Source organism: Lutjanus erythropterus, chromosome 17 (assembly GCF_056507025.1).
Source record: "Lutjanus erythropterus isolate fLutEry1 chromosome 17, fLutEry1.hap2, whole genome shotgun sequence".
Lineage (NCBI taxonomy): Eukaryota > Metazoa > Chordata > Actinopteri > Lutjaniformes > Lutjanidae > Lutjanus > Lutjanus erythropterus.
In genome coordinates this window covers 21815035-21940883 of record NC_139333.1, presented here as the reverse complement: position 1 = coordinate 21940883, position 125849 = coordinate 21815035, and the positions used below count along the sequence as shown (strand labels likewise).

General features: G+C 39.3%; 8 protein-coding genes across 11 annotated transcripts; 4 read left to right on the top strand and 4 right to left on the bottom strand.

Moving 5' to 3' along the window:
• Positions 1-2688: 2688 nt before the first annotated feature.
• kcng3 (potassium voltage-gated channel, subfamily G, member 3) lies at positions 2689-9165 on the top strand. Its single transcript, XM_084740943.1, has 2 exons — positions 2689-3555; positions 8324-9165. Exons 1-2 carry the CDS (start codon positions 2927-2929, stop codon positions 8967-8969), a joined length of 1275 nt encoding a protein of 424 aa, XP_084597069.1. The 5' UTR covers positions 2689-2926; the 3' UTR covers positions 8970-9165.
• An 8874-nt stretch (positions 9166-18039) lies between these two features.
• On the top strand, positions 18040-24797 carry cox7a2l (cytochrome c oxidase subunit 7A2 like). The gene is made up of 3 exons (XM_084741506.1): positions 18040-18198; positions 22950-23084; positions 24561-24797. Exons 1-3 carry the CDS (start codon positions 18127-18129, stop codon positions 24699-24701), a joined length of 348 nt encoding a protein of 115 aa, XP_084597632.1. The 5' UTR covers positions 18040-18126; the 3' UTR covers positions 24702-24797.
• A 16001-nt stretch (positions 24798-40798) lies between these two features.
• pigf (phosphatidylinositol glycan anchor biosynthesis, class F) lies at positions 40799-46489 on the bottom strand. The gene is made up of 5 exons (XM_084741631.1): positions 46103-46489; positions 44097-44188; positions 43605-43721; positions 43403-43511; positions 40799-41150 (listed from the first exon to the last, which is right to left on the bottom strand). The coding sequence occupies exons 1-5, from the start codon at positions 46328-46330 to the stop codon at positions 41037-41039; spliced, it is 660 nt and encodes a 219-aa protein (XP_084597757.1). The 5' UTR covers positions 46331-46489; the 3' UTR covers positions 40799-41036.
• Positions 46490-47085: 596 nt separating this feature from the next.
• cript (cysteine-rich PDZ-binding protein) lies at positions 47086-50310 on the top strand. The gene is made up of 5 exons (XM_084741587.1): positions 47086-47243; positions 47425-47490; positions 48072-48126; positions 48301-48404; positions 49815-50310. Exons 1-5 carry the CDS (start codon positions 47228-47230, stop codon positions 49877-49879), a joined length of 306 nt encoding a protein of 101 aa, XP_084597713.1. The 5' UTR covers positions 47086-47227; the 3' UTR covers positions 49880-50310.
• A 1963-nt stretch (positions 50311-52273) lies between these two features.
• gch2 (GTP cyclohydrolase 2) lies at positions 52274-58015 on the bottom strand. Its single transcript, XM_084740682.1, has 6 exons — positions 57649-58015; positions 54425-54534; positions 54100-54155; positions 53497-53528; positions 53294-53378; positions 52274-52987 (listed from the first exon to the last, which is right to left on the bottom strand). The coding sequence occupies exons 1-6, from the start codon at positions 57938-57940 to the stop codon at positions 52858-52860; spliced, it is 705 nt and encodes a 234-aa protein (XP_084596808.1). The 5' UTR covers positions 57941-58015; the 3' UTR covers positions 52274-52857.
• A 3204-nt stretch (positions 58016-61219) lies between these two features.
• msh2 (mutS homolog 2 (E. coli)) lies at positions 61220-70685 on the top strand. The gene is made up of 16 exons (XM_084741717.1): positions 61220-61462; positions 62248-62396; positions 63191-63475; positions 63709-63855; positions 64722-64871; positions 65573-65706; positions 66089-66288; positions 66509-66618; positions 66741-66864; positions 67219-67369; positions 67484-67581; positions 67915-68160; positions 68350-68554; positions 68653-68900; positions 70174-70349; positions 70505-70685. Exons 1-16 carry the CDS (start codon positions 61255-61257, stop codon positions 70679-70681), a joined length of 2808 nt encoding a protein of 935 aa, XP_084597843.1. The 5' UTR covers positions 61220-61254; the 3' UTR covers positions 70682-70685.
• Positions 70686-71812: 1127 nt separating this feature from the next.
• On the bottom strand, positions 71813-92328 carry fbxo11b (F-box protein 11b). 4 transcript variants are annotated; one of them, XM_084741718.1, is made up of 22 exons: positions 92004-92328; positions 90399-90562; positions 88758-88839; positions 88330-88474; positions 88098-88227; positions 84813-84896; positions 84510-84642; positions 84247-84353; positions 81001-81112; positions 79587-79693; positions 79335-79472; positions 79027-79244; positions 78619-78799; positions 78384-78506; positions 76419-76504; positions 75416-75492; positions 75185-75328; positions 74856-74966; positions 74629-74736; positions 74421-74529; positions 73858-73956; positions 71813-73252 (listed from the first exon to the last, which is right to left on the bottom strand). In XM_084741718.1, the coding sequence occupies exons 1-22, from the start codon at positions 92089-92091 to the stop codon at positions 73123-73125; spliced, it is 2676 nt and encodes an 891-aa protein (XP_084597844.1). In that variant the 5' UTR covers positions 92092-92328; the 3' UTR covers positions 71813-73122. The 4 variants fall into 4 exon arrangements, with proteins under 4 accessions (XP_084597844.1, XP_084597845.1, XP_084597846.1 ...); XM_084741719.1 differs by having other exon boundaries at positions 88330-88471; XM_084741720.1 differs by having other exon boundaries at positions 88779-88839.
• Positions 92329-101486: 9158 nt separating this feature from the next.
• Positions 101487-119743, bottom strand: fshr (follicle stimulating hormone receptor). The gene is made up of 14 exons (XM_084741104.1): positions 119565-119743; positions 114244-114315; positions 112582-112656; positions 112275-112349; positions 112106-112180; positions 109164-109238; positions 108683-108763; positions 107518-107586; positions 107337-107411; positions 106368-106553; positions 105810-106030; positions 105434-105615; positions 105130-105321; positions 101487-102710 (listed from the first exon to the last, which is right to left on the bottom strand). The coding sequence occupies exons 1-14, from the start codon at positions 119741-119743 to the stop codon at positions 102174-102176; spliced, it is 2094 nt and encodes a 697-aa protein (XP_084597230.1). The 3' UTR covers positions 101487-102173.
• Between the last annotated feature and the right edge of the window lie 6106 nt (positions 119744-125849).

The window sequence follows — 125849 nt, the reverse complement described above, 5'->3', positions numbered from 1 at the left end:
ATAATGTGGCCATAAAATGGTCAAAACACACAGGAAGGTGCAAAATGAGTTTTTCATTAGAAAAGAAATAACTTATAATAAAAGATCCTTTTGTATGAATGTGCAAAGAGAAGCAGAAAAATAGGAAGGACAAAAGGAAGCCTGTTAAAATGGTTACATTCTAAACAGAAGACTAACAACAGTGGCATGCTGGGAAATATTCAAAGAAATTAGACTCTTAACTGCAAAAAATAGTCCGTAAAGCTTAAATTTTTAAGTTTTTATTCGTTAAAAAATATAATGTGACAACTTATCCCACATAGTGAGACAACTTACCGGACAGGGCAACTGGTCACAAATGTGTATTGTATATCAGCTATTTATGACTCTATATTGAAGTGAGAAGTAAAAATATAAAGATTACACATTTGTGCAGAAGAATTTATATTTTTAATTTAAAATGGAAAATGAGTGACTGTGATGTACTGAAATTAAGAGACTGAAGTGAAAGCAAAAAGTGTGACAAGATGCCCTGCTCTCCCCTACTTTTTACATCATTACCTGACAGTGGTACCACTTTACAATAAAATGTATAAATGATTCAGAAATAGTTTATAATTAGGTTATTAATTTGGTTGTAACTCATCAATAAGCTGTTACAACACATTAGATAAAAAGGGCAACAGTGGCCTGTTACTTGCCAAATAGTGAGCCCACGTTTCTCTGTACGTTTAAGCCTCAGATTTGATTGGTTACTGAGCTCAGTTTGTCTTCAGCCAGGATTTTTACCTGTCAGCTTCATCCAATATGTGTTAATAAATAATCAGCATTTAATCCACACATTTTAACAGTCAAAAACTTTCATTTGACATCAAAGTATCAAATTACCAGATTCATACAGTGTGCACCATTTAACGCTTCATAATCAGGCTCGCTTTTACCACAGTTCTGAAAACTGTGTTAAAGTTTGTTTATAATGTTTGTTCATGAGTTATGAGGTGTTTACAGTCTAATTAATAACCATAAACCATTTATAAATCAAGAGAGTCTTAACGTAAACTGATGCCCTGACAGCTGTAGTTACAAGTTGCTTTGAAAATAAAGATTTCTACAAATAAGGAGCTCATAAATTAATTTCTAATTTACAACATTTTGTGGTTCAATGTGAATATTTTTTCACTATTTTTTAGTGGTATTAGTACTTTTATTTAAGTAAAGGATCTGAATAGTGTACCTCTTCCACCCCTGACAACCATAATTCTAATACTGGCTGCACAGCAAGAGAACATACAAACAATAATAATAATATTTATCTTTACATACCAAACTTAATATTTAAAGGAATAGTTCGAAAAAATGAATAAAATGCATCCATACTGCTCATATGGCATAATCCAAGTCTCCTAAAACCCTGACATGCCGTTCACTTGTGCGCACACACCACACAAACCCAGTTCAGATGGTGTGCACACACAGATGAATGTGGCTCCAGGATAAGGATCTACAGTGATGATTCAGGCTAAAAACATGGTGCAAATGACATCTTTCAAGTCAACTTGGCATGTCGGGGCTTTAGGACAATTGGATTACACTGGTCATCATTCATTTCCATGGTTTCAGAGATTCTGCAAACCCGACCTTCAAGAGGCATGAGAGTGAGTGACTGAATTTTCATTTTTGGGTGAACTATCCCTTTAAGCCTTGGACATAAAATAACATTTGCATAATAGAACAAGTGTTGTTCACAAATCCCTAAAGAGTGGGCTACAATGATTTTTACCACTCTACAGGGGGTCTGTGAAAAGTCATCAGATTAATTCACATAAATTATCACATAAAAAATTTATTTATTTATTCCTTTATCATCTATCATTATTTAAAACAAATATTTATCTAGTTTTTAAAAAAGCCTCATAGTTCAACAGATAACACTTACTTTTCTAAACCTAAAGTAGTTCATAAATTACTTTCTAACTGAACAGTCTGTAACTCTAATAATCAGAATCTGCATTTCATTTTATGTTTGCACTAAGAGTGAAACACACTCTGTGTATATAGTCTGAGTATGTGTTATCCGTGTTGACATGGTGCAAATATGTTCAATACATGTCAACTTTAAAAGAAAAACAAACCTTAATTGTGTCAATACATATCACAGTCATATCATATATATTTCTTTCTTTTTGTAATTATTCACACATACACATGGCACAGTACATAAATAATAAAATATGGCCAACAGAGATGCTGCTGGTCATAGTGTGTATGTCCATAGGCTTGTACAGTGCACACATATCCATAAATACCTCCCTGTTATACACATTTAAATGAAAAAGGGTCCAATATCTTACCCAATATGCATTTCTCTTGTGTTGTTCTTTCACATAAGTAAGTTGAAATGCAATAAATAATAAATAAATAAATGCATAAATAAAATAAGCCACGTCAAATTATTGCAAGGGACACACACAAGGGGGTCTTTAGTATATTTTCTATCCTTTAAAGCGTCCTTGCGAGAAAAATAATCGTCTATGTTACGGGGAGGAGAATAAATATTTGTACTATTTAATAACCATGGAGACAGTTTCTACCTCGGTGATAAATGTGTGTAAATTTACGCTCTGTAGTTTCCCAATGTGAGTTTTTCTCTCTCCGTGCGTGTGTCCGCTCGGGCGCATGTGACATCATTGATGGGATTGGCTCCCCTGACTGGGGTGGAGAGTCTCCTCTCCTCCACAGGCTACAGAGGGAGAAGAAGAGGAGTGAGGGACACACGGAGGGAAGAATAGTTTCCATCAGCAGCCACGGAGCTCCGCGCAGGGCCACCTCCACTCTGAGCGAGCCACGCCCCGGGGGACAGGGGAAACTGTGGCCCCGCAAGTGTCCGAACTCCTGTTAGGGGAGGAGGAATGGCCGGTGAAGAGGAGTTTTAGTCAGCTACAACAATATGAAGTTCGGGAAGAGCATCTGCGTGCTGAACGTGGGGGGAACCCGGTACGCCTTCACCCGTGAGGTGATCCGGGATTTCCCTCTCCGGCGCGTCAGCCGCCTGCATGCCTGCGCCACCGAGAAAGAGGTCCTTGAACTGTGCGACGACTACGACAGAGACCGCAACGAGTTTTTCTTCGACCGCCACGCGCAGGCTTTCGTCTTCATCATGCTGTACGTGCGCTCCGGCAAACTCCGCTTCGTCCCCGGAGTGTGTGAGCTCTCCTTTTACTCGGAGATGCTCTACTGGGGGCTGGAGAGCGCGCACTTGGACTCCTGCTGCCAGAAACGCCTGGACGACAGGATGTCCGAGATCGGGCTGGACAGTCTGTCCGAGGACTACATCAGAGTGTCGGGGGACCATGAGCCCCAGAGCCCGGACCAGCCGGTGCCGAGGACTGCGCTCACCGGGCGCGCTAAATGGCTCGAGAAGATGCGCAAAGCTTTCGAGGAGCCAAACTCTTCTCTTGCTGCACAGCTGCTGGCTTCAGTGTCTGTGATCTTTGTGATCGTCTCTATGATCATGCTGTGCGCGAGCACCCTGCCGGACTGGGACACAGCCAAGAGGAACACTGTGGAGGAGCACAGGTAGGCTGGCAGTCAAGAGTTAATTAAGGCTCCTACAAGGAGTTTATAACCGGTTATGAAACAGACTCAGTTTATCACTGATGTCTCTACATAAGTTAATGAGACTTTCCGCAGGAAGATCTGCTGTTCCTACATAGTTCGTCTTAATTCCTGACATCAAGTTGGATTCTCCATGAAATCAGATTACGCAGGATTGGAAGGGTTACTTTAAAAATGTATTCCAATACAGTTACTAATTACCTCTTAAAATTGTTGTCAATAACCTAATCCAAGTATCACAATATAACTCAATTACTTTCTGTTACTTTTGGATTACCTCAATATAAAATATGGTGAAATGTATTTATTTATAAGGCTGCAAGTACTGGTTGTTTTCAGCATCGATTAATCAATTGATTGATTAGCTGTTTGGTCCATAAAATGTAAAAAAAAAAAATGGTGAAAAAATGTTGATCAAAGATCAAGATGATGTCCCCAAATGTTTTGTCCACAACAAGGGCTGCAATTAATGATTATTTTATTTTCTCAATGAATTCATTCATAGTTGTTTGCCTATTTAAGGTCAGAAAATTGTGAAAAATATTCATCAGTGTCTCCCAAAGCCCCAGATGACGTCCTCAAATCTCTTCTTTTGTCCACAACTCAGCAATATATAGTTTACTGGCATGAAGGGATAAAGAAACCAGGAAATATTCACATTTAAGAAGATGGAATCACAGAATCTGGACTTTCTTTCTTTAAAAATGACTCAAAACGATTAATCCATTATCTAAATAGATGCACTTAATTTAAAGGACTATTAATAATAGATTAATCGTTGCAGCTCTAACTGTTATATCGGTTAATTAGTTGTTAGTCATTAGTGTCCAGCTGTTCCTCTCTTTGTTGTGTACAGTTTGTTGATTGATTGATTGATTGATTGATTGATTGGTTTAAAGACAAAAAATGGAAAAAATTCCACCCAGTGAAGCATTTTTTACTGGAGGACATGATAATCAATCAGCAGCTGTGTGTGCGCTGTGCATGGTAGTCGTTTTTTGTCTGTCACTGTAATGGAATACAGTTTTGAATTCAGATTACATAATCCCATGACAAGTAATCTGTCACTCCCCAAACCTGGTAGTATGTAACGTAGTGTATGTTTTTTACTTACATAATTTTTATTTTTGACATTGTAATTTCTGACTATCATAGTGGAAACTAACATCAGCCAACATCAACCGCAAAAGTCAACAAAATATGAAAGTTCCTTGTGCTGTAGTAGCTTTAAATTTAGAGCAGAGGAGTCTGAGACTGTTGGCCTCCTCTGAGACAAGCTTGGTAAACAATGCCCTCCTTATAGACTAATTGATTAATCATGAAAATAATCGGCATATTAATCAATAATGGAAACATTTGTTGTAGTTGCAGCCCCTATTTGTGAAGCTGGAACTACTTTACATAAAGGATCAATTGACCGTCACAACTGTGGCCACTTTATTTTTTTGTAGATTGGCAAACTGTTGCAGCTCTGAACTCATACATTTTACAGCTGCTGTAATCTGCACTGCCAAAAGCTGATGCAGCTCATGGAAATTACTTCTTTTATCTATTATACCTACATTAAGTCTTAGATCAGAGTTTCTCAAAGTCCTCAGCCCTCAGACAAACCTCGGAAAAAGGTGCTTTCTTCAGTTTACTTGCTTAGTTTGCTCAGTTCCTACATGATGATCCCTCAGACACCCAACAATTGAGCCAAAATAACTTAATATTGCTGTTTAACATAACTGAAGATCAAATACAAAAACAGTTATTTTCATAATTGATTAATCTGTTGATTATTCACCTTTAAGTGATTAGTTGTTTGGTCCATAAAATGTCAGAAAATGTCAGAAAATGTTGATCAGTGTTTTTCAAAGCCCAAGCTGACGTCTTCTAATATCTTGTTTTGTCCGCAACCCAAAGATATTCAGTTTACTGTCATAGAGGAGTAAAGAAACCAGAAATTGAAACAATTTAGATGTTTTTCATTAAAAAAAAATTCTCAAAACAATTATTCAGTGATTAAAATCATTAGTGATCAATTTAACAGTAGATTAATAATTGATTAATCATTGCAGCCCTACCATAAAATTCCCCAGTGGTGTATCTCTGAACTATAGCCTTAACCAAATCACACAAATTTCGGCTACACTGCGTGATAACTAAAGTCATATTGTTTCACTTCCGCACCCTGAGCCTGCCCTGAAACTGTTTGGACGCCCCCTGGGGAGGCCCGCCTCTCACTCTAAAAAATCGGATGGAAGGGACCCCTCACAGAGGGTGCTGCTAAATTTTTAGGTGCAACGTGTGTGTGTGTGTGTGTGTGTGTGTGTGTGTGTGTTTGTGTGTGTGTGTGTGTGTGTGTGTGTGTGTGTGTGTGTGTGTGTGTGTGTGTGTGTGTGGATATCCTACAAGTGAGAATGTTCTTTAAAATCTTGTGCATAAAAGCGAGTAATGACTTCATAACATGAGCCCAAGCATGTCAAGGATTTGTTTCTGTCATGATTAAGACTCTATGAATACATAAACTCACTCACACTTCCTCCCTCATGCTTTCAAGGCAGCAGAAAAACTCATTGTGCACTATCCTGTTCACACCCATACTCCAGCTTCCAGCATCCTAATATGATGTTATCTTGAGTTTTTTGTTTTGCCATAAAAAGGTAAAAAATCAACAGTTACTTTGGAATAATATATGTAAAACATGATAGAAAACGTGCATTAGTAGATATTAAGGTTGTGCATCGGCAAGAATCTGGTGATACAACACTTGTCAAGATACAATACTGTAAAACAAGGTGATATATTGGTATTTTTAAATCAAACTTTTTGAACTTTTGAACTTTTTTCTTAGGAGATATAAAGACTTTGTCCTTGTGTGTAGTCATCTGATGACCCTTGAGTCAATACAGCATAATGACAAGTTTCAGCCAGCACATTAAACATTAGCATCCTCTCAAGTCAGACAAGCTCTCAGGGAAGCCAATCAATAACCAATCCATTTTATCTACTAAAAGTGTAGTGTTAATTATTAGACAGAAAGCCTGTCTTCCTCCTGAGTCTCTGCCCCCCCCCCCTCCTCCTCACAGTTCATTTGAATATCTTTATTGGCTGGGTGAGTTTACAATGCACAGTACACAAAGAGGACAAACATATCAGATAAATGGCAGATTCATAATATTCCAGTGGGTAATGAGTTGAAAGAAGACAGTGTACTGAGGGATTATATATATTAGTGTGAGCAAACAAAGAGGAATTAAAGCCACTTACAGGAATCACCTGCTACCGAAGTCAGATTTCGGCCAGTTATTCTGGCTTGCAGGATGAAAAAGTCCACCACGTTATTTTGGACCCACGCAGCCTTGTCCTGTGTAAGAAGCCTGAGGTGGACTTTCTCTATATAAGGCTGGGTTATGTTCACTCAGCCGGACACGGTTTTGGATCAGTTGCAATGATTAGGTAATCAACTAAAAGTGTAGTTGTACTCAGGGTCAAAAGGATTCCAATTTAGTTTCAAGCAGAGGTGGCAAAAGTACACACATCCGCTGCTCAAGTAGAAGTACAGATACATGTGTAACAAAAGACTCTAGAAGTACGGATTCAACTTCTTTACTCAAGTAAAAGTGAAAAAGTACAGGATCTAAAATGTAGTCAAAGTATAAGAGTAAAAAGTAGCTCTCTGAAGAACGTTACTGCTGGTTGTTTCTGTGTAAAGCTCACTGAACCTCACAGTTTTGTCTGTCTTGTCATGTCTTTATGGTGTTTTTCATCTTGTTACATTTTTCATCTTATGACATAGTTTACGTCTTCTTATGTATTTTATGTTGTTTTCATTTTGTTACATATTGTTAAGTCGTTTTCGTCTTGTTACATTTGTTGCGTCTTGTGACATTGTTTTCATCTTGTTACATTGTTTTCGCCTTCAGTCTTTTGTCCTGGTATGTTTTAGTTGATTACCTAATCACAGTTTTTGTCTTGCTGCGTCATTTTTATCTTGTTATGTCATTAACGTCTTATGTTGTTTTTGTCTTGTTATGCTGTTTACATCTAGTTACTTCTTTTTTGTCTTGTTATGCCTTGCTACATAGTTTTTGTGTCGTTACGTCATTATGTTGTTATGATGTTTTGTCGTTGTTGTTATGCCTTTTATGTCTTTTTCATCTTGTTATGTCTTGTTATGTCTTTTATGGTGTTTTACATCTCGACTCGATTCTTCTTGTCTCATCTATTAAATCTATTTATCTACAGTAACAAAGTAATTGTACTTAGTTACTTCTCACCTGTGGTTTCATGCCACTAGATGAGACAAGTCTCTTGGCCGCCGTGTAATTTGGTTTGGTCTAATTTTGCTGATGTAGTTATCATGAGGCTCTGCGGTATTTGCTTGGCCTCATGTCAAATGCAAGCAGCACCTCACTCTAATTCACTTTGATTGCCTTTGCTGTGCTAATCAATGAGGTAATCGGTTGACTGCTTGTGTTACACTCTCTCTTTGAAGGTTTTAAATCCCTCCCTACGTGCAGTTTCCTGGCAATTTCATTCTTCTGTCCTCTACTGTTTACTTTTCTCGACCCTGAATTGCGTCAGCTGTCCTCTGTATTTCCCATCATTTATATCACCCCTGCTTTGCTTCCTCCTTCCTCACATTTACTGATTGTCAAACAGTATCTCATATCTGTTGCTCCTCTGCCGTTTCCTGTTTACACTCTGTTCGGCTCATTTTTTTCCCCTGCTCTCCTCTCTGCAGGATAGTGGAGGCCGTGTGTATTGGCTGGTTCACAGCAGAGTGCATAGTGCGCTTTCTGGTGGCCAAAAACAAGTGGGATTTCCTCCGCCGGCCGCTCAACATCATTGATGTCATCGCCATCACCCCCTACTATGTCACCATGGCGATGGCCCGGGCAGGGATGCCGGGGGCCGGGCTCGGGGTTGCTGGGGTGATCCTGCGGGTGCTGAGGATGATGCGAGTGTTCTGGCTCATGAAGCTGGCCAGACATTTCCTGGGCCTGCAGACGCTGGGGCTGACACTCACCCGCTGCTACCGGGAGATGGTCATGCTGATGGTGTTTGTCTGCGTCGCCATGGCGATATACAGCGCTCTGGCCCAGCTGCTAGAGCACGGCTTGGACTTGGGAGCGCAGAACCCGGATTACGCCAGCATCCCGGCTGCCGCCTGGTGGGTCATCATTTCCATGACGACAGTGGGATACGGGGATGTGTACCCTGTAACAATTGGGGGACGGGTGCTCGGGGGGATGTGTGTGGTGAGCGGCATTGTTCTACTGGCGCTCCCCATCACATTCATCTACCACAGTTTTGTACAGTGCTACCATGAACTCAAAGTCCGCTCTGCCAGATACGCACGCAGCCTGTCGTCGGAGATACTGCAATGAACATTTATACCAAAACACTTGCTTGGGCACAGATCCCGGGGGAGCGGAGGATGCAACATTAAGTTGTCCTGCCCAGCAAATCATTTTGAAATTAATTATGTACTTCACCCTTCCTAAATCCCACCCCTTTTTGCTTTGTGCTCCAGTAACAGTTGAGCATGTTATCCAACAGACAGTCAACCTTCCGGTTTTCTGTGTTTATGCTGTGTGTCTGGTGAAAAGAAAAGCTAATTCTGAAGATGATTAAAAGTTAAAAATTTAAGTTCACTAATGTCAGCAAAACACCAGCTAACTAACTAACTAAAAACTGATTAGCTAACTGGTTAGCTAGCTAGTATTTTGCTAAAATTAGCTATCAAATGGAACTAGCTAGTTAATATTTGAAGTAGATTAGCTGGCTAGTTTTGGGTGGCTATATTTTCAAATCCCCAAAACGGGACCCTTTGCACCAAGCGGTCATGCACGCTGCCATGTGTGCATGCCTTCATGTTTTCATCGAGATAAATAAAAAATATTATGAATTAAAATGATAAACCAGAACCAGAATCAAATAACTTAACATTTAATGTGATTAAAGCAGGAAAGTCAATAAATCAGCCTGCATTGATCCATGAATGAATGTGATGATTCTTACAATTTTACACAACAGCTTTATGCTTCTCGTCAGTTCATGAGCTCTCTGCAGCACCTGAAGGCAGCAGGACAGGTGTTGATAAATTCACAGCCTCTGAGAAGTGCTGAGCCAGAGCGTAGTGCTGTTATGCACGGCCGCTCACTGTTTACCTTCATTAAATCACCTGAAAATGACACCAGGCTGTTACACTATAACCATACAGGCCTCTACACACAGCAGACTGGCTGGTTAACTTAATATTATGATTTTTTTATGAGGGAGACGGTACTGTTCATCTCTTTTCCAACTTTTTTTAATCCTTCAAACACATTCCAGCACAAATGCTGTTGCGTAATATTAATCACTAAACTATGTGAGCATGGAGACATTAGAATTATTCCTAAAATGGCATTGATCCTATACACTCATCACCAAATCAGTTTCTTTGTATTGTTAAACCTTCGTTATCACATTTAACTGTGACGGGCACAGTTGTTTGGCACAGCAATGAAACCAGTGATTCACCTGGCTAAGAAATATTCACCTTCATTGAGCCATTTTGCATGTTGAGAAGAGAAAGCTGACAATGGTTCCACTGGGTAGCGAGCTTGCAGAATTATTATTGGTGCACAGAGTGAAAAAGGAATTAGGAAGGGTCAATTGAAAATATATATTTAATTTACCCCACGTTTGAAATAATTTACACATAAACACAAAACTTTTTGAAGGTTTTGTTTATGTCAGGTATGAAATGCATACGTCAGTTTCCTGTTGTGGGGTGAAAACAAGCACTGTAGTGCTGGGCTAGTCAATATGTGAAGTGAGCGTCTGTGGTCAAACACGTAATCACAGTTTAGTTAATGATGTTTTTGAGTAAATGACACATGTACCGATTGTGCCTGTAGATCGAAGAGTCTTAGTGATGGTGTAACTGAAAATTTGACTGTGAAAAATATGTTCCTACCTTTAAACACCTGCTTTTAGAATGGAGTTTGGTTTAACAGTCTGTCCACTGGCCGCTGCGAGCAGGGGGTATTTTAACACCAAGTTCACCACTGTACGCCTCTAAGTTATAATGAGATCTGCACGCTCGCACCTACGGCCCTGCCTCCGCCAGAAAGAAACTCAACAAACCAGTGGACCTGCTGATCCCTGTTGTGAAATAATGATCAGCTTTGCGCCCTGCCCTGTTTCCTGCCTGAGCTGCACCTGATTTTATTTGGCCTGTCTAGTTCCTGCCTGTTGCGTTGATGATCCTCAGACATCGTCCTCAACCAGCATGCTCCACTTGGGCTGCAGCAGAAGAAGAACAGAGATAACACAAATAATAATTATTTATTAAACACACACAGGCGCAGTCAGTCCAGTTTGGACAGTGGCTGCTGTTTACACTGTATTCCCATGGTAACCACATTGGCAGAGACGGCTGCTTTTTTTGTGTGCTGTTGCATCGAGTGCTCTGTGTGTGTGTGTGTGTGTGTGTGTGTGTGTGTGTGTGTGTGTGTGTGTGTGTGTGTGTGTGTGTGTCTGGCCATCATCCTGTCACTTTGTCTAAGCTTTGCACCCAGATGGTACAAGTTACACAAGATTGATGTGTGACCTAGATGCATTCTGTTAAACCTGTGAAACAGAGGAAAAGAGCGAACAAGTGGCTGCAAAGTGGGGATGAAGAAGGTGTGGGCTACGTGGAGAGGGCTTAGTGCGTAGGAGGGGCTTAAGCCAAGGATAATGAAATATGGAGACAGGTCAGTGAGGACTACAAGGTGGCAGACAAACAGAGAGGGCGACAGATAAGACAGGGCAGATGGAGTGTGAAGAAGTGGAGGATAAAGGATTATGGGACAAGAATGACAGCGATGGCAGCATGTGGAGCAAGCCTAAGCACAAAGAATGAATAGACGGAGTGTGTGTTGCTTCTCCATTTGCGAGTGAATGCAAGGCATTTTGTATTTCTGTGTCTCCAAGGCAACCTCATCCTCCAACATGTCAATCATAATGGTGGTTGATATGTGTGTGCACACAAATAGGCCACAGCCACACACACACACACAGCCTCCTGGCTGGAACGCAGCATTTTTTTTCAGCAATTATTGAGCAAATTACCTCACAGGATTAGTAGAAATTCCCAAAAAAAAAAAAAAAAAAAAAAAAAGTGGGAAAAATGAGCAGTCCAGGATGCCACAGAGGATGGCTTCATGATTCAGACATGTTTGCCTCGTCCATGGTTATGATTTGTTGAGGAGACACATGATCCAAACAAACAAGTCAACACCTCTCCCACACAACAGTCTTTCTCTGCATCTCCTCTCCTCTTCCTCCTGTTGCCTTCAACCATCCTCTTTTTACACACACATGCACACACACACACACACACACACACACACACACACACACACACACACACACACACACACTTCAAGTCCTTGCTCTTCTCTTAAAAATTAAACAATTAAATATGTTCGTTATCCGTCTGTCTACATTTGTTATTTCCTCTTAGTATGTATTGCCACTACATATCTCAGTAGCCTTGTTGCTGTGTTATCAACGTGCTTTTCAAGTAGATTAACAGTTGCACAAATTAAAGATAATCAATATTTTAACACCTTCCCTACAGCACATAAATTTCCAGCTCATGTGGCACAGCTTCTAGCCCAGTGGATTTTGGCCAGGCCTGATTGAAACTATCAATCAAAACCTTTCCATCAGTGGAGTATGGACTTGTAATTAATGTGATCCATGTATGAGCTTTTGTAATAAAATTATTATGAGCAAAATGTCTCTGAATTTGTAATCACTTATTATAAATCAAACTGTACCATAAAAATTAGAAAAATGTAACTGTTAAACTTTATCTTCTGCTCTCACAGTATTGGAATATTGATCTCGGGGTTTCTCATCACTTACTCCTGACTTAAAATGACTTTCTTAATTAAAGGGTAACTTTGTAGACGTCATTATTTGTATCTGTTTCTGATCAAACAACAACATTATCTCTTTCTGTATCTGTATTCAGATAGAAGATCAGAAGTGAGTGTAGTTTTCACTGGAAGTCACATCAATTTAAGCAAATGTTTTATTTTCTGATCAAATATTCATCTGCAATGCAACTGTTGTGACAAGAAAGCATCAAAAATACTTAATATTGGCTGTTTGATTAAAGTAGATGCAGCTTTTTTTCAGTCTCTGCAGTCTCTACTTTTTCTGAATAAATATGAGCAACTTTGGATTAAAGAAATATCAATTTCCATCGCATAAGTTGTGCTTTGTCGAATAAAATATTTGGAGTGGGGTGCATTCCCAACTATTTTCCCATGTTTATGTGTCCAAGTTACAAACAGGGGCAGCAATTGGTTCAGTATTGATAAAAACAGCTGCAGCTGTCCAATAAAAATGCTTGTTTTTGCCACTGAGAGGCTGAGATTGTTATTCTGACAACACTGTGGAAAGGATCGCAAAGATAAACCTTTTTGTTGACGCATAAGATTATTTTTTTGAGCAGAAACAGCTGATTTATCACTCTCACTAAAGCCACCAGACTCCATTTCCAGAAACAGTAATTCTGTAACCCTAAAACACACTTCACTGAAACTTGACAGAAACAAAATGAAAATCACGAACTCTGAAAATGTTTGAGTAGGACCACTATCAGGGCATGAATTGAAAATGTTTGAGGTGCTCTTTGGACAGAGATATACATGTTCACTCTATAATTGAAATGCCTTGGTATAGGTCCAACAGAGAGCAAGGAGACAGAAGTTTTTGTGATTTTTGATTTTATGTATCCATATCCAAAACCCACTTCAAACAAACTCAATTTGAATCCAGAAAGCGCTTCTACCCGAACATTTTTTGATCTCTACAAGCATTCGGGATGTGCTTATAAGAAGCAGCTCCACCGCCTCCAACTTTTGCTGAACTGAGTTGAACTCAGGATGGAGAATACTTTTACTTATTCACTTGACGAGAGTCAGAGAAAGGGCAGTGGTGACAAAAATAAAAAAGGGCACCAGCTGCATGTGATACATTTATGGTGAAACAGTTCCAAACTCTGGTTTAGACTGAAATTGTTTAATTGTATGACTTAAAGTTTTCAACATCCCTGTAATAAAATTAGTCAGGGAGCTATTAACTATATAGTTTTATCAAAGAGGAACTTTAGATAATAAAAGGGCACCCTAGTTGGGACTTTATCTACCACAGGGACATCTAAGAGGACACTTTGGATTGCCTCCCTCCAGAGTCCACCAGTTCCCTGCACTGATCTTAACTAGTCCTACAAAGACCTCAGACAACAGCCTGCAGACTGCAGGCCTCATTGTCAGACATCTAGAATAACATCTGAGCTGTCAGTGGCAAAAACAAACACTTTTTTTGGATGCACTTCGACGGTGTGCAGTTGAACAGAAGGATTAGACTGCAGCTGATGGAATCTAATCCTTGGTGGCTGATGGCTGCAGTGGTCTTGCTCAATACTGGACTAATTCAAAAATCTATTTATTTCTTTGTTTAAAAGGATTCCCATTTACTGATGTCCATGTCACCAACTGGTCCTCATGCAATCCAAAATCCAGTACATCATCTTCATCATATACATATACAGCATCACATTTGTGTTACTTTACTTTGTTCATCATGTACATCTCTAATTGTGGTACATTAAGAAAGTGGGAGTTCAGACAGTCATTCCAGAGTACATTAATTTCTGACTAGCGTTGCCAGATTGGTTTGATTTTTCCAGCCTAACAAATGCTCAAAATACTTCCAAATTGATTTTAAAACTTACCCCCCAGAAATTCATTCATTTATAAACAACAGAAGTAGTTATTGTTCGTGAAGGTACATAGAAATTTTTCCATTTCTGCTCTTTCTTAAAAATATTGAACAAATAAAAGGAAAGCTCAAATAGGAATAATAGCTTTTATCTAATTTGGTAAACTGCAACAAGCCTTGAAATTATGCCAACTTAAACTTTAAAGGAATACAATTATGTACAAATATAACAATGCAATGTTTTAAACATCTGTAAAATCCAAACTCATAGTATACCATCTAAAATTCTGTCCACCTGCTCAAGGACATTGTAACCCGCTCAATGCAGCCCAACAGGGCCCAATCTGGCAGTACTGTCTCTGACTCTGCTTACCCTGTGGAAGGTGGTGTAAGGCCGAATTAGTCTCAGAACTGGTCTCATGAATTATAATAAGGGGCCAACACCAGCGAACAAGAACAACTGACTCTGGACTATTGATGAGCTGCTTACATTATGCATTCTTAGATGGTATTTGAATGAGGATTTGCTATTAGATGCAGTTGGGACTATAGAAAGGGGACAGCTATTCCATTAAAAATATTTTTAAGGCATTTGATTATGAGCAAGGTAACATCATTCACCTGCTGTTTTAGTGAAATGACTGTGGAATTTATTGCATTTGATAATTAGACTTAGGTTTGGTGGAATAAATGATATTGCTGAAAAAAATGTAACTTGGCTTGTACCCTTTAGTCTGACACAAAAACAAGGAAAAATGGGGTCCAGGTTGAAAAATACCAAAGTGACCCTCTAGCTAAGCTTGTCCCAGGTTAATTAATGCCCCACAGAGTGACCTGGAGAAGTGATAAATGGATCACACATTTTTGGCAGACGGAGCTTGATAAATCTTGATGTGACGACATATTATTTACACCTCTAGGCGTCCCGCAGGCAATGGGTTGTAATGTTCGATGTGAGGAACACCTGAGTCTACTGGCAAGGGCATTCAGTGCTCTCATCAGATTCACACTGGGGTGAACATTGTGCCGCAGTCTAATTCACAAAGTGCTTTTATACTGGGAGACTGACTCTGAATCACAGACTGATGCTGCAGTGTTCTCACAGTTCAAAACTTTGATGCATGTTGCACAACTGAGCTTTGAAGGCTTGTATTTAATGTCTAAATCAGCTATTATACACATTTACTAAATAAAAATATACACAAATTAAAGATAAAGGAAAATAACATAAAGGCTGGGCTGCACCAACAAGTATTAGTTTTTAAACCTGATTAAGCATTATCAGTAGGCAAACTAGCTTTTTAACCTGTTAGCTAGCTAGTAAACAATGAAACATTTTGTTAACTGGCTAGTAGATAGTGTACTGTTTTTAGTTTGTTTATTTGTGTTTTTAATTTAGCTCGCTAGCAAATAACATTTTGCTTACTTTTAATTAGCTAGCAAACAATACATTCTGTTAACTTTTTAGCGATCTAATAAATAATGCAACATATTGTTTGATTTTTAGTTAGGTACCCAACAATATGCTGTTTTTAATGTTTTAGCTAGCTAGCAAGTAATGCAACATTCTTTTAACTTTTTAGCTTTCTACTAAATGATGTAGCATTTACTATTTTTTTTAGCTAGCTAGTCAACAATGTACCCTTTTTATGTTTTAGCTATCTAGCAAGTAATGTTAAATTTTTAGCTATCTAGCAAATAATCCAACATTTTGTCTCTGAAACTCTAGTGGATGGCTCATTCTTCTAAGAGATATTCCCTCATTTTCTGTTTTGATGATGGTGGTGAAGTGCACACATTGAAAACATACCTAAATAACCTGTGCAATAGACTACAGAGAGTCTATTTTCTAAGGCGATTGAGGCTGTGTGGAGTGAGCAGCCAGATCGTGCTGATGTTCTTCTGGGCGATCCAAGAGAGCATCATTAGGTACAGAATTACAGCATGGTTTGGCAACCTAACAGTGCAGCTGAAGAGCAGGCTTGCCAGCATGCACAAAGCAGCTATGATCGATGAAAGAATTTGAGCCCAAACGGAGCCTGAATAAGCAGGCATGAAACAAGAACAAAAATCAGCCTCTGCAAATCAGGCCGCTTGAAGAGTTCGTTTCAGACTCTATCAAGCTGCTGAACTCTAATAATAAATCTTACTGCAGTAGAGCAATGTCCAATAAATACACAAGAAATTTAGCACTTAGAATTTTTGCATTTTAATTCTTAGTTTCTTTTTTTTAGTTGCCATGTTGTCCGTGTGGAATAGTTGGATGTCTTTTTATTTTTTAAGTTGTTGGGTCTTGATGTCTTCATGTGATGCAACTGTCTAGCATTGTGTCAAATGATTTTCATGTCTTTGTCATGTTTTTATTTAAAGCAACAAACTGTAGCACTGTGCCCAAGACAAGTTTCTGTCCCGAACAGTAAAGTTTACTCTACTTCACTTTATTTTCTGTTAGAAACTAAGTTAGAAACTAAAAGGACTTACTAAATGCTAACTGAAACATACTAACATGCTCACATGCTTCAGTGTATAGTATACGTAGATGCCATATTGGCCATTTCAGCTTGTTGATATGATATGTCAGTGTGTCCACCATATTGGACAGGGCGAGACTAACTTGTGAACAAATACATGTAGCTAAATGAGGAAGCTGCTTTTTTTTTTTTAAGGATCAAAAGTTCTATAACTGTTTCTCAACCAGTTTCCATGAGCCATGTTATATTCATGGTTTATGATCTACATAGAGTAAGAAAACAATTGTTTTTTCTAACTTACTCTGCTTAGATCATTAGCCCTTGCCTATAAAAATGATTCTGTTGAGGGAAAAAAAAGTTATAGAGCTTTTTATGCAGGAAAAAAACACAGCTCCTCTGTTTTCATGTATTTGTTCATGGGTTAGTCTCACCAATATGGCGGCAACATTCACGTACTCTGATTATGGACGCTTCTTTTTGTCAAAATAGTATTTTTTCCAAGTTTTCCATTGCTGGTGGATGTGTTTGACAGCGCAATCTCAGTCTCCCTCTATCATTCATTTAATCACCTTCTTGAAAAGGTCAGCATTGCGATATTTGTGCATATCTAATAACATGTTGATATCAGATGTTTAAAATAAAGTCTAAAAGTATGTGTGTTTATCTTTTATTTTGTGCACGAATCTCCACCCCTGTCCTGCAAACTATTTTGCAGCACAGAGCACAAGAGGTTGTGCATCACAAACAGCTGTAAAAACCCCAAATGAGGTGGATATTCTGCATTTGCTATTTACATGTCCAAAGAATGCTCCGAAAACCAGAATAATACCATCAGAACGTGCTCCATTCAGAATAAGGCCTAATTCAGAATATCCAACCATAATATGCTGTTTACATGAACTTTGTCAACTTCTGAATATTGTGATATTCTGAATATTAGTGGAAAACTCGTGTGCATGTAAACGCAGCCAGTGTGTGATTGATTATTATTCTAAAAAGGTGCTATGGAGCTTCATGTCAATCAATCAAAGATAAGGCAGTAAAACAGTCCTGTTTCATAAATTATTTATATTATGCATATCAGATCTCTATAATTATGATTTTTACGTTTCCAGATCGGTTAAGTTTTTGGGTCCTCTGAGATATTTTTAGTGCAGTTTACAGGACATTGTTGAATTTTAAACAGGCAGAGTTGCGCCAGCTGACTCCTACGTCACTTTCCCGCGACGGTCGCAGTAGGAAGACCTTTTACCGGGTGATTTTTTGTTGTGGAAGACACCTTTCCTCGTCCTTCAGCAGTAAAATGTACTACAAGTTCAGCGGGATCACCCAGAAACTGACGGGGACTGCTCCTACGGCCGCCTACAGCCCTCAGGTGAGACCGGGAGCCGGGGTGTCGGTGACAGACCGACCCGGTAACCGCCGAGGATGACCTTCATAACTCTGTGAAACGTTGCTGTCAGTACTGGAGCTGCCGAGGCTTTCGGTTCATATGAGGATATTTAAAGGTCTCCTGTGGAGTGAAATGTACAGTTGTGTTTTAATTCTCAAACTTGGTGTTGTTTTCTCTGTTGAAAAATTAACGGTAGTTTTTTTTTTTTTTTTTTTTTTCATTACACGGTCATTAAACGTCACAGCTTATTCTCTTCATCGTCTCAAACTCGTAGGTTGTTTTTATAACGTAACCCAACGTTAGGAGATTTAAAAAGAAGCTATAAAAAAAGCAGTGACCTTTATTTCTCTCTATTTTTTGGACAGTGTAATTCCCTTTTTCCATCGTTGCCTTATCACAGAACCTTTATTCTGAAAGGTCATTTCCTATGTGTGGATCTGGGCCGCCGTGTGACTTTACAGCCAATTTCGAAATTCAATGGCCTCTCATAGCATCTGCCAGATGTGACCTTTATTACTGCTCCTCTGTCCTTTTCACTGCAACCTCCTTGTTATTCTATTATAGTGAATTAGGCTGCCTGCAAACTCTCCCTGTGTCTCAATTTGGAAGTCACTTATCTAACATATAAGTCATTATTTGTCAAATATTGTCTTATAATATTATATAAAATATTGTATCACTTAAGTACTTTCCCCTTTCATGCTACTTTATACTTCCACTCCATATAATTTTATAAATAAAAACTATTTTGCACTCCGCTACATTTATTTCACAGCTACAGAGTATTTTTTTTTTTTTAATATTTAAGGAGATATATGTAATATATTTACAGTACTACATTATAAAATGACCATGATAGGTCATCAGAGATTAAGGAAACATGATATGTTCTCCTTTTGAAATTTCCATTCTGGTCTGATATTTGTTGGGGTCTGTACCAAACATGTTTTCGTTCATCTCGTGAACAAGATTTTTAGGCCAGGGCACAACAGTACGCCATTATAACGCTGTTTTCTCACACATTTTCAAAAAAATCTGATTTGGTTCTTGTTTTGCAATTTTGATATTGCACTTGGCTATGTTAAGGTTTTGATAACATTGCGATTAATTGTTCAGCCCTCACTACTTGGACTGCACAGCTCATTTTTGCATGCTAGAGTCTTTCATATTGCTGCTTTAAGTTTTCACATGCAAGACACACAGTTTGGAAAATATGTCACACATTGATGAGTTTAAACTATCCTTTAGTACTCAACATTTTGTGAGTTGCAACCCTACAGATTACTCAGATTGGTGTTTGCATCCCCCACAAAAAAAATAATCCATATTGCAGAAAGTCAGGGAGATATTTCCAAAGCAGTAAATTTGAGGCTCGGTTAGACACATTGGCACCTTTAGTTTCTCAGTTGATGGTGCTGCTGTTGGAATTTGAGTCTCCTGTTGTTCCAAGTCTTGCGCTGGAATATTTTTTCTGACAAGCCATTACTGTTTGCACAACTGCTTGTAGCTGCTTGGTTAAGTATGATACTATGGCATGAAAGTGCTAAAGTGTGTGTCAAATCAGAACTCATGTACATGCATACTTTGACTCTCACAAACACAGTCAATAAATAAATCATTCTAAGGCAGATTATATCACTGGCACAGGTGATGTAATGTGAAAAACAGCCCCAGTCTATAATACGGTCAGTGATTCCCATCGTGTTTTCTGGACTGAGTAGTTTAAGTTTCCCATTTCATGTTACTTTTTGTTTATGTCTGTTCAGAACATTTTGATTTACGTGAGTAACTGTTATTTTTGTGCTGGTTTATACTTTCATCTGTTAGCGAAGGTGGCTTGTAAATTCCTTTAGACAGATGTAGTAATGGCAATAAAGTGGACAGTAATTTTAAGCTCACAGAACGTGGGAGCTGGTGATCTACCGCTGCCACCATCGGTTAGTTATTGTGTGACTTTGGGGAATTTGAACTAACCTTTTAAAACACCAAAGTCAAACAATAGCACCCTGCATACTAACACGGTGAGGCAGCTTTCAGAAACTTCCATGTTCTGTAAGGTAAAATGACAAAGGAGTCTGGTTGCAGATCGATATTCGGCTCATATAACAGCGGTTCCCCATCCTGCAGGTAATGCACTGACTATGGATTTGTACCTCATGCAGTCCCACTTCAAAAAATCCAAACTATACCTTTAAAGCCACTAGTGGAACCAGTCCCTAAATTTGTATTATTTTAAATGAATTAAAAGAATTGAACAAAGAAAACATATTCACTATATAGACCTGCGTTTCCATCATGTTTGTAAAATAGTGAACAAAAATAAAAGCCCATGCTTGAACCTAATTTCTGATCCCTGATATAAGGTAAGAGGAAATCTCACATTTATCAGTAATCGTTGACACAGACACTTTTTAGAGCAATTGTAACTGTGTTATAATTGCGGAAGCATCTTTTCTCACTTGCACAGCAGTTATCACCTTTACAGCTGGTCACATGACCTCAGCTGAGTCTGTCCCTCCAGCAGCACACACTTGGCAGATCGATGGAGGCAGGTCGATGGAGAGGATGTTAGTCTGTCAGAAGATTAAAAAAATGCAGACAGACAGACAAAAACATTCAACACCTCTGGCAAAATACTGTAGTTTCCAATTTTCCTAACCTGCAAGTGTTAAGGTACGGGTTAGGGATTCCCCACCAGACGCCTGAAGGCGTTTTTTTTTTTTTTTTTTTCCTTCTCTACAAAATTTAAAGGTGAATCGTCTTTGTATTTCTGGTATAATACACAGAGATGAGTCCCTGCTGCAAACACTTTTAGTCAAGCCTTCTCTTAAATGGCAAGTAAAAATAATCTGCTGTCAGTGCCTCTGCATTTTCATATGTCAGATTTAATTTCCCCGCTCCCACACTATCTGCCTCCACACATTCAAACAAGGTAATCGACGGGCTGGGTTTCCCAGCAATTTTCAAATCCAAGGTGGGTGAGAGTCTTCTTCCAAGTGAGCAGATATTAATGAAGCAGGCACACTTGTACTTCATTAACACCATAATGTGACTCTGGTGTATTAAATGTCTGAAAAGCTCAAAAGTTAATGGTAATTTCCCTCAATTCATATGGTTAAATAGTCAGTCACATGCCTAATGATCCGAGCAAAAAGCTTAGAAGAAAGACTGTCCTTCATTTCTGAGGACAGAGTGTGCCTGAAAATTTCGGTCTTAATGGCAAGTGTTAAGCATGTAAAAAGCTCTGGCTGCATTAGACAAGGAGCCCAAAAAACGTCTCACTGATATAACATTGAACGACTCAAGACAAAAATAGGCTAAGATGTTAATATCCTGTAGCTTGTAGCGTTGAATTGCTACTTGAAGTGCTTCTGATAATCTAAGGAGCCGCTTCATCAATCTTATGAGAAGGATCACGCACTCATGTAATCACTTGTATTCATGCCGCAGTCATTTTTAAAGCAAAAATGCCAAGTCTTTGCTGGATCCAGCATGTTAAATGTGAGAATTTACGGCTATTTGCTGCCATAACTGAAGACTCTCTAGGTTTTTAACTGTTGTTTGAATTAATAAAGCAATTTAAAGATGTCCCTTTGGGCTCTGGGAAATTGTGATGAGCATTTCTCCCATTTTATAGACAAAATTATCAATAGATTGATTGTTAAAACAATCTGCAGATATAGAAGATTATCGCTAATTGAAGCTCTAAGATACTGCGTCAGTTTTTGTTGTTCGGCTGGCTGATTTCACCCTCGCCTACATCATCAGCAACTGCATTAGCAGTGACTGTGACGCACAGCTCGTGGAGGCCATTAAGATCCCTTCAGATATCCACCATAAATAATTGTTCATAAATCCTCTTAGAAATCATTCAGTCATCGGTGAGATCTTGAATGAGCAGAATAATTGTGCTTTTAAGATTTCTCCAATATCAAAGTAATCCACTGATAATCGTAAACTGCAACACTTATTTGAATAATTGATTGGTTGTTAACTATTCATTTTTAAAGAAAAAAGGTCCATGTCTCTGATTTCAGAGATTAAATTAATTGATAATGAAAATAATTGTTAGCTACGGCACTAGATAGTTGGTAGTACATTCATAGATATATTAGTAACAAGAACTACTCATTCCTGCCAAAATGTAAAATACAGTCTAAAAGCACAGGGCTTCACAGCTAGCTAACAGTATACTTCCTGCTAACAAAGCATTATGGTATCTGTAGTTCCAAAATGTAGGGTGATTATCCCTCAGAATTAATAAGACAGAACCTTAACAGGAGTGACAAAAATCCATCTTTTAAGGTGCAGAATGTCCTGGAACACTGATCATCTCCTCTATCCAGTCAGAGTCAGATATTTGCCAAATTGCCAATCTCTTACACATCCTCTGGACCTGTCCCCAATTATCTGACTGTTGGGCTAAAGTATTTGAAACACTGCAAAATTCTTGGCATTCCCGATGATGAGGATCATTTCTCTGACATTGCAGAAATTCTTGTCTTTCTCTACTTTTCTGGCCTGGACTCTTATTATTCTGAAACAGTCATATTTCACCTCAAAATTTGAAGATTGGGGAAAGGAGGCACTGAACTGTATCAAACTGGAGAAAGAGTATATTAAGGTCTCTGTAAATAAACATAAAATCCTTGACACCTGAACCTAAATCAAGTTTATGAATCATCCATGTGAATTATGCATTATTGTGACCTGTGTGATGTTATTTTTCTCAGGGGTTGAGGCCCGGCGTGCCAGCAGAGTCCCCTGCCATGGTCTTTGCCACACCCACCAAGGTGGTGTCAGAGGCCGGAGCCACGGTGGAGTACATGGGAGCAAACAGGGTTCCTGACTTCCAGAGGTTATTCCAGGTAATGAAGGACATACAGTGAAATAGGATTCAGACTTAAGACCCTTTTAGACTACCTGTTGTATGTGGGAATATTTTGCTGTTAAAAGCTGCAAAAATGCATTGTTGTTACGACTCTGACTTGGCACTGGAGGTAGTAACCGGTCACCACACCACACCAGACTCAGACACTGTGGTATCATTTCCACAACGCCAGCTTGTGATATAAATAATACACCAGGGTGGCATTATGCCGGTGTGATTTTTAATAGCATAAAAAAAGCCTTCATTGTGATAGTACAGCATGATCTCTGTGTCTTTTTTACACAAATTAGTTTAAGTCAACATAAGATTTTTTCCATCTGCTGGGTTTCTACAGGTCTTTAAAGTAGTCTTAAATCTAAAAATATGAATTTTAGGCTTTAAAATGTTTTATGTAAATACAATTTTGACAGGTCTTAAAAATGGATTGAATTATGAAGTTAATCTTACTTTTATATAGCTGCATTAACTTCAGTCTCACTTTTAAATGTGTTCTTGAGAAAAACTATATAGATCCTGCTTTAACTACTTCAAAATGAAACTGTGCATGTTCTTTTTTGCCAGTATGAGTGTGAACTATATCTTAAATTACATTCAAAATGGTCCTAAAAAGTCTTAAATTTCACTTGTTGAAATCTGCAGAAACCCTGATCTGACACTTGTACAATTTTCACAGTAAATCAGCTTTTGTTGATTATAATGTGTCCCCAGAATAAGAGTTACTGACCTGCTAAACTGTCTGATGGGTCAAACTTAAGATTTATTAGTTCTAGGTGATGACTGGTATTTATTTCACTCTGTTCTTAATGGGCTCCTGCTGCCTACCCCCTCAGTATTCATCACACAAAAGCCATTGAGGGAAATAATAAGAGTCCCTGAAGTTAGGCAAGGCTATAACTCACATAAATGGAAATTACAGTATCGACTGCTGCAATTTTCTAATTTGAATAACTTTTTTTTTTTTTAAAGCGAAGGTGTTCCTGACAGACTGTTGAACCAGAAGGTCTGGCCTTCCAACGCAAATTGCACGCTGAAGAAACTTTTTTTTTTTTTTTCTTGGAATTAAACTGTCATTTTAGTGTTTCCAATCAAAATGTTCAGGGACAGTCTGTCATTCTGAAAATATTTATGTAGGAAAAACTGTTTTTTTTGTCACAGTACTGGGGAAAATGGATTTTGGGAACATGCAGAACTGGCGGGGAACTTTTTTTATTTTTTTTATTGTGCATTGAAGTTAATGTGTTGTGGATGAAAAATAGAGAGATAAGTAGCTACAGGAACATGATGTTCTGACCTAAATCATTCTAAATGTTGAGGCCATTTTTACACAGGAAATAGCTGAGAATAGTCTCTACTCTGTGCCACTGTATTTTTCATGTTTTCTTCTTTTTTCTTTTTTCAACCCTCCCCTGCCTTCCCGCCCGCCCCCTCTTGTTCCTATTTCATCCTCTCTCAGACATCAGACGGTATCCCCATTCACTTGAAGCGTGGAGTTCCTGACAGGCTACTGTACCGCACCACCATGGCTCTGACTGTAGGAGGCGCTCTCTACTGTATGGTGGCTCTTTACATCGCAGCCCAGCCCAGCAATAAGTGACCAACACAAACCCACGATCTTTGCATAAACACGTCTGACACGATGCTGCTGTTATTCATCAACCCAACATTCCCAGTTTCCATCTGCCCACGCCACGCCACCTCTTGGGACTCTTAGAATGAATCGCTGTCAGAACATCACACTGTTCACAACAAGAATAATTTCTGTCTTCTTTGATGTCTAAGTTAATAAATTTTAAGGGGAAACAAAGGTAAAAGATGCTCTGAGTTTTAAGTTTTTCCTTTTTAAGCCTTTGCGCCAGCGACAGCTGTGTCCAGAGTTTTGGAGCTGTCTGTCTGTCCGTATGTCCTGGTCTTGTGAACAGAATATCTCAGGAGTACCTGCAGGGAATTCTTCAAATTTGGCACAAATGTCAACTTGAACTCAAGGATGAACTGATTAGAATGAATGAATGTTGTGAGTTAAGAGAAAAACGTCTTCATTTGGCAAAGATTCTTGCAAAAAAAAACCCAGCCATTTTAACGTTTTTCAATCAAAATAAGAATAGTGATCATTAGCTAATATTGCAAATCACATCACAATTGCAATGTCAGTCGAAATAATCACAATTAGATATTTTTTCAAAGTTGTTCAGCCCCGGGGCGCCCCGTGGCTCAGTTGGTAGAGCATGTGCGCCATCTATTGAGGCTGTCAGTCCTCTGCAGCGGCCGCTCCTTCAACGCCCATTTGCTGTGTGTCATCCCTCTTTCTTTACCCCTTTTCCCTTTTCATATCCTCAGCTGTCCCTATCAGATAAAAGCAAAACACCCGATAATCTTTGAAAGTAAGAAAAAATCATTTAGCCCTAGTTTTTGGCCATAATTTAAGAATTCAAATGCTAATAAGAGTGCTGCAGGGATGACGTATGTTTGTCGGTCATCCTGGAAGTTAGCATTGTTTTGGTTTCCTCTACAAAAAGACAATGGGTTTTTACCATTGGATTTTAGATTAGTGCAGAAAATAAGCTGCATGGAGTTTATGATATTGACTTGTCTTGTTCAGCAAGATAATCTTTACAAACAAGTTTCATAATTTTTAAAGCGTAAATTCAAGTAAAAACCAATGTTAGACTGTTAACAAACTAACCATGGTCAGTACTCTTCTCCATTATACATCCCTGGCTGTTGTCACAACCACCGTCTAACTACTGTGTAAAATTTTAAGAAAATTAATTTCGCCATCCTAAAGGGTATCTTCATCAATTACTGAGAGCCGCTGTTTAATGTCATCAATCCAGTTGTCCATTTGTCACTGTTAGCAAGCAGCAGCAGACACTCTGTCTAGAGGGGAACCCCAGATCTGCAAGATCTCACAAAATCTCTCAAATTTGGGTTTTCTTTCTAGACCCAACCAGCAGACACTGAGAGTGATGGACATGATGCACCACCGCAGCAATGGCGGTGCCACAAGATGGTGGACCACACAAAGTGGTTGCTGGATGTACCTATGTTATACAGCATAAGGCTGGAGAGTGTAAAGTGCAACATGAGTGGTTGGCAGAGGCATACAACCACCAGGCGGTAATTCAAGTTGTTTGTCTTCTACTGTATGTTTTCCACTATATGTCACAGAAATAGAACTCAGTGTAGCAGACGTGTCATTATTACCAATCAGCCAACAGATGCACGGACACCATGTATGAAATGGTCTATAGGGTGGAGAGCTGCATCATCTCTGTCAGCTGTTATAAATGCCAAAATAGACGTGGAGATGTAAAGATTGTTTTTTTTTTATGCTCTCAGCCTTCAACAGGCTTCCTAATGCAGTGATAAGCATGTGTGTGTGAGGGGAGAGCAAGCATGATGGAGACACGCCGTCTGGAACATAGCTGCTGCTCACTTGGCTTGAGTACCGTCTCATACAGTATTTATATGTGTGGGCCCTGGTGTGATGTCAGATGCTTCACGCCGAGTTCAGAGGGAGGGAGGAGAGAGGTTGTTTCAGACAGACACGTTGGCAGTCCCACATCAAGCTGCTCGAACACTGAAGATGATCTTTGTCTCATTTTCTCTCTTGCTTTGATGTCCATGGTTTGTTTTTTTTAATTTTGCATCTTTATTGATATTTTCAAGCACAAAGAGTAGTTTCGTGTGTCCAGTTATTTTTGAGTGTTTTTTTTTTTAATATCAAAACGGTGGGAGGTGGGAAACTGCCAGTGCAGATTTCCTGGAAAATCAATTCTGGCTCTCGTCCATACAGGACCCCTTCCAGGGAAAAAGCTGGGACATTTCTGGGACAGGCTGCATGTGTGAATGAGGCTATAGAGAGTGAGGAGTGAATTAAGCGTAGGACTGGCATTAGCTAGAACAAAAAGTTATTTTCTGGATTTTCTGCAAAACGCCGGATTTTGCATGAATGTAGCCAAAGCGAACCGTCATCTTGTTGCTGCGTCCTCAGTCTGCTCTGCCTGTGTGTGTGTGTTTGTATGTGCGTGTATCTCTCTCTGCAGCTCTCACAGACAGAGAGCGGAGGAGAGAGACGGAGACAGGGATGTAACCTGGTCACTAAGTTTTCAGAGTACTGACTTAAACACCTACGTACTGATGTTCCTTGAGCATAGAGTGTCTTCAGATACAGACACAGACCTCTAATGGGTCATAAGTGAAGATTGAGAAGGATTATTTACATTACTTTTTATTAAAATCCTGCATAATGTGCCTTTAAAGGTCCAGTAAGATTTACAGGGACTGATGAGCAGAATATGGCAGAAATGTAATATAATATTCATAAGTATGTTTCCATTTGTGTATAATCACTTGATCATAGTGTTGTACTTCAGAATGACACATTTAGAGGGTGTGGCTCCACACACATTTAGAAATAAAAAAGCTAACTAGAACCCTAAGAGTTCTTCAGCTTGTTCCCATAGGAGAACCATTTTTGGTTCCTGGTAGAATCTTTTATAAAGGTTCTACTTGGAACCCCTTCAGGGAGTTTTACCCAGGACCCAGCATAAAGTGTTATACATAGAACCATCTGTGAAAGGATTCAGCCAGAACCCCCAGTGAGATGTGCTACAGAGAACCCTTCTATCTTTCAGTGGTTCCACACAGAACCCTGTCTGGGGATTCTGTCCAGAACTGTTGCACCCTCTAAGGGCTCTACTGAGAGAGGTTTTATCTCAAACACACTCAGGGTGTTCTAATGGGATCCTTTTTACCTTCCAAGGGTTTCTAGAACCTACCCAGGGGCTTATATTGAGAACCATTATATCCTTCAATAGTTTTATCTAGAACCCATCCAGGGGGTTCTACCAAGAACCTTACTACATCCCAAGGGATTTATGTAGAACCTACCCAGAGGGTTCTACTGAGAACCCTTCTATATAGTGGTACAAAGAACTGTTTACCAACAAGTTATTCAAGGACTTCAACAGTCCCAAAAGGGTTCAGAAGCAAATAGTTCTGGGTAGAACCTCAGCCCTTTAGGAAGAACCCTTTTGGAACCCTTATCTCTAAGAGTGCAGAGTGCCATGTTGCACCGCCATGTTTGAACGGACGAACCAAACACTGGCTCTATATCCAGCCTTTCACTTTTTTATGCCTTTGAAATCTTGCGGAGTAGAAGTAAAAAAGCAGGAATTAACTTAAACTTCTTCCATTCATTCCTACATATTTGTTGCCATTTGTCTTTTCCTTTCATTTGTCTTTTTCATCTGCAGTTCCACCTTTTGCGTTTTTGGTTAGACTGTAACGTTCGTGTTAGGTGTGTGAGTAGGCCTAGTGAACCCATACTGCGGTTTCCTGTTTTCAGAGATGTTGGCAAAGGCTCGCAGTATGGGGATAAACCTTGGGGTCCACAGGTGGGCCACCAACATGGAGCCAATGTGTTTACATTGATCATGCAGTGATCAGTGATCAGTCAGGGTCCCACTCATAAGAGGTGGCCTTCACTGATTTACTGATTGGTGCTGTCCTCAACGGAGAGCTCAACCACTTGTAATCATCAAGGAGCAGATGTGCAGGAAACACAAAGCACGTATGTTACACACATGCACAGTGCAGTCAGTAGGGCAGTATATTTGTTTTATCAGCCCTGTATTTCAACCAGTATGGATGTGAACACCCTCAAATTGAAGCTGAAAGGTGGCACTTCCTCATTTTCACCATTTCACTTAAAATACAGTGTGATGGACACTGAAGTACTTTCAGTGCTTTTTTTTATTGAAGTTTCCCAGTTTGAGGTCAGTGCTGCAGACAGCAGTCGTAAACACAAACAAGACAATCAATGAGTGTTTTTATAGCCGGACAATCAGACAGTTGAGAGTATCTAGGTCGCGGTCTTGACCCCAATCAATCTCTTACATGTTTCACTGCTTAAGACCAGACTGATGGCTTCAAAAAAATCCCTCAAAATAAGAAAGATGTGGAGATGGCTGCATTATGGGCCTTGCAGAGCATCACAAGAGAAGACACCAAATCTCTGCTGGGCGTGGGAAACAGAGAACTGGACTGCGATGCAGAAAGAAGGCAGACTGGTGCTGTTCAGTGATTTAATGAAAATTCAAACAAAAAGTCAAAAAACAAAAGCTTACATAGATTAGTCCAGAGGCCAAAAAAGGCAAACAAATCCAAAAGACCATGAAATACAAATAAAGTCTAAAAACCACAAGGAAACCCAGGGGAAACTGATAGACTGCTTGACACTAATGTACGAAGACAAACTGGCAACTAAGGAGGAAAATAGCTGCAGGACTAAATACACAGGAAAACCAATTACAGGCAAGTAAAAACAATCTGTAAAGAAAAAATGAGGGGAAAACACAGGAAGCAAAACATCAAAATGAAAGGAAAGATAAGAACTTCCAAATAAAAGACGAAACAAGTAAACTGAAAACTAAAATCATGACAAATTGCAATTCATCCAACGACAGTGGAGACATTTCCCTCAAAACACAAATGTTAACTTGCTGGTGGTGCGAGATAAAAAGTCAGAGAATCACCAGAGTCATTAGGATTCATCTTCTGGGAACCATGAATGTCAGTACGAAGGTTTGTGCCAATCCAACCAACAGTTGTTGAAACATTTGGTGGACCAACAATACCATCCCTGGAGCCACAGTGGCTAAACAAGGCTGCACTGTTCATCAGCCACTGTCTGACTGCTGGACAAAAAAATCCACAAATTAAAGCCGAAAGTCAGAAGATTAAACTTTCAGTCACTGATTTTACATTTAAATTTGCTGAAGTACACAGCCATAAAAAAAAAGCTATGTGTCTCCAAAACTATTTCTACTTGCAGTGTAGACTGAGGGTATAAGAAAAGTTTTCAAATGAATGAATACAGTAGATGCAGGAGTTTTATGTATTAAGATGTGGCACCTTCATTTGTCAGTATGACTCAACTCCAGACCTCCCTTTGTCATGGCATCAATACTTGACATCCTGAGGAAAACCTTGTGATGGATAATTGATGATAGTACAGGTTTAAAAATGATTTGACCTTCTGCGGGAAATAATCAAATGCTTAATAATAAAATACCGTCAATAAATAAAGACACATGTATAATTTGAAGAGTGTCGGATGGTGCAGGTGTGTTCCAGCTGTGAGCTGGTGGTGGCTGGTATTAAGTCTACAGTAATTACTATTTAAGCTGAAAAAAAAACTTTGCTGCACTTTATTTTATAGTATACTATTAAGATGTGCAGATATGAGATAGATATGTGATTTTACTTTGGTTTATAGTACAGTTCCATCGTAACATATCTCTAATTACCCTCTAATAAAGTCTAAAAAAAGGGTCTAATAAAGAACTTATTTCTGTTTTCCTTGTTCATTGCTTTTAATGTACTTAACACAGGATAGACATAACAGTTAAGTATTAATAAGTATAATAAGTCACACTAATTAATATCGCATAATAGCACATATAATGAGACTAACTTCCCATGTAATGTGGGTAAATGAATACTCTTTAGACTAATAGCATTTGGCCTATCAAACTGTGAGGCACCATTAGCTCTACACTGAAATCATCGACTGCTGTGCCTTATTGAATGAAGGACATTTGAATAATGGTTGAATTAGCAGAAGAATAAGCTATACATATATATACGATACAATATTTGTAAAGAGGTGGACCTTGACCTATTCATTGCTTATTCCACATCACTCACAAACCACAACTGTGTCAGGTTTAATGGGTTGTAAATAGGTGTAATTGATTGTTACCTTGGCAACATGGCTCAGGGATAAGGGCAGCTAACTTTTAGAGCTAATTACCTAGTCTTTTTTTTGTGTGCAACTGTCTAGCTGGCTTTAGACATGACTGAGTATAAAAGGCCAACTGAACACAATGGTTCCCAACCATGTTTGGCTTTTAGATCCTTTATACCAACACGACCTTTTCTCGTGACCCTCATGTCACAGCTTGCATACATCTATGACTTGCAAGCACTTCAACAAAAGTGATGTTTCCCTCTGAGATGGTTTCATTTAAAGCCAGGCCAGAAGAGGTGGAGGCATGTAGTATTTCACAACAAATGAGCAAGGTTTTCCTCCATGATTAAATATATCTGGTCCCTTTCAATCCATTGAGCCTTTGAATGGCCAAAGAGAGAAAAAGCAGTCTACCAAGGCCACGTTTTACTATATCAAGTACTCGAAATGCAATTGGATGTGCACAAGATACAATTCATCTACACATTCTGATTAATTCATGCACACAAGATACATTTTTTTCCCATCTTTTGTTAATTTGATATTGTATCTTGTGCATGTGCAATAGCATGTCACTCTATGTTTCACTCTGGGGCTCCATAAAAAACAGTTACTGCCAAAGTCAGGGGGATTAATCTCATTCATGAGATATTTCAGTCCAGATCAAGGCGGTGGACCAACACACTGACATTGCCATCCCTTCAACCACACAGCTAACATGACTAAAAATATCTTGACCATTAAGATTTATTTTGCGACCCCTTGGAGAGTCCTCATTACAGAAAAACCTTTCCTAGAAATCCTAACTAGAACTGTAAATTTAATTCTTCAGTCGGCACTTATCATGTCGGTATCTGTGGTTGAGTGAGACTGCCTGTATCCTTAATTAAAATGTATCATCAACAGCTGTCTCACATCACTTGTCACTGGGTAGCAGGTTTGCTACAAAGTGCATTTATGAGCTTTACAACCACTGGCAGAGCCCCATATCTCCTTGTAGGCCTCTCTAAAGCCGGATGTAGCACATCAATCAAATTAAAAATTAATCACCTTAGCAGTCAAGATACACTCATGAGCCACAACATTAAAACCACCTCCCTAATGTTTTGTAGGTCCCCCCTCATGTCCTGCGGTGTCTGGCACCAAGACATTAGCAGAAGATTCATTGAGTCAATCGGTGTGAGATCTGGGGAATTTGGAGGCCAAATCACACACATCATTAGCGTTCAGGGCCTTTCACCGGTTCATCGAGTCTCCTTCCTCTGACCACTTTTGGTAGTCTGTAGGAACATCCCACAAGACCTGCTGTTTTGGACACTCTATGAGCCCTTGTCAAAGTCACTTAGATCCTTACACTTGCCCATTTCTCCTTACCTTCAGAGGCAGCTGGTTTCACGAGATCATGTGAGAATCCATCTTGCCAGGTCAAGTTATCCGTTTTGTGCCCGCACCAAAGGTGGTGCAGCCAATCAGCGTCCTAGGTAGGACTACTGGCAGCTACAGGCAGAAGTATTTCCTCATTGAAAGAAGAGCAGAGAACGCCACTGAAGGCTTTTCTCGATGGAAAAGGTGTTTTCTTTCTTCTCCTGACTAGCTTTGGCAAGAGTTTGATTTGCCAACTGGCTCTGCTGGTTGATCTGATTGGCTGAAGATAGCCCAGACACAGTAGACAGATGGTTCATCCAATCACCTGCTAAGTGTTTTATTCAAAGTGCCTGCCCCTTTCCGAACAGTTTCTAAAGACAACTTCCCAAATAGTCTATGTAACAAACCACCTGGCGTGTCAGGTTCCAGTTTCCTGCTTCCAACACATCAACTCACTGTTCAATTTTATTGTAACAAGGTGATTATTATTATTCACTTCCACTGTCAGTGGTTTTAATGTTTTAACTGATCACCATTAAAACATGGTCCAGGGAAATTTAGCATCATCTTACAGTTTGAGCAGCCATTGCCATACAACCCTAACAACAGTGATACTGCCATATTTGGTTATTTAGATTTTTAAAGAAGGGTCTGTGCCCTCCTAAATTAGAAATGCAGTCAGGAAAAATGTTTCTGTAATACCAAAAAATCCTAAATGTCATCCTGAACTGCAATAAGATAAGGTTTCAGACTTCCCTCAGACTGGGAATCACTGTTTTAACATATGTGAGAAACTGTAAAGTGCAAAGTGGGTCTGCAAAAGTTTTGGTACCGATCATTTGTTTCAACAAGGAATCCCTTTTTCGGTCTTTCAATTTTCAGCTACTTTTCTAATTTATTCAGTCACTATCCTCCCACTGAAGCTTTTCTTAGAGAAACATAATCATTATGTGCACAATATTAACTTACCATGAGATACACCTAATATCTTGTTTTAATAATAAACCTCGTGCCCACTTTTCATCAAGGAATACTTCAACATCCCCTTAATTCCCCTCTTCTGTCTCTCCTGTCCCTCTTGCGTCATGAGAGCCCACTTGAGCGTCCCTCGGCAACAATGGTTCCTTTTGTTGTCATTCTTAGACCTGGCAGAAGAGACACAGGAGCTCTGCAAAAACATGTTTACCACTCAGTAGCACGCGGCACTTCAGCTGTTAATGAAGCACACACTGGGGTGAGTGTGAACACAGGAAACTGGGGCAAAAGGAGAGACAAAACACCGGAAACAAGTGGGGGTGTGAGGAGGGGGAGGATGAGAGTGTGAGAAAAAGGTTGTTGTATGGGGGATGGGTGTGACTTATCGGAAGAAAACTGAATATTTAATCCCTTCTAAAAGCTACTGACATTCACCTCAACAATACCAGACATGTTTCCAAGAAAGCTGATTATATTTTACACTGAGGTAGTGTAGCTAGTGTAGAATTTTAATGCAAATTATAAATGATTATTATTTGAAATTATTCTAATGGCATCTGTTTTCTGTAGAGCAATGACACAATCCTGAAGCCTATTATTAGTACCTGGGTCAGATTTGTGCCATCTGCTACAGATTTCAAGTTATGCATATACTAGTTCTACAGATAATTATTTAAACTAATTTAAAGTTATACAAATTTAACATTTAAAATAGAAAAAATGTAACACACTAAGATGCAATTATTTACACTTTCTCCTTTAGTTTTAAAGCAAAGAGAGTGAGAAGAGGCTTTCATGTGGAGAAAGAAATTTTTAAGGTGGTTAAAGGCAGAAAATTCAGGGTATGCCCATTATTCCAACAGTGCATTATTCTAACCCCAGTATTCCAAAAAATACCCCCAGTGGATTGAAAGCCTGTTTGTCCTGTTAGCCTGACAAATGCCCATTGCTCTGAAAATGCACACTCTCCCTGCAGCTGTGAACCTAAACTCTAACCCGTTTAACAACTCTGGTGTTTTATTCCGACACTGGAAATTTGACAGTAAAATGGTTTGAAAAGAAAGACAGCCTGTTAAGGTCAAAACCCTCACTGATTCAGTGCCACTGACAGGGCCGACAGTAGGGAAACTGTATATTTCAGGAGCAGTGAGACTTTTGCAGCTTTGTTTTTCGGGATAATATACTTTTTTCAGACTCCGAGAGTTTCGGAGTAATGGGCCACCGTAACAGTGAGCAGTCCGAGAATTTTCTGCCTTTAACCTTCTTAAATTTTCTCAATTCATCATACTCACTATCCCATTATCCTGAAAAAAACATTTATACACACTCTCCCTGCAGTTAGTTAGCCTAGTGACTGCTGGCCCTGTCCATGGTGCTGAATCAGCGGGGGCTTTGCCCTTAATTGGCCTTTTATCGTGCCATTTTTCCGAGATCTGTAGTTTGTATTCTGTCCAACATATTTTAGTAGGTAAGGTAGGCAATCTTCTGTTTAATGATTGGACCGAAATAATTACTGGACAGAAAATCATTCTCTGGAGGGATCTGGAGTGCCACCTCATCAAGGTTGGGTGAAAAAGTAAAAGTTGGTACAAATTAAAAGTGAAGGGATGAAATGGAGGCACAATGATGATATTGATTTCTATGTGGGTGCTAGGATTTTGTTTTCTCTCAGTAGTGGATTGTTTCTTTTTTCATTTTCTCCTAAATTCAAGGAAAGTGACTTTATATTTTACTTTACTTCTCTTGTTTCTGTGTTTGGGTGCAGAGAAAGTGAGAAATTTGTGAACTTATGAGTAATAAGCAACTTTTTCTGATTAGCTGATTCAAAATAGCATGCCAAATGCTAACAGCTCTTTGAAGCTAAAAAGTTAGCATGCTCACAGCGACAACTGCTAACATGTTGATAATATTTGCCATGTTTACCATCTTACTTTGGTGTGTTAGCATGCTAACATTTACTAACTGGCAGTAAACACAAAGTGCAGCTCAGACAGATAGAACTCCAAAGTGACTTCAATCTATCCTACGGATATCATAAACCATCCAATAGTTCATCTAGTGTTCAGGAACATTTCCTGCTCATGTCATGGTCATGTCTAAATGGGAGCAATGATCAATATTCAGGAAAATTTGTACTGCCAATTCCCCCACCTCAACACCCTGTGACACTTCTCTCTGTCTGATGATAAACACTATCACATGGAGCAAATGAACCAAACGCAAGACTCCAACGGCTGCCATGACTCCAGATATCCAACACTTTTAAAAGTTCCTTTTAATGTACTTAACGAGTACATGAGATTCGAGTAGATCACTTGATTTGAATATTAAATACATTACAAATGCACCAAGCAAAATAATCTTCTGCCGTGTAGACATATCTGGCCTTGCCCCATCGTCTTCTTTTTCTTGAGTTTTATGCTGGCTGGTGTTGCATGACTGCCATCTGCTGAACTGTCCCTTGCAGGGCATGTCTGAAAAGACACAAGACGGAAATGTTCCTGAACTGCCTGCATGTGAATAGTGATAATCACGGTGCCTGAAATGTATACTTGCCAACCTTGAGATCTCAAAAAAACAGGCAAGACTTAGAAACCCAAAAATTTGAGTTTCAGACACTTTGTTTCCTGCATTCTGGTGACTTTGAAGAATGAAAATAACAAAATTCTAAATACATTTCAACAGAATTTTTCAGGTAAAATACTTTTAATCATGTTTTCTCAAGAAAGAATAGAGATTCATTTGCCCCACTGGCATGAATTTGCCTTCTTTTTCTTTTAGTTTTGCCTCTGTCCCTGAAAGAAAATTGACTTGGTTCGAGCAGGATTTACAAAATGCATGCCTCTTTCCTTTAACACTTTCCTTAATAAACAGGAATTCTTTTTTCCAGAAAAAGAGTTGAAAGGCTTATACACACTGTGGAGTATCAGAGAAAAGTTGTGATGATAAAAAGGTTTTTAAAAAGTGTTAGAATTTGTCATAAATCAGGAGAAACACAAAGAAAATTGTGATTCTGGGAGAAAATATGGAAAGGGAAAAGAAAAATGAGTCTCCTGGGAAAATCAGGGTTGGCAAGCATGCTGAAAGGTTATCCCAGTAATTTACTGGGAACTGTGCGAAAGAGACTTAAGATACAAATGGCGTTAATTACTGTCTTCCCCTTACATTACAGCTGCATTAATCGATTTGTGGCCACAAAGAAGCAGAAAACATTGTTACATGACAGATTTCTTTCACTTTCTTTCACTAGCTAGCTTTGTCAGTCGGGCTGGTAGTGAACAGGGGCTAAGAGCAAGTTCCTGCTGCAGCTGGAAACAGAATTAATACAAAGTGTGAAACTGAACCTTACATTTAATCTGTACAACCAAAAAAAGCTGCATCAAGCTCTGTGTTCGTAGCAGCATGAGTCATTTGATTAAACACTGCCCTTAAAAAATATTAAGGCAGGTTTCATTTTGGGTGATCCGCCACTGAGCAGAGCAGCAAAGGATGCATCTTAATTCACGATATAACTCTGTCTGGAGAAACAATGCAGAAACATAACAGCAAACACAACAACAGCCTTGCAGGAAAAGGCTGGGGCGAGAGGGGAGGAGGGGGGGGGGGGGGCTGGGGGGTGGAGTGACAAATTACCTCTCCTCACAATGCCCCGCGACAATAGCACAGCCTGAGAACAAATAATGAATAAATAAAGTTCTCTGAGATTGAATGAGGGGAGCAATTTGTGAAGCAGCAGCTTTTGTGAGCGTGTGAGCGAGTGGCCTTCTGCGGCTTGTCTCTGAGATGAAAGTGGAATTGAGCGCATGAAACAAAGCAACTCCATCCACGTCTCTGTGGACAAAGTACATCGATTACACATATGAGAACACCTCAAGGAACAAAACAAGAAAATCACCAGATGTGACATGCCCAGCTGTGGTGACTAGGATCAGAGGGGTTACTTTAAAAATGTATTATTATACAGTTATTAATTGCCTGTTGAAAACCTGTAGTCAATTACCAAATCCAGGTATCAAAATATTAAAGTAGCTTGATTACTTTCTGCTACTTTTGAATTACATCAATATCAAATAAGGTGAAATTGTATTTTCATTGTTAGGTTCACTGTTTGTCATTTGTTGTTGTTCCTTCCTTTGTTATGTGTAAATGCACGTTTAGATTAAGTAATTAAGAACACTTCAATGTACTTTGTTAGTGTGCTAGTACACCAAAATCACCACCTGCAGTCCTGGAATGATTTTCAGTTGAATCAATAGTTGTTGTATTGACAGGTTAGCAAACTAGCTGGATTTCTGTGTAGCTATCATTAATGTGCGCTAATGTTAGAGGTTGGTGTGTGTAGCTAACAACAGTGGCTGGTCTGTGTAGCTAATGTTTGCAGTAGGGCTACCCCCAATAGTTGACTAGAGTCTTAGTTGACCACCTTTTCATTTATTTGTTAGTCGCAGAAAAACTGAACTTAGCAACTAAATTACAGTTACACATTGTCCATTGAGTTGACAAGTCCGCAAGTATTTGTTTTTGTGAAGCTGGGAATAATTCATTCCCATGTTTTGACCGAGACTTGTGTGATGTTATACTGAGTTAAAAAGACTTAACAGAAAGTTCAGTCTCCCCGCTGGCTGTTCTGACACATTCTTCATCATTACTCTGTGTACCGTTAGCATTTAACAGGTGGTTTGCTTCATGACCCTAAACTAAATCTCTAAATAATTAAATTAATACCATAAACATGTGGTAACTAGCCAACAAATGGCTTAAACTGACAAATTATGATTGACTAGGAAACTCTTTGGCTAGTGACAGAAGTTGGTCTGTGTACCTAACGATAGCTGTTGGTCTGCGTAGCTAATGTTGGTAATTAGTCAAACATGTAAATGTTTCTTTAAATTAGATGCTGAGTCCTTGAATGACGGCAGTATTTTCACAGCTGAAGGCAGAGCTGTTACTGTAGTATGATAATGTTCTGTTCTGATTTAAAGACAAAATAAATTTATAGCCAATGATGCATTTTTTTTTCACTAGAAGATAAAGTGACTGTAAGATTAGCTGGTTTTACTTGAGACTAGAGTGAAGACTTGTGCCGCTTGTGAAGTGTTGTATTGCTTGCACACTGTCCATAATAATATTCTTTATTTTAAAATATAAACCTGCTAAAAGTCTGCATTTTACCTAATGTACCTGTAATGTGATCACATCTTTTTTATGTAACTGTAACGTAACATAATGCCGTTACTCCCCAAGCCTACAGTGACAAGCATGAAGCATCTAAAAATACAGCCTGTATTCACACCGCTTGACATGGAGGTCAAGATCAGGTCTGATCACACCCTTCGCTCTCTAAGGCCCCCATATGCGCCACTCGCTCTGCTCTCCACAGGTAATGCAGTATCACAACTGAGGTGGAAAATGGAAAAAAAGAAAGGCACAAAGCGAACAAGGGTAATGGAGGTAACAGCGTGAGGTCAGATTGGATTTCATCAAAAAATGGAGGGAGAGGTTGAGGCATGAAAAAGGTGTGCTGATTGGTGTTATAAGTGTATGTAGGCTACTTAAAAGGCTTTGAAACTCCCCCTCTCCCTTTATGGCTTTTTAAAAATGCGTTTTCTCTTTTTCCTTCGGGCTATTTTTCTCAGCCTTTCCCTGGCAACAACCTTACGTAAGAGTTCAAACATGGGGCGAATGGACAGCTCTGCCCCTTGGCTCTGTGCTCAAACTGTCCACCAGTCCCCACTAACACTGAGCAGTACATTTCACACCACACAAATGATTCCTCTTGCACATAATTACTCAAGTTGCATGGTATCACAAATGTCTAGACTGTCTCTGGACAACATCCCTCCTTTACTTTGCAATAATCTGACACCATGATGCAGGAGATGTAAGTTTCATTGTAGTTACTGGCTGTGAGGGAGAACAAGGGATGTGGGCGGCATGAAAGGAGGAAAATTAATGTCCCTAAAATGAAAGTGAATCAATATGGTTGCCTGAGGACGTGAAAAGGTGGAATGAGAATGAGAGCGGAGAAGGAGGAGGGGTGTTGAAATAGAGCTGGAAGAAGATTAATGGTTGTTTAAAAAGGAACAGTATTCATCAGTAGTCAGCTTCAGGTGCAGAACGGCGTCAGTGTGTGTGCATGTGTGTGTGTGCGTGTGTGTGTCAGGATGGAAGTACACTTTGCAGTAAGTTTACACTCTGTCTTTAAACTTTCCAACTTTCCCTCATGACTCTTCTCAATAAATTGACCACCCAACCATAATACTGATTACTTTGTATTACTTTGCAAATGAGTGTGAAGCTTGATTTCTTCTCTTCATTTTAACTCTCTGCACCCTCCTCGCTTAGAAATGCACACACACACACTTAAAAGAGATGGTCCAACAGCACCACCTACAGGTTTGAGCATTTTTAAGATTCAATCATTCCAAAATAAATATACCTAAACGCCTCCAGCATTTCAGAACAGAGAAAACTGCTCATTTCTTCACGATTTTGAGACCTAATTTTATACACTTTTTTAATCATTTAAATGTGGCTGGATGGTTAATAACACGTGTTTGTATGTGACAAACTCAGAATACACATTTGTTGTTGCTTTAACTGCTAAAAACTGTCAACCGCAGTGAAACTTCACAAAAGAAGAAAACATCAGCTACAGCCACGTTCAGGAAGTTTCAGAAGTGAATCTTTAAAAAGTCAAGACAGTGGACTCATGGTTGAAAAGTGCATCTTTTGGCAGTGGAAAAAAATTTGCTCTTCTACAAGAGGGAGTGCTGAGAAATACTATGCTCTAGACCCCTTTACAGCATTTCAGCAACAGAAGCAGAGGTCTCCCCCAATCATCTAGGCAAGTTATCAAACTGCAAATGTTTAATCAAATGTTTGACCAGCACCAAAATCACCAAAATGTGTGGTTGTTGTGTAAACAATATGTCAGAATCAATATTCCACTGGTCAGTTTAAGTTGTACAGAATTCCAACAGGATCACAACTGTTTCAGATCAATCAGTACCGTCTGTGGCTGCAAGGTATTAACGTGTTGACTGGACTGAGGACATGATCGAAACTGCTTGTGTTTGCAGCAGCCCATTGAGAAACTGTTGTGGTCCACCGTGCCTCTGTTACCAAAGTGAGTGCACAGCTTGCTCATTGTTCTGGAAAAGGGTCTATATGGCAACCATTTTAACTTATATAGAGAAAAATGTCAGAAAATGGTGAAAAATGTTTATCAGCGTTTCTCAAACCCCAAGAAGACATCCTTAAATGTCTTTTTTTTTGTCCACATGCAAAAGATATTCAGTTTACCATCAAAGAGGTCTAAAGAAACCAGAAAACATTAGGATTTAAGAAGCTGGAATGACAGAATTTTTTATTTTTTTTCTTTTAAAAATGACATACCAGTTGATCGATTGTCTGGGACTCTGTTGGCGCAGAAACATCCAACTATATATGTCATTTAGTGCATTTTGTATGGCTTTAAAAAAACCAATTAAAAAAGACCTTCAGTAAAAAACACAACAAAAACAAACTGCTGCCGTTGAGTAAATTTCAGTTCCTAACCTTTAGATTAAAAAATTACCGCCAGAAAGTGCACACTCTTACAGAAGTAATGTTTTATTCATGTCAAAAACCTTCAGGAACATATTCAGCCTCCATGCGTACAAAATAATGTTGCTCATAAAGTCTTGTTATTAAAAAAACACATTTTTCCTACAGGTAGCAAACGGAGAGAATGTTCCCAATAAATAATCGGTAGGAAGTTATAGGAATACAGCAAGAATACAAGAAAAACCCTCACGGTCACATTCACACACATTCAGTCCATCTGTCCGTCCATCACTTGCACTTGTATGTGAGCTGTTTGCGGTGATAGTGGATCCACGCAGGAGCAGCAACAAGCCCGGTCAGGAAACCAATCATAGCACCCAGACTGCAGGAAACAGGCCAAACCTACAAGAAGAGAGACAAGAGACAAGGGTGTCATGAGTCCCCCACGATGTTCCACCTATAGATCAAGAGACAAACATGTCTCCACTTGTTTAGTTCAGTTAACTTAAAAAGGGACTTCTAAAGAGGGGAAAAAATACAGCAGCAGTGTCATTGAGAGTTATGCTCCAATTACCACCGTCCACCTCTAATTTGCATTTTCCTACAGTCATTTTGCAGAGAACTGCCTTTGCAATTAGAGTTTTAATCTTTTCCTTTTTCCATTTAAAAATATTGAACTAATTAAATAAAGAGAAAGGTTTAATGGTTACTGTGTTGAATTATAACTCCATACTTATGGAGGCTGTATTTAATACTGTAAAATGATGAATGGAAACAAGTGGCTTCTTTGTGCTTTAATTCTTCCTTGTCAGATTAATTTATTTGAATACTTTTAGGGGAGTAAAGAGGAATTATTATCCAGTCATTCATAAGCAAAAAACTAAAAGGTCTGTATAAGATAAATGTTTTTTTTAGCTTTCCTCTCCTGATAATTATCTCAAGTTCCCTCAGGTTTATCTTCAGGCTCTTTTGACAGGTTGAGTGATATAAATGACCACAAACTGAGCTGTCTGTACTCTTAAACATCCATGCTTTTGGCTTCGCGCAAGAACTACTATTCACAGATTTGTTCTTGAAGGTAACTTTGGTGTTTTTCAGCGTGGACCCTGTTTTCCCATGTTTATGTGTCTTGGTGACTAATGAGGACAACAACTTTTTAAATTGGCCCAGCATTTAGTGAGACTGCTACAGACAGCAGCTGGTGAAACAGGCTGCAATGTAAATCTACTGGGCAATTGTTCACCATCAGAAGTGCTTGTTTTTGCCACCGACAGGCTCAGAACGTTAACCCAAGTGTCTGACAAGTTTATGGAAAGGATCCCTGCAGAGAGAGATCTTTTTTTTTTTAAAGAGTAACATCCATTTTGTTTAACCAGAGACAGCCAAGTCATCAATCTTGCCAAAGCATCCAGATTCCATTTACAGAAACAGTAATTTTATCATAGCAACACACACGCCATTCAAACGCGATAAAAAACAAAATAAAACTCACCAAAAACATTGTGGCTTGTATTCCCACTGTTCCAACAATCACCAGCTCCGGTTTGGTTTGAATAAACCCTTAATATTCAGAGTTAGATGTGAAAATATTTGTGCGCTACCTGCCATTTCTCTCTTTCACATCTAAAGGTCTCTCTCTGTAGAGATCCTTTCCATAATGTTGTCAAACACTTAAATAACAACCTAAGCCTGTCGGTGGCAAAAGCAGCGGCTGCAGCACTCTCTCTCAATTCTAGACCAGTTTCGAAAATTGTTGTCTCATTAGTCACTTAGACACAAAAACATGGTCAAGGTTGAAAGTTACTTTTCTTATGCATTGATACACACAATCACAAGTGGTCCCAACATGTTGTACAAACCATAATAGACAGTCTTCTTTTCTTTGCAAACACAATCTGTGATGTGATGATACTAACACTATTATCACCATCATAATGAATTGCCTATTTACTGAGAGGTTTTTTTGTTGTGGGTGATTTTTTTGTCGCGTATTTGGCCGCTGAAACTGATCAGTTTGCTTTCTTTTTACTCTTTGGTAACATTTTTGTGAATGAAAGTTGTCCACAAACAGAGTAGAGCAGGAAGCTTTGTATAAAATCATTATGCGCATTGATTATTCTAACGAAATGTCAAGGGAATGCACCTACTCGTGAAAAGGCAGCGTGCATCAGTCGACAATTTATGACTCGTTTGTGCAGTTAAGAGAGTCTATTGAAACCGACTTGAATCACTTGTAAGAGCAAACCTACCTCACAGGACTGGTTTAGGGATAAGACCACAAAAGCGTCTTCCCGACAGTTTATGAGAAAAAATATTGAAAAAAAGTCTCTGCACACCTAAATCTGTGACAGTTGCGTCGGAGGAATATGCAATTCAAGGAAAATTAGAGGAACTAAGAGATGATAATAAATGATGACACTTGCTTTTTTTTTTCATTTTTGGACTTGTGGGGTATGTAAGGTTAAATGCATATTTAAGATTTATTGCAATTTAGTGATTTTTTTTTTTCAACTCTATTGGCTGATGATGCATAAATCAGTTTCAGGTGTTGATCAACACTCGGTTGCTGCCAGCATACCTGATAAAGGTTATCTAGACCGAAGTGTTGATATTTAATAAATATATCAGTAGAAAGTGAGACAGAGTGTTCTGACCTGCCAGGGCCTGTCCCAGTCCAGAGGTATAGGGAAAGCTCCCACCCAGGCTCCTACCACAGTGCAGGCCACTGTGATCTGTAGACAGGTGTCCCACACAGACATAGCTCTGGAGACAGAGACAGAGCAAAGCAAGGACAGTTAAACTCATGGTAGAAAGACAGGGAGCAGGGGGAAAAAGGAAAGCAGATTTTAGGCTCACCCATGCCGACTGAACACTCGTATCCAGGCCTGGACGTTGGGGCCGAGGACACAGAGACACCTCAGTGTGGTTAGGGAGGTGAGAAGCACAGCGAGGGAGAATGTCTCCAAGGCAGATCTGAAACACATAAGAGAAATGTAAGACTCATGGTAGAGTTTTAATGATACAGAAAATCTATGCAACATGTCAAACAGTAAATATTAACTAACAAAATTATCTCACCATGTACAAATTTCTCTAGATGGCACCCAGCCACATAATTATTATCAAGTGCTCAGTAAAAGCTGCATTTATTCCCTGGTTTTACCTCTATTTGGTTACAGGTGATGCATTTGAAAGTGCATTACTTCCTAACATGGTGATTAAGTTACTCTCTGCAAACCAACAACAAGCAACATTTCATTGCTCTCGTTATTTTTTTGTCTGTTGTACGTCTCTCCATTATACATACATCGATACACGCACAGGACACGAGCATCAGCAGCTACTCACTCAATCAGCGGGGCTCCATAGAGAACCACCACAGTGTGGAAGAACAGGCACGACAGGAAGAAGTACAGACAGGAACGACACAATCTGGACAGCTGCACAAAGGAACGATGAGATAAAGATAAGTAAATATGTCCTGTAAGAAACAAAGCTGGAAAAGTTCACTTCCTGGAGGTCTTGGTTTGATTAAAGTAGCTGCACTTGCAGATTTTTGTAGCAGACCTTTGTTTTTTCTTCCTTCCTACTCCTATTAATCAGATCAAGACTTCTGACCTTTATCTTGAAGCAGCATTCAGTTTTTATGCAACACATACGCTTAAGCATCACACATTTTTATTTTTGAGGGATGTATTTTTAAGATGTTTTTGAAACAACAGTTACAGTGTGCCGTCGGAAACATAGGTGTAATGGTTGGAAAGAGCGACATCTGTTGGTTAAAACATGAATGCCCAATAGAGAGGCGAAGTCACCCCCCATCCCACCATAGGAGCTGATTTTGTAAAAAAATATGCAGGCCAGTGGTGGTCAACAGTGAGAGACAAATAATTTTTTGATCATGTTTGAAGTGTGCCATGAATTACACATATGTCTGTCAGTTTTAAAGATAACTTTATAAGTCAAGAAGGTTGCAATTTCAGTATTCCAAGACTGTACTTGGTCAGATTCTCTGTATAACTCTGCCAAAGTTGTTGATTTTCAAAAATGTTTGTTAAATAAATGACTAATTCATAACAGCATGTGAGCATTTAGCACTGACTTATGAAATCTGCATTAGGGCTCTTTTAGATTCTTTATTCTGTGATTACAGCTACGATTACATTATCACAAAAACTATAAGGCACTACCTTTCCCTATCCCTTTCATATTCTTTGTAAAGCACTTTGCATTGCCTTGTTGTTGGAAGGTGTTATACAAATAAACTTGCCTTATCTTGCCCTTGCCATGTGACCCGTAAGAGGGGCCCTGGGAACAACTGGACTACACTACCCAACTGTGTATACACTCATGGATCAGAGGTTTATGCTTGTGACAGTGTGGGATCCAAACATTAAAGGGATAGCTCACCCAAAAATTAAAATTACTCACTCTCATGCAAATTGAAGGTCAGGTTTAGTTTTTAGTCCACATAACACTGCTGAAGTTTCACAGGAAAAAAGCGCTGACCAGTTTTTAAACGGAGAAAACAACCAAAGAACACCCATAACATGCCTCCCTACTGCTCATGCCGTGTAGTCCAAGTGTCTTCAAGTCCAAACCTGCCATTCTGGACTAAAGTGGTAAGGAGTGTTTGGGAGATTCTGCAGTGCTGTTTTCTTGTGAAACTCCAGCAAGGTTTTGAGGACCCAAAAAAACTAAACTCGACCTTCAATCAGCATGAGGGTGAGAAGATAATGACTGGATTTTCATTTTTGGGTGAACTATCCCTTAAGCAGAGCTGTAATCTCTTCTCCATGAGCAGATGCACACTTCCTCCTGGTGGATATAGTCTGGTGGAAAGAAAGTAGTTCCTGCGTGCAACTGCTCAAAGCGAAGGTCGGTGAATTATACTGAGTGACCGGGTCATGATTTATGTTCTTGAGTTTTTATAATGTACTTTTTGGCACTTTGAGCAAGAGCCGAGTGCCATCTCCTTCCATTATATTGAAGAGAAGACATGCATCTCCATGACCAGTGTCTCCCAAAACTATAATCATGAATAAAAAGCATTACTACTAAGAAAAAGAAAATATGCATTTTTGATTTGGGGGTGAACTGTCCCTTTAAACTCCCTGTTTGTGTATAGAGTAATTAAACTAGCTAAACCAGCTACAACGTTAAAAAGCCATTTATACATCGTTATTGCCAGAAATATAACGTCACATATGATTCATTCAGTACATTTTGCTGCCAATCCTTCTGTGCTTTTACTTGTAATAGAGTATTTTAACAGGTCAACATTCAGCAGTTTTCAGTCACAGTTAGCCTGCTATGCTATCAGCACAGTCTGAATGAATGAAGGTCAGTAGCACCTTGTATCCCACGGTGTGCTTCTTGGTGGGCGGTGTGATGCCGAGCAGCCAGAAGACGGCGACACTGACCGCGGTGATCGCTCCGGACACCGAGTAGAGCCACAGCAGGTGAGTGCCGTACACCGAGAAGCCCGGGACCAGCACCGCCGGTAGGACGGTCGCCATGAACACCGAGGCGGCGATGATGGCGTGAGTGGACGCCATGGCCCTGATCTCGTGGTCCCACATGACGAAGACTGTCCCTAACTACAACAGGAGACTGAGACAAAATAAAAAATCCAACATAAAATACTGAAATGTTAATTTAGTAACGGGTGAACAGAGTAGGTTAAATCCATGGGTGAGTTTCTCGATATCTTCCGTAAACATGGAATGATAGTGACTTCCGCTTGGACTTCACACTAAAAGCCCAATGGTATGCCTAACAAGTAAAAGCTCAGCTGATTGTAGAAATATGTATTACTGGCTTAAATAAAAAAAAAATTCATCTCTGCCACTTGGCCAGAAATTATATTATGTTGAATTTCTGCTGAATGTTTTATATCTAAATGTGTTGAGACCCTTTTTCTTAATTTATTGTTCTGTTTTGTTTGGGTGTTTTTTGTCCCATATAAGATAGATAGATAGATAGATAGATAGATAGATAGATAGATAGATAGATAAAGAAATAAATATTTAAAAAGCTGTTTGAGTTATGCCAGTCCTTAGAATCGTATTTTAGTTCTTGAAGACTCTTAAAGGCTCTTAAATATCATGTATACATGCGACCCATTCCAAGTGACTGCCACCTTCAGGACTCTTATTTTGAAGGAAAGAAATATGAGTCTGCAGCAAACAGGAAGTATAATTTTTTGTAGGTATCTTTATAGACGTAAAAGGCATCCCCTAACCAATCACACATGGCCATTGAAGTTTTACTGTGACTTTCTGTGACGGACGGTAATGTTAGCCAATGAAACTTGAATTGTCATAGTTCGTACCAATCAATATTGCGAATACAAGCGAGAGGAAGAAGGGACCGGAAGTTTACAAACATTGGACGAGAAAGCTACGATTTAGCTAACATTTATATTTTGTTTTGATCAACCGTTGAAAAGCTTCGGATTCAGCAAACACAGAGGAAAGATGGTTTGTGAGAAATGTACGTATTACATTGTTCAGATGCTTTGTATCTTCAAAGCTAACCTGCATTTGTGCTATTAACAAAGCTTAGAGAGTCTTCGAAAGCTAACGTTATGCTAACTGTTGTCATTCTTGTCATCGTATTAATTTAATAACCGCATTATTTTCTGTTCAAATTTTGTGTTAATTTACTATTTCAGGCGAGAAGAAACTCGGTAAAGTTATCACACCTGACACTTGGAAGGATGGAGCACGGAATACAACAGGTGAACTTTTAATGGACAGATTCAGTGAACATTTGGGTTTGTCTGCAACTATTGTGTATAAATTTAAGTTGAGTTCATATGTTGTAGGGTTACAACACCACGAGAAAACCAAACACACAATGGACGTGAGTGGCAAAGACCACGTATTTATTCTTTAAACTTACCAAAATACCCCAAAAAATGCTCATCACAAGAATCAAAAGATATGTAATTTATATACAAAACATAAACACACGAAAACAATAATGAAAATGGAAATAAATGCTCATAGTTTGTATGTGCTCTGTAGACTGTTGGCAAATCATATTACCTTTGAAACCTTTACTCTTTTTTCTTTACTGCCTTTGCATTTTTGAGGAAAGAAAATGTTATTTCCATGCTCATGAGGTATTATTCTGTGTGAGTAGTTTGACAGAGTAGCGGGAAGGTTGACAAAAAATAGATCCTTTGTCATTTCTCATCATTTTTTAAAAAAAATCCTAATTATCTTTTATACTGTTTATGATTTCTCATTTTCTTTTAGTTGTGTCATAACTTAGATGATGATGTTTAATGGAGTTCTTTCTGCTTCTTTCATTCAGAGGGTGGTGGGCGTAAGCTAAATGAAAACAAGATCCTGACTGCTAAGAAAGCCAGGTGAGTAGCTCACTAAACACGACTTTAAATCAAAATGTTAATTGACAGTTTGTTAGGGATAATTGTCTCTGTTTTTATCTCCAAGAAGTTGCACAAAAGTAGGTCTTATTGACTAATTTTGATTGTTGCCTGCTAACATTTAACACACTCATTTGCTCTCCATCTCCTTCTCAGGTTTGACCCCTACAGCAAGACCGGCTTTGCTACCTGCAGGATCTGCAAGAGCTCAGTTCATCAGTCTGGGTCGCACTACTGTCAGGGCTGTGCATACAAGAAAGGTATGAATTTACTCGCGCTGAACTCCATACTGAGCTGAAATCCTGATGAGTTTTATGTTGCACTAGTGAGTGACCTTTGTTTATTCCTGTAGTGCACGATGCAAGAGACTAATGTAATCTTTGTCAAAATATCAAGATGCTTATATATCACTGTCCAGTATAATTGTAGAGACATGTTATTGAAGAAGTTGGACAGGAAACCACAGTGTCATGTTTGGGATTTCTGCACAGATGAAACAAACTCTCTGTGTGAAAATTCATTACCTGACCAAGGTCAGTGTAACAGATTCAAGCTTTAAAAGGGGGCACACACCATTTTTTCACTGAGAATACAAATTTAGAGTCTGAAAACATCACTAAGGTTCAACTAAATTGCTAAAAAGATGACTTATTCTCACTAACCTAAGAGACCCTTAAAGTCCTCTAACTGGTGCAAAAAATCTGTGCATGTATCAGTGTAGGCATCAGCAATCAGTCAAATGAGTTGAAAAATATCTCCATGTTGGATATTGGAAAAAAAAAATCAAATATCATAAACTGTTGACATGGAGATCTGTGGCTTTTCCAGAGTAAGAGGAACGCTGTTTTTAAGAAGAGATGTATTCATTCAAACTACAGTATCTGCATGGCCTGATATCATGAGAAGTGAGTGAGAAAATATGCTTTTTATAATTGGATAAACTAACTTTTTAATACCTGGGAACACTATAGATTAATAGTCAAGCACAAATAAAGCAGAACATTGATTCTGCAGACACAATCAATAAGTTCAGTTACAGAACTTAAAGAGTTCATTTGAATTTACAGTAGCGTGTTTGCTGGTGCAAGCACACTTCAGTGTGAATGATGAAATCCAAATAAGCGGGCATCTGAAAAAGCATATCTCAATTAACCTTGAAGCGGACCGTCTCGGCTGCAGAAAATTGAGACAGATAAAGCTACAGTGGGCACACAATAAACGGTCAAATCCAGATAGATTCAGCAAACATGACGATGACTTCAGTGGACTACAACAAGCTGGCCCCAAATCACAAACAAACAGTGTTTTGGATCAAGAAGAACAAACTATTTACAGCTTGTATGTGCCTTGCATGTGCAACAGCTAATGGATTTGTTTGTTTTATTATCCACATGTGGACAAAAAGTCACATTATAGAAATGAGTACATGGTGTTTATTCCCATTTTCAGTTTGATCCAGACCAAAATTACAGGTGTGTAACCTCCCTTGAACCACAGCCCAGACAAAAAAGCCAGACTTTTGTCTGGTGAAAGAGGTGGTATTAGTCCGGATCAAACTGAGCCATGGTTCTGTTTGTTTCTAGTGTGAAAACATTTTTTGGGTGGTTCAGACTTTCAAACCAATTACATTGAGATACAACAGGATCATCAGATGCCTTTTTTCTCTCCAGGAATCTGTGCAATGTGCGGAAAAAAGGTTTTGGACACCAAGAACTACAAACAGACGTCTGTGTGACAGCGTGCTGATCCACGAACAGTTCTGCAATCGAATAACAGATCTGAGGAAGAGACTAATGGTGCACACTTATCATCTTGTCACATTATCATTATTTTCCCACCATGCTTTGTCACTGACAGCTTTAACTCTTTGCTGTTATTCTTTACATCTGTGTGACTGAGAAAGATTTAGAGGTGGCTTTGCCCTCTTATTGTATATTATCATATAATGCTGCTGGAACTATTACAGTAGCCATAAACAGGGTAGCACTGTTGTCTCAAAATAGACCACCAGTTATCACCTTTTCCTCAATTAAAGTTTCTAGATTTTTTGTATATTTTAAATTCAGTACTTTGACTTGATGCTTTGCTTTTTAAAGCTTGATTTCTGTATGTAATATATCAAGTGTTGCATTTTTTTTGAGTGAATTAAACCATTCTGTACAAGAACATTTGACAGGATTATTTTGTACCTCTGCCTGAGGCTATAACGGTACAATTTTAGCCTCTTACGCACATCATACCCACATTTGTTCTGTATGCCTGCAATAATTGGTTTACCTTTATGTAATTTTATTTGGAAACTGCACGTTGCTCTGTCAGAGATGGAGGTTATAGTTCACAGGCTGTCTGACGACAGTTTCCTCCATTGATATTTAAAGGCCTTCCTCTCCCTCAGGCCTTCCACGACATGTGCACACACTCGCATTTATACCTCATTACTGATTTATGCTGCTGTACCAGAACACAAAAGCAGCACCAGTCTCTCTAATACAGGTGATAATACAGTAGTAAATGTCTGAACGTAGTAAATGAGCCAGATGTTCAGTCCAGTTTAGCAACCCACTTAAGTAAGTGGTCTAAAATATGAAAAATAAATAATTTCAATTACTAGTAGCTACAACTACAGCTGGTTATATAATTCTGGACTCTCTAGTTTGCTTGTTATATTGCTGCTCTTTTGCTCCTGTTATTTTGTGTTATGGTGCGTTCAAGGTCATCAACAAAATATCCTAGGTTATACCTGTTACACAGCCAACCTCAGCGCCCTCACTGCTCATGTAATGGGGATGATGCTGATGCAAAATAACGTCATAGATCGACTTAATAGCTGTGTCCCAAGTCCACACTACATACTGTTTATAAACTGTTTCTGAGGTTTGTATATGTAAAGTTAAAAAATGTATATACAGGACATGAAAATTATGGGAATATGGCGCAGTGTATTGCCAAATTAATAAGTTAAATGTGCCTAAAAATAGAGGCCCATATATATGATCTTATTGCATCTTGAATAGTGATTAAAATGCCAATTTCACTGAACTTCACTTCTTATTGTGTTAGTACGATACTCAAACTGCTCACTAGTTGGCACATAACTGTAAGGAGGAACCTAAAACCCTTTCAAGGCAAATGCTGCAGAAAAAAAGTCCTGCCATCAAGTGTAAGGGGACAGTTGACCTCAAACTCAAAACAAAAACTGAGCCAAATCAAAATATACATATTTTTCCTCTTACCTGTGGTGCTATTCATCCATCTATATTGTTTTGTTGTGAGTTTCTGAGTTTTGGAAGTATCGACCAGAGCGCTGGTTTGACACAAAATTTGGTACGGACGTTCACGATCATCAGATGATCAGCTGTAACATTAAAACCACCTGCCTAATACTGTGTAGGTCCCTCCCATGCCGCCAAAACATCTCTGATCCTTCAATGCATGGATCTAGAAGCCCTCTGAAGGTGTCCTGTCGTATCTGACACCAAGACATTAGCAGCAGGACCCCCACAGATCAGACTTGTTCCAACACATCCCACAAATGATTGATTGGCAAAGTTAGCACCTTGTCAACACCAGGCCACCTTCTCCAATTGGTCCATTGTCCAGTTCTGACACTCACATGGCGGTTGATGGACACTTTTGGTGGTAGACAGGGGCCAGCATGGGCACTCGAACTGGTCTGTGGCTACGCAGCCCCATGCACAGCAAACTGCAATACTCTGTGTTCTGACGCCTTTCTATTAAAGCCAGCACTCACATTTTCAGCTATTTGTGCTACACTAGCTCTACTGTGCTGTACCGCTGTGCCACACCATCATCAGGACAAAATTTAAGTATATCCAATACTTTAGTTTATGACCAAGTACCTACAAAACTAATAACTTTCCAACCAACTTTAGCTGTTCATTGTTTTAATGCTCATTACAGTAGCAAACGTTGACATGCTAACACAATAAACTAAGATGAACATTGTAAACACAACTGCTAAACATGTTAGCACTGTAATTGTGAGCGTGTTGTCATGTTGATGTAGCTCAGAGCACTGCTGTGCATAAGTACACACTACATACACACAGTCTATTAGTTTGTATGAAGCTGTCATCTGACATACACAAAATACAATTCACAACATTCATAAAGTTTCTGACATTTTATTTAAGCAAAGAATCCCAAAATACATGCTTCAGTGGTCATTCATAAAACCAAAACTCTTTTCAGCACATCATTCATTCTGCTCTTTGCACTACAGATATAGAATTTGATTTGCATCTTAAAAATCTAATATATTACAAACTTTATAAATGTATTTATAAATCACGCATAGTCTGTTAAATTAATAAAATCTGTAGATTCTAAATACAATAATAAAGCAAGGAAATATGTGCCACTTTGCAAAAACACCAATTATTTTCACATTTAAAAAAAAGTATTATCAAGTTACAACATTGCACTCAGGTCTCATACTTCATGACAATAATATTGTCGTTTAAGACTGTAAAATATCTAGCAAAGGCACAAGAATGTGAGTCTTATGTTCACAGTGATATCAAATGCTGGATTTTTGCAGCAGGACTGAAACCTATCAGCCTCCAGTGTATTGAGGTGAACCCCAGAGTTGGCTTGGATCCTGCATCAAACAGCAGATCCACTGTTACTCCAGAGTTTTACGTGTGCTACTGTATACAGAGGCTCGGGAGTGACTGGTGTGTGTGACATTTGTTAAACGCGTTGGGAGAGAGTCAGGAACTCCTCTCGGGTTTTGGGGTCCTCGAGGTAAACTCCCAACATGGTGCTCGTCACTGTGCGGCTGTTCATCTTCTGGACGCCACGCATGACCATACACATGTGCCTGCAAACACACACACACACACACACAAGGATCAGATTTGCAGCTGCTGCAACTGACATGCTTTGAGGAAAGTCTTTAACCTGTAGAGCGTGTGTTTAAAGGAGAACTCCACCAGTTTTACACATCAAAGTCTTAGTTTACAGGTACATGTGAAAGAAGTTGCATTAAGCCAGTGCCAGTCAGGGCTGAAGACCACAAGTTTGAAAATGAGCAGTGCTCAAGTTGCGAAGTTCAATTCACAGAGATTAAAACAAACTAATTTAACTCACAGATGATGGTGATGAAGATGTGCGTGCATGTACTTACGCTGCTTCAATAACAACAGCTACACCTTTTGGCTGCAGAGCCTCTGATATTCCTATGGCAATCTGCTTGGTCAGACGCTCTTGAACTGAAAGAAACAGAATAATATGACAAATGTTTGCAAGACCTAGTGCATTACAGTGCAAACCTTTTGCAAAATATATGCTATATAATATTAAGATTGCCTAATTTCTTTAGTTGCTTACCCTGAAGCCTCCGACTGAAGATTTCCACAATCCTGCAGAAACCAGAACACAAAACAAAGCAGAGAAAGGACTGATTACAGATCAGACGTAATAATGATTAATCTTTTGATAAACACAGACTGGCGTCTTTCTACTCCAGCCATATAACCATATAGACCCTCCATCTGTGAATGATTCACCCTACTGAATTCTCTGAATCTGTCGTGCAAGATTCAAAAGCAGCGAAAAACCCAGTGACTCTGTTACTGTTATTCTGGTTCTGTATGTTCAGAGAGGGTGTGATATTTTAGGAAAGAGGGACAGAAGGAGACAGACAGAGAGGCTGTGATAATAACTGCTGATTCCCACAGGTCCGAAGGGATTTTCTCATGGCTCGAGAGCGGATAGAGTTTAGATTTGTGTCTGTGAGTGTGCTTGATGAGGGGGCTAGATGATGGCCGCCGGGCTTAGACTTAAGCCTCCAGGTCAATGCACTGAGATAACAGAAGAACGCAGCCACCCGGCACTAACGCCAGAAACTGACAGCCAGTGGCAGCAGAAGGGCATGATGTCTGTGTCTATGTGTGTAGGAGTGTGTATATATGTATGTGTGTTGTGTGTTACCTTGCCAGCTTGCTCAGTCCCACCACTTTTTTGTTGGGAATATACCCAATATGAACCTGGAAAGAGATGGCAGCCAGTGAGCGCAGAGGTCACATAATCAGAGCAACGGATTGTAAATATTAGCAACTCAATGCTTAGAAACACACACACAGGACAATGACACCCACATCCACTAGCTTGCAGAAAAACAGCGTTTCATGCCAGTTATTTGTTTTTAGGATCGATTTAATACTCGCTTTGAACCCAGACACCCTCCACATGCGTTTGCTTGAAATCCCTTTTGGTTGACACACACACTCACACACACACATGCACACAGGCTTACCTTGCCAAAAAATGGCACCAAGTGATGTTCACACAGTGAAAACATGTCTATGTCCTTCACAATCACCATCTCGTCATGGTCTTCATCAAATATGGCATCGTTTAAGATGTCTGCGGGCACAAACACAAAGATATACATTTTAATTCATATTATTTGTTTGGGAAATATTAGTAAAAAAGTGAATGATGTCCATCAAATGCTCTTGTTCTGTCCTAACAACAGTATTCAGATCCGACAACTGAGATATTAACAAATCAAATCATCATTATCCCCTCTCTTGTTTTTGTTTGGCTTTGGCAATCTGGCTGCATCCAAGAGTCTTGGGTGTCAAAATAGAAGGATCAGAACATATTATTTTGCTTTTCGTGGATGATATTATTATTTTTTTTTGTCCAGTTTTACAACAACTATCCCAATACTCGTTTGTCTAATCGAATCTTTTGGGCATTTCTCCAGGAACAAAGTTTTTATGTGGCTATCCAGTCTGTTCACTGTAAATGTAGTAAATTGGAGCAATACATTCCTCAAATCTTCAGCGCTGTATTGACCAAGAAAAATGAGTTCTCCTGCTCCTGAAGCTGTGCTGGCAGGCCTACATGTACCAGGATGCACTACGAACTGCAAACTTCTGATGCCCATGCCCATGTTGCTGTGTATCACCCCTCCAGCCTATAGCTAAAATATAGCATTAGATAACAGAAATAGTCATCAGAGCACCCCCTGACTACCCAGAAGCAGCCAGTAGACTATAAATCCACACTGAAATAGTCTTCAGTTCTTTCTTTACACTAACAACATCATTAGAACGTCAGTAGATGCAGGATTGTGCAGCAGAAGACCTCAGCTTTCCTGCTCAATACTGCACACACTGAGGAATTTATTGCTTCAATTGACTACATTTACCATCAACAGTGACTGGACAACCACATAAAATGCCTGTATAGATAGATGCCAAAAGTCATCTTGCTGGAGTTTTGACCGTCTGCCTTATGATAGAGGAGGGCTGTATCTACAGTGGTATTACTGGGCAGTGCAGCTGCACAAAGCCACGTTTTACTTTTCCCCCTGTGACCCTCTAGCCTGGCTAGCTATTGAATGCTCTGCAGCATTGGGTTCACCTCTCCAATCACATATTTTCTTTCCTCAAGTTAACAAACTGAAGAAACAGACAAAAAAAAAACCAAACATTTCCTTGATGGAGGGTAAGGATAACTTTGCCCTTGCACTGTATGTGGAAATGCCCCCCCAAAATCCAGCAGCTCTGAAAAAACAACCTGGGGCTTAGCTCTGTATATTTACTATCTACCTGATCACTTTGCACCAGGCATCAAGGCAGTGTCCTTGATTAATCTGTAAAGTATGGACAGACCTACACCTGAAATGTGGTCACAGGAAAATCAAATAAATGAGTATTAATATAAGTATTATTACATTAATCAAAAATTCTTTTGATATTTGATTGTTTTTAGTCATTAAAAAAAGATTTTGATTTCAGCTTCCCAAAGTGATTCTCCTCTGTTTTATTTACTCCTCTCTGACAGTTCACTGAACATCTGTGGGTTGTGGACAAAACAAGACATTTGTGGATCAGTGATCGACATTTTCACCATTTTCTGACATTTTATGGATCAAACAACTAATCTATCAATAAAGAAAATGATTGACAAATAAATCTACAATGAAAATGATCATTAATTGCAGTCCTACATTACATTTTAATCAGCAATCAAAGTCAAATTTCACCACCACAGTTTAAACTAGGGATGCAGTAGGGATACCACTTTTTTTCAGACCGAGTACGAGTACAATTACTTACACTTGGGTACTTGCTGATACCGAGTACTTAATAATGCCATTAAAGTTCTTACAGTAACTTTAAAACATATTTAATTTTCATCAGATGGTCACTTTCTAAATGTAACAAATCATTGTTGCTGTTTACTGCTGCAAATGTAACCATAGTTATTATACACCACATTTTTTGGGTTATTTGTAGTAGTTTGTAGTAGTAACTTTATTAATTTTGTGTTATTTATTAAGCTGTACAGTTCACTGTATGTGATATTTCAGTATAATAATTTCACAACATTATTATGGGTTGCAGAATGAAGTTAATTGTTACAAATGGTGTCGCATAAGATAATTACTTAATTATCATTTACAGGACTTTAACTAGTATTTTAATTACACGTTTACTTGGGCAATACTATGTCCCTCTTGTCTAAGAGCTAATTAGTTCCTACCTGTCATTGTTTTGGGGGGACAGGTATGAGTGTGGTGCCAAGTGTGCAACAGTTTTGTTGACCCCGCTGTGAACCACAAGGAGTGAAGTTGGGTGTCCTGTGCTGTCAGGCCGTTTTGGTGAAGATTAAATACACAAAGAGAAGTTGTAGCAGCTTATTACGAAGATAAAATAGTTACAGACTGGTGGCGGCGGTGTTTTTTCTTCGTCTTCGGATTAATTAGTCGAAACATTCAACTAGTTTACGCCGGAACCGACCGGGACTTACTGGACAGCAGCTGGCTGCGGTCTACAGGTGGACAGGTGGCATTTATTTCAGTTTTACATGGACTTACATGGAGTTTTAGGGACAGTTTCCAAAATCTCTTAGTGGATGATGTTGAGGACAGCGAGTCTCTGATGATGATTTTCGTGACGTGGTATCAAGTGTGGGGTATCGGAGTAGTAAGTACGAGTACATGAGGACAGTATCGGACCGATACCCGATGCTGGTATCAGTATCGGCGCACCCCTAGTTTAAACCTATTGGAAGGTTTCTATTTTTCTAGTCGCTCAGTGGATTTTTACCATTAAATTGATGATAAATACAAGTCAAAGTCTTATAATTACACAAGATCATCTTCCAGTGTAAAGTCTGACCGTTTAAAGTTGTCCCAAACTTTTGGTTTCTCATATTTATTGGTTTCAAATTTGGTATATCCAAAACTACTGAGACAATTAAAATGATCTATCTATCTAGAACCATAGCGATATATTGATTAGACAATATTATTAGTTTGATATTGAACTAGCACTGTTATTTAGGTATCAGTTTATATGTTGTCTGGTACTTTTTAGACGATCCCTTTAACATAAGCCTATACGGCAATGTTCTTAAGTTTAAGTATCTTAATTTAGGGACTTTATAGGTATTTTTTTTGCCTCCCCTTGAAGTATTAATGCCACCCCATAATATTTCCGTAGATCGCCCCTGTTCACTCACCGTCCACGGTCTCATGGTAGCCCTTGGTGAGGAACTGCATGGCCTTGGCGGCGCGCAGCGGGGTGCGCAGCAGCCCCTGCCGGTCCGTGTCCTCTCCGAGCTCCCGCAGGATGCAGGTGTAGGCGGCCTCCAGCGCAGGTAAGCGGCACTTGTCCTCGGCCTCTTTGCGGGACGTCTCGTGTTTGCGGTGCACGGCGGACTTCTTGGTGTCGATGATGAGGTCGCTGAAGCCGTTGTTGAGGTGGAACTCCTCCACGGAGTCGTTCACCTTCCCGTTGCAGTGGCCGTTCATGTTGGAGCGGTCTGTGAGTCTGGAGGAGAAGAAGAAGAGGATGTCCTGGAGTTGATCTACCCGGCGGATCTGCTCCTGTTCGCGGTGTGCGCCCTGTTTATAAAGCCTGGATCCGCTGTCCTGTGCGCACCAGCCTCCCATTCGTCAAGGTGCCGCCCACGTCAAACATCTGATTTCGTCAGCAGGTTTAATGTCATCACAAACATCTTCCTCGGAAATCATGCAACTGAATTTTCTGCAGCCATCACTTGACAAATCTCCATTCAGTTCTGACGGTACTTTAACACAAAACTCAGCAGGCTCATGACTTCACGTGGGGCTCAGACGTGATTTTTGTGCAGATCTGGTTATTATGAAGTTTTTAAGTTAAAATCTGGTGTTACAGCTGTCTGAGAAGATGTGTTCTCATGCTTTCATAAGCCACAAACAAAAATTGAAATCCCAAATGAAGGCATACAGAGAGAAAAGAGAAAAACAGTACAGTTTCTTCCCACAGTTATTCTTAAAGCCATGCTGCCTAGTGCATTGCAGTAACATTATTAAACAGGCATAAGCTCACAAAAATGCACAGGGAGAACATTTAAACAAGAAAAAATGAAGAGCAATAAATATATTTTTATATTAGCTGGCACTAAGGCTGCGACTAGTGATTATTTTCATTGTCACTTAATAGTTTGATTGTTTTCTCCATTAATCGATTGATAGTTATTCATTTTAAAATGTCAAAAAATGGTGAAAAATGTCAATCAGTGTTTCCCATAGTCGTAACACCTCCTCACATGTCTTGTTTTACTCACAACCCAAAGATATTCAGTTAACTCTTATTGAGGAGCAAAAAACCAAAGAAACTAAAATCAGAGAATTTAGACTTTTAAAAAAAAAAAAAAAAAAAAAGATTGATTATTAATGGATTAAGCAATTAATTGTTGCAGCTCTAGCTGGGGGCGGCACAGTGGTGCAGTGGCGCAGCAAGAAGGTCCTGAGTTCGATCCCCTGGCTTGCTGGGGCGGGGCCTTTCTGTGTGGAGTTTGCATGTTCTCCCCTGCGTGGGTTCTCTTCAGGTTCTCTGGCTTCCTCCCACATCCTCCCTCCTAACCATTTAGGTTAACTGGTGACTCTTGCCCGTAGGTGTGAATGTGAGTGTGAGTGGTTGTCTGTCTCTATGTGTCAGCCCTGCGATGAACTGGTGACTTGTCCAGGGTGAACCCCGCCTCTCGCCCAATGTCAGCTGGGATAGACTCCAGCAGCCTGCAACCCTTACAAAATAAGCGGTTACAGAAAATGAATGAATGAGCTCTAGCTGGCTCACTTATTAAAAGACATGTGACAACATGCACCGGTGGTTCACTGGTAAGAGACACTGCGTCATTTTAAACAGAGCAATGCAACAGGACTTAAATTATTATCTGCCAGGCTCTTCTTGTTTTTTTACCTTAAACTCCGCACAGCACTTAAATCATACGGTGTGCCCTGGGATGCTCTTTTACCCTAACACCCTTTGGTTTCACTAATAACTGCCAAAACTAAATTGGTGGCTGCGGTCTACAACAAACTCTCCTCTTGTGACACCAAACCCCATCCAGTAACCCAAAGTTGGGAAAAAGAATTTCAATCTCTCAGCCTTGTTTGGAATTGGTCTATAGTTTGGAACACAATTTTTCTTCTTCAAAAAATATGGCTCACCAATTAATACACTATAAATATGTGCATAAATATTATTTCACACCAGAGCGCAGATTTAAATTAAAATTGATCAACAGTGATGTATGTACTAAATGTTCTGGATCGATTAGGGGAGACTGTTTACATATGTTTTGATATTGCTCCACCATCGAGACTTTTTGGGATTATGTAATCAATTGATAAAAACCTTCCTAGTTGTCCTGCTCGCTGTCTTTTGGGTTACAATCCTAGTATTCTGTTTACGTTTCAGCAGAAAATGATTACTACTCATCATCAAGCCTCTGCAGAAGCCTGATAACAACCTGATCATTTGAATCAGGTGTGTTGGAGCAGGGAAACATCTAAACCATGCAGGGCAGGGGGGCCTGAGGACTGGAATTGAGAAACACTGCTTTAGTAAGAGTTCATATAGAAAAAGCACAAGTTTATCGCCCCCTTGTGGTCACATCAATAAAAGACACTGTAGCAGAAAGCAATGTGTATGAGTGCACATTTTACTCTGTGATAATGTTGTAATAACACCAAAAGCCCTGCCCAAAATAATAATAGGCATACTGTGGGATCAGCAAATTCATTAAAGGGATAGTTCGGATTATTTGACGTGGGGTTGTGTGACGTGCTCGTCCATATTACCTACAGTAGATGACAGACGAGATCAGCAGAGTTAGCAGCAAATCATATTTTAGCTTCCTAAAAAATCAATTTAAGTGCACTATATTTAGAGTCTTTTCACTGCTTTAGCATGATGTCAGTCAAAACAGTTTGTTCCTACTTGGACTTTCTCTTCAGTAGAAGAGTTTTCTTGTTTGTTTTTTTTTTTTGTTTTTTTTTTTATGCATGTTCGCTCAACGTTTGTGCAGTCATACTGAAAATATGTCAATTTTCACAACTTAAAACAGTAATACCCTAAACCACTTATTAAACAATTTAACGAATTTCACATCATTATGGAAAATAAAAACAAAATACTAAAATACAAATTGAAATACAGAATGTCTTAAGCTCCCTTCTTTTTTCTTCTTCCTCCTCCTCTACCAAGTTATACATGCCCATGCTACAACAAATCAACAATCAAAACTAATCATTAATTAGCAAAATTCCTGTGTAGAGTCTAATCATAAAGTAACAGGAATTGGTGTGATCAGACTACATCATTTAACGTTTTAATTTTTACATTTTCTCTCCGTTTTCCTTCATACAGCGTAGCCAAAGCAAGAGCATCTTGTAAATAAAGAGATATGGCTTTAGATTAATTAATCAATAGCACAATCAGTTTTTTGTTGTTGTTGTAAAAAGTTTCCAAGGCAAAAAGAAAGACAAAAAATGTTTGTCCTAATATAGTGTCCCCTTTCTATTTTGATTTCTGTTATGTGTGGTTTATTTTTAGTCCACCTACATTTGTAAATATGTTTCTTATATAAAATAGCGATATCTAAAATGAACATTAATATCCCTTTTAAAGAAAAGATAGTTTAGTTTCATTAATTATTTTATCACCACTAATCTACACACTCTCATACAGTAGGCGGCGGTATGCACCGTTTGCGTTGTTTTGCGGTTCGCCGGTAAACAACACGAAGAAGAGCAACGTCACTTCCTGTTTGGCTCCCGCGGTGGCGGGAGATTCCAGCATGGCGGTGCAGCCGAAACACAACCTGTCCATGGACAGTGCAGCCGAGCACAGCTTTCTTAATTTCATTTTCTCCATGCCGGAGAAACCAGACACCACGTTCAGAGTGTTTGACCGTAACGACTACTACACTGTTCACGGAAAAGACGCCATATTCGCGGCTAAGGAGGTTTTCAAGACGAATGGGGTCATCAAGTATCTGGGCTCAGGTAATCTCCGCAGCCTAGCTAACTGTGTAACGTCAGCTAGCTGAGGTTTGCACACAGCGGTGACAGGCTGCTTTTTTCTCTGTAGAAAGCTAATCCAGTTGCATATTTCTCATGCATTTACCCACAGGTGTAGCTGTAGCCGTAAGCTAAGCTAGCTAAAAATGCACAGTAACTCACAGTTAGCTGCAGTCCTGGTTTGTGTTGCTTCGAACAGGAAGCTTTGCAGGAAATGTAGCATATATAATCTTCTTCTTCTTTGAGTATTAAAGGCGTACATCTAATTATTATATTTTTATATCCCTCTTATGTCATATTGTATTAACAGTTGTCCTACATTGTAGTACTCATGCACTTCCTTTTATTTCTATGATTTTCTATGTTGTGATCATTTCCATATGCTTATTTATGTTTTTGTTGTTGAATGAGAGCAACTGCAGCATCTAGGGCCTGATACTGGATTTTGGAGGTCGGTACCGATATTAGGAAGTAAAATAAAATCAATATTGATATATAGGCCAATATTCTTCTTATAGAATATAATATACAGCTTATAGAATATATACATAAACACATGTTTTGCAGTGATCCATCATAAGTAGTTAACACATGTGACAAAAATTACATTATTACACTATTGTCCAAAATGATTTCAAGGAAGTGAAACTGTAAACTTTTAACTGTTTAAAAAAAAAATTATGAACAATGGCAAAAATCACAAATAGAACGATACAGGTTGTTGGTATACAGGTTGTTTGTAATATTAATGTGAGTGTGATGGTCTACAGGGAGTCGCAGGCTGGAGAGTGTGGTCCTGAGCAAGCCAAACTTTGAGGCCTTTGTGAAAGACCTGCTGCTGGTGAGGCAGTACAGAGTCGAAGTGTACAAGAACCACAGCAAGAGCAGCAAAGAGCACGACTGGAAGATCGAGTACAAGGTACTGACAGCGTCAGTGTGGTCGTGTTGATCTGCCTTCATTGTGCCAGTGTTTTACAATGAATTATTCTTTGTAGATCCTGTGTGTTATGCTTTTGTGTTTTGGTAAAATATGCACCTGTCTGGTAAATGTCCAAAAAACAATACTACAAATAGTTTCATGTCTGTTGTTCTGCCTTGAGCTGTGCAGGCAGGAGTCTCACAAGTTTGAAGAGATGCATTCAGTAAATACTGATTTTTATTGTGCATGACCTGCATTTTGTTCTTAAATAAACTTCTGGATAATATTTAGCAACAAGAGAGTGAATCGTCCAGTCAAGTCTTCTTCCTAAATATGTAACAGCTGTCTGAGATGCACACACACAATTCTGAATCTCTTTGTCCTTGACAGGACAGGATTAACTCCATTTTACCCAAATTAACTGAGAGCTTATTACCTCAGAGACTCTCCAAGGCTCACAGGTCTTTAGACTGAGACTGATCAACACAGTTACCCTGCTGTGAATTACATCAGACAGACACTGTTAATAGATGTAAAGACGGCTACAGCTAACAGTTATATTATTATATATATTAATTCTTGTGGATATAAAATGTCAGAATTGAATTTTCCTACATTTCAAAATCCAAAAATATTCTGTTTATTATCAATTTTAACAAAGAAAAATGGGAAACCCTCATTTTTGAGAAGCTGCAATCAACAAGTTTGTCATATCAACTTTCTTCCATGACCAAAAAAATGCAGCTGTAATTAAACCAATAAAATAAGAACTTGTTATGATCTTTGTCTCTCAGGCCTCTCCGGGAAACTTGACTCAGTTTGAGGATATTCTGTTTGGTGGTGGAACCGGAGCAGAGGGTTGTGCTGGAGTCGTAGCCGTGCGGTTCGCTACAGGAGCTGACGGACAGCGTGTGGTTGGGGTCGGCTATGTTGACGCAGCACAGAGGAAAATGGGAGTGTGTGAGTTTCCAGACAACGAGATCTTCTCCAACCTGGAGTCCCTGCTCGTCCAAATCAGCCCCAAAGAGTGTCTCTTAGCCCAGGGAGAGGGCAACGCTGATGGCAGTAAGCTACGGGAGGTAAGCGGTGGGCAGCATTACAAATGTTTGGTCTATAAACGTGTCAGAAAATAGTATAAAATACCTGTCAGAATTTCTCAGAGCTGAAAGTGACATATTTAAATGTCTATTTTTTTCTGACCAAAAGTCAAAGATATTCAGTTTAAACTCACCAAATACAAAGAAAGGCAAGTAAATACTCAAATTCAAGAAGCTGGAAAAAGTGATCTTGTTATAATTGTGTGTTTGTGTAGGTGGTACAGCGTGGCGGCATGCTGGTCTCTGACAGGAAGAGAGCAGAGTTCAGTAGTAAGGACATGGTCCAGGATCTCAACCGGCTGCTGAGGGCCAAGAGAGGAGAGACTGTGGCCAGCAACACGCTTCCAGAGCTGGAAAAAGAGGTGAACAAAACAAAGAGCTCCCTGACGCACAAGACACACAACAATAACATCCACAGAGATGGTCTCACATGTTGCCATTACAGATGACACATTAATGACACTGAGCTCTTATCAAAGGAGGGAATATAATGTTAGAAAATAGGACTTTTCATTTTCAGTAAATTGAAACTTGATGAACCTGACAGCTGTGTTGGAAAAGTAGGTTGAGCGTCAATAATGACTTTCTCAGTGAACTGGAGTGGAGCATATTCAAAAAAATGAAAAGGTAATACAATGGTGGTGTATTTTTCCCAGAAAGGAGGGGAAAATGTTCACCTTTCACTTGTGGAAAAACCTGCTAACTCATTGACTCTTTAAGCATATTCCAAAAATTATTGAAAGGTATCACATCTCAAGTTTTGGCTCATGTGAGCGAAATATGAGTATTTTGTCCTCCTGAACTTGAATGCCTGACAGCTCTTAATTTTGTTCCACAGTTAGTGAACAAGATGACCTGATTCTTCATATTAAGATTTTGTTTTTACATATATCAGAAACATTTTGCAAGAATTTAACTATAAATATGCAATAAAGAAATTTTTAGAGGATAATATTCATCCTACACCTACATTTTAGTTTTATTGTTTGTGTCTTTTTATTATTTTTTTGTCATTATTATATCTTGCTGCCTGTCATTTGCATCTCTTGTGGCATTGTATTGATAGGAAAAGTAGCCTTCCTCCTCTGAACTTAGCAGACTAATTGTCTTTTTAAAGAAACAGTCAGTTTCATTGGAAGTTGCCTTTAATATTATTTCTCATTGTCTGAGTTTAAAACATCAAAATAATAGTTAAAAGTTCAATATATGTTTGTGGTTTCATTCCCAGGTGGCGATGTCATGCTTGGCTGCAGTGGTGCGTTTCCTTGAGCTGCTCTCCGACGAGTCCAACTTCAACTCCTTCAGTTTGACCTCTCTCGATCTGGGTCATTACATGAGGCTGGACAACGCCGCCGTGAGGGCGCTGAACCTCTTCCAGGTCAGTGACAGGAACCAGGACATAGGAGCTCACATTTCCCTCAAGTATCCATAGTAGTTTGATGTAACTAAATGGTCACTTCTCCCATGCATGTAGTTTGGTACACACATGGGAAACAGAAGTCTAAATCATTTTAACTCATAAGAAAACCATGTTGCTGTTTAGCCATTAGGAGCCCAAAACCTTTTAATGTTTAATGAGAGCTTTTAATGTTACGATGGTAGGGGGGCTCAGTGGGCCAAGAGTTATCAGTCTTATCTATCTCTCAATGGCAAAGTGAATAGACATATTATATAAATGCTGTATTCCTTTAATAGTGAAAGTTTAGATAACACTAGCCTTGTTCTTTAGCTCAATAAGTCAGAGAAAAGTTCACAATTTAAGCAAAGGAATAGAACAGAGTTAAATACTGCAGTCTTAAGTGTGTGTTGCTGCTCATGTCAATCACACTGTTAGTGAAATGTTTTTTTTAATAGTTTCTGTGACAGTTTTTGATGAAACTGAATATCTTGTGCAGTGTTATAGTCTGAGAATGTTTTGCAGCTGCTGACACATCTTGCAGGGTGTGGATGACACAGGATGTGTTTTGAAGACATTGTATCTGAGCTGATGTGGTGTTTTGTACCCGAATATCATCAGTAGTGAGATATTCTTTACACGTTGAGGGTGTTAATGGATGCCCTTTCAATTGTGACCCCCAGGGATCACCTGACGACACCAGCGGAGCTCATTCGCTGGCTGGTCTGCTGAACAAGTGCCGTACGCCACAGGGTCAGCGGCTGGTCAACCAGTGGATCAAACAGCCTCTCATGGACAAAACCAAAATAGAGGAGAGGTAATACTATGATGAGAACAAACTGTTTGCATCAAATATTTCCACAAGAAAGCGGATCAGATTCTGATTGTTTGTTTGCTGAACTGTTTGTCCACCTCGGCCGGCTTGTGTTGCAGCGCTGCTGTCCTCAACGATGGGTCTCCTCAAGACCTTTCACCGCGTATAAGAGGGAAAATCAGTGTGTGTAAATGTGAAAAATTATTTGAGTGCACCGACGCAAATGACTGACAGAGATATTAGCCCAATTAAACTTCTACTTTTTACTCTTTAGCTAGCGAAGAACAGAGTGCAAAAAGTCAAATATATGCTCAGAATATTAAACATAACATAATCTTTAGTGGCTGTAACACCCAGGACAAATTCTTTTGATTGTTTTTGATAGGCTGGACCTGGTGGAGAGCTTCGTGTGCGACTCTGAGCTCAGGCAGACCTGTCAGGAGGATTTGCTGCGTCGGTTTCCCGATCTTCACCGTATGGCCAAGAAGTTTCACCGTCACTCTGCGACGCTGCAGGACTGCTACCGCGTCTACCAGGCTGTGGGACAAATCCCCGCCCTCATCACAGCGCTGGAGAGATACTCAGGTACACACTGAGATCTGTTGTTTAGTTTAAGTTTAAGGGAATATTTTGTCGTTATGGAAAGTATGCTAATTTCCTTTTAATTTAAAGCAGACAGTTGTTACACTCTCACATATGTATGCCGCTGATGATGTGCAATTTGATTTATATGCATTTAATAGACTGGATACACAAAATTAAGTGCATTCATTCATGCAATTTATCTTGATTTGTTGTGTTGTAGGGAGCTACCAGGTTCTGTTGGAGGCGGTGTTCCTCTCTCCTCTCAGAGACCTGCAGACTGACTTCATTAAGTACCAGGAGATGATTGACACCACTTTGGACATGAACCAGGTCTTTTTTTTTTAGTGTTTCTGTACACATGCACCATGTGAGAATAATGATCTGTGCATCATATTTTCACGTTGTGAGTTCTGCGCGTTGTTTACACGTATCTCTTCCGGCGATACGTGCAGATTGACCATCATGAGTTCCTGGTGAAGGCGTCGTTTGATCCGGTGTTGAGTGAGCTGAGAGAAAAGATGGACGCGCTGGAAAAGAGCATGCAGGCCGTGCTGAACAGTGCAGCCAGAGAGCTAGGTGACTACACGAACACACACAGACAATCTTGTGGCCTGTATATTAAGAGGGAAACAGATGGAGCCAACAGCAAAAATAAAGGGTCTAGGCTACTGAAAGCAAAAATAACTGAAACTGACGTCCCTATTCTTTACAGGATTTTTAATCATTTTATTCTAGAATCATGAGTCATTTCTACACAGGAAGATTTCAAAAATTTTATTAAAAAAAACAGCAAACTCAACCATATTCTACCATGACCCCAAGTCCCTCTGATCATTTTCAAGTGGTTTTATTCTTATACTTCATGTGCTGTGTTGTTGGCCGTGTGTTTAAATATCACTTGAAGCTCATCGTAGTGACTTTATGTTTCAGGTCTGGATGCTGGTAAGACGGTGAAGCTGGAGTCAAACGCCGTGCTGGGTTTCTACCTGAGAGTCACCTGCAAGGAGGAGAAGACTCTGAGGAACAACAAGAAGTTCACCACGCTGGACGTTCAGAAGAACGGAGTGCGCTTCACTAACAGGTCGGTCTCACCATGTCAAACGCTTAAAGCCGGCCTCTGATGACCCTCCAGCTCCTCCTGTCAGCTGATGGTCTGATCTCTCTCTCTCTCTCGTGCACTTTCACACGTCTACAGTAAGCTGAGCTCTATGAATGAGGAGTACACAAAGAACAGGGAGGAGTACGAGGAGGCGCAGAATGCCATCGTGAAAGAGATCATCAACATTGCCTCAGGTAACGAACCTCATCACATGCTGCTCACTGTATCTCGTCAGCATGGCATTTTTAATTATGTTATTGAAAGGACTGAAGCTATAAAAATGATTTAAGTTCTCATTCAAAACCTCAGTTCAGTCTGAAGTTTGTCTTGCAGCAAAACTATTCTGTACCAGCACTGTGCTGATTTTTAATTTGCTAATTACAAAAAAATAAAGAAGTATCCTATTTTGTGTTCCTACGACTCTTTTTCTTTTTGCCGTGGTATTGACAGAGGTATGAAGTATCCTTCTTTTATTACAAGTTTAAAATTTTGGTGTGATGATTATTTATGTGACTCTGTGACACCAGGTTACGTGGATCCCCTCCAGACACTGAGCGACGTGATAGCGCAGCTCGACGCAGTGGTGAGTTTTGCCGTGGCGTCCGTCTCGGCGCCTGTTCCGTTCGTTCGTCCCCATCTGTTGGTGGACGGCTGCAGGCGGATGGAGCTGAAGCAGGCCAGACATCCCTGCATGGAGACAGATGCAGACACCGCCTTCATACCCAACGACATCACCTTCGTCCAGGGAGAGAAGAGCTTCTACATCATCACAGGTGACAAAACACTTTTGACTGTAATTATTATGATTAAAAATATAAAAGCCAAGGAGCGTTCCTCTGGAAGACAGTAACGTCAGCTGATGACGATGGCGTCCAAGTGGAGTTGGACTTCTGTGTATCTGTAGGTGCATTTTGTACTTCACCATTACTCATTATATGCTTTCTGCACCTCTTCTCTCTCAGGACCAAACATGGGTGGCAAGTCGACGTTTATCCGTCAGGTGGGTGTGATTGCTCTGATGGCTCAGATCGGCTGCTTTGTGCCATGTGAGAAGGCGGAGCTTAGCATTATTGACAGCGTCTTGGCCAGGGTGGGAGCTGGAGACAGCCAGGTCAAAGGAGTGTCTACCTTCATGGCCGAGATGCTGGAGACTGCTGCCATCCTGCGGTAAGAACGAACACAGGCTTCTTCGCACTAAACAAAGATGATACGCAAGCCTTTCCCTCATTTCCTTATTTCCTCATCCTTCGTCCTCGCCCCTCCAGCTCTGCCACGGAGAACTCCCTCATCATCATCGACGAGCTCGGCAGAGGAACGTCCACGTACGATGGCTTCGGTCTGGCCTGGGCCATCAGTGAGCACATCGCCTCCAAAATCGGCTGCTTCTGCCTGTTTGCCACTCACTTCCACGAGCTGACGGCGCTGGCGGTGCAGCAGCCGTCCGTCCACAACCTGCACGTCACGGCGCTCACGTCCCACAACACGCTCACCATGCTGTACAGAGTCAAACCAGGTCAGCACACAACACACCCACGTGGTTTTACACTGGCTTAATGCAGTCTATGAATTTCCCAGCTGCTGATAAATATGTAAACTGATACAGAGGAAGAACTATATACAGTGAGATTTGTTCAGTTAGCCCTCAGGATTCTTCTTTCTGTTTATTGTTCTGAAAAAATGTCTGACAGTGAGCATAAAGTCTGGAAAGGAGAGGCAGGGGAACTGGGGTTTGTGCCAAAGGGTACGTTTTGTTCCAATTAATGAGTATTTCTTTTGATTGTAAACCCTAATATCGATGCCAAAATTCAGAACAAACCCCCATGTTTAGTTTGTCAAATGTCAAAAGATCTGCTTTGCTTATGCATATTTTTTATTTTGTCCAACCTGTAGAACAAAAACCCAAAGACTGAAGAGAGAAAGGCAGCAAATCCTCATATTTTTTTTTAGCTGTTAATCTTTGATATTTTAATAATTTCACAAACATTCTTCTTTGCCAAGAATCAGATGAGAGGAATGATAGTGCACTCATGCTACAGTCAGACTTAAGCTTAGCTTAAAGACTGGAAAAGTGAGCCAACAGTTAGCTTGGCTCTAACAAAAGACAACCTCTAAATCTTACATGTTAACATGTTATATCTTGTTTGCTTAATCAGTACAAAACTGTGTGTAAACAAGAAGATGAGGTTTCACAGGCAGGGTCTTGTTTTCGCTGTGAGTTTGCAAGGCAACAAATGGAGTAATAGTCCAGCGCATAACTCCAGTAAAACCAGACATTATAGTTTTTATACTTGGGTTAAACAAACGAGCAGGGATGGAAGGAATACTCAAATATTTTACTACTAAAAGTAGCTGTTTTAAGGATGTCAAACTATAACTTGAGCTAAGATTATTTTGTCAAAGTTTCAGCAATGGTTAGAGTTGTTACACATCATGTGAAGTTACGCTTTAAAATGTAATATGTAATTTTTTGGAGCTGATCAGAGATTGCTGGAAGCAGTATCAACCAATACTACTCACCAATCACAGGATCTATTTGAATGATTCTATTTATCTTATAGCTTTATTTAACTGTTCTTAACAACAGTAAGTATAAAAAGTTTCAAAATGATCTTGGCAGGTGTTAATTTCCAACCCTGCTGCTTCGTCATCTGATCGTCTCTTGTGACTGGCCTTTATTAGATCCAACTGATTCAACTATTTGGAACGAATATCAGCTGATTGGAACAGCTTTACTCGTGTAAACACGTGTCCAAACTAACCCTTACAACCAATACCTGCTTGTTCAGGTGTGTGTGACCAGAGTTTTGGGATCCACGTTGCCGAGCTGGCTTGCTTCCCTCCAGCGGTGGTTGCTGTGGCGAAGGAGAAGGCGGAGGAGCTTGAAGAGTTCCAGGAACCTGCAGGGGACAAGTCGGGGCAGGACGAGGAGCCTGAGGCCAAAAGACGACGCACGGAAAAACAAGTAGGACTCAAATTTTTTAGTATCGTGCTCTCATCAGAATTTGGATAAATGGTCATACATGCTGACCTCATGCTGTCTGCACAGTTGACATCTTAAGTGATAAAACTGCAAGATATTTTGAGCTCACTGTGACAGTGACTGTTTTTGTCCTTCAGATTGGGGAAAACCTGATCCAGGACTTTCTGGAGAAGGCAAAGGCACTTCCTGTTGCCACCATGACTGAAGAAGAGCTGAAGGCCGAGCTCCGGAGGATGAAGAAGGAGCTGGTCGGCAAAAGTAACACGTACATCACAGAGATCCTCGCACGCTGCGCTCCTGCAAAAACAGCTTGATTTTTTTTTTAGATCCACATTCATCATCATCATTACTGTAGGCAACCACACTAAAGCTCTTACACTGTATAGTTTTTCAATAAAGAATCGTTTGTGGATCTGCTGTGAGTTTGTTTTTTTCACCCAGTTATTGTTTTTACATACATGGCATTTAGTGTAAGCAATCAGAATTCTTAATAATGTAAATGTACTGCCTTTATATAGCTCCCTTTTGGTCCTCCAACTACTGACTGCACACACACAGTTTAGTTTTCAGAAATCAACCATACATGGCTTTGATTTTTAGGGGAAATGTACTGCCCTTCTGCCCCTGTGGTATCTACACTGAGATACTCGCATCTAATGAGCTTTTACTTGTAGTTTCTACAAAATGTTCACCATGTCTCTCAACAATCTGATCACTGAAAATAATCCAGCAATATCTTATTACTTTGATAACCGTCACTTATTGGAAAATCACCACAACGCACAGGATCAGATGCTGCAGACAACTGATGCAGGTTAAGTTTTTTTTGGTCTAGTTGTTGCTGACTCAGGGACCGACCCATTCCTTAAATACTAACATCGGTCAACCCCTATAATGTAAGAATGGGTTCTCAATTAAATAAATTACTATATGCCCTGTATGTGTACATCAGGGTTTCTGCAGGCCCTTGAAGTCAATCAAATAATCTGAATTGCAGGCTTTAAAATGTCTAAAATACAGTTTCAACAGGCCTCAAAATCAATTTGTGATGTTAGTGTTATTAAGTTGGATTTAACTGAAGTCTCACTCTCAAATGTGTTTATAGGGAAAAAAAGGCAGGCTAATAATCATGCTGTAACAAAAACAACACTGACCCACTAATTCAAACTGTGCATGCAGGTTTATGCCAGTTTTGATGTGAAATAGGTCTTAAATTGCATTCAGAAAAAGCCTTAAATTTACTTTGTTGAAACCTGCAGAAACCCTGTACAATGTAATCATCCTTTGAAGGACCTGCAATAACAGACAGAAAATCAAGTGAAGAATCTCTTTGGGACAGTTATTCCCCTGCAAAACATCTCTTTGGGTTCTTGAGCAACATTTTGTTTTATAAAACCAGTTGTTTATTGGTAATTCTGCAGGATGTAAATTTAAAGACAGACACCTCTGATCTAATAAAGTTTTATTTTCTTAGAAATGGCCAGTTTCCTGTTTTCTTTTTTTGTCTTTCTAAGAAAGTATACCCCTTTTTGAATTCCAACTAGCATCTACATAATGGTTATTGAATACTTCACAATATATTAAGTCTAGATGTTATGGTACATGCATACGATTCAGGCTGCATGAGGAGCCACAGTCACCACGATACACGGGGGAGAGAAGGGGGGAGGACGGGGTGGGGGGGGAGTGGGGGACTGCAGAGTGACTCTTCTGTTCCAGTTCAAAGGAGCTCTGACGCCCCCTATTGAAACCCTCTCCACAAAACACTGACTGCATCAACTTATAAACATATACACACGCACACACAACTTCCACTGTACACAACACACATTTACACACTCACATACACACCTTTATACAAGTGTGGAGCCCCTCCACCTGCCATTTAAGCTAATATACCGGAGAGGGTTCTTAGTGTTTAAACGAGATTCTCTTTCACAGAAAGAACTTCACCACTGGGACGTCGGAGTTTCTGCAGTTTGCCTCGGTGTCGGGGGAGGGAGGAGGGACGCTAACCAAAGAAAAAATAATAATAATTATAATAATATATAATAAAATAAAAGACATTCAAATACAGTCAGCTTTTTGCTTGAAAATACAAAACTACATGAGAAAGCATTGAAATAAAATCCATTGATCAGAACATATTTTTTTTTAAAAAAAGCCCAAGTGCTCCATCACACACACAATCTTGCTCTTTTATCCACACACAACAGAGCAACATCCGCCCATCCGTTGCCTAGTTACAACCGCCTGGGCAGCCAATGGGGATGGCAGCTGCGAGGAAGCAGGAAGTCTCTTTGACAGCAGTTCTTGTGAAGAAGAAGAAGAAGAAGAAGGAGGAGAAGGAGGAGTGGGCCGGGAGCGGAGGATTAACGCCGGAGGGGGGAGATCTCTGCAGAGCCCGTCTCTTCCACATCTTCTCTTTGTCTCCAGACTGCATGAAGAAATACTCGAGTGAGGAATCTCTTGTGGCCGTTCTGTCCATCTACCCTCAGTCTGCCTCCGCTGCTGCAGCACGTCCGACTGCAGCGGACACGAAGCTGCTTCCTCTGCAGCCTCTTTCACCTCGATCCCGCCTGAGAGCGCCGCAATCGCAGAGTCTCTCTGGGTCCTTATGGCTGCGAGTGGATGCGTGTGTCTGTGTGTAGCTATGTGTGTGTGTGTGTGTGTGTGTGTGTGTGTGTCTAATGTCTGTGTGCAATGTTAATGTGTTTGTATGCTTTATGTGAGAGTGTAACTAGACCGGATGCCTTCAGTTATGTTGCAGCGTGTTGGACTCGATTGGTGGCGCTGAGTCATACAGAGTGTCTGTGTCGTGTGTGGGCTCTCCGGCCAGCGTGCACGGGTTGGACAACGTTCCTGCTCCGCAGTCGCAGAAAAACCTGCAGGGAAAAAGTATCAGAGATTAAGAACCAGAGTGATTTAAATAAGTCAAAGAAAATGCTAAACTACCTGTCAAATAGACGAAACTGTTAATTTGCAGGAATGGCATTTTCCACCTTTTTTTTTTTTTTTTTAATGTATTAAAGAGACTCCATCAATGTTCTTTTGGAGGTTTTTCAAATGCAAACCTTCACTTAGTTTTCCGCAGAAAAGCGGTGATGTAGGTTAGAGTGCTGATGCCCTCACCTTAAAGGTTCTGCAAGCGATTCTGGAGGAAGATAGTTGAAATATTGAGTCTCATTTCCACATCATCAAACTGAAGCTTTCGCCTCACTTTGGGTCGAGCAAACCAAATCAAAGCGTCAGTATCTGACAACCTTGGCAATGAGGCTCACAATTCATCTCTCTCCAGAATCGCCCCCTGCACCTTCAACCTAGAAGGTTTTATATGTAGCAACATAATAATGCAGAATCCTACATCGCTACTGGGAAACTACAGGCTGATTTAAAAAGATAAGCCCAAAATAATGGGCCCAACTTTTAAAAATGAACACAGTGGGTCACCGGGAAAAAAAATGTGTGCAAGGAACCAAAAATGTCTTACCGATCGTGCCGTATAAACTCTACATCGTGCCCTTGGTGGCACTTTTTGATGCAGTTTACACAGATGGCGTTCCTATCTGTTGTATTACAGGTGTGACATCTGGAGAAACAAAACAGATTCATTTACATAACACAACGAGGCAAAAATAAAAACAAAAACTAATGGGAGACACTTCATTAATTGGTTATTTTGGCCATTAATAATTTAACAGGCATTTAGCCATTTCTTAACTGTTAACCGTTTCTTAAATGTAGGGCTGAAGCAGATTTTTTGTTGTTTTTTGTCATTAAACAGTTAATTGGCCAATCAAGAAAGTACCCATCAAAATTCCTAAAGCTCAAGGCGACGTCTTCAAACTTGTTTTGTCTGAACAACAATCCAAAACCCCAAGAAATTAAACATTAACTGTTACACACCACAAGAAATAGAGATCAACTGATATGATTTTGAGGTCTAATACAGATTATTAATGAGGAAAACCGATATTGAACAGACACATTTTGTGGTAAACATGAAAATCTTTGTGTCAAAATGATAATAATCAGTTGATTAAATCAGTTTACCTGTAGAAGTCGTGCATGGGGTAACTGGTGTAGCTGGAGATCTTGTAGAGACACTGTCCTCTGCTCACTGCCTTCTCGATGGCGTCCTGGTTATTCAGAATCTTATTATCTGACAGAGGGACAGAAAGCAAACAGTCAGACAAGAGCGATTAGAAAGCCGATACAACCAGCTTGGCAAAGCTTCACTGTCCACAAAGCAGGTTGTTACCTTTCATGGTGACGTTGACCCCTGAGGCCAGAAACAGGCCTCCAAATCGATTGTTGAAGATCTGGTTGCCCTCCAGCGTGGCCGTGGCGTGGTTAGTGATTTCAATACCTGGAGAAGAAAAAAAGAAAGTCACCACCACAAGGAGATAAAAACTGAGATGTAGGTGTGCTCATGTGGAGTTGTTTTTTTGGAAAAAGAAAAAAAAAAAAAAAAAAAAAAAAGCTAACCTGCAGCAAAGCCGTCAAAAATGCGGTTCTTGCGGAGTATTGGATGGCTGTTGGTGCTGATCAGCACGCCGGCCTGAGCGTTCCTGAAGATGTCATTCTCTTCCAGCAGACCTGCAAAAAGATTTCATAGTTTAAATTATAGATATACAGCAGCAAAATCACACGAACAAACATCACACTAACAGGTACAAACATGCCATAATTCTAGTATTCAACAGTAGGCTGACGGTACCATTAAGTTTAAGACATTTTTTTACCAAAGAAAAGAAAATGTCAGATTCTATGAGATGTTTTCTAAATAATCTGGCTCTTTAAGTGTGTAAAAGTACCTCTGCCTCCATTGAAGATGCAGATGCCTCCGTCTCTGCCATCATGAATCTTATTTCGTCTCAGTGTCGGGTTGCTGTCTGTCTTGATCCACACTCCGGCCATGGCGTTGTCAAAGATCTCATTGTCCTCGATGAAGCCCAGACCTGTGGTATTAAACAGCAGGATTAGTCGTACATTATACATACATTAAAGAACAAGACAAAGTGAGCAACAGAGTGAGAAATACAGACCTGAGTTGTAGACTAAAATCCCTCCATTCTGGCCTCCCCAGATCTTGTTGCGCCTGATCTTTGGGTTGCTCCCCGTCCTGTCAACATTCAACAAGAAATACTTGAGTCTAGGGCGGCAGCTAATGATTATTGCCATTATCAATTAATCTGTTAATTATTTTCTCAATTAATTAAGATGTTTGGTCTATAAAAAGTCAGAAAATGGTGAAAAATGATTAGTTTTTCCCAAAGCCAAAAGTGACATCCTCAAATGCCTTTAATTATATTAAGTCTACTGTCAGGAGGAGTAAAGAATCCAGAAAATATTCACATCTGAATATTTGGTAACACTTTATAATAAGGATCCATTAATTAACATTAGTTAATGCTTAATAAGCATTATTTATGACCTATAGAACATGCACAATAAATTATTGGTTAGGATACATATTAATGAACATCTACATGAAAATAAAGGAAAAAGCAAACTTCTACATGTAGACCATGGATTGTGTCCTCTGATCTCAGCCTTCACAAAAAGTTGGAGGGTGGACAATTATTACACTTAAATAAACACTTATAAAAAATAGTTAGTACTCTAATTAATATGTAAACCTTCAATAAATATTAACAAGAGACATTTGTTAACAGAATATAATGCTTATTAATTAATTGTTATCGTTAATATTAAGAGCATCTTTATAAACTATTAACTAATATATGAATTAAAGCCTTACTTACTTACTTACTTACTTAGTAAGCATTAATTAATGTTAATTAATGGGCCCTTATTGTAAAATGTTACAGAGTATTTGGACATTTCTATTAAAAATGACCCTAAATGATTTATTGATTATCAAAATATTTGATGATTAATTCAATAGTCAATTAATAACCGATTAATCACTGCAAGTCTATTTTAGTCAAAAGAAAACAAAAAAAATCTAAAACTTGCTAAGTTTTTACATAGGGTCGTCTGGTTTAAAAAAGGGGTCTCATATTTTTAGAGGGGAGCAGTCGTTACCTTATTTGCACACCAGAGTACATGTGATTGTAGATGTCATTGTCTTCCAACACACCGTGGCCGTTGTCATAGAAATACACACCAACCTAAACAAAACAAACAAAAAACAAAACCAAAGTACAGTACAGACGATTAGACTGTAGATTCAATACACAAATTAATTTTCCCAGAACAGGGAATTAAACAGCATTAAAAGTAAATGTTCTGTGGAACTGTGGGAAGACTGAGCGAAGCAAAGACAGCTGGAGGCCGCAATTAGTTTCTGATTATCAGAGGATTAAAATGGATGTTTATAATAATCTTGTTACATCACAGAGGATAATTTAGAAACAAGGGGCGTGTTCAAATACCCATACTACCATATGACAGAAAAAGATTTAGTATGTCCCAATACATGGAAGTATCTTAGAAATCCCAGGATGTCCCACTGCATCCAGTCGCATTTCACAGCATACAAGCCAGCACGTGTTTTTCTGGCTGTTCTCACCCTCAGCTCTCTGCACAGTGGAGACTGAATGCCAGATTGAATGAGCTGCTGAGAGAGCACTGATGACAGCTCACTGATGGTGCATTTCAAAGTGCATACCTTTTCTTTCTGTTTCACTAACATTTCACGCTACAGACGACGACAAATGTATGAGCAAGTCATGATAACATGCATACTGGATGCAACAGTATACACCCTGTAAGGGCAGCTGCAATACATACTTAAAGTTAAAAGTCTATGGTTCAATAAAGGCTCATTTGAACTTACATTGACAAAAATAGAGTAGCTCAGGTGTTAATCATACTTTAAGAGGTCTGAGGGCATTTATATTAACCTATGACACCCTACAATTAGGTCTCCCTATTGCAAAGAATAACAGAATTTAAAAAATCCTAAAACACAACTCTTGAGTTAAAGTACACGTACATGTTACAGGATATCCATCTGGCATTTTAGTACATAGGGCTGCAACTAACGATTATTTTCCATGTTCCACTAATCAGTCGATCATTTTCTTAATAAATCAGTTGTTGTTTGGTCTATAAAATGTCAGAAAATTATGAAAAATGTTTATCAGTGTTTCCAAGAGCACAAGATGATATCCTCAAATATCTTGTTGTGACCACAGGTTTCTTTAGAAACCAAGAACTAACCTTAGAAATAAAAAAAGAACGGCTGCCAGATTCAGACTGGAGGCAAAAGTGGCCCATTACTGATTATTTGCTCATATGTGACTCAGACCCGTTTCTGATTTGGGTCACTTCAGACTGACATTCGTCACAATTCTAACATGCTGCAAGAGTCTTGTGGAGAGGCACTGACAGATGTACAGATGTAGTTAAAAGTATCCTTTGACATCCGGAAACTCTGAATAAAAATCAGTTTCTGTGAAGCCATTTACGTCACGATCCCAGCACCCCTGGCTCTGACTCAGCATCCATGAACACCTCCGTACAGCAGTAAGCAGCCATTGCTCCACAAAAAGCCATAATTAAAACTTTGGCTCCTTTTCTCCTCGTCCTCGTTATCATCTACTCAGAAATTCACTGGCTTCCACTGCACATCAACTTATAATTGAAACCTTAAATGCTCATTTCAGTCGCCTCAATGTTTACTTTCATACGGCAGCAGCTGCGTGTGACGTCTTTGTTATTGTTCCTATGCGCCTGCAGGATAGTTCAGGACTTTGACCGATTCATGCTGGAATCTGGTTTTGGCCTCATTTAAACAATAATGTGAACAGCCAATCAACAAAAAAAGAAAACAACAGAAAAACTGGATCTTGCAGTTTGAATGTAGCCTTCATTCTTCTCACTAAATATGCAATATTGTTATGACAAACAAAAATGTTCAGTTATAGCAGCTTATATAATGCTTATCACTTCACTGGAGCTGCTTCTGGTGTGTTAGGGTTACAGTGACCCTTTACAGTGACACAGGAAGGGCTTTACGATGTTTAAACATGTTAATAATCTTACCTGCTTGCCACTGTGGATGCGGTTCTTGCGGAGGACAGGAGTGCTGCCTGTGGTCACCCAGACTCCAGCCAGTGTGTTGCTGTAAACCTCATTCTCCTCGATCACCCCCTGACCTTTCTCGTGCTGAAACACAAAGCACGATCAGCTGTCAAACATTTCTGACGGGAGGGCTTTTACTTGCATTACTAGCCAGTTACCACACAGATATTTCAAATGAATTATTGAGTGTATTTACCACATAGATGCCCCCGTGCTGTCCATCGTGGATCTTGTTGTGCCGTACGATGGGGCAGCTGTTGGTACGGATCTGGATTCCCGCCAAGGCGTTACCATAGATATCATTACTTTCTATCAAACCCCGCCCATCTCCAAATATGTACACCCCTCCTTGGTTACCGTTGAATATAGCGTTTCCCCTGAAAATAACAGCAAGAAAAACAATAAAAGTCTTGGAATAGATGCTAAACAATGGCAAATTTCCTACACAACCATGTATTTTTCTGATCATCCATGTCGACATCAGTCCTTTAACCATTTTGCTCACCACTGGAATTATATTTCGCATCCAATCACAACCCAAAATGTCCAGACTTTGCATTTGCATAAAATCACTACAAAGTCGTCCTGTGTCAAATGTCCTCACCGTATCGTCGGGTCACTGTTGGACGTGATCCACACACCAGCAAAGTTATTGGCATAGATTTTGTTCTCTATAAACTGTCCCCGGCCCTTCTCGTGCACGTAGATGCCTCCCGTTTGGCCGTGATGGATCTCACAGCGCACCACTGTGGGGTTGGCGTAGGCCTTCACCTCAAAGCCTGCTATACGGTTTCGATGGATGTTACAGTTCTCAAAGTAACCCTGAGACACACAGAAGAGGAGGATATAAGAGGGTCTGTGATGTTTCTTCAAGCACAAACGTATCACATGACGTAGCTGATGTGTATTTACCATGCCGTGATCGAAGGTGAACACTCCAACGTCCCGTCCGTGGTGGATGTGGTTACGTCTAATGATGGGGTTACCATGGTTTTTCACCCAGATTCCCGCTAGAGCGTTGTTGCTGATTTCATTGTCTTCATAAATGCCCTGAAACAGACGAAGAGACTTTGAGTCAGAAGCAAAGAAATGTCTGTGTGTGTATTATTTATTTATGGCAAACCATTAGTGTTAATATCATGGGGGAAGAGTAATTTTTTTTACCTGTGCGTGATCTGTAATGTACAGTCCTACGTTCTCGCAGTCACTGATGTTGCAGTGTTTGATGGTTGGACATGCTCCCTGGCCGCTCACACACACAGCTGAACCCACTGAACAAAGAAGAAAACAGACTCGTCACACCACAGCAGGGCTGCAAGTAATGATCACTTCCTTTAGCAAATGACCAACCCCATGAAAAACCCCAAAAGGTTTTCTGCTGATAGACACAATATTTCATTCTGGCTGCAGTCATAAAACTAGTGGATATTGACACATTCATACAGGCTATCAGACATGTGGATTTACAGTCTGCAGCACGTGTGACAGTGATACCATCATGACTAAATTACTACCAATTTAAATGCATATTATTCACATAACCAAATCCCATGTATCTACTACAGCTGAACTTATTTTCATTATTAATTATTTCCATGATTAATCATTTAGTACTACAACTACTGTCTGACGCACTAGTCAGCTTCTATGCAATGTTGTCCGATGTGTCGAGCACACTGGACTGCATCTCCCGGTAGGCACTGGACAGAGCTGGTGGGCCAACGGTAGCTTGACTTTCAGCTCATCCTTCTCAATAACAAACGAGATATTTGAATCCCTTGCTGTCTACCACACTCGACAGGCAGCATATTGGTTTCTCAATCAATCAGCACACTAAGTGGACGATGTGCTCAGACCAGCACGCTTGTCAGGTGCTTGTCCTTGTGTTACAGCATAGTGCTAGTACTACTAAACTGAAGAGTAGCATCACACAATTAACATTTGACATTGTCTTTCTGAAGCAAGTGTTCAGTCAGTGGTTAACTGATTAACAGTTAACGTTGACATCCTAATTTATGATATATTCTAGGTTAAAGCAGCCTGCACCCACAACAAATCATTCCAAAGAGATATGTTTTGTGACATTTCATGACACCAACATGACCACAGCTGACAGAAACAAAGTGTCAAGTACAGCGTGCATCAGTTTCACTTTGGTTTAATCTTAAGCTTTCCATCAAACAGAACAAACTGTCACGATAAAAGCAGTTGCCAAAAAAAACCCCTACTGCTCCAGGGTTCTTTTGGTTTTGAGTCCAAGACCCAAATAATAAATTTAGTATCTCATCCTGGGACATAATGAACACAAGGATCATTAAGTGATAAACCAAAGTTAGGCACACAGGGTGTGCTTATCAAATAATAAATTAACATGGCTCTAAACTGTTATACACAAGTGCGAACAGACATATACATCTGTGCAATACTATGTAAAGGCAAGAGCCTTGCAGTAAATGCTACTTTTGTGAAGCTGATGTTGCATCTGTCAAAGCGAACATTCAACCCAGTCATTTATTAAAAGTTTGTACAGGCACATGCACAGGTGTGTCCCCCCCCCGTCAGTGTGTGCAGTGCCTACCTGTGCATGTGGAGCGGATGATGCAGTGGTCGATGTTGGGGCTGCAGTTGACGGTGATCTCCAGACAGTGGTGGGCGTTATGGTGCTGCGCTGACTTATCATCAGGATTAAACTGAGGAGAGAGGAGCAGCAGAGGTCAGACAGTGGCTGTGCTTACTGACAACACATCAAGCTTCTCTCCACCCACCACATCCACACTACTGGAGGCATCAGTGCCACTAATACTGCAACTGAAAACAGGATATAATTCAGGAAACAGTGAGAGCTTACACAGCAGAAGACATAAAATAATCAATACAATGTCACATGAAGCTTTTTTTAGGGAGGAACTGAAGAATTTGCACAATCCATAATCTAAACTGCAACCTTTTCTCTTAAGTTTGAAAATGTCTCTGTAGACTACAGCCATATAAAGCACAATATACATAACATAATCACAAAAAAAGTTTTCAAGTACTCAGAGCTCAATTACATTGTTTACAATACATCATCCATTCAAGAGGCAAGGAAGCAAATCATCAATTTGCAATCTTTGCAAATGGCCTGAAAACTACAGACTGTGGAAGCCTTATATCATGATTTTGATCTCTAGAATTATCATATTGTCCATCACTAATGAGAAACTTTACCATTTTTGAATAAACTTGTCTCATAACTTACAAATGGTTATAGCTGGTTTAACTCTACATACAAAATTATCTGACAAGCAAGTTTTATTTTATTTGTCTGATTAATCCTGTCAACACGTCCGCTACTTAAGCTTAATATAGCACACGGCTCTAGTTTGCATTTTTTTTTCAAAAACATCAGTTGATTACCAACTGATTAACAAGCTGAAAAATTCTTGATCACAAAACAAAACATGACAATGAAGCAGCTTTGAAATGTACCAAGATCTTATCATTCACAGTGTCATCTAACAATATATAAAACTGCGGAGACAAATTTTTGTTATCAGCAGCTCATGAGCACTGTTACATTTGTAGGGGTCAGGGAAAAATTTGATTTTTAGATGCATCATGATGCAGACGTGGGCGATTCTGCATTGATTCACAAATGTCAAAAATCGACTTTTTAAGTGTTAGTTAATAGTGTAATGTTGACAGGGGAAAAAAAAGGCAGAACTCAGCAGCGAGGGTAGTGCAGCACCTGGACAGTTTACAGTACACACATACTCGAAGTATCTTGTAGTTAGGGTTATATGATTGTGATTATTTTGACTAAACTTGTCATACAATTTTTGGTAATGATCATTTTTACATTCCAAATTTCACTTTCACTGAAAAAAAGTACTAAAATCATGCTGATGTGAGATGTGTTGGGGTCTGTACCAAACAAACATGTTTTCTTACATCTGGAGAGCAAGATTTGCAGCACAAAACCACTTCAACCAACTATGTGGTGAATAAAATATCTCTGTTCAGTAGATGTGTCCTGATTTTCAAAATCCATGCTCTGTTTTGACTTTCGATTTTCTGGGTCTTGATCAAGATTAACAGATCATTGGTTTTGTGCCCTTACAACTGTCATTTACATTTTCAAATTCTCCTTTAAAAAGATCAACAGATAAATGTTCATTGCAAAGGTTTCGAACAAGGGTCAAAGAATTGGATACATCTCTGACTGGCAGTAATAAGTGCAGCTGCAGGCTACTGGTAAGCTTCACTGTGCTGTGTTTGTTTTCTTTTGAGGGAAGAGAGGGAAAAAAAGACACTGGGAGAGCTGTCAATTCTGCTTTTGATTTCACTTTAGGTCATTTCTATCAATTTTCAATTTAGAAGTGAAATCATGACACCCCCACTGCTCAGTCTGTTTCTCCTTTGAAACCCTGCACCCACTCTGTGTCTCGGACAGCCATGTCTCTCCCCCGAGCTAACAGTGCAGCAGAGAGGCTGCTCTCCACTACTGGAGATATAACGTAATTAACAACTCCGCCTCCCCCTCATTTTGTTATTCTCATGCAGGCAGGAGACTGGAGGATGCTTTCAAATTAATAAATTCATTAATTATTTTTTTAAAAGGCTGCAGACCATTTATCTTAATTGCACTTCATGTTTCATCTTGTATTTCAGTGGAATAAGGACACTAGTCTGACATAAACTACATGGGAGCAAGTGACTGTGGTGCCTTCATTTTCTATTCAATCAATCAAGAATTGATTCTGCATAGAATACTATAGAAGAAATAATTTCCCAAAGATTCCCATTAGGGTTGCAACGATACCATCGATCTGGATTGACACATCGATTCAGTGTGCAATGATCCAATATTATTGATAAAGTGAAAATATCAATCTATATCATCATCTTCAAGACACACTAATTTTAAAAATCACATGCATGTCTGTGTATGGAAGAGCTCTGATAATCGATTAATCTGTTCGTGCAATGTGAGTATTTTCTGGTTTCTTTACTCCTTTGTGACAGTTAACCGAATTTCTTTGAGCTGTGGACAAAAAAGGCATTTCAGGATGACACCTTGGCTATGGGAAACATTGATCAACATGTTTCACCATTTTCTGACAATTTTTAGGCAAACAACTATTAATCGATCATTTGAGAAAATAATCAACCGAACAGCAACCAAATAGCAGCGCTATTTCAGTCATAAAATTGTTAAATCATAATTGAGACGCTTTTTGTGAACTGACATAAATATAACCTGATGTGTTAAATGGACATGTGATACTGTCTGATATCAGGGTTTCCCACAGTCTATTGCGAGCTCGGTGGCCAATCAGGCTCAAGCATCTGGGAATTTTATTTTCAGGGGATGTACCTTTTCACATCTACAGGGCCATAACTTATTACTGCAATCAATCTGTCGCTAGTCCATGCAGGCACTGGGCTTCCTTGAAAACATACTTGCCACCAAGTGTAACAACCCTGGATATTGATCACAGGCCCCTGAATTGAATCAAAATTGTATTGTTGCAGACTTGGCGATATCGACCAATGTCATATAGTTATCACAAGAATCATATAACATTGCATCATGATGAAATTTGTGATTTAGACCCCTTATTCCCAACCCTTCAACAACAAGTTCACCTCAAGCCACACAGAAACACAGAATCCTCCATTTGGGAAATAATTTAATCCTCAGCTATATGAAATATAAATAACAAATGAGAATCTAAACTGGACTTTCTTACTTAGACTACATAGCGTAACACTGGAGCCCTATGATGGTATTATATAACAGGGTCTTTTAATGCCATTCTTCAAAGGTAAGACATGTGTTTACCTTGATGGTCATGTATCCCACGTAGGCGTCCTCTGAGCCCTCCATGAAGACAAACGTTGAGTCTCTAGTATTCTCTATCACCACCTTGTCTGCTACTTTGCCAGGAGCTGAGGGGAAAGCAGAGAGAGCTCATTAACACCCTCATACATATAAACGTAAACACAGCTCAGAGTGTGTATCCCCTCTTAAGAGGTATTGATTGTACACAGCGCAAGCAGCAAGGTAATGTCTTAAGGACTTTCCAGTGAAGACAGCATGCTTACCTGCGCCAATCATGGTGATGGGGGACTCTATATAAATCCACTCGTCTGTATAGATGCCAGAGTGGACGAATATAAGACCGTCAAAGTGGGCCTCTTGTACTCCACCCAGTGCATCCTCGATGGTGTCATAATACTGCAGGGGGAAGGCACAAACACTTTCAAGCAGAATACACACACCCACAATTCATCAGATGGCAGTTGGGGAAAATAAGCAGGTGTTTACATTAGCTGTGCTTTGCATAAATGTCAGCGCTATGGCCAGTGAAATAAATCCTGAAGGGTTTCTCTTTAGCTATGACTTACCAGCATGTTCTCTCTGCCTTTGTATCTGCCGGGGTTACTGTAGAAATGCTCCGCAAAGCCGGGTTTTACATGAGCACCTTTATACTGCAACACAGAAAACACAAAGATAATCAAAACATATTGCTGGTGATTCTGCCTGTCACAATAATTACCTTATAGACTTATTATACAATTTATGGCTACAACCATAACAATTTTGCTGACCTCAATATACCCATCAAGTTTACATACATGTTTGTTGACATTGGACCCTCACCAACATTTTAGACACGATGCCAGAACAAACAGCAGGGTTTTCTCTACCATTACAAGACCCGGGCGCAGCACATAAACTACAGCACGTTTTGCTGCAGGTCTGCAAATTTTCTGCACATTCCTTAACCAATATTTGAAAATGAAAATCAATTCATCACTAGTAAGATTAAAAAAAACACACTTTTTCTCCACTTATTTTCATTTTTTTTCCATTTTAAGTTTAAATGGCCTTCTTTAAGAAATGGTTCTGCCAGACAACACAAATTTGACTAATACATGTTTAAGACCATGAAATTCTATATAGCGATTAACCATTTAACCACTCACAAATGTTACAACAAACAACAAACGTTAATATTTATTTTTGCATTTTTTTTTATTTATTCAATATGTTTTTTCTGGAGAAATAAATGTTTTTTCTTTTAAAGGGTGTACTTGCATTATTATGATTGTATTTAATGGTTATTTAGATTAAATCTTTGCTATAGAGGAAGCCATCATGAAAAAAAACATTTGGTATTACAAATTTGTCCTCATTTTTAAGACACAGATAAGGCAAACAAATAAAACAAAAATTCCCAGGACTTTACAGTGTTAGCAGCTACTCAGATTGTATTATCAAAAGCAATGTCAAATCTGATAAACTGAATCAGATTGTTTAACAGTGCAAACCTTATTACCTCACTATTTCTTCCAGCTTTAGTTTGACAGGGGGGACTTCCGCTCTCTTCCAGCCAATTAAAATAAGTTTCTTTGCTACGATAAGTGCATAAGATAACAACTGTTCTGATATTTTTTAAGCAGGGAGAACTGATCAGGTTTCATTAATGCATAGCACATATCTGATAAAATTTGGAATAGGTTAGTCCAAAATGGAGTTTATTTAGGACAGAGCAAAACTGTGGAGAAAAACATCTTCTTCGTAATCATGTCAGCAGCATAAAATGATAATATTATAATTTATCGCATTATTATTGTGACAATATATAGTCCCACAAAAGTAATTATTGCGACAGGCCAACTGGTGATCAGATCAAATGTTAATGTGGTCCTAATCCAACCTGAGCATCACACCAACCAACAGTATCCAACAGTTCAGAAAAAAATAGCTTCAAACATATTGTTTATTTAGGTGTCAAAGTAGGGACTGTGAATATAAAATGCACAGCAAAGAGAATGCGTTACATAAAATGATGCCTTAAAAAGTGACACAGGGCTGCAATTTAATATTTTCATTGTTGTTAAATCTGCTGTATATTTTCACAATTAACCGTGTAGTTTTTAAAATGTCAAAACACTGAAAAAATACTCATTACAATTTCTTAGAGCACAAAGTGACGTCTTCAAATTGTTTCTTTTTTCCAGCCAGCGGTCTCAAACCTAACAGCTCTTCATTCACTATCATAAATGGCAAAGCAACAAGTCCTCGCATTTAAAAAGCTGGAAGCAGCATATGTTTGACATTTTTGCATTAAAAAATAATTGAAACAATTATTCGGTTATAAAACTAGTTCTCATTCTGTTCTGAATTTTCGTTGCAGTTCTACTTGTGACCGTTAAAAACAAAGCAATGTTTATTTGTGAACTTGCGTTGCCTGTTGTATATGTCTACTAGTTGTTAATACCTATTGAACGTGAGTAAAGGGTCAACAGTTTGAACAAAATAATCTTATTTTGTGTTGCAGGAATATGTTGTCTCAGTTCCTGTCCTCTTCTCGCAACCCTCAAGCCACAAATTAGGAACCACTGGCATCCATAAATATATGAAACCCACAAACCACAGAGCAACAACATATGCAGGGGTACATCATTTCAAAGATCTTAGAGTGTTTACCACAGATGCAACAGCAAAACACTGCTCTAGACATCACAACTACAAGTCACTATCAGTCTGCAGCACAATTCCTGCAAAAACTGAAGAGTCAAGTAATCATTACAAAAAACAAACCTATGATCAATGTTTTGTTTTCACTTTGAACTTTAGTACTACATTATAACAAATAAAGCAAACTTTTTGTTTGTCTCTCGTAAGCCTGAGGACCTCAGACTATGTTTAGTGTGAGACAAGCCCGCTGACATAATTAGATAAAGAGATTAACTCCACAGTAAGGAAATTTTCACATCCTACTGCTGACAAAGCCAAGTTAGTACAACATTTTGATCACATGTACACACACACACACACACACGTGTACTATGCACATCAGCATGAGTGTTTTCCTGATTTGTAGGTCAAAAGCTGTTAATGTGCTGTGTTTGTATCTGAATCCTTGTACTTTGGCAGTTAATTAAGAACATTAAAAGGTGTGTGACAGTGATCCCATAATAATGAGCCCTGAATCATTACTTGTCTCTACCTGTTAGTCATTATTCATAACATGCAGCGATTTGCCTTCTAATAATACTAAGAATGCTTAGAATCAGTTATTTCTCCAAGGGCTCTTTGTGACTCCAAAGAGCATAAAGATACGCATCAGAAACTTCTGTCAGTCACCAGAATTTGATTTCCCCATTCAGGCCCTGATGTTGCACTGATGCAGAATGATAGTCCTCAAAACTGCGCAATCAGTGAGTTACCTGACAATTTGTATAACTTTGTTTATGTCCCTCTGTTTCTTTTGTAAGAACTCATCATGAACACAAACCGGACCAGAACTAAAATGCATCAATGGATATTTTTTTCTTTTGGGCTGGACCAAATGAACTGGACTGCAGTTGTAAAAACACCCCAGGGGGCAGTCTCTCTCAGTACATACTGTGACAGTTCAAAAATAAATATATACAGACCACGATATGATTTCTAATGTGTGTGCAAAGTGTTTTGAATTCACACTCTTTTTCCCAAGTCAGATATTATTACCCCAGTGAGTGGCGGGGCTTTTATTACAACATCTTACATTGTTTATTTTTTTTATATTTATAGGGAGGAAACATACAGAGACAAAAAAATGAACTGAGTTTTTAAGACTTCTGAGAGCACTTTCTCTGTAGCTGCAAACAACACACAAAAAACTAAGAGTGTAGACCTACCAGTTGTTGGAAGCTCTCCTTCCAGGGGTTTGGGTGTTCGTGCTCCTCAGGGCTGACCTGGTAGAACCTGCCTGGCTCAGGGTGCATCATGGGACGCGTGTACTCAAACACCTCCATGTATAGACGCTTCCTAGAACATTAAATACCACATAAAAGTAATTTCAGTTGTCTGCCTTTTAATGCCATTCAAACACACGGACAGACAAGTTTCCATCTCTGCAGCAGCACTGACCATAAGATGGGGTCGTTGGCGAGCTGGCTGAATCTCTTGCAGACACAAGCTGCCTGACAAAGGTCCTGTTCCAGCAGGTAGGAGAAGATCTTCAAAACAACCTCATCTGGAAGCTTCTGCTGCAGATATTGCTCTGCTGGGGCTGCTAAAAACACACACACACACACACACACACACACACACACACACACACACACACACACACACACACACACATACACACACACACACACACACACACACACACACACACATACACAATGTAAGATTTAGGGAAAATCTGTCCACCCCAAGCACATTAAACTATGGAGTCATGCTATTTAATGGACTGCAAAAAAAAACAAGCACATAGAGAAAAATCAATAAATATTAAAAAGAAGAAAAACCTAACACTCTCCTTGCTCTAGTTGCAGAGATTTAACACACACCTGGCAGGTCGTGGCTCTTACCGGACACTCGTGCCCGCTTGGCTCGATGGCCAAAGGCCTCTGTTGATGAAGTGGAAGCTCCCTGTGAAGGAGGGGAAACAAGATATCAACTTCATGCCAAGACTCAAACTCTAAGTAATTAACTGTGAAATTATCTGCTCTGTCACAAAATCTTTGTTCCTCCAGAGGAACACACAATCAACTAGCAATTTTCTCTCATTCACAAACGTACACACTAGGGGTGGGCTAGGGGCACACCATTTTCGTCACTGGTGTCACATTCTGCCTCAACATGGATTTTGCAGCAGCATCGTTACCATGATAAGTGTTCTACCACTTTAAAACTAATGTGCTTTACTGTGGCTGCGGCAACATGCAGGTAGACATAGTACTGGAGTTGATATACAGAAACTACTATTTTCTGTTCCAAAACCAACTCCAGTACAACATACAAACTGCAACAGGAAGATGTGAAAAGTAACATTAAAAGTAAAACAAGCTAATTTCTCTGTTGTTGGCAATAAGGAAAGGGGGAAACATTTTGATTCTTAGATGAGATTATTTTTTCAAAGATTATGAGTTGTAGCAGAAAACCCAATATTCAGACATTTAAAACCCAATTTTCTTTTGTAAGGCCAGGCAGCATGTTCCTTTCAGTTCGATAGTAAAACATAACTCTGTAAACAACTGTAAACATACGTTGACGATGGATACAATCTGACTAACATGGCTTGGCTTAAAAGCTCTTGTCTGGAAGCATTTTGACTTCTATGAAGCTGAAGGAAAAAGGGACCTGGACAAGATCACACTGTATGCAATTTATGTCCAACTAACCAAATTATGAATCATTACAAATACTCTATGTTTTAAGAGTAGCAAGTAGTCAAAAATAAGTAATTCTGATGCATTAAGGTGCATTGATAATCATTTTAAAATCTCATCATAGCCCTCGAAATAAAATTGTGATGTGCCAAGACATTCCCATCCCTAATCTCATCCCACCATCCAAGCAAGTGAAGACCCAGTGGATTAATTTTATTTTTGATGAAAATGTCCCCTCAACAACTTGAAAACTCAGATGTGTACGTGAACCATTTCACCTCAGACTGCTTTCTTAAAGGTAGAATCAGTAGGATTTGTCTGAGCTGTTTGTAAACACACCAGAGACATGCCAGGACAACAAATACAACATTTTGGGTTGGTAACGCAAGGACAGCAAAATAATAAGAAAATAAGGAAATACAGACACAGGGCATGTTCTCTGCAGATACAGATACTACTACACATCTCGAGTTGTTCATAAGTGATGTCTAAAAGGGATTATGTTTATATGAGACTATATATTATATTTTATGAAGATGTTGAACAATGTTATGAACAATGTCATTACGTCTTTAATGAGGGCCAGCACAAGGCAAGCCTTGATTTAAAACTGAAGCTCAATGATCAGTTGATGTTTCAAACACAAAAGCTGTAAATTTTCTTATATTGTTTATTTTGCATGTTATCATGTTGTGCTTGACTTGTGCTTGATGTTTATGCCATGGCATAAATTTGAGGTCATTTACTCCACCGCTGATACACACTCATGCACAATGCAATCAATACACAAAAAACTGCACTCAAATGTTTCAGTCTAACCTCCATTGGGCCCTTGCTGGGGCAGGCAGAGGCGGTGGCAGAGGCAGCAGCGGTTCTCTTGGGAAGCAGGGTCTTGCGTCGAAGCTGGTAGGGACTGTTCTGAGCTCCTGGGCCGGACTCCTCAATAGCCATCTCTGCTGCAGCTGCTGCAGGAGCCTCCTCATCTGGACAGAAAGGCAAAAAGATTTCCTATACATTCAACATTTTGCAAACACTTAAATGCACAAAGCTGCAGTAGAGAAATTCAAAAAAGAAAAATCACTGGGTATTTCTCTGTGAAGCCCAAGCATCTCTATTTTGCTCAATTACACAACAAAATTTCCTCCAGAAATTGCACCTGAACCACTGACAATCTTTGCCATTAATGACACAATTGTGTGTGCATTCAGTTCACATACAGTATTCACACTGCGCAGGCTAACAGACAGACAGGGTAATAGTTAGTATGGCAGACAAAGGTTAGTGATTGATAATGGCAGATGCACCCCCTGCAGCCACATTACCAGTCTTTCATGTCTAGTCATTGCCTGCAGATACCGGGCAGTGTGTATTTGTGTCTGGGTCCTACATGAGCAGAATCACACTCATCTTTAATGGTGCTGTCAAATTAAGGGCCGCAGATGAAGTCGATCAGACGTGCGGCTAATGGCTAAAAACTGAACTGCGTAGCTGGTAAATCCGCGGTGTAAACAAATCGAGCTAGTGCTAGCAAGGACCGCGAACAAGGAAGGGGAATATGTGCTCAAACGGCTCACTAACGTTAGCTTTAAACCAACAGAAACTGGACACGGTGAATTCATCCTAATCACACCGTATCATCTATCACAGCTGATCTGTGTGGCCTCTTCAAGCTGGGGGCAGCTAAGCTAGCATTGCCCCCATTCGCTGCTAATGTTTTTGTTAACGTTACACCCCAAAAATGGCAGTCCAAAGACACCGCAGATTTACACCCTCAGAATCGGTAGTGACAGCTGGGAATGCAACGGCCGAGCAGGCGCAGATTGCGGTTAAAGAGCTCGTGAAGTCGACCCCTTTGCCTCCAGCTGAGGTTACCTGAATAAGAGCTATTAATGTTGTCCGTGTAGCTACATACGCATTACGTTAAGCAAAGACAACCCCCAACATCCACATAACCCTGGGAAGCTAGCTAGCGGTGTTAGCTAGGCTCGTAGCTAGAATGGAACCCTACATTTGTTAAACTCTCGCGAGATTTATGAGCCTTGCTGCCTCTTGTACAAAATAATTACGTTTTCCAATGTGACAACATTTTAGTTAAGATATGTTCAGTGTTATGGTAAAAATAATACCTAGTTAAGACCGTGAAAAGATCATGGTTTAGGTTAAAATTATAACTCTCGCGAGATCTTTCGCCGGTCTGGCGTTCCCTTCTCGAGACGAATGTATTAGCTAGCCCCAATCACTCAAGCCAAACAAAGCGCGGCCTGGCCTAAGCCACAGAGCAAGAAGCCTCGGTTTTTCCTGCTGAACCCACCGTCTCCAAGGAGTGGAGACCAGGCCAGTAGCAAAAAACGAGGGTTACGTGAAGGCTGTTACCGCCTGACATGGCTTCGTCTTAAATCATTAGCTAACCGCGGCCTGGCTTACCTCTATCCCCGTTGTTCCGTTCGGGCTGCACCGGGCGCGGCCTCGACACTCGCCTGGGTCTCCTGTTGGTGGCTCTGACGGAGTTCATCTGGGGAGTTGGTTGTTGGAAAAATAGACTGCTATCCTCGACCGCCCGCTTCTAAATTTAGCCCTCGACCCAAACTACCACCCGGCAGCCTTTTCCCAGATACACCCAAACAACTGCGATCAAAAACCCGCTGGTATTTGGGGTGTAATCGCTTTTTTTCCTCCGTGGTGTCACAGCTCCCCCCGTATCGCTGCTCGGTGCCAGCTCCGTCTCAGTCTGTAGCAGGAGGAGCCATTAACCCACACGGGAAACAATCGCGAGAAAAAAAGAGCAGGGTGGCTGTTCGACCAATCATAGCTCGCGTTTTAGAATCTCCTCCTATACTGGCCAATCAGGAGCTTCGTATTAAAGGACTTGATAAACCTTTCTGTTGGGGTTCGGAATCGGTCAAGCGGCGATTTTGATCAATGCATGGACGCACCAATGGACCCTACATCTAAAATAAAGTACATTTTGCAGCCCTTGTCCTCCATTGTCACAGATAAATATAGACTTACATTTTGTAATACTGTAAATGGTAACAGTCACATCTTATATTGTTTCTTTTTTTCTTTCTTTCTTTTTTTTCATGATATTAATTTTAGTGTCCTTGCAAACTATGTATTTTAGGGGCTGCACAATGCGGTGAAAAAATATATTGCACAATTTTGACAGATACACAGAGTGCTGCATGATTCATGATTACTGGGAATGATCGTTTTTGCATCATTTTTATTTTCAATGAAAAAAAAAACATGATAGTGTGACATTTATTGGGGTCTGTATCAAGCACTCAGGGTCAGTAGTTCATTGTACTGGTGCTCTGTCACACACTTGTCCGTCAGAAAATTGCAGCTTCTGCAATTTGAATATTGCACTTGGCAATATTGTGATTTTGATAATATTTTTGATTATCATGCAGCCCCAATTTTAATTGTGTATTTTGACCACTAACTGTGTAATTTAGTTTCTATATTTTAACATGTTTCAATGTACACAGTTGCATGACAGTCTAATTTCCCTCTGAGGATTAATATTTAAAAACACCTGAATACTTCCTGCATTTTGGGTTACTTGAAATCAAATAAATATCGTACATAATAAAAATGGAAACAGCCACAAAAATTGAGCTCCATAAATAGACTAATCTTTTTTTCTTGTTAAACATCTCAAAACATTTTAAAAACTTTTTTTAATCTCATGCGAGGTCTGACACAAAGTGGACCAGGAACCCCCAAAAGATCAGACATGTTTTTTCATGTTTTTAAATTTAATATAGCATTGACCATTACAAATAAGTTTCACAATTTTAAAATATTTTAAAGACATAATCAAAAATGTGACCATGACCCTAATTTGCAAAGATTCTTGGGTCCTCCATGGATCACATTAGGAAACGGTGTCTAACCTCTCTGTTGTACACAGCTACTCTACAGTCTTATCATGTCTGTGTCTGGAATAATACAGTGTGCTGCACTTGCTCAAACTGGCTACATCTAACAGCTTTTATGTGTATTTCTGCTCATTTGTTGTCGGTCTCTCCTGGTGATTAAATTTGGTCTCCTCTGGCTACTGAACACTGCTGGACCTTTTGTGGAATTAGAACTGGGTAATACCTACACTGCTTTTTTAGGCATGCATGTATAAAACATTAAGAATAATGTAATATGCTCTGAATATTCTGGCCTTTTTGTTCAGGTCTGTCTTTTTTTGTTTTGTTTTTCTATTTTTTTATACGGGTGAAATCCTAAATAAAATATTTTTAAAAATGTGACGATGTAATCCTTAACAAAAAGGCTACAGGAAATAAAATGCTTTGTGCTGATTTCTTTATTTGTCAAGTTAGGGTTGTGTGTGCATGTATATATGTATGTGTGGCTTCATGAATTGTAAGATCATGATAAGCAGAGGCATATATATTGGTAAATGGGATAACAAAAAGTAAAATGTAAAAGCCCTTTTAAAGTTAAGTCTACGATTCAGTTTAATAATAATTTTTATTATTACTTAATGATTTAAACTCAGGATAGTTCATCAGGAAGGCTGATGATAATTTGATCAATATTTTTTCTATTGTGTTTCATTATGCATCATTTAAATAGGATACAAATTGAATCAATCAATTTCTAATGAAAATGTAAAATGTATCAATAGACCTGGTTGATAAAACAATATTGATATGTACTGACAATGGACACTTCATCAATAGCAAAATAAAAATTGTTGCACAAGATATGCAATAGTTTCAATTAAATGCGTCTTATGAACACATTATACAAGTGACATACAAACAGCACATGATTAAATAATAATGTATCCTTATTTATTCTTATTTATTTTTGTAAATATATTTATTTGTGTATTTTTCATTGTTGTATTAACATTAGAATTACTACCCCTGTGCCTTGATAAATAAAGTTGTTAATTCAAAATAAAGTGGCTACATTAAACCCGTTGTCCTGGTCATTATTAAAAACATGTCATTAGAAATTAGTCTAACTATTTCATTTTCAGTACTGTTGGACGCAAATATAACTCACATGACTGCGAGCTGAATCTAAACTCCAAATCAACTGTTTGAGTCTGAAATGATTTTGGGTGGAGTGTCACTTTAATTAACACATTTGGTCAATTAACACCATTTTATGTAATTGGACCACCAGAGGGCATTGTTTGGCTGCAAACCATCAGGATATGATCTCACATTACAGCATCGCACTGAGACTGTTTTGTTGCATTGTTACAAGGTTTCATCCAGAGTCTGATTGCTTTCTTTTTTTCTTTTGTCACATTGTGCCTGTATATGAGAGCTCTCATCAAACCATTCAAAAAAGCAGAGATTAATCATATTTTGCAATCAGTGCATATAAGTTTGAAGATAATTAAATTTTTAATGTATGGAGGGAAAAACAAAGTAAACAGATACTGCATATGAGGAAAAGATACAGACGAAATATTTTTAAACATTCTGATGGCTGAACGTTATTACTTTTTTATTGTGGTCTCCTCTTTTATTAGATTGTTTTCAGTGGTGGGGGGAAACTAAGGAGGGAAAGGGGTGTGGCATGCAACAAATTTAGGTCAATAAGATACCCTGATTGTTATTACTTTTATAAGTATTATAATAGTATTATACTACTTTTTTCTAATAATAAAAAAAGGAACAAACCAACAACACTTTCAGTGTTTGTGACAGTGATGTTGCCCCACCAGTTGTACACTATATAAAAATGAGGTTTATCTTACAAGTTCTGAAATTTTGTTGGGTTTAAAACATTAGATTGGATGCCATGAGATGCTGCTTCACAAACAAGAACACAAGCTGGGGAAAAAGTGGCTGTTCTGACTGGACTTTACAAAATAATACACAAACATGTGAGTTGTTACTACGGAACAAGAGATGAATGAATCAGGAATGACCTGATAATTAATGAATTATTAATGAATAATTCCTGAATAAGTAGAGGACTTTATAAATAATGATGAGTCACTAGAGAACAGATGGGGAGGTACTATATTAATAGATCATTAAATAACAATTAGTTCATAAATATCTATGAATTGACATAATGACCACCGTCTTCATGAGTCGTTCCTGATTAAAACCAGCCAATGAGTGGCACAAACCGGTGACGACTCATTAATTACTCATTAATTAAGCATTAGTTACTCTTTTTGTGCCCCCGTCAAGTAAAGTGATAGAGTAGTTATTAAATAGTCCCTCATTACATCATGATGAGAGAGTACTTTGTAACTACTCATGAAGAAAGTGGTCAGTATGTCGATTCACAGATATGTTTAAATCATTATAATCATGAATGATTTATTAATGTAGTTTGTTCTCTAATTCTCAGGTTGCTCTTGATTAATTGCTCAGCCGTTCCTTAGTAACCAATCACATTTTTCTGCACCATATTGTTGGGCTGTTAACTGACAAGAATCTGGTGAGATAATATGTATCATCATGAATCAATTTATTGCAATATATTGCGATATAGTAAGCAAAGTGATAAATTGCTATTTTTTACTGTAGTCAAGAACACAGCTCCATTACGCATAAAATCCAGTTAAAAAAGTTTATTTTTTATGCAATCAGAACTGTGAAAATAACAACACTACTATAGAGCAGTCGAGGGTTTAAATGCAACTTCAAATCTGCCACAAATCTTTGCATGTACCACAATATCATCTATACAGTATCACAAATTATAATACTGCGAAACACCCCTACCGGATTGTGAAGTGTTACCCTCTGTCTAGAGACTTAATAGACTGTCAATGCTGCATGTGCTTTTGTCTGCAAGATGAGATGGAAAGGAGAAGGTGTTTTTCAGACACTGTTTCTAGTTCTGAGCTGCAAAGCATCATCCCACTGAGACCATATCAGTCTAAACTTAAAGTCAGCCTCTCTCAGAAATAACATTATTCTGTGTTGCAGATAGGGACAGTGATGCACTCTTGTATGCAACTGTTCTCTGCGTAGCATTTTTTTTTTTTTTTTTTTTTTACATAACTGTCTGTTTTGCTACAAATCATTTTTATAAAGACATGTTTGGAAATAATGCCACGAGCTATGAAGACGGAGAATAGTTCATTTTATTGTTATTGTTCTGTTAAACCTCATCTCCCACACTGATGCATGCCTCTGTATCTAAATTCATTTTACCTCAGGCTGAACTGTGGTAAAGGTGTGCTTTGCTGTCACTGTCAATCGTTTGTTTGTGAATTTATAGTGTCTGCTGAGCAGTGGTGGAAGAAGTATTCAGATCCTTTATTAAAACTTACTGCTTTAAGATAAATGCATACATATTTGAATCATGTCATTATGTCATTAGTTGCTATTTGTGCTTTTATTGAATGATGATTTTTGAGACCTTGAGGCACTGAAATAAAGTTAATCACTGGACGCTTTGTTTCTGTGTTAAAGGGATAGTTCACCCAAAAATGAAAATTCAGTCATTGTCTACTCACCCTCATGCTAACTGAAGGTTGGGTTTAGTTTTTTAGTCCACAAAACACTGCTGGAGTTTCACAGGAAAACTCGCAAACAATTTATATGACTGGTGGCCAGTTTTCAAACAGAAAAAACAACGCCTCCCCTCCAAAAACCAACCATAAAATGTCTCCATACTGCTGATCTGGTGTAATCCAAGTCTCCTAAAGCTCCGACATGCCAAGTGGACTTGAAAGACATAATTAACACCATGCTTTTAGCGTACAGCTACACTGTAGGTCCTTAGCTGAGTCTGAACTGGGTGTGATCACAAGTGAACAGCACGTTGATGGCTTTCTAAATTAATCAGTCAGTTGTTTGGTCCATAAAATGTCATAAATTCGTTAAGAAAAAGTCACTGTCAACAGATGATGTCCTCAGCGGACTGAAGGAACCAGAAAAGCTTCACATTTAAGAAGCAGGAATCAGAGGATTTTGACTTTGTTGTCTTAAAAAATTAAAACAAATTGATCGATTAACAAAATAGTTGGTAATTCATTTAATAGTTGGCGACTTTGTTGCAGCTCTAATTCCTTCTTTGTGCACAAAAAGTAATTTTTTGGAAAAGACAGAGGCAAAGGTTTCTGGTCACAATTCTTAGAGGGATAGTGGGCTTGGACTCAGGACCTCAGTATTTCTACAGCCCTGGCAAAGAGTACTGTGTGGTACTTCTCTGCGTGATAAAAACACATAGGTAGTGTGGGAAGAGGCCAAGAAATGCCTTATATATAGAGGTGTACCATAAGACCCTATGGGTGGATAGAGCAGGTCATACCTGAGAGTATAACTCACAGTGGTGACTCAGAGCTTTACAATTTGTGTTGAACCTTGAGAACATTTGGTAAGCTGTATCAAGCACATAAACACACCAAGCAGAGGAATGTATACAGTCCAACACAAGTAAAAACTCTGCAGGAGCAAGTCTGAAAAGTAACAAGTAACTGAAGCTGTCAGACAAAGGTAGTGGAGTATAATATTTGCCTCTGAGATGTGGTGGAGTAGAAGTATAAAGTTGCATAAAATGGAAATGCTCGAGTAAAGTGTCTCAAACTGAGTACAGTTCTTGAGTAAATGTACTTAGTTACATTTCACCGCTGCTGTTGAGAGGATGACAGAGCAGAGATCTCATTAAATCGAATGCCAGCAGCATCACCTGGTGGTTAAACAGTATAAATGCACACACACGTTCACTGTTGGCATGTAGGAGGCAGTGTATCCATATCAATGAGAGGACGGACTCGGATTCCTTCCTGCAGCTGCAGCCTTGAAACGCTGGGTTGCTGCTCGCCTGTGTGTGTGTGTGTGTGTGTGTGTGTGAGCCTTATCTAGCTGCCATATCCATCCACCTCCTTCTGTAATAATCAGAGAGAGCAGCTGCGCGGTCTCCCCCTCCAAGATCCACCCACCCACCCTGACACACAGAGCAGAGGGTGGGAGGGTCACTTCGTCCTTGAAAGCTTTGGATGCTCTGAAGGACAGCGTTTCGAGATAAAATTTAAGAGAGTTTGTGTGAGTCTTTAGCTTTTGGGGACATGAAAAATGAGACTCCCCTCCTCACAGCTCCCAAAAAACACCAGCAACAGATAACTTGCCTTCGTTTTAAAGGTTTATTAAACCTTTAAGCTTCAGGGTGGGCTAACATAAAACAATACACAACAACCTAAACTGACCCGCTCAAATAACAGAAACAAAAACTCTTTCTGAAATACAGGAGAGAATAAAAGGCTAAAACAACAACAACCAAACCTGGGCTGTTAAATTGATTAGCATTACATTTCACACAGACACATTTTGGCTTACAGTCTGTCTCGAAGTGTAGAGAGAAGATTAAAGCACACTTTTTTTTCTTTTTTTTTTTTGGAAGAAAAGGTTCTTTGTAAGACTCATGAACCCTTTTTGGAAGAAAGAGTTCTTCAAGGATTGTTGAAATGCTTGAAGAACTTTTTCATCAAGGATTTGTCAAGGATTCTTTGCACCATAACATGAAAGGGCTCTCTGTGGAACCACCTGGTCTGAAAAATCTAAAACTTCAAAAAACCTGAAAAAACTATTTTCAATCGACAACAAAACATTTGACAATGTCATCTTAAGCTCTGATCAACATTTTTCAGTTTTCTGACATTTCATGAGGCAAACAAATAATCGATTAATTGAAAAAAAAAAAAAATCAGCCAATTAATCAATGATGAAAATAATAATTAGTTGCCATCCTAAAAACATTATATTAGGCTAAACACTTCACCATATTTTATACCGAGGTAATCCAAAAGCAAAGGAAAGTAATCAAGATACATTACTTGAATATTGTGATACTTGGATTATGATATTTGAAAGAGTACTTTAGAAAAAGGTTCTACTATGAATCAAAGAGGGTTCTCCTCTGGGGACAAGCCGAAGAACACTTTATGGTTCTAGTTAACACCTTTATTTCTAAGAGTGTAAAACACAAACATACAGAAAATGTTTATTCACCACAAAAAATGTGCTCAAACAGAGAGGATATAATAAGCAAATTTATGAATGACATGAAAATAACATCACAAAGATATATTTTATACAAAACACACACACACACACACACACACACACACACATATATATATATAAAAAGGAGTACATCGTAATACTTTCATGTACAATCATAATTACATTACAAAGATAATTACACAACCTTCATTTTATAAAAAATAGGGAAAGTGAGGGGTAACAGAGATGTGGAGACATGGAGAGCTACAGCAGACAGTGCATGAGGAGATTATTAATCAGTACATCCCTGCAGTGTGCTTCTTAATGATTATCATTCAATCATGACATTGAATGTTAAATGAATGTTGATTTCTTGATGTGCGTATGCTGTAATCCCGAGTGTCAAACCTTTAATAAAACTGTTTCAAAGTACCTCGGTTTGTGTCATTATCTTGGGACACCAGATGGATGGTGTTTTGTTACGTAAGGCAATGCATGAAAGTACAATTCAGTTTACTTCTTCTTCTTCTACTCTTCCTAGTTTTACTTGTGAGCTCGGTTGTTGTGATGCGGTAAACTCCACCCATCTGGTGTTCCAATCAAGTTAAAACAAACACAAGGAATTATCTAGGACAGTTATTTGACCTAGATTTGGTCAAAGTATCTGCAGTTGTTCTGTAGCTATACTTGGATTTCTATGCACACTGTACATAGAGTGGAGTTCAGCCATGGGTCACATGGCTTAAGAGGGGCACTGGACACTTGTGTCCTGTGTGGCTGCAGGTCTGAGGTTTAGGCTCAAAGAGTCAGCAGCTGATGTGGTGGACACAGATACAGGCAATATATTGGAGATGCATGAAAACCAAAAACATTTAATTTCATCCAAAGCATAATAATGATGAATTGCAGTTCAGCATCGCAGCACACATCAAAAACAACTGCACCTCTTTAAGGTTCTAGATATGAGTTTGAAAATTAAACTTCAGTCAGAGCTGACTTTCGCTAATATTGATGATCTAACTTTTATCTACATTAGCCACTTAGCTTTATGTGGCCTGTCCCGTCATTGTTTACCAGCAGCAAAAACATAACGTAGCTAGCTAGCTTTTCCAGCATCCGTTACTATAGCTTACATTTCATTATGCTTCCTTTCTAAGTGCTGATAAAAGTTTGAAGTGGTCCCAGCAGGCCTATACTGCGTTGTGGAATTTACACACTGCTCTGTGTTTTCTTTTGGAAGCTGTTTTGCAGATGAACTTTTTGTGGTTAAGGAGTCAGATTTTATTGCAGAAGATTTGGCTGACACCTCCTTTCAGACAGCCACAGTTTCTTCTCCTCTCTCCCACATACACTTTCTTGGTGTAGGTGTGAGGAGGGGTGACAGCCGTTAACAGTGACAAAAATGTCAAATTACAAATGAGTCAAGTTTCTGGGGGCATTTGAAGCAAGAAGTTTTATATCCAATCACAGTAATGATGCTAACATTCACATCAGACAATGCACAGGCGATTCAGTGATATCCCCGCAGATCTTTACCAGTCTTGACATAAAATCCTGAGTCCTCTTTGTCTGAGACCGAGACAAGTCACAACAAAAATGTCATTGTTTCCGAAACAAGACCAAGACCTTCAGAAAGTAAAGAAATCTTGAGTACTGCAACAATAGTGAGTTTTGCGGCCACCATAGCTGTTCTTACGTGCTTAGACAGTGACATCAAGTGTTTGCAGTCTGCAACTTTGCTACTAGATGCCACTAAATTCAACACACTGGCCCTTTAATATAGCACTAACCAACTATTTACGATATAGTAGAATAATGGCATCTTGAGCAGAGAATGAAGTCACTTTCCCTCTGTGTCTGCATGATGCAGCCGTGCATGCATGATTAGCGCAGATGAGTCCCTCCTTGTGAAACTGTTGGCGTTCATAAAGAGACTTAGAGAGTGATCTCCCATACAGCAAGATGGCAGAGGGCAGTTAAAAGCCTTCAGCTGAAGGCATTTACATTCAATTAAAACCATAAAACTTGAGCCACCTAAAGGATATTTTACTTGATGTTATAGGTAGCCAGCACTGGCAGGATCGCTAGGAAGCTAATTATCACACTAGAGAGATTTAAGTCGCACAGAAGATTAAAGAAATAGTTCCTTACTGAGGTGAATACGTTACTAATGGACATTGGGGAACACTGAGTGTGAAGTCAGAGTATTTTCACATCTAACTTGCAAATTAAGGGTTTATTTTGGCCAAAGGAGAGTTGGTGATCGCTGGAACAGTGGAAAGACGAACCAAGATGGTTTTGGTGAGTTATATGTTGTTGTTGTTGTCGTGTTTGGTTGAAGTGTGTTTGACAATGACTAATGAAATAAAATGACCGTATTTGTCAGTGAGGCCCAGTAGCTTCGAGGAGAGAGATATAACGGCTGTTTCTGGTTAAGAGGGAGTCTGACATTCTGGTGCTTTAGTGTGACGTCTAGAGGCAGAGTGTCATATGTAGAACCTCGAAGCACAATTTAATTTCTTGTAACTTAAAGTTGCATTAAGTTCTGTCAATATATCTCTCAGACCAAAGAGGAGTTTTCTTTATTTGCCTGAGAGTAATAGACGTCGAATGTCACAAGTCTGTATCTGTTTCTGAAAGACAATCAGCACTCTTGTTTCCCATCTAGACTTAATGTGTTGGCCAGGGAGTACAGAGTCACAATGCTGGTCTTTGGAGAGGTCCACGCCGGCTGCTGACAGGAGGAACTCTCTGTCCGGTAAATCTGCGCCCGAGTCTTAAATAGGCCGAAGCGAGCTGTGAGGAGGAAGAAATCCCGCCTGAAGGTGCGGGTGAAGAAGGCGTACAGGAAGGGGTTGGAGCAGGAGTTGATCGGGTAGAAGAGGACCAGCAGGAGTTTGGCGTCTGAGACGGTGATGAGAGGGAGCTTGAGGGCGGCAGAGACGGCGAAGAAAGAGATGGGAGCCATGCAGACGAAATCTGTGAAGATGAGGACGGCCATGCGTTTGGCCACGCGGGTGTCGGCGTGGGCCGGCGCCGACGAGGGGTTGCGGATGGTCAGGTAGATGCTGAGGTAACAGAGGCACACGCAGAAGAAGGCCAGGATGTTGAGGAGGAGGAGAGACACCACATAGACCTGAGACATTAGAGACTCCACATCCATGGGCAGGCAGATACTCACCTGAAACACAACAAATACACACATATTCAAAAATCAGAGTCCTTAATTTACGCATCATAACCTGGGCTATAAACGCTACTCTACAGAGTTCTGGACCAGCTGAACCCTCACTAAACCCTGTTTGTAAAGGACCAGGTTATACAAACAGACACCTACACCATGAGCCTGTTTACACCTGGCATTCATATGTATCTCAGGTGATCCGATCTTTCTAAAAGCAACTAATAGTTTCTAAAAGCTAATAATTTGTGCCTCCTTGCAAAATCCTCTTACTTTTGCATTTGGATAAACAGAGAAACTAAGCCTCCAGCTTAAGGTCAGCAAATAAATGTAATATACTGTGTGTAAATTTATTGTTGTTAAATTCTTCATCAAAACAAAGTGTGGGGGTCCTGGTGGTGGAGGTGGTTTAAGATGCGTTTCATGTAACCACAATATTTGACTCCAGCTGGAAACCTGTGTTTGCTGTCTGTCTCGGCTGCTGAGAAATAAAGGCAAATATGCTTTAAAAACAAACAAACAAAAGACCAAGCAGGGAAGCGATTATACAAGTTACACAGACACAGAACTGATTTTAGATTTTAGACATGATGCTCCACCACCCACTCTATCTGGGATCAGAGGAAGGAGATTGAGGTGGTGACCGAGTATAAATATCTTGGTCTTATTATTGATCACAAACTCTTTTGAGACCAATGTGCTGATGCTATTTTTAAGAAAAAACAACAGTGCATTTGTTTTCTTAGAAAACTGAACTTTTTTAATGCTGACAAAACTGATAAACTCTGTTTTACAAATTCTTTATTTACAATATCCTGTGTTATTATATTGTATGCTGGTAAAGACACTCCAAAGATACTCACGGGAAGAAATAAGGAAAAATTGTGAGGACCTGTGGGAAAATCATGGAGCAACAGCAGCCTGACCTCTACCATGCGTACCTGACCAGGCTGACTGAGAAGGCAGACAAGGTCTATATGGATACATCCCATCCTCTCTCAGTGGAGTTCCAGCTACTCCCTTCTGGTCGAAGGTGCAGATACCCCAAGATCAGAGCCATCCGAGCAAAAAAATAATTTATTCCCATGACAATAGTTCAATTAAACGAGATGCGGTAGCCAGGGTGAGTGTGGGGAAATACATGGACTAGGAGAGATGAAATACATGGATACATAGAGAATGTGCTGTATACTCACTTTTTATTTTTATGACAATTGTTGGAACACAGTTATTGACATGCACTTGAATGCCTGCCTGGACTGTGGTGATATTTAAGGCGCTGCTGCACTTGATCTTAAATTATTGTTGTGTTAGTCTTTAAATATGTCTATATGTTTAATGTGTCTATATGTTCTGTGCTGTACCACAAATTGCCTCTCAGAGGACTGTGAAGTTCAAGTCCTGTTTCTCTAATGGAGTGGCTGTGCCTGCAACAGGAAAATGGACACGGACCAAGAGGGACTTTAAAATGGTTTTGGAGGAGACACTTCAGTATTTTTCAAAAAATGTTTGTGAGATAAATAACTTTCTTTAAAAACATAGTTTTGATGGTGGGATCGCATTATTAGCCACTGCAGACTGCGTGTAATCCCGTCTCTGGAACGTCATCTTCAAAATACAACTGGGGTTTTGTTGGCCTGGCAACAAATCTGTTGAGCTCATGTTTTCAGTTCATTCTGAAAGGTTTCAAGACTTAGGTTTTGCAGAATATTTGCTTAAATTATGAATTAATTGATTAGTTGATCAAAAGAAATAGTTGCAACTATTGTGCTGATAATCAGTTAAAGGGCCAGTGTGAAGGATTTAATTGTATCTAGCAATGGAATAGCAGATTGCATCTTATCTGCCAAGTGTGTAGGAGAAAGTATGGTGGCTGTGAAACTTGCGAAAAACACAAAAGGCCGAATCTAGAGCCAGTGATTTGTCCCTTCGGTAATGAAAATGCAGCAATTCACAGCAAACACAGCAGGTGATTACACTGTAATGAAAACATAAATATGAATATTATATTCCATTTCCACTAAAAACTCCTCCAAAATATTACACACTCAACCTTTAATTGTTGAAGTAAATTTTCAAGGTAAAATGACAAACATTTGATGAGTTCAAGTTCTCAAATGTGAGAATTTGCTGCTTTTCCTTGAATATCTTTGGGTTTGGGGTTGTTGGTCGAACAAAACATTTGATGATGCTGAAAACTGTTAGGGCTCATTTAGGTTTTAAGGACCGAGTGATTTTCAGACTCAGAAAACTGAGAAAGCAGGCATACTGGAGTCATATTAAGACTTGTTTGGGACTTAAAACTCAAAGTTTAGGACTTGACTTGGGTACTTGATCTGGTGCAGCAAAACATGGAAGTGTTTTGATGCATAGCAATGCACAGAGCACAGAGGAGTTGAATGAAGAATGAAGCACCCACCTTGCCATAGCTGCTGACTCCAACTGTGGGCAGCAAAGCAGCGAGGGAGGAGAAGATCCACCCCGCTGTCATGACAATACACGCGTGTCTCAGGCGGATTTTGCGGTCGAGCCGCAGAGCATGTGTGATGGTGTGCCAGCGCTCCAGGGCGATCGCTGTTAATGTGAACACTGACAGCTCACTGGCAAACACCTGCACAACCACACGTATCTCCATTCAAACATGAACATTTAACATTCATGAATGTTGTTATATATGTACAGCATAAATATGGACGCAGAGGTCCCCGTGCACGCACACACACCGTGAAAAAGCCAGCAGCACTGCAGCCCAGGCCTGTCTGCCAGTCTATGGCGTGGTTGTAGTACCGGCCATGAGTGAGCATGTCTACAGTTGCTATGACGACCAGGTAGATGCCCATGCAGAGGTCAGAGAAGGCCAAGTGGCACATAAGGAAACGGGGGACAGTCAGTTTGGCACGGCTGCCTGAAAAACAGAAAGAAAAAAGAAAAAAACATAAGTAAAGACAAATAAAAGTAACCGTAAGAAGAAAAAGAAAGGAAAAGATCGAGGAAAGAAAGAAGATAGATCAGGATGAGGGAAGGAAATAAAGGAAGAAAACATAACAGTACAGTGGTATAGTGTGACCAAACATGAATTCTGATTGTCTCATTTTATACCTAACAAGACCAGGAGCACCGCTGCGTTCCCCAGCAGCGCGAGGATGGAGACGATCCAGATGAGGACCCGCAGGGGGACGGGGGACATGATGTCCTCACAGGGGTTAAAGTCATCCTGCTTTGGGGTGCAGGTGATGGAGGTGGAGTTGGAGCAGTAGTCCCTGTAGAAGTGACGGTTATCCTCAGCCTTGGGGTGGGAGCACAGGGAGTTCCACTTCGATCTGGCACACAAGAACACAATAATATTTTCATTGTAATATCAAAGACTTTCTCAAAATAGTGACTGTAGAACTAAGTCATTATTTTTAAATACTAAGCCATTATTTTGATATTGAGTCGTGATTTTGAGATACATTATCTTGAGAAAGTTTTTTATTATAATGACTCGGAGGAGCTTTTCCCAGCACATAAGCTAACTGTCTTTTGTCTCCAGCTTCATATTACTGGACAGACATGAGAGTGGTATCGATCTTCTTCTCATCAAACTCTGGTCAAGACATCAAATATTTCCCAACACTCTGATCTGTTCTGTTCCCTCTGACAATCATGCATGTGTACCTGTTCCTGTGGATGTTGTGAAAAGCGCAGCAGTGCGACGGGTACGTCAGGTTGGCCTGGCGGAGTTTGGTGAAGAGCTGCAGAGGAGGAAGTTCCTTCAGGTGGAAGGCCGACTCTGCGATCAGCTTCTGGAGTCCACTGAGGATGTAGTCCGGCAGTGAGCTGAGGGGTGTGTGGGAAACGTCCCTGTCCAAACAAGATGACAGAATGATTTTTCAACATTTGATTTAACCAATAGTCATTTATGTCTTTTTCTTAGGAAAACTCTATATGGAAGAGTTTTAGGGCCAGACATAAGGTGAAAAATGAGAGAAGGAGATTTTTTTTTTGTTTTGCATTTTGAGAATAAAGTCAAAATGGTATTTCGTAACTCAAAATAATTTAAAATATCAAATTAATGACTTAGAATTGCTAAATTCTGACTTGAAATTGATGAGTGAAATGTCTCAAAATAATGACTTAGTGTCTCTAAATTTCGACTGTATTCTTGATTTTTCAATTTAATTCTCAACATTTCAACTTTTAAAAAAACATATATATGTATATATACACTAGCAATATAGATTAGCAGAATTCCAGCTTTGCATTGAGTAAAACTCAGATTTCTTGAACAGAAAATGCACGTGAGGAGCCACTGTTTGATTGCCAAATGAACTGATTACCAGGATATGGAGAGAAAAACATTACAGCAATGACAGCCCAAAAGAAAAACAAATGCAGTTAATTTTTCAGATTGCTGCTTCAATAGAAATAGTCTCTGGGGAATACACAGGTAAAAAAATGGATTTCACCTGCTCCTGGTTTATTTTTACCTTAAATTTGGCATGTTTCTAAGGGTTTTTTTTTTTTGAGCCTCCCCACACATGCCACATTGTTTCTTGTTTCTCTCTCCTACATCCTGAGTTTAATAAGTGATGATGAGGAGGGTGAATCATGTAGGCATGAGTTACTGTTGGATGTCATGCTTACAGTACCACCAACTCACTGGAACCCACAAAGGCGTTGGGATTGATGTGAGTAAGCTGTTGGTTGCCTTTAAGGAACCTAAGAGAGGGCGAAAAAAAAAGAGAGAAATTAAATATGTGAGCTCTTTTTTTTTTTTTTTTTGGTAAATCTTCTGCTTGTAATTGTGTCTCCGCCTGTGACTCACAATCTGTGCATCTTTGTGCCATTGAAGGCGTCACTTGCCACCTCCTTGATGCCATTTCTGGTGAGCCGTCTGTCATTAGAAAGGGAAGCCAAATTACAGTCATGTGGCTGCAACACACAGAATAGTCCCAACAGTAAACTTATCTGAACTATCAAAGCTAATTTTAGTGGGTGCAATTCTTTTGTTCTCTAAATGCTGTATGAACACACACAACACACTTGATAAATTGTATGTATTATTATGTAAGACTTCTCTTTCTTCTTCTTTTTCTTCCTTTGGAAGCTACAGGCAAACTGCATTTGTTGTATAGATTTGGCAGTGGTGGAAGATTTATTCAGATTTTTATTTACTTGGGGATTTTTATTCCTATTGAGAGAGCCAGACTAGTCTTTCTGCTAAGCTAAGATAACTGGCCACTGGTTGTAGCTTCATATTTAATGTACAAAAATGAGCCTTCTTATCAAATTCACTCCAGAATAATGATATTTTCCAAGATGTGTAACCTTTGCTTTCAATTTAAATAGCAACATTAAAGTAGCCTATTACAAACGAACAGTCAAAATATTATTCAGTCTCAGACAAGTATTAGCAGCATAATGTACTTAAAGTATTAAAAATAAATGAGTGCACTCAGTAGAGTTCAGATATCCACCAGGTGTGTCTTTCCCAGTATATTAGCATGGAAATACAGTGTAAAAGTAAATCAAAATTGCACTTGTGCAAATGTTCTTGTTCATTTTTCACCAACATCACTTTAAATTTGTCCAGTAACTTCTGAGAGTTAGCAGCAGCAGCAGCAGCAGCAGTAGTAGTTAGATTTACTCTAATCTGAGGTGTTTTCCCCAGAAAATATTGTATTTTTGGGGGGAAAAAAAGGCAAAATATTATAATGCATGTCACTCTGATTTACTGTGCCTGATTCAGTAGACCTACATGTAGACCTGTACAAGGTTTTCAGTTGGATCTATAGCTTAAAAGGACAATAGTGATATATTTCAGTAAGTGTGTTAGAAATACAGAAAAAAGGTGAGAAGTAGGAGAAGACAGAACTCAGTAAAGAGGGCAGGGAGCATTTCAGGGAACATTCATCATCGCGTATATAATGCCCACTCGGAGCGGTGTGAGGGTGGAGTGCATGTTTCTAAAAAAGTGATGAATCTCTTACATCTCCATGATAGTTTGAGTGCACAGGCCTCTGAAAGCATTGGCGGGGACTCTCTCGATGTGGTCGTTCTCTTCCAGGTCACTGAGCAGCACACAGATCACAAAACACGTGATAAACACAAAATACTGAAAAGTAAGTGGCATAAATAGCATTTTCAATTAGAAAAACAGCAGATATATGTACAGTTAAGCTGCAAAATATTAGAAATGCATGCTAAAATCCCCTTTAAATCTGCTCGACTTCTGAAACTGATTAATATCAGATGGAAGATAGCTCAAAGATGGATTTTTAAAGACTGAAGATGACTACTCAGTGCGTAGGTTTTAACTGCGGTGTTAATGTTTAATGGTGTTATTTCTTCTTAGGCATATTTAATTGTGTGTGCATACAATAACCTATATGCTCAAATGCATGTGGGAATAATGGTGTGGGTGTGTGATTCAGTATGCATTTGTATATATATTGTATTGTTAAGACCTACAACATGAAGGCGGGGGCTGTGGAGTGGATCTTGGTGAAGTCTGGGAAGATTCTCAGTCCGGTGTGGGAGATGGTCCTGTGATGTGCAGATTAAGCACCAAATGTTACTACTTTCTCACTACGACCTCTAAAAAACAGACACTCTGTGCAGTGAGTCATAGTGATAAAATCAGACAATGTAGCATTGATTGCGTTGACCGAGACAAAAATTTTTACAAGTGAGGATTTTCCAAGACAATTCAGAGAAAAAGCTCAGGTGGCAGAGAGATAAATCAGACATTTAAGCAGCTCCCTGTTCCAAATATCTGTCTCTGTTTTTTTGGCAAAAACACATGACAAGCCTCTGAAATATTCAACAGTCTGTAAAACACTGATCTTTCACAGCTGAGACGGTTTGGAAATTTGACTATTTTATAACAAGACAAAAGCCATGCTAGTGTCTCTGAGGTTGTTTTTATAGGAATTTGGTTTGAGCTAAATGCTAACAATGTTAAAGCAAACATGCTAATATTTAGATGATTAAACATCTACCATTTTAAGGATCTTAGTTTAGCATATTAACACAAGAATTTTGACTAAGAAGGCCAACATGACAACTCCCCAAAAATGATCTAAAAACATCTGGACTGCCCCCTGGTGGCTGGCTGCAGTATAACATCCTGCAGCCTCCATTTTACCAGATGAGACTTTAGTTATCTGATGCTATAATAAGTGAGCTTCATGGTTATCGTGTTTGAGTCAGCTGAGTGTTTGGGTGGGATCTTGACACATGGCTCCAACCATCATCACTAATGCACAGACTCTCCAAATGATGTCACAGGTGCAAGATGGCAGCACCTGTATCAGGGACATTTTGGCTTCATTTTTGTACAGTGGGATGAAGTAGAGACATGTTATCTATCTTTGTTGTCTATCTTGTCACCTTTGCCAAGGGGCTACTTTTGCAAAAAGACAGGAGGCCCTGGGGCCATTTAATGAACAAACATTATTAATCATTTTATTTATCAGTTAATATCAATAAACAGTAAGAGCCCATCTTTCTTTGAAACTCTTGATTTTTAAATGAACTGACATGCTATTATATAATGACTGCAGCTTTGGTAACATTTAAAAGAGTTTATGCAACATTAAAAAACTGGAACCTTTCCCATTATGCAATCACTGAAATGCTGGACTGATTCATAAACATAAACTGCTCCTGCCAGGGACAGAATACATTTATAGGATCAGAATTATCCTCATTTCTGTGTAACTTTTGCTCCTCTTCAGCTGTAAGATGCATCGCTGCATCGCTCACTGTCTGATCCTACTGCTCTTTGCACAGCCTGAAAGGACATCACACAAACATCAGCCTTCTGTGTTACTAATTTGTCCCATCATATATATCTGACATATCTGTCCCATCTTCCTGGGAAAAACAGTGTGAATCAATTTATTTTCATTGTGAATTAGAAAATGGTTGGCAAGCCACCTTGCACCAACAGGAGCTTGAGTATCACTAGTCCATGCATAAGAGCAGCACAAAAAGCACCTGAGGCTGATGAATGTCATTAGTTTTGCACATATTTGGTTATAAAATATTGTCCAACTTTTGACCTGATGGGGGCGCTAGATGAAAAGTCACAAGATCCCCAAATTCACAGGGATTCATCCTGAGTCGGTTGCACCAACTGGTCTTTACTAAGCCTGGTCCTAACTGCTAAGTCAGTCTTAGTTGAGACCAGTCTTTAATATGGACTTTACGTCATTTGCACTAACCAGACTTAAGTCTTCCCTATGCTTGGTCTATGTAATGCACATTCATGTGAATGCCCACAAATCTATGGCTGTCGCCAAGCAGCATGCATTGCTAGGATACATTGTTAACAATATTCTGCTGTTGTTTGCTGATTTGTAGCTAATATTTTCTCATTTGTGGCAACATTATGGGAGGTCAAAGATACAGAAAGGGCACCGAGATAGGAAACTGGCTGGAGTTGCACAGCCAGCACAAGAAAACACTGACTGCCCTGCAGTCCAACAAAATAACAAATAAGAAGCAGTGGACTGGAGAGAAATAACAAAAGACTTAAATGGTTGTTCACATGAAACAGATGGACAGATGTTGGTCAGTCTGTTTGAACTGCTTTCACCATTGAACTAGAAACCGCAATGTCCCTGGACTCCATTAAAAAGAATCATGCAATATTGAGAGCTGTTGAGTGAGGAGAAACTTCATAAACTTTGTGAAATTATGTTTATGATAAATTCATAATTATTTGGGTCTTCTTGTAAATTCTGCAAATGGTATTTAATTCTTATGTCTGTGATTCATTTCCCACCTGTATTGCTAAAAGTTTCCACACAGTTCTGTTGGCTAACTCGACTTTTTGAGCATTCGTGGCACAGAAGGTCTGTGCCCTCTGTGACTCAAGGCTGTATATGTCTGTATTAATCAGCCTAGATTTTGACATTACACCTGCTGGCGTGAGAGTTACACCTGGTCTTAGCAAGAAGAAGATTTAAACCTAGATAGTGCAACTGGCATGGACTTAGAATGCCAAGTGAACACACCAAATTCATGGCAATCCATTGATAGTTTAGTGCTAGTTAGTTTTTAATAGTCTAACTTGTGTCCCAGTTGTTACAAAATATGATATAACATAACAACAATAGTTATTATAATGTCAATGAGTCTTATAAAAATTTTTGTTTTGCAGAAAATAGATTTACCATGAATATTTAGTTCATTTTGTGAGCTTTTTATTCCGTAAGATAAAGTGTGACAGTCGATTTCTCTTCCAGGGGATCCAAGCTCATTAAAAAATGATGTCTCTGGTCATGTGGGGGCACATCAGAAGTAGGCCTGTCACCCATGACCCATTTTGGACTCACAATCAGTTTGAAAAACACAAATTAAAGAAGAGAGTATCCCTCCCCGCCGCGCTCTAAAGGAGTACTCACAGATACTGCAGCTTCACAATGTTCTTGAATGCATCGGGATGGATGTGTCTCAGGTGTTTTGACTTTTCAATTGTTCTGAAAGAAACACACTCAGTCATGAACTCATTAATATGAATGACTTACAATTACAGGGTTTCACCACTGGCATTATCCTGCCAGTTATACTTACATGTCAGTGAGTTCAGGGAGATCAGAGAAAGCAAAAGCTCCTACACTCTCTAATGCAACATTCTCAGAGATGAAACTAAGGGAAACACAAATGGATGAATTAAGAATATGACATGTATTTTTTTTTTTAAAGATGAGCTCTTCATTCACACTTATTCCTTGACATATTTTGTCTCCACCACCCTGCTAAGCTTCCTCCTCGACTGTTTGGGTGATGAAGCTTTCTCAGAGTTTGCAGCTCCTCTTGTTCCATAACAAAGACTAAACACACAATCATGTTGGATAAAATATGTCAACTGCATACTCACATTTCACCGAGTCGAGGGAGGCTGGCGAAGGCAAACGCACTGATACTCTCCAGCAGGTCGTTCTCTGTTATGGTGCTGAAGTTGGAGACAGTGGAGAAAAACTTGTTGTTAATCTTACAACTGTAATTTTGCAAAGATCACCGCACTCATGTGCCGAGGTACAAGAAGGCCACAAACATTAAATATAGAGAACAGAGGTTTCTGAACACCAGAAGGGAACCCTCAGGGCCCTCAGAGAAGGCCAAACATATCAGTATTTCAAATGTTATATTTAAATATATATATTTGACTTCTTTCATTTAATTATTGGGCTACTCTCTTCTAATTCTAATTTTAACCTAATTTTCTATCAGGTTTGCTTCAGAAATGCTTCATAAACTAGTTATCAAATCTATGAAATTTGATTTATGAAATTTCTCCCACACTCATTGGTTACGACTTTAGCACCGGGACAGATGACCACAGCCTGTGTGTTTGTAAGCGACAGGTGATTTAACCAATCACATTTATATTCACAGAGGGTGGGGCCAAAGATCATCCACTTAGGGCTTCCTGAAAGCCAGCACTGTCTTGCTTATCGTTTTGAGACGGAGCAGATGAGACAGATGCTGTTGCAAGGTGGCTAGCGTGATAGCGCGGCATTTTTCATGTCAGGCTTTTGCAGCGTCGCAATCCGCAAAGGACTGTGTTGTTTTGGAGACTGAAAATGCACCTGTCTTCACGCCTGTCAACTCCGGAAAAAAAAAATGGCTGAAAAGTACACAAACGCACTTTATATAGATTGACTGGATGTTTGCCAGAAGTCGTTCAAGAATATGAACAGAAAAGACTTTATTCCTTAAAATATTAATTACCTGACCTATAAATATATGAATTTGTATTTTTCTCATATTTTCATTATGCAAGCTAGCCAATACAGTCACATATTACACAGCACCTCACTTGAAAGTGGTGGAGGTGGTGTGTTTTTTCTCTTTTTCTCTATTCCCCACTAGATGGTGAATCACACACACAGTCAACAGATTTGTCTATAAATGTAATAAAGAAACAATAAACAGGACGATAGGTCCAGACTCCTCAATTTAAACACTGGAACATTTTGTTATTGATTTAAAACATTACTCTACATTGTTCCAGGCTTCCAGACTCAACAATCAACCGTCTCCCTGGTGTGATTGGAAGATTTACTCATTACCTCTTTAAATGTCCCACAATATTTGCTGCAGAGACATTGCTGCACACATGTAATTGAAAGTGAACACAGCCTCTCTAATCTCTAAATCTACATTTTTCCAGGCTTGCGTCTGCTGGAGATAATAAATCGATTAATAAACTAACACAAAAAAGTTTTTTTGTTTGGCATCATATTTGTCTCTGAGTTCTGAGTGTGTAGTGGGACATTTTGAATGCCAGGCCTGCCAGGATTTGTCCCCATGTGCCAGATTGGCCAGAACACCACTGCTGCACACTGTGCATGAAATTCAGTTAAACATCAAACTGTTTTACCAACAAATTTGACGATGAGGTCTGAACATAGACTCTTCACCCTCCTCCACACTCCTTCTCTGTTTGGACAATCCATATCTATCCGTGTTTTGACCCGCTCGGTTTATTATGTTCCACATCAAAGAATAAACATGAACAACAGACACACTCACTTACAGTTTCCTGAGGAGCTTCAGGCTGTTGAGGGCGCCTTGGGGAATCACTCTGATCTGTGTCTGTTTAACTTCCCTGTTACAGAAACAGAAACAGCCACTCACATCAACTCGGAGTGATACACGACACAACAGGAGAGTAACTTCTGATGAAAAATCCATAGAAATCATTAGTGCTTCATTTTGTTGTGTGGACAGCTGGGACAGATTTGGGGATTTTCTTTTCATGCAAGAAACAAGCTATTTTGTGCACACGCTTAGAAATAAGGGTTCTGAAAGGGTTCGTCTGAGGCTGAATTTGTATCTGGTTGTTGTACATGACATTTGAAATGACCATCCATTTTCTTCTGCATACTTGTAAAGATCCCCGCTGTTCTTGAGCCTTGACCTTCGAGCACAGCAGAACACACACATTGCTGCCTGGGAGTTCACAGTACATCTCTTGGGAATGTAGTTGCTACTTCTGCCACAAAGTACGTCCTTGTCTGTGTGTGTGTGTGTGTGTGTGTGTGTGTGTGGACTATATTCGTTTGTGTGCTTCTTGAGTAAGAGCACTCTCCTCTTGTGTATGTGTAAGTGCATGTTTGTGCTGAAGCTTCAGGCGATCCTAATCTTCATGCTGACCCCCACTGCCACCATCCCACCCTCTCCCCACTTCTGGCCTTGAGATTCCTTCAAAAAGTTTAGACGGCCAAAACAACAAGCCAAAGTGTTTACTCCGTGTGGCCATCACCCTCTCTCGCCTCTTCCAGCTGTGTGTCACTCTTGTCTGCAACACCTATAAAGCGCTTACCAAAGCAGCACCTTCTGTCAGCACCTCCGGAGACTAAAGTAACACTACATAACTTCCAGGGGTGTAGTGAAATCTGTTTAAGAGCATGCATGCATTTGTGTTAGTGATGCACAGCTACAACAGTGTGCACTGTGGTTTATCAGTGGAACAGACAGGACAGGCCATAAAAAATAAACTCTCTGATTAATAGCAGATGGGTTGCAGAGGGAAATGTCCTCAGTAAGAGACATGCTGCATGCACATTTATGCACAAAGCACAGCAGTGCAGCGAGTTTCCTCTGTCCTGTCAAGTCAGAACAAGCTCAATTTATTACACGTTTGAGGCATAATATGCAATATTTTCCTCAAACAATGCATGGACTAATTTAAACATAATCCCTTTCAATCATCACTGTGGACACACTGGAAGTGTGTGGTGGTGTCTGTATCTGCAGAGACCCTGCCCTCTGCCTGTATTTCCTTCTTGTGTCATTATTTTGCTTTGTTCAGGATGTTTTACCAGCCCAAACAACAGTATTTGACATCCTGGTAACGAGACTCAACAATCAACTATCTTCTCGGTGCAATAGGAATACCTCAGACAAATCCTATCCTGATTCTCAGTTTAAATGTCCCATGATATTTGCTGCAGTAACATTACTGCACGCATGGAAATGAAACTGAAAGCAGCCTCTCTAATCATTTGCAAATCATGCAAACATCAATACAGTGTACAATAAAGTAATCACCTGTGAAGGTTGCGCTGAATGACATCATTTAAGGGTAATATAACCTATGTAGAAAGGTAGAGGCGCAGGTCTCTGAATTGATTTGAATCAAAGAAAATAATAAGTTTGGGTGGAATCTAATGCTTAAATTGTGGCTCAGTTCAGGTCACGTAACAACTGTTACATAAGTCAGTTATATCTGAGCACTGACTTTATGACTAGTTTCTTCATGTTGAGAATATTATGCAGCAGTCAGCACTCTTTCTCTCTGGGGACATCCAGTCTGCATTTACTCTTTTCTCATCAATATAGAAAACAACCAGAAAAAGATGCCTCTCACTGCAGAAACTGTCTTCTGTCTTATCAGGACCACACACTTTATAATGACGTTATATTCACATGCTTGAAAAAACAGATTATACAAACTGCAAATATTCTGTTTCCTCACTTGGAGGGAAAAAAAGTGGCAGAGCATCGCTTCAATGAGCTCTGTCAGCACTACAGGTTTGGTAACTTCTGACTGAAGATATAACCTACAATACTCCTCTTAAAGAAAAAGTTCAGCAACAAGCTTATTCTTTTTTTTTTTTTTTTTTTTTTTTTACAAACAATAGATGAGTAGATTGACACCACTCACGTTTGTAAGCTAAGTATGAAGTTACAGCCAGGTGTCTAACTTAGTTTAGCATAAAGATTGAGAGCAAAGCTAGCCTGGCTTGGCCAAAAGTAATAAAGTCTACCCTACTAGTACCTAACAAGCAGCATCTCATTTGTTTAATCTGTACAAAAACCAAAGTGTAACAACAACAATCCAACAGATTCAGGCCAGCTGTTTCCTTTGTTCCTAGCCTTTGTGCTAAGCTAACTTAGCTAGCTGCTGGTGGTAGCTTAATATTTATTGTACAGATACGAGCGTTGACACATTATATGAGACATGATCTCATATAAATATAATATATTCTTGGCAAGAAAGCAAGCCTGTGTCTTCCAACACAGTTTTCCTTGACCGACTAATCATTTTAACTCCAGTAAATGTTGATATTTTACCAAGATCAGCCTCTTATGAAGCAGTTTATTAACCTGATGAACCAGATGATTTGTTACACAAAACCATCTTGGAAGTCGTCCTTGGAAACTGCATCTTTTGCTTTGTGAAAAGCTTTCAGTGCAGCTCTTTCCTCTTCTTTCAATCAGTTCTGATGCAACTGATATTATAGCAGCATCTATTATTGTTTTCAAACAGTCGCTTCTCGCTGCATCACATTGCAGAGGCTGTAATGAGTGTATGTATGTGTGTGTGTGAATGTTGGCATGTGTTGTCAAGCACTGTGGTCTGTAAATTAGAAAAGCATCACATCCATTTTTCAGTAACATGCAAATGCGAAGATGACTGCAAGGCAGTAAACAGATGTAAGCAATGCACAATGTTAAATATTCAAATTTTTTGCAACACATCGAGGATACAGACTGTGTTTCCGTGAAAAACACTGAATGTAAACATAACTTCAGTTTGTTTACAAGAAAAACTCCACAGGGCACCTTTAACCTGTGTTTACTTGGTGGCTGTGAGTTGCTGAAGACGAGCAGACATGGTTTGCATAATTTCCCCGAGAAATTAATGTTTAATAAAACCACAATTGGCAAGTTCAGTGCAAAATTTAGCCAAGAGGAGATGAGCGGGGATTAGAGAGGAATAATCAAAATGAGATCTAATGCATGCTCACGAGATGGGATTGTCAGTTTGTAAACATGCCATATCCCCTGAATCTATTGGTGTAAGATGGTGAATGGGAAATACCACTTTGCAACCCATTCACTGTGTTATTGACCTACATCGCATGTTGTAGTTGAGTAAAGGGACAATACACAGATTTTACATATGAAAACTGGTTTACTCACAATAAATAGAACCACTCAGACCCTGAAAACGTCTATATAATGTGTTCTGAAGCTCTAAAGCCAGCTGAAGTCTGAAAAATAAGCCTGGTTGACTTGCAAAGGTATTAATGGAGGGTATGACTAAAGATGCTGTGGAATTGCATTATGGGAAATGTACGATCCACTGCTTTGAGAGCTTGACCTATAAAAGTAAGGATATGTTTGCCTTTGCTGCCTCAATATTACTACTAATATTACTTACTATTACATTTCTAGAGCACTAAAATTAATACATATATGCAAATAAAACAGCAACAACCACAACAATTAAATGAGGAAAAAAAAATAAACAAGGAGTCAGCCTTCATCGCATTCACAGCAGGTAGTAGATCAAAGTACATTTCAGTGAGGAATTGAAACTGAAAAAGTAGAAGCAGAGTAAAACAAAAAAAACAAAAACAAAAGAACCCTCTTTGTTTTGACTGAGACACATTGTTGTCTAGACTGTCTTAAAATTTTAAAGAGACTGAATTTGAAAAGAAAAGTTCAGGTAATTTAGTAATGATTCAAAACAAATGCACTTCAGTAGTCGAATAAACTTGATATTAATTCAGTTGTACATGAAAAAAAATGTTTAGTAAGTTTAAGAGATGAAGTTGAACCAACAACTCTTCAGTCGCACTGATAAACATTACAAACAAATTAGATTTCTTTTTACTTTTCCTCCCTTTTTCACATTTCACACAAAGAACTCACAGCAGGAGCTTCTTTTGTTGGAGCTACTTTGTTCCAGCACTGGCACAAAGACAATATGTGAAACTGCTCCCACTGAAAAAAAACATAAAACAAATTAAATTTTACGTGTAAGGGGGTAGGGACCGAATCGAATTAACCACCATCATTTTTCACAGCGTTATAATGTGAAAACAAGCAACCGTGACTCATCTTGAAGTGTATTAGAGACACGCAGCAAGTTTTCATCGCACATATTTTCTTCTATAAACGAGAAGGGTTTCAGGAGAGTTAACTTCTTGTCTGTGAAGGTATTAAAACTGTTAACTCAAGCCTTAATTGCCAGTCAGGTCAGCTATTGCTCAGCCATTTGGGGCAACTTTTTTGGTGAGAGAGGGAAGCTCCATGAAGCACAGAATAAGGCAGCTAGAATTATCTTAAAATGTGCATGACACCCCAGTGACTGAATTACAATTAATGACATTGACAAAAGCCTTTTGAGTTCATGGTATAACAACATTATAAGAAAATGATTAACTACAGGTTCAAAGTTTGGTAAAAGAGCATTCTCCTATCAGGCTATAGAATATATCAGTGTGGTTGTTGGTGCAGGATTTTAGTTTTTGTACTTGCTGTTTACTGTTTTTCATCTATTAAAGCAATGTTTTTTTATGTTCAGGACCCTTGGAAGAATGGATCAGTTGGGCTTAAAGAGATTCTAATAAAAAAAAAATCAAATGAAAAACTTAATTTAATGAGCTGATTGAACTCTGTACAATTCCAAAAATGTTCTGAAAATAACTCCCATATACTCTTATAAAAATGTAATTAACTCGAACTAATAAAACATGTATATTTATGTTGTGTTAATGCAAAAAGATGAGTTAATTCCGCTAAATTCCTCAAAGTTTTTGTTTTCATAGTGAAGATTATATGGTCATGATTAAATGTTGTTGTTCTGTTGTGCAGCTTGAGAAGGATTTCACATAAAGCTCCATAAAATCTTATCCTGTGCTTTTCTGGCTACAGTTGCAAACTAAGCTAATCAGCATTATGATTACCTGTAATACCACAAAACATCTTGTAGTATTAGTATTCGAGGAATTTCTCTGAGATGTGAAACAACTGTGCAGCTCTTCAGCAACTATAAGCATCTTCAGTGACTTTGCGTTTGCAGATGTTTGCGTGCATCAGCTTGTGTTTGTCTGTACTCACAGGATTTGGGTGTTGCTCGAGATGTTGGAGGGAATCTGCGTGACCCCGAAGCTCAGGGTTTGTTTGGCCAAGCTGATCTCAACTCCGGGTTTAAGGTCCATCTCAGAGCCAGGTGCCGAGGCTGCTGCCGTCTTTATCATCACAATCATTAACATTATGAGAATCAACACCATCATCATTGCAGGCTGTCCACAGTCCAGACGGATGTATTTTCGGTTAAAATTCCTTTTTGTTTCCTCTCACTCTTATTTTGTCTGTTTTCCTGTCTGTGTTTACATGTATGCAGACCCTCCACCAGCGTCCACACTCCTCATTTGTAATGTTTTTGTCCGTCTTTCCACTTGGGGTTCACCACCAGGTCGATGTGAGAGGGAGTGTGAGGTGCTTTTGGTGCTTTCTGTCATGCACTGGTGAATGATGGGGGTGTGTGAAAAGCTTTATGTGTGTATGAGGATGTAGGAGGTCTCTGCTGGGTTTGTTTGTGTCTATGTGCATGTGTGTGAGAGATGCTCTGGTCCAAAAGTCTGTTTCCCCTTTTTGAAACTTCAAATCTCTCTTTCAACTCATATCAACACAAGCAAGTATTTACACTTTAATCACTGAAAATAGCATGTATAATGGATGAAATGCTAATTAAATTTGAACAAGACTTCCTTTTTATTTATTTATAATTCACATTTTAATTCACAATCTGTTCCAACGAGACTCCCCTAATTTGTCACCTAAAAAGTTGAGTCTTATGAGGAAAAAGAGGAAAATTAAATAGCAAATAAAGTTGAAAATCTCATCTATTATGCAGAGATGAAATCACTCCCGCTGGACAGGAGCTTTATTGTTAAAGTTTCCATATCAAACTGTCTAAAAATGCTGTCTTTTAAATGGACAAACATCATATGTATGATTTGTGGCACAATTCAAACAGGATCTCTTGCTCTTGACTACTGTTTGTAGTTTTTCTTAAGTTTGGTCCCATGATGCTCCACCAGAAGGGGAGGGACTTCACCTCTCAATATGAGATCAGTTTATTTGATGTTTATAAGCCTTATAAGCCCCTTAATGCAAGATACTTCACTGATATCAGAATACAGACCCCACATTTTTGTTGCTGACCATAATTAAGTCCATCTTGTCAATAGAATTTGGCACGATTTGGTTGTGATTTAGTTTAGTTTAGTTATATTTTCCAGTATAACGCTGTGATGACCAATCTAATCCGGTGAAAGTCACTGGAAAATCTGCAGAGAAGTCTAGTTGTGGTTGTAGTCATGTCAGCAGTACATGGAGCTAAAATCTAAGTGTAGCTTTGTAAATTGCTGCTTGAAGTTACAATCAGCTGCGTGACCTCCTGTAGGTTTAATCTTGGTCTTAAGGCACAGATTAGGTTAATAAACAACTTTTTACATTACGGTTTTGCTAGATTACCCAGAAAGTGACAAGACAACCCAAAGCAAAGCTTTTTTGCAGTTTCACAGTGATGCGGTTTTCCTGAACGTTTACAAGTGGAGTGACACAATGTCTCTGCAATCTGCAAGCTCACTGCTAGATTAAACTAAATCCTGCACACTGGTAATACTACATTTATTTATTCTTTTTAATTATTATTTTATCTTGTAATGTAAGTCAAGAAACTGTATTATTGTTTGACATGCAAATCAATCAGGAGATACAGAAGTTTTCGCTGCCGCACCACTCAACTGAAGAGCCGCTTCTTCCCTCAGGCTGCTTAATTCATCATCCACACTTCACCTTATTAATTAGTTTGTTCTGTATGTTTATTTATCTTTTTAACCAGTGCCAACCAATTAATCAAACTGGCGCCGGCACTTTTATCTCACTTGTTTTTAACCAGAAGGGGGCGTGGTCATTCTGACAACGAGAAAGTGATGCATGCTTGCTTTCATGTAGCCTATGTTAGACAGATAAACAAAAGAAGGAAAACAAGGAGTTTAATTTTTATATACTTCATATTTTAAGTGGTAGTCAGGGAAAAGAGCTTACTTTCACAATGCATTTTAATTATTTAACTAACAATAGTATTTTTCAGTATTTATTCCGTATTTTTGACTCGTCTTGATAATCTTCCTCATAGCTTATTTGGTTTTTTGGTTGCATTGTTTTAATGCCAAATAAGTCTGCATTATTTACAGTTTTGGGGGGTAAATAATAGGCTGCAGACAATGGGGAATTACTTATTTTTGGCTGATTGTCTTGTTTTCAGCTTCAAAGTCTGTCAGCAAACTAAACAAAAAAAAATAATTATGGGGAACAGGCGTGAATCTGTTTCGTCTTCTGTCTCATATTTGTGTTGAAAGATGAGCACAGTTTGATAGCGATGGACATAATATTCCCTTCTACTCCACTCTCCACACGTCAGCAGGACAGCCAGCTTGCAAGGACACTCTTTCTGCATTCACACACACACATACACACACACATACACTCTTTGAGATACACACACTTATGTAACAATCTTTTTTTTTTTGTCATTTTCTCCTGTATCACATATTCAGCTTCTCCTCTCCACATGTATTGTTGACTCTAGTACATGTGTTGATTCATAAGCTGAGTTGTGTATGTGTGTTATTGTGGGAACTTCATGTAGAGGAACACAGCTCTTTATGACTTATTCCAAAGCAGGAAGAAAAATGCAGCCTTGAGCTCGTGACATGACCACACACACACTCTCTGTCTCTCTCACACACACTCACACACTCTCCCACAGCTTTGCTTATACACAGAGCAAGAAAGGAACAGAAGGAGAGACAGAAAAAGGGAGATAGACAGAGTCCGACAAATGCAGGTGCACAAAGGAGTGGAAACAAGGGACTGAGGGAGAGGCAGATCCATGGCATCTGTGTGTGTATGTGTGTGGTGATGCATGATATGACTGTGAAGATTAATTTGTTGCTGATCGTTCCGCACCTGTGCAAGGGAGTTGTGAAAAATATTGACCGGTTTTTAAACTCTGCAGAAGACACTCTCCTCGCTCAACAAGCCAATAAGTGCATCAAATGAAAAAGTCGATAGGTTCTGTCAGAGCGGATATTTTGACTTGTCAAACAGAGGTGCAACTAATAACATTAATGATGGATGCATTCAAGTTCCAGGTACCTGCTATTGTGCATTTTCATTCACTGAGATGCTTAGTGGGGCACTTTCACGGGCCACGGGCCACTATTTATCTTAATAGAATAACTATAGATCTGTATATACAGCTGATGTAGAGTTGGTAGACTCAAGCGGAGATGAAGAGTGGCCTCGAGAGGTCTGATGAGCTCACTTCCTTCTTGTCAAGTCAAGTTATTTATTGTCTTTGGAACAACAGCGAAAGTGAAACAGTCATCAGCAATAAAATTATTAGATCTCATCTCAGCCTCCCTCCAACAGTTCATACAAGTCTGCACAGGAAAAAATACGATCAATACAATCCCAGATTTATTTATACGTTGCGTCCAAGCGCAAAGTTGAACCTTACTTTATGTTGTTGTCGCTACTGCATTGCATTGTTGATTTTTATGCTAGTATTGTATGCACCTCACGTACTACTGGTTTCATTCTAAGGTTTCAGACATGCTATAGATATCTCACACTGTTTTAGCGCACTAAATAATAATGTTTTTGTAGAATTTTGGATGCAGACAGTCTTTAGCCCCAACCGAAGCTGCCTCAAGTGATACCATTTGAGGCAATTTATCAGCTTTTGTGCAGCTGCCTCTGGAGCCATAATAGGCTTACAACATTTTTAATTTATACAGTCAAACTCCCCAAGACCTGTAAACAAACTTCGCCAAACTTCCCCTTTAAAACATGCTAACATGTTAAATTTGTTTGCATGCTAAGTGCATGCCAGTTAGCATGGTAACAGTACACACCTGACTTGTTTCACCAACAGAATTTGATCCATTCAGTTGGAAAACATTTGTAAAGTCCAGAAAAGCTGCTAAATTAAATTGTTTTGTCCCCATTTAAGGTAACATGCAAGTTGGCCAGCTTTGTCTCTGTGGTAGGTATTCATCCAGGGAATTTCTTTACAGCGGGAGGCGGCTTTTTTGGCTTCATGCATCACTGAGCAACTTTCATAGGAAAGAACTGAGCCTCGCCTATGACGCCGTACCCAGTTCTTCTTTATGCATGCATAGGATAAACTCCTTTGATTTAGGTAGCATGGCCTTTGATCTGGTGGTGCCCCCAAGCTAAACTTTGCATTTTTCATTCCACAAATAAGGATCTAAGAATAGTACATCTCTCTCTCCAGTTTCATCCTCACAAGTATTATTTTGTTGTGTGTAATGAACATAACAGCCTAATGAAGCTGCTGGATTATTTCTATCTGTAAATGTAAATGATGGAGGTGTATGTTAACGTGAATTACCTGATTGGTTAGAAATGGAGTCTTATTTACCACATGAATATAGCAGGGCTGTGTCTTTATCTCTGTGTTAGCCGGCTGTGGTCAAGGACAGCACCGCGGCAGATGGCTACAGCCGAACACAAGCCTTTTGTTCAGGCTGCTCAGCTGAAGACAAAGAAGCAAAAGTAAAAGAAACAGTGTGAGAACAAGACAGTTCGATGTTGGGAGGTGTTTATTGAAATAGCAGGTCCTTGTAGCTCCTCTCACCTGAGGACGCAAAGCTCCGCTCTGCAGTCTCAGGGATCTTTCATCCGGCAAACAGCAACTCTGCAGAGACTTATACCGTTCACTGCACTGAGTCATACTTCAAAGCTCCGCTCGGTGTGTGCGAGCGGGTTTTTGTGTGTGTCTACTGTCCCAGTTAGACTGAACGGGACTCAGAAGAAAAGGTGCTGCTTTACTCGCTTTGATGAAGCAAGAGGTGAAAGGGAATAAGATCAATGTGGGGGAATCTGAAACGTGTAGGTTGTTAGAGGCACATAGTTAAAGGAAGATTTCAGGAACTTATTCACCTTCTTATGGAGAGTTAGATGAGAAGATTGATACCACTCCCACACGTCTGTTAAACATACAGCTACGGCTGTAACTAATGATTATTTTTTATTATAGATGAGTCAATTGAAACTGCTATGGAATTCAAGACAGCAGAAAAATGTGTAATAATATTTGTCCGCTATTGTGATCTACATAATAGCAAACAGATTTGAATTTGTAGTCTATATTATAAGAAAACCTTTGCTCAAAATGTCCCATTTTACACTCAGAATTAAGACATATAATCTGCTTTTTACGTTACTTTTTTCCTTAGATACATCTTAACTATTTCACAGTTTCATTGGATTTATCTTTATATTTTAGCATCTATATTTTTATCTGAAATTTAGCTTATATTCTATATTTATATTCTTTATAAAAGTATCTCCATATGTTTGTGGAAGTAGGACTACAGGGTCTGAGCTGTCTGGTGCTCAGCCCGGGTACATAAACCTACGACAGAAAAACACTGAGGTTGGTAAAGGAAGAGCATGGATTGGATTAAATGCAGTGGAGCTTGAAGCGATCACTGCTCACAGCATCTTCCGACCATCCAGCCGGACAAAACAAAGCCGCAGGTGTTGCAATCGCCCTAAGAAGAGAAGGAAGATATAAGAGCTAAGCTAACCTGGCGTGGACAAGAGATTGGGTGAGAGCGCCACTTTTTTTTTTTTTTCAACCTCCATGCTTTTAATTGACAGGACAGCTGAAGATATGACACGAAAGGGGGCAAGAGAATGAGGGGATGCAACACACAGCCAGTGCGAAGGACTCACAGCTTCAGTACATGGAGCAAACGCTCCACTAACTGAGCTACCAGTCAGGCCATTTTGATTACCCATCTGCCCAATTCCTCAATCTTAAAAGCTCCTCACAACAAACCCCAATTTAACCCTTGGGAATGAGCCAATTTAGCCATTTTTTTCCAAGATGGCAATGGTAAACCATTCAGAGGCAGAGTAGGATGGAAGAAATATCGCACACTGCACATTGTAAGCTAGTTAGCTGGACATCCTAATGTTTGCAGTAAATGTTAGAGCAGATAAAGACATGCAATCTGTGTTTTAGGTTTTTGAAGTAGTAGTGTGAAGTGAGTATTGCTCTGCCATCTGCTATCTATCCATGTGCAGACTGCGTCAACTTGTAATGAAAAAACTTGGCGGGCCTGCGTCTAGTTACAGTTATTAATCTATGACAGGACAGCTGCTGATCAGATGAGGGGCTTAGAGAAAGGTCAGTTAACTTTAGAAGAGAGTTTCGGTGACTGTTTTTTTTTTTTTTTTAATTTTCATAGCAGCTGTAGTTCTTTTTTCTGTACTCACAAAGAAATAAGTGTTTAA

Coding starts and splice junctions, on each gene's coding strand:
- fbxo11b (XM_084741718.1), bottom strand. CDS start 92,091: ATGAACTCCGTCAGAGCCACCAACAGGAGACCCAGGCGAGTGTCGAGG. Junction 84,897..88,097: donor AGGAGAGCTTCCAACAACTG/GTAGGTCTACAC, acceptor TCTGTGTTGCAG/TATAAAGGTGCTCATGTAAA. Junction 79,473..79,586: donor ACATTACAGATCACGCACAG/GTAAAAAAAATT, acceptor CGTCTGTTTCAG/GGCATTTATGAAGACAATGA.
- cript (XM_084741587.1), top strand. Junction 47,491..48,071: donor TGGAGCACGGAATACAACAG/GTGAACTTTTAA, acceptor TCTTTCATTCAG/AGGGTGGTGGGCGTAAGCTA. Junction 48,127..48,300: donor CTGACTGCTAAGAAAGCCAG/GTGAGTAGCTCA, acceptor TCTCCTTCTCAG/GTTTGACCCCTACAGCAAGA.
- gch2 (XM_084740682.1), bottom strand. CDS start 57,940: ATGAACGGCCACTGCAACGGGAAGGTGAACGACTCCGTGGAGGAGTTC. Junction 53,379..53,496: donor CTTCAGTCGGAGGCTTCAGG/GTAAGCAACTAA, acceptor TGTTTCTTTCAG/TTCAAGAGCGTCTGACCAAG. Junction 52,988..53,293: donor GCTGTTGTTATTGAAGCAGC/GTAAGTACATGC, acceptor GTGTGTTTGCAG/GCACATGTGTATGGTCATGC.
- pigf (XM_084741631.1), bottom strand. CDS start 46,330: ATGTGGGACCACGAGATCAGGGCCATGGCGTCCACTCACGCCATCATC. Junction 44,189..46,102: donor AGCACACCGTGGGATACAAG/GTGCTACTGACC, acceptor TCCTTTGTGCAG/CTGTCCAGATTGTGTCGTTC. Junction 43,722..44,096: donor TATGGAGCCCCGCTGATTGA/GTGAGTAGCTGC, acceptor TATGTGTTTCAG/ATCTGCCTTGGAGACATTCT.
- cox7a2l (XM_084741506.1), top strand. CDS start 18,127: ATGTACTACAAGTTCAGCGGGATCACCCAGAAACTGACGGGGACTGCT. Junction 18,199..22,949: donor CGGCCGCCTACAGCCCTCAG/GTGAGACCGGGA, acceptor TATTTTTCTCAG/GGGTTGAGGCCCGGCGTGCC. Junction 23,085..24,560: donor ACTTCCAGAGGTTATTCCAG/GTAATGAAGGAC, acceptor ATCCTCTCTCAG/ACATCAGACGGTATCCCCAT.
- kcng3 (XM_084740943.1), top strand. CDS start 2,927: ATGAAGTTCGGGAAGAGCATCTGCGTGCTGAACGTGGGGGGAACCCGG. Junction 3,556..8,323: donor AACACTGTGGAGGAGCACAG/GTAGGCTGGCAG, acceptor TCCTCTCTGCAG/GATAGTGGAGGCCGTGTGTA.
- msh2 (XM_084741717.1), top strand. CDS start 61,255: ATGGCGGTGCAGCCGAAACACAACCTGTCCATGGACAGTGCAGCCGAG. Junction 63,856..64,721: donor TTCCAGAGCTGGAAAAAGAG/GTGAACAAAACA, acceptor TTTCATTCCCAG/GTGGCGATGTCATGCTTGGC. Junction 67,370..67,483: donor GGAGTGCGCTTCACTAACAG/GTCGGTCTCACC, acceptor ACACGTCTACAG/TAAGCTGAGCTCTATGAATG.
- fshr (XM_084741104.1), bottom strand. CDS start 119,743: ATGATGATGGTGTTGATTCTCATAATGTTAATGATTGTGATGATAAAG. Junction 114,316..119,564: donor TCGAGCAACACCCAAATCCT/GTGAGTACAGAC, acceptor TTTCTGTAACAG/GGAAGTTAAACAGACACAGA. Junction 106,554..107,336: donor TCCAGTGAGTTGGTGGTACT/GTAAGCATGACA, acceptor TTGTTTGGACAG/GGACGTTTCCCACACACCCC.